Source organism: Rhinolophus sinicus, chromosome 14 (genome assembly GCF_057876585.1).
Source record: "Rhinolophus sinicus isolate RSI-liver-muscle chromosome 14, RSI-T2T, whole genome shotgun sequence".
Taxonomy (NCBI): Eukaryota; Metazoa; Chordata; class Mammalia; order Chiroptera; family Rhinolophidae; genus Rhinolophus; species Rhinolophus sinicus.
The window spans coordinates 88,957,802-89,101,980 of NC_142514.1; the positions used below are offsets into that span (position 1 = coordinate 88,957,802).

A 144,179-nucleotide genomic window follows, 5' to 3' on the forward strand; every position below is an offset into this window, starting at 1 on the left:
TGTCTTTTAAATTGCTGATTCAATCCTCTGCTTCATCTAGTCTGCTGATGATTTCTTCTAGTGCATTCTTCATTTCAGTTATTGTTTTTTCACTTCTGACTGGTTCTTTTTTATGGTTTCTATGACCTTTTTTTATGCTTGCTATCTCTTTGTTGAAGTTCTCACTTAGTTCCTTGAGCATCCTTATAACCATTATTTTGAACTCTGTATCTGGTAGGTTGCTTGCCTCCATGTCATTTAGTTCTTTTTCTGGAGTTTCTCCTGTTCTTTTATTTGGAATGCATTTCTTAATTTCCTCATTTTGGCTGTCTCTCTGTGTTTGCTTCTATGTATTATGTAGGTCTGGTATGTCCCCTAGTCTTGGCCATGTGTCTTTATGTAGTAGATGCCCTGTGGTGTCCTGGCATAGTTTCCTTTGTCACCTACTCTGAGTGCTCCAGCAGTGTCCTTTGTGTGGGTTGTGTGTGCCCTCCTGTTATAGCTGAGCCTGATTGCTACTGGGACATCCGTGGATGTTTGGCCTTCAGGTTGATTGGCTGTGGGGTTTGGCCACATCCACAGCTTATGGGCTGCTGTGTGTGGGCTCTTGTGCCTATTGAGATCACTCTTTTTGTGTGCTGCTCGTGGGGCCAACTGGGCAGTGCTCTGCTGTGCTCTAAAACCAACCTCAAAGTATGTTGGTTCTGGGGCCTCTTACAAGGGGCTTCAGTGCAGGCCCAGGTCACTCACTGCCTGTGACTCTCTGGGGACTACCTGGTAGGAGCATAGTGATCGTGGTTGTTCGCTGCCTATGCTAAAGTTTGAGGCACATGGGAGAGGCCATGCTTCAAACAGAGGATGGCTGTTACCATTACCGGGCCTGGGATAGCTCCCCAAAGAGCTGCCACTTGTCAGCTCCTTTAAGGTTCAGCCACTCATAATACTTTGTGTGGTACACAAGTTGGGCGAGGTAGGCTCTCAGGGAGTCACTAGAATGAGAAGAGTTGTGGTCACCAGGTCAATGTAGATTCTGGTTTGGTGCCAGTGCTGATCCTGGAGCTACTCAGCAAAAGTCACAGCACACCAAGGCCAGTCACTGCCCACTTGGGGCTGTGAACTCAGATAGTTTTCCAAGAAATATTGCAGTGTGGGTGGGGCTAGCTGCTGGCCAAGAAAGTGCCTCTGGCATTAAGGTTGTTGGGTTGGTTGTTGTCCCAGTGTGTCAGCAGGGTGGGCAGCAGAGCTCACCAGGCCAATCAGATTCAGATTTGGCCAGAGGGGTAAGGCTCAACACAGGAAAGACACCTGTCTGCCAGCTGCATGGGAGAAGGACCACACACAGGGGAAATAGCGACTGTCCTCCAGCTATCACCTCTAAGCCACACACCTCAGTCTGTCCCCCGTATGCCTCTGATTGCAGCCAAGTCACCATCCCTCTGCCGGAGCCCAGGGTGAGTGCCTGAGAGTGAGAAAATCTGTGTGCAGGCCATTTAAGAGAATGTCCAGGTTCTCACAGCCTCCTGACCCACGCAGACATTTGGAATCCCCACTGTTATTCACAGCCAGATATGGGGACTCCTCTTCCTGGCACTGGTACTCCGGGCTGGGGAGTCAGGTGTGGGGCTGGAGTCCCTCACTTCTCTGTGGGTCACCTCTGTGGCTAAGATATCCCTCCTGATTTTCAACCACCATGAAGGTTTGGAGCTGACCTGTTTTGTGTCTCCACCCCGCCTACAAGTCTTGATGTAGCTTCTTTACATCCTTAGTTATAACATTTCTGTTCAGTTATACTTCAGATGATTCTTTAGGTTGATTGCTCTATAATTTAGTTGTAATTTTAATGTGTCCATGGAAGGAAGCAGGCACAGTGTTTACCCTCTTCGCCATCTTGGATCTTTGTTTTCACTTTCTTAATGGTTTTCTTTGAGGCACAAAAGTTTCTCGTTTTGATGACACCCAATCTATCTATTTTTTCCTTTTGTAGCTTTTGATTTTGGTGTTATAATTACTCTGTGTAGTTTTAATCTGTATTTTCCTCACTAACAATATTGAGCATCTTTTTATGTGTGTTTTGCCATGTATATCTCTTTGGTGAAGTGTATGATCAAATCTTTTGCCTTTTAAAATTGATGTTTTGTTTTCTTATTTCTTTAGTTGTGAGAATTCTTTATATATTTAGGATACAAGTTAGTGTGTTTTGCAAATATTTCCTTCCTGTTGGTGGAATTTAATATTCTTCATAGTGTGTTGTGAAAAGTAGAAGGTTTTACATTGACGAAGTCTAATTTACAACTTAATATGATTCATACTTTTTGTATCTTGTCTAAGAAATTTCTGACCAGTCTAAGGTCACAAATATTTTCTTTTATGCTTTCCTCTACAATTTTTATTGTTTTAAGTTTAAAATTTTGGTCTGTGATCCACTCCACAATTTTTACATATGGTAAAAGGTGGGTTAAGGTTCATTTTTTGCATATGGATATCTTATTGTTTAGCATCACGTGTTGAAAAAACTATCCTTTTTCCATTGAAAAAGACTATCACTTACACCTTTAGCAATGGTTTCTAACAATTTTATTATGATGTTTCCCAGTGTGCTTTTCTTCATGTTTCTTCTGCTTGGGGTTTCTTGAGCTTTCTGGATATGTAGGTTTATAGTTTTCATCTAAATTTGAAAACTATAATTTCATCTAAATTTCACTTAAATTTGTGAAAATTTAAGTCATTATTTCTTCACATTTTTTTTGTTCTACCATCTCTCATCTCCTACTGGGATTTCAATTACATATATGGTACACTGCTTGATATTGTCTTGTATGTCACAGAAGCTCTGTTCATTCATTTATTATTATTATTATTATTAGGTATTTTTTCTTTCTATGTTCATTATGGGTAGTTTCTATTGCTATGATTTCAAGTTCACTTATATTTTCTTCTACTGTGTTTAATCTGCTCGTATTCCCATCTGGTGTGTTTTTTATCTTCAGAAGTTCAGTTTATGTTTCTTTTTATATCTTTCATTTTTCTCCTTATTGTGGTCATGCTTTTCTCCACCTTCATGGACGTAAGGAGAACGTTTATAATAGCTATTTTAAAATCTATATATACTAATTCTATAATCTTTGTCATTTCTGGGTCTATTTCTATTGATTGGCTTTTCTTCTGATTACTGCCTATATTTTCCTGCTTCTTTGAATGTCTGGTGTTTTTGCATTGGATGCTTGACATTTTAAATTTTATGTTTTTTGGTGCTCAGTTTTTTTTTTTTGTTGTTGTTGTTTTGTTTGTTTGTTTGTTTGTTTTTGTTTTTTGTAGGGAGGTTATTCTTTTAAATACTTTTGGACTTTGTTCTGGAATACAGTTAATTTACTTGGAAACTACTTGATCCTTGAGAGGGTGGCTTTTAAGTTTTGTTAAGCAGGTGTTACATACTGAATATTTGTGTCTTCTCCAAATTCATAGGTTGAAGCTTTATCCCTCAGTGTGGTTGTATGTGGGGGTAGGGACTTTGGGTGGTAATTAGGTTTAGACGAGGTCATTAAGGGGGGCCCCCATGATGGGATTAGTATCCTTATAAGAAGAGGAAGAAACCAGAATGTTCTCTCACCCTTTCTGCCATGTGAGAAAATAAATGTCTCCCAACTATGAGAAATCCATGTCTCTTGTTTAAGCTATCTAGTCTGTGGCATTTTGTTATAGTGAAGATAGTAGGTATGAATGGACTTTATACTTTGCTCCATTATTGAGTTAATTCCCTGCTGAGGACTCTATTTAATGCTGTGTGTATTCACAGGTCTTTCTACCCTAGCTGGCAGAATACAAACAATTTCTGTCCCTGGGGGTTATTCTACCTGTTCCTTTTCAGTGGTTTTTCCTCTGGCACCAATAGTTTCTAGACATGTGTACACACATCAAGCACTAAAGAGGAATTCTCTGCATCTTCTAAGTTTTCTTTCTCTGTTCAGCTCTCTGTTCTCTAGTACCCTGCCCTGGGAAGTTTAGCAGCTTTGGCCTCACCAAGTTTTGCATTTTATTCTCCAACTCAGGGAGACCACTGAGCTCTATTTGAGTTCCCCTGTCCAGCACTGTGGCCTGCACATGCACTCCAAGTATTCACCATATTTGCCTCTCTTCTTTCAGAGGTCACTGTCCTAGGATGCCTATTATCCTGTTACTAAAAACTGCTATTTCACATTTTGTCAAGTTTTTTAGTTTTTTTAAAGTAGAAAGGTAAATTTGGTTTCTGTTAATCTACTGGGTGTGAGTACAGAAGTCTGCATCCCACCCTGAAGGGAATGCTGGGGGAATCTACTGGTTTCTATGCACTGCAAGAGTTGGACACTAGAGAAACTATGATCACTGCAGAAATATGGTGCTGGAGAACCTGCCCATCTTTCAGGAGCTTGGAACTGGGGAAACCACTCATGCTATAGGAGCTGGGTGTTGGGGAAACCACTCATACTATAGGAGCTGCTGTGCACACTGCAGGACATGAGCAAGCAAGTGCTCCAGACAAGGAAGCAAAATTATTACCTCCTGTAATGTCTCTCCAATGCCCTCTACCGACAAAGCTTAACATCATGCCATCTGGCAGAGGAAAACTATTTAAGGGGTCCACATCCATTTTCTTTAGAGCAGTTAATGAAGTATGAGTTTAGAGCCAAGAGGTAATAAATTGATAACAAGCATACATGTTGTAGAGGATTGCTGCCTATTGGTGTTTCAAAATTATGTGGCCATCTGTTAACTTTAGATCTATAACATCAATTAAGTGTTTTTCATGAAATGTTGTGAGCATGAGTTTTAGGTAACTAAGATTTATTTAGTTCTAAGAAGAGAATAGTGGCTTTATCCATTCCTGGCAAAGAAAGAAATAAAAATTTAAAATAGGATGCTGTATTTGTTTCTATTTTCCTTTTTATTTAGTAGAAGAAAAAAAGGAGAAAGGAAGGCAACTAATGTTATTAAGCCACTTCTATGTGCCAGATGCTTTGCATATATACTTGTAATTATTTGAAACCGTTAAAACTACCCCATGAACAAGGTGGTTGCATGCCATTTTATGCATGAACAAATAAGGTTGGAGCAATTTGCATGCATAAAAATATCCTGGGAAGCTTGCTAATAATGAAAATGACTTGACCAGCCCAACAGTTTTTCTAGTTTAGTACATTAGAGATGAAATCTAGAAATGCACTCTTTAAACAAACACCCAGGAGATCCTGTTGCACTTGATCTGTGGACCACATTGTCAAAAATACTTATTTCAATAAATTGCTTAAGTTCTTAGGGATCAGAAGCAAGCTTCAGATTTATTAGAGGACTATTTGTCTTTAACCATGTCCATTCTTCTTCCTGCCATATCAGATTGTGTATTAGTAGTGAGAGTAGGAGAAAAATGATTCACCTTAAACTAGCTAGTTTCAGGACCACCATAGAACTGTGCATGAAGGAGGTAAACAGCTCATAAACAAGCAGCTAATTAAAAATGAGCCCAGAGATAATAGACTGTTTCAGGAACAATATTTTATTGGACCAGCCTGAGTGAGCTAGTTCACTCTGTGAGTGATCATGCAGTAGTTCCTTCTTTTAATTTCAGCGCATTGATGGACTCTCAGTGTGACCTTAGAAAAATGTAGCAAGTCTCCTTCTTTATCTAGGAGGTTGATGGCAGTTGATTATAGATTACTTTCAAATTGCCAGATAATGTGGCAATTATATAATGAGAATATTCAATAATGAACATTTCTAAGACCACCAGTTATCAAAGAAATTTGGTGTCTTTCAAAGTTAATTGTCAAATTCTAATCAATAATGCTCATTTTCCTAAGTAGTTCCAAATGAGATAATTTTAGACATTTTCTTGTTGAGTGATGCATCTGGCAGTATTTGGGATGAGAAAGTGGAACTGAGCTGTATTTTGAATTGGGCAACCATATCAAAATAATGTTAGTGAATTTGGAGATCGATGCATAGAATGTACTCCATGTGTGAGTGACTCATTTAGTCTTGGTTCTGCCCTTGGTGTGGAAATGTGACATTCAGAGAAGTTTTATTAAGTTATTGAATATTTTTTCCTACAAAAATGGAAATAGAGCATCTAAGCCAAAGCAAGATTTTTGTGTCAATCAAATAAATGGGCCTGTAGATTCTGAACAAAACTGTGCATTAGGATTGTGGCAGCCCAGGCACATAGGGATTGATATTTGCTTACCTTTATTCAAAAAAGGAAAAGCAACCCTCTACTAAAAAAGACCATGATCTTTTCATGGGTATAAAAGAGAGGAGGGGGCGGGTCAGGCATCAAAAAAAATTCTAAAGCTAAAAATCTAAAACAATGTGATACTGGTGCATAGTTAGAAAACACAAACAAAATAAAATAGGAAGTCCAGAAACACATCCAAATATTATGCATACATAAAATTAGTAATTGATATAGGTCCAATTTAAATGTAATAGGAGAAAATAGGGACTATGGTGGTAATGGTTTGGGATCACCTTGATAATTATCTGGAAAAAATTCAATTCCCATTTTACATATTATATACACAGAAATCTACAGATTGATGAAAATATATATGTTAAAATGGAAATTAAAAGAATTAGAGAAAAATAAGATTTAAAAAAAATTAAATAGAAAAATCCATCTTAAGAATAATAAGGCTGTCAAAGAGAAGACTGATAAATTCAAATCAATAAGAAAACAAACAACCCAGGAGCAGTGAGAGTGACCCCACCAGGCTCTTTCCCCAGGAAGTACACTCAGCATTGCAGCAACAAGCCACCAGAGCTTTGAACTGTATCTGTGAACATCTGTGCTTTATCTCCATTTATTTTGTGCATCCATTAGCAAGGCATGTCCTAACAAACAAAGAAAAAGAATCAACTTGCTTTACTGACTTTGTGGATAAAGGAAAGTTGTCACTAGCCAAGGAATGAAGGAAACTGTACAGCTTTGAGGAGTTTGAAAAGGGGACTTCCGGTCAAGGTGGTGGAGTAGGTAAATGTTGTGCTTGCCTCTTTTCATGACCACATCAAAATTACAACTAAACTATATAACAGCCATCACTGAGAATTGCCTGAAGTCTAGCTAAACAAAAGTCCTATAACTAAGGACATACAGAAGAAGGCACCTTGAGACTGGTAGTAGGGGCAGAGACACGAAATGGGTTGGTTCTACACCCAGGTGTGGTGATTAAAAATTGGGAGATATATCTTACTGCAGAGGTCCCCACTGGGAACTGAAGGGTCCCAACCCCACACCAGGCTCCTCAGTCCAGGGTTCCAGTGCCAGGGAGAGAAGTCCCCATAATTCTGGCTGTGAAAACCAGCAGAGATTGTGGTTGAGTGAGACAGAGGGTGGCTGGAGTCCCAGGAATTCTTCTTAATGACCCTGCACATGGACTTACTTACTGACAGACTCACAGTTCTGTGGCAGTAGCTTGAAAGGTGCCATGGACATGCAGGGAGGAACTGAATTGTATCTTTCAGGCAATACAAGGCTGTGGGCGGGAGGAGCTTTCTCCCAGAGAGAAGTACTGTCAGAAGCCATTGCTCCTTTGTTGAACCTTCTCCCTACCCAGCCTGCAGATGCAGGCACCACATCTGAGTCTCCATCAAATAGCTAACACAATTTGCCCCTCCCTGGTGATTCCCTGAAACCCCACCCCACTCAACTTCTGGACCCATCCAAGCCTCTTCCAGTGGCTTTCCATACAAATGGCCTGTCCTGGCTCATGCTGTGAACTTTCATGAAATAGCTTAAAGGTTCACAAAACCTAAACAAGGAGTATCTGGATTCAGCACGCCCCATATTTCTGGCTAAGCAGCCCCAACTCTGGCACTAACAGCAGCTGGCCTTTGTTCACAGCTTAGCCTCTCCCAAGCACCTCTAAGCCCAACATAGTGGCAACAGTCTGCATATCACTTTGTAGCTCATACCAAATGGCCCTGGGTATGGCACAGGCAGCAGCTGACCTTGGCCTCCAAAAGAGCCCCTTCCAAGAGGCCCAAGAACAAATACACCTGGTGGCCAGCTTCAGACTACACCAAAGCACTACCCAACCACCTCCTCAAAAGACACACCAAAAGGGCAGGCATCAGAGCCCTGCTAAAGCAAATACTGCTCTGTAAGTTCAGCCCAGCCCCTGCACAATAGCTCCTCCACTGTAGTCATGGCCAGTTCTCACAACCAATCAGCCTGAGGGTCAATCCCTTTCATTGATATGCAAACTGCAACCAAGCCTCAATTGCAACAAAAGAGAACACACAAAGGATACACCTGGAACATGCAGCTTAGGTGACCAGGGAGTTTACACCACTGGGCCACATAGAATACCTAGTACATAAGGCCACTCTACCAAGACTGGGAGACATAGCACCTCTACCTAATACATAGAAACAAACACAGGGAGGCAGCCAAAATAGGGAGAAAAAGAAATATGTCTCAAATTAAAGAACTGAACAAAGATCGAGAAAGAAACAAAACTAAAAAAAAAAAAAAAAAAAAAATGGACACAAGCAATCTACCAGATGCAGAGTTCCGAACACTGGTTATAAGGATGCTCAATGATCTCAGGGAGAACTTCAACAAAGAGAGAGGAAACAAAAAAATAGAGATAGAAAACATTTAAAAAACATTCAGAAATGAAGAATACAGTAACTGAAACAAAGAATACATTACAGAGAATCGACAATAGATTACATGAAGCAGAGGATCAAATCAGTAATTTGAAAGATAATGTAGCAGAAGAAAATCCAATCAGAACGGCACAAAGGAATAAGAATTCAAAAATATGAGGCTAATTTAAGGGGCTTCTGGGACAATATCAAGTATACTGATATTCGCATCATAGGCATACCAGAAGGAGGTGAGAAAGAACAAGGAATTGAAGACCTCTTTGAAGAAATAATGATGAAGATCTTCTCTAACCTGGTGAAGGAAATAGACATACAAGCCCATCCCAAACAAGATGAACCCAAACAGGCCCACACCGAGACACATCATAATTAAATTCCAAAGGTTAAAAACAAAGCGAGAATCTTAAAAATAATAAGAGAAAAGCAGTTAATTACCTACAAGGGGGCTCCCATAAGAGTGTCAGCTGATTTCCTAACAAACTTTGCAGGCCAGAAAGGACTGGCACAAAATAGTCAAAGTGATGAAAAGAAATGACCTACAACCAAGACTGTTTTATCCAGCAAAGCTATCATTTAGAATCAAAGGACAGATAAAGAGCTTCCCCAACAAGAAAACATTAAAGGAGTTCATCATGACTAAATCATTATTACAAGAAATGTAATACAGAATTGTACACCTGAAACCTATGTAATTTTACTAACAATTGTCACCCCAATAAATTTAATAAAATAAAATTAAAAAAAAAAGAAATGTTAAAGGGACTTCTTTAAGAAGAAAAATGATTAAAAATATGGATAATAAATGGTAATTACTGTATATCTATCAACAGTTACTTTAAATGTAAATGGAGTAAATGCCCCAAGCAAAATACATAGAGTGGCTGAATGGATAAGAAAACAAAACCCTTACATATCCTGCCTACAAGAGACTCCCTTCAGATCAAAAGACATACACAGACTAAAAGTAAAGGGATGGAAAAAGATATTTCATGAAAATGGAAATGAAAAAAAGCTGGGGTAACAATAGACAAAAGAGACTTTAAAATAAAGGCTATATCAAGGGCAAAGAAGGACCCAATGACCCAGTAATCCCACTTCTGGGTATTTATCTGAAGACACCCAAAACACTACTTCAAAGTGACAAGTACATCCACATGTTCATTGCAGCATTATTTACAATGGCCAAGATGTGAAGGCAACGTGGGTGTTCATCAATAGATGAAGCAATAGAGAAGAGGTGGTACATATATACAATGGACTATTACTCAGCCATAAAAAATGAAATTTTGCCATCTGCAACAATACCTACATATATGTTCCTCTACACACAGGAGGAAGTCTGATTCCATACTTATTAAAATGTTAACAGTACTTAGCTCTTAGCAGTGGGCTTTGGATTATTTTCATTTTCTTCATCTTATCACTCTCTATTGCCTGAATTTCTTACTCTAAGAAAACATTATCTTTATAATTATAAAAATGATACAGTTTTCATTTTCAAAAAGCAAAAATAAATCATGAAATGACCAAGAAACTATAAGATTCTGCCGGCTGAGCTGCTGTTATCAAAGGATTTAAACATTTTTGGATATTCTATTTTTCTCACTTAAAAAAGCCACAGTCATCTTATCTCATTAAATCGGCCATATCATTGACTTCAGTAAAGTGTGTGGTGTTTTCTTTTTTTTTTTTTTTTTTTTTTTGTTTTTTTTGTTTTTTTTGTTTTGACAAATAATTTTTTTAATGAATAAAGTTTATAGTTGTTGGTGGCTTTTTCTTTTTCTTTTTTTTTTTTTTTTTTAATTAAATTTATTGGGGTGACAATTGTTAGTGAAATTACATAGATTTCAGGTGTACAATTCTGTATTACATCATCTATAAATCCCATTGTGTGTTCACCACCCAGAGTCAGTTCTCTTTCCATCACCATATATTCGATCCCCCTTACCCTCATCTCCCACCCCCCACCCCCCGCCCCCGTTACCCTCTGGCAACCACTAAACTATTGTCTGTGTCTATGAGTTTCTGTTTCTCATTTGTTTGTCTTGTTCTTTTGTTGTTCTTGGTTTATATACCACATATCAGTGAAATCACATGGTTCTCTGCTTTTTCTGTCTGACTTGTTTCGCTCAGCATTACTCTCTCAAGATCCATCCATGTTGTCACAAATGTTCCTATATCATCTTTTCTTACGGCCGAATAGTATTCCATTGTGTATATATACCACAACTTCTTTATCCATTCATCTATCGAAGGACATTTTGGTTGTTTCCATGTCTTGGCCACCGTAAACAAAGCTGCAATGAACATTGGAGCACACGTGTCTTTATCTCTAAATGTTTTCAGATTTTTTGGGTAGATACCCAGAAGAGGGATTGCTGGGTCATATGGCAATTCTATTCGTAATTCTTTGAGAAACCTCCACACTGCCTTCCATAACGGCTGCACCAGTCTGCATTCCCACCAACAGTGTATGAGGGTTCCTTTTTCTCCACAGCCTCTCCAACATTTGTTATTGTTTGTCTTGTTGATGATAGCCATTCTGACTGGGGTGAGGTGATATCTCATTGTGGTTTTGATTTGCATTTCTCTGATGATTAGTGATGTTGAGCATTTTTTCATATGTCTATTTGCCATTTGTATGTCCTCTTTGGAGAAATGTCTCTTCAAGTCCTCTGCCCATTTTTCAATTGGGTTGTTTGTTTTTTTGTTGTTGAGTTGCATGAGTTCCTTGTATATTCTGGATACTAGCCCCTTATCGGAGGCACTGTTTGCAAAAATCTTCTCCCATTCAGTTGGTGGCCTCTTTATTTTGTCAATGGTTTCTTTTGCTGTGCAGAAGCTTTTAAGTTTCATATAGTCCCATTCGTTTATTTTAGCTTTTACTTCCATTGCCTTTGGAGTCAAGTTCATAAAATGCTCTTTGAACCCAAGGTCCATAAGTTTAGTACCTATGTTTTCTTCTATGCAGTTTATTGTGTCAGGTCTTATGCTTAAGTCTTTGATCCATTTTGAATTAACTTTGGTACATGGTGACAGATAGCAATCCAGTTTCATTCTTTTGCACGTGGCTATCCAATTCTCCCAGCACCATTTATTGAAGAGGCTGTCTTTGCTCCATTGTATGTTTTTAGCTTCTTTGTCAAAAATTATCTGTCCATATTTATGTGGTTTTATTTCTGGGTTCTCAATTCTATTCCATTGGTCTATGTGTCTGTTTTTCTGCCAATACCATGCTGTTTTGATTATTGTAGCCCTGTAGTACAAGCCAAAGTCAGGAAGTGTGATACCTCCATTATTGTTCTTTTTCCTTAAGATTGCTTTGGCTATTCGGGGTCTTTTGTGGTTCCAAACAAATCTGATGATTTTTTGTTCTATTTCTTTAAAATATGCCATTGGGATTTTGATGGGGATTGCATTGAATCTGTATATTGCTTTGGGTAATATGGCCATTTTAACTATGTTGATTCTTCCAATCCATGAGCATGGAATGTCTTTCCATTTCTTTGTGTCTTCTTCAATTTCTTTCAAAAAAGTCTTATAGTTTTCAGCATATAGGTCTTTCACATCCTTGGTTAAGTTTATTCCTAGGTATTTTATTCTTTTTGCTGCAATTGCAAAAGGAATTGTTTTTTGTATTTCTTTTTCTGAGATTTCATTGTTAGTATATAGGAAGGCAATGGACTTTTGTGCGTTGATTTTGTAGCCGGCAACTTTACTGTATTCGCTGATTGTTTCTAATAGCTTTTTGGTGGAGTCTTTAGGGTTTTCTATATATAGCATCATGTCATCTGCAAAGAGTGATAATTTAACTTCTTCATTCCCAATTTGGATGCCTTTTATTTCTTTCTCTTGCCTGATTGCTCTGGCAAGGACTTCCAACACGATGTTGAAGAGCAGAGGTGATAGGGGACATCCCTGTCGTGTTCCTGAACGTAGAGCAAAGGGCTTCAGTTTTTCTCCATTAATTATGAGATTAGCAGAGGGCTTGTCATATATGGCCTTTATTATGTTAAGGTATTTTCCTTCTATACCCATTTTATTAAGTGTTTTAATCATAAATGGATGTTGTATCTTGTCAAATGCTTTTTCTGCATCAATTGATATAATCATATGATTTTTGTCCTTTATTTTGTTTATGTGATGTATCACATTGATGGATTTTCGTATGTTGAACCATCCTTGTGCCCCGGGGATGAACCCCACTTGGTCGTGATGAATAATCTTTTTAATGCAGTGTTGTATTCGATTTGCTAGAATTTTATTTAGGATTTTTGCATCGGTATTCATCAGAGATATTGGTCTGTAGTTTTCTTTTTTTGTGCTGTCCTTACCAGGTTTTGGTATCAGGGTAATGTTGGCCTCATAAAATGAGTTAGGGAGTACTTTCTCTTCTTCAATTTTTTGGAAGAGTTTGTGCAGAATTGGTATTAGATCCTCTTTGAAGGTTTGGTAGAATTCACTAGTGAAGCCATCTGGTCCCGGACTTTTGCTTTTGGGAAGGTTTTGGATGACTGATTCAATTTCGTTACTGGTGATCGGTCTGTTTAGATTTTCCAGTTCTTCATGATTTAGCCTTGGAAGGCTATATGTTTCTAAGAACTTGTCCATTTCTTCTAGGTTGTTGAATTTGGTGGCATATAGTCCTTCATAGTATTCTTGGATGATCCTTTGTATTTCTGTGGTGTCCGTGATAACTTCCCCTTTTACATTTCTGATTTTGTTAATCAGTGTCTTCTCTCTTTTTATCTTAGTAAGTCTAGCCAAGGGTTTGTCAATTTTGTTAATCTTTTCAAAGAACCAGCTCTTTGTCATATTAATTTTTTCTATTGTCTTTTTGTTCTCTATTTCATTTAGTTCTGCTCTAATTTTTGTTATTTCCTTTCTTCTGCTGACCTTGGGTTTTACTTGTTCTTCTTTTTCTAGTTCTTTAAGGTGTAACATGAGGTTATTTATTTGGGAGTTTTCTTGTTTCTTGAGATAGGCCTGTAATGAGATAAATTTCCCTCTTAAAACTGCTTTCGCTGCATCCCAAAAATTTTGGTAGGATGTATTTTCATTGTCATTTGTTTCAATGTATCTTTTGATCTCTCCTCTAATTTCTTCTTTGACCCAGTCCTTCTTTAAAAGTATGTTGTTTAGTCTCCATGTATTTGTGTTTTTCCACGCTTTCTTTTTACAGTTGATATCCAATTTCAAAGCCTTGTGATCAGAGAATATGCATGGTATGATTTCAATCTTCTTAAATTTGTTGAGACTGATTTTATGTCCCAATATATGGTCTATCCTTGAGAATGTTCCATGTACACTAGAAAAGAATGTATAGTCTGATGTTTTAGGATGAAGTGCTCTATAAATGTCAATTATGTCCATTTCATCTAATGTGTCATTTAGGGCTACTATTTCGTTATTTATTTTCTGTTTGGATGATCTATCCATAGCTGTCAATGATGTATTTAAGTCCCCTAGTATAATTGTGTTTTGGTCAATTTCTCCCTTTAGTTCTGTTAGAAGTTGCTTGGTGTATTTCGGTGCTCCCTGATTGGGGGCATAAATATTGATGACTGTTATGTCTTCTTGTTGTACAGTCCCCTTCACCATTATGAAATGTCCATCTTTGTCTCTTGTTATCTTTTTCACCTTGAAGTCTGTTTCATCTGATATCATTATGGCTACACCTGATTTTCTCTGGGTACCATTTGCTTGGAGTGTCAATTTCCACCCTTTCACTTTGAGTCTATGCTTGTCCTTGTAGCTGAGATGTGTCTCTTGGAGACAGCATATGGTTGGGTTTAGTTTTTTGATCCAATCTGCTACTCTGTGCCTTTTTATTGGTGAGTTCAGTCCATTTACATTTAGAGTAATTATTGATATGTGAGGATTTCCTGTCATTCTATCCTTAGTTTTCTGGTAAGGTTGTGTCTCCATTGTTTCTTTGCCTTTTTGTTGTTGTCTATTATTTCTGTGTGGTGGTATTCTATGATGTTTCCCTCTGTTTCTTTTTTTATTTCAGTATGTATTTCAATTCTGGATTTATTTTGAGTGGTTACCCTTAAGTTTATGTAAAAGAAAGTTTGATATTTAGAGTATTCCATTTTCTTCAGCACGCTTACTTTCTCCATTCCCATATTCCGGTTCAGGCCTTTACTCTCCCCCTTTTTGAGTTTTGTTTGCCACAAATTGTCCCTGTTGATGGTGGTCGAATGGCCTCCTTTAGTATTTCTTGTAGTGCAGGTCGTGTATTAGAAAATTCCCTCAGCTTCTGTATGTCTGGAAAGATCTTTATTCCTCCTTCATATCTTGAGGATTCTTTCTTTGTCGTTGATTTTAGACATCTTCAATACAATGTGCCTTGGAGAAGGTCTGTTGGGATTGAGGTAACTAGGTGTTCTATTTGCTTCTTGGATTCGAGGGTCTAGTTCTGTCCACAAATTTGGGAAGTTCTCATCGACAATTTGTTTGAATATATTCTCTGTTCCCTTCTCTCTTTCTTCTCCTTCTGGTATGCCCATTATTCTTATATTGCTCTTTCTGATGGAGTCAGAAAGTTCTTGTAGAGTTCTTTCATTTCTTTTAAGTCTCAAGTCTCTTTCTTCTTCAATTTGTGTCATTTCCAGGTTTCTATCTTCGATGTCACTGATTCTTTGCTCCATCTGGTCAACTCTACTTCCTAAGCTGGTTATTTCATTCTTAATTTCTTCTATTGAGTTCTTAATCTCCAGAAATTCTATTTGGTTCTTTTTTAAGATTTCAATCTCTTTCGTAAAATGTTCATGCTGTTCTTTGATTGAGTTTCTGAGTTCCTTTAACTGCCTATCTGTGTTTTCTTGTATCTCGTTGAGTTTTTTCAGAACTGCAATCTTGAATTCTCTGTCATTTAAGTCACATATTTCTGTATCTTTAAGTGCCTTCTCTGGAGATTTTTCACTTTCTTTCTGAGCTATCTTGTTGCCTTGGTTATTCATGGCGATTACTGGTTTACTATTTCTCTTCCTAGACATCTACAGGAGTGACTTCTGCAACAGGTTGATAGAAAGCGGTCTTTCTTTTGTTTGCCAGTACTTGTTGGTAGAATGTTTTATTATTTCTCCAACTGCAACTTATTTTTCTTCTCCCACACAGTAGTGCTATGTTTTCTCTGCACTATTCCAACTTCTCACGCAATGGGGGGGATTCCCTGGGAGACGGGCTTCTCCTCTGTTAATAGTTCGTCTAGGTCACAGGGCGCAGTGTCCCGGTGGGTATGCGGAGAGCTTTTGATGTTCGAAAGCTCTTCCAGCTGCTGATTCAGAGCCCGTATATTTCAGCAGTTCTGTTTACTCCTGCAGGGATCCGCCCAGATAGGTGGGGTCAGGGGCGGGGTGAGTTGTGAGAGGTGGCCCAGAGCAATGGCGGCGACCACCACCACAGCCGGTCCTGCTTCCACTGCTCTCTCCCCTTTGCTGGAACTAGTTGGGCTGTGAATTTGTATTTGCGGTCCACAGATCTCAAAACAGCAAATTTTCTGTTGTTTTGATCTGACACTGCTACTGTTTCGCTTCTAGCACCGGGCAGGTGGGGGCGGGGCGAGCTCTGGGAGGGGAGGGAGGGGGCGGCTAGTCTCAGTGCCTAAGGCTCCGTTCTCTGCTCGGCAGTGCGGGCTTAAACCACCGTTTTCAGCCTTTTTCCCTCAGTCTTTTCTCCGAGGTCTCTGCCGTGAGCGTTGGGTTCAGCTGTGTTATATGCTGTCCCCTCAGCCCTGTGGAGCCCTGGCGGAGCCCTAGCAGTCCGATCTCCGGCAGCTGCGGTAGTTCCGGGAAGCAGCGAGCTCGGCACACTGAGCTAGGTCTGCGTCCTGCGCCCGCGCGGTTCCGTCTCCGCGCGCTTCTCCCTTCCCTCCTCCCTCCACTCGCGCGAATCTCCCACCTGTAGGTGATTTCAGTCGGTAGTGGGCCTCTTCGTCTTGCCTGTCTGCTGTGCAGGGAGTCCTTTGTGGAGTTTTTGTTGTTCGATTCTTTGTAAATTCCAGGGGAGCTTTACAGAGGCTCACCTCACTCCGCCATTTTTCCGGAAGTCGTGGTGTTTTCTTTATGTACATAAACTCACTTAACTAACTAGTTTGCTCCCCAATGTTTTCTAGTATAAACTGTTTTAATGTCACCTTTTTACATAACTAGACACACTTATCTCATTATTTATTGTGGAGATTCCTGTAAGCGGAATTGCTGGATCACTTGTAGCTTTTCTAAATGAACTTGGAAAAAGAAGCTTAAATTGAGGTCCCATTATACATAGATGGCATTAATAAAAAGGAACTCCTGCCTTTTCCAAATACTTCTACTTAATTAATAGTTTCTGTACCTGCCTTTAAACATCCACATTTGCATTACAGTTTTTTTCTTACCTTGGCTCTATCTCTGTACTATCACATCTACTATTTTCCTTTATATAGTATTTACCTTCTGGAAAAAATAACAACAGTTACTTTGAATTTTGTTTTATAATTTTCCTCTTTGAATGTATTTCCATTTGTTGTGTCTGATTTTTTCTTAGTGGAGACAGCAGAGGTCTGCTCAGAGCAGCTTAACGAAGCCATCTGTGTGTATGGAAAAGCAGGGACAATTAAAACCTGTTGACAACTTTGGGCAAAGCTGTGGGCCTCATGTTCTGTAATTTATGTGAAAAGCTGAAGAACAATCGGTTCAAGCTGGTTCTTCAAAGAAGCACAGTCTGTAACATGCTTTTGGCAGTTCATCATCTTTGCACCACAGCAAAATGGTATCTGAATCCAATGAATTCTGAAAGATGCAATAGGAGCTCATGAAGACCCATGAAAACAAACACACATGTTGCCATGAAGAGAAGACAGAAGCTGCTGCTGTTTTTCCCAGTTTTTCATCTGACTCCATTTCTCCAACAGAAAAGCATATGCATTATACCTCCATCCTACTGCTTAGTGTGTTTTTATATTCAAAGTATGAAGAGCCCATTTCAGAATTTGCCGTGGGACATGTTGGCAGGATTAGGGGCACACACGATGGCGAGGATACTTGGGAAGGCAGTGGTGTGTGGAAAGGACTTTGTATTTCTGCCACTCAGTCTGTGTTTAAATCTCAGCTCTGCTGTCTCTCAGCTGGACCACATTGGGTTTCCTACTATTTAAAGTGCAGGGAACACTGGGCTCACAGGATTGTGATGGTTAGATGTGATGCATACGGTGTGGTCTAGATCCGCATCTGTTCTTTCTCTTCTCCCTGTTACCTTCCACATCCTGTTATGTGGTTCCAACCCCCATCCTTCAATAAAACCTCTCTGACCAGTCACCAATGGCATCTGTGTTGCTAAGTCACTGTCCTTATCTTATGTAGCGTCTCATGAACATTGGCCAATTCCACTTTCCTGAAATATTCTCTTTCCTTGGCTTCCAAGAACCACACTTTGATTGTTTTCTTCTCCCTCTGTGGACACTTCTCGGTCTCTGGTGTCTTCCCTTCCTCCCCTCCCCTATTTTGAAGTTTGATGGTGCTCCGTTTCTGTCCTGGATCCTCTTCTTCTATACACTTTTGCTGCACAGCCCCATTCATATCCGTAACATCAATTATCTATATATTGGAATGTCCACTACACAATTTAGGTTCAAACAACATATCCCCGTCGGTCTCCAGATGTTAATGCTTGAGCCCCAAATTGGTGCCAGAAGTGCAGAGCTCATATCCATCCCCATTGGCCATTTCCCTAGCCCAGAGTTAGTTCCCTTTCCCTTTATGGGTCCAGAAGTCTCAGGGAGCCAGCAGGCCTCCCGAGGAGGAGTCATTCCGTCCACTTTCTTTGCTGTGAAGTGTGTGGCAGCAGGGCTTGGAGCTCAGGGGGGCAACAGTGACAGAATTTCTGCCATCCAGGCCCAAGTATTATTGGGAGAGGCTGCAGAGTCTGTGCCAGCCGCTGGGGTGGGGATGGGGGACTTCCAGAGAGCAGCCCGTATATAACCACTCATTGCAGAACCGTTTAAGGAGCTAACATTTGCTTTTCTTCTCAATGGGTTTATGTCATTCCTGTTCCTGCTCCTGCAGCGTAAGTGGGCTTGGCATTGTAAAACTGTTTAACCAATTGTGTAAGCCTCTAGGGGACTCTGTGAGCTATCCAGTACCCTATAAGGAATTGATTTTCTGTTTAAACTAGTCATCCTGAGTTCTGTTGTTTGCAATAAAGGACTAACTGGTCCTTTTGATCAAGATATTGACCACTGCCATAAAACCTGAAGATTTATCTTATTGGTATCACACTCTACCTCCACGACAATGCAACCAAAGACACTCGTGAAAGAGGACTTCCAGAACTGCTTCAGAAAGTGGCAAGAACGATGGGATAAGTGTGTTCAAAGTGAGGGGGAGTATTTTGAGTAGGATTAATGGCAATGTGTATTTTACTGTAATAATTTTTTTTAATTTAAACATTCACTGTATTGTTTGATCACACCTCATATATTACGAAATGATTATCACTGTAGCATTAACTAACACCTCCATCACATCCCATAATTACTGTTTTTTCTTTGTGGTGAGAACATTTAAGATCTACTCTCTTTCAAATATACAATACAGCATTGCTAACTATAATCACCCTACTGTACATTAGATACTGAGAACCTATTTATCTTATAACTGAAAGTTTGCAAACTGACCAGTATCTCCCTCATTTTCCCCACACCCCCAGGACTTAGAAACCATCACTCTATGCTCATAAATTTTATCGCTTGATTCAGCACTTCTAGGATCATAACACCTTACCTTTTGCTCTCTCATTGCCTTTTAACCTCCCATTGCTCTGTCAGCTGTAGCTATGCTTCTACTTTGTCAAAGTTGATAACATTGCTATTCTATTCTATGATCATAATTAAATTTCTGTGCTTTATCTCTGTGGATTCTAAAACTGGAAAATTAATAAGCAGCATTGACATTCTTAAGACTATATAAATGTTGACTTCAGAGATGAAGGAGCTAATGATTACATTTCATGCTCTACAGGTCTAATGTCATAATTCCTGTGCACTTGACAGAATGTTCCTAGCTTCAAGGTCACATGGATGTTTTTGTTCTTACACTTTATCAGTCACTCAAAATCAAGTTATAGTTTTCTTTCTATTTATTTATTTAAATTATAGCTGACACTCAATATTATTTTATATTAGTTTCAGGTTTACAGCATAATGGTTAGACATTTATATAATTTATGAAGTGTTCCCCCTGGCTAGTCTAGTACACACCTGGCACCATACATAGTTATTACAATATTATTGACTATGTTCCCTATACTGTACTTTACATCTCTGTGACTATTGGTAGCTACTAATTTGTACTTCTTAATCCCTTCAACTTTTCACCCTGTTCCCCAACCTTCCTCCCATCTGGTAACCATCAGTTTGGTCTCCGTATCTATGAATCTGCTTCTGTTTTGTTGTTGTTGTTGTTGTTATTTTGTTCTTTAGCTTCCACATATAAGTGGTGTTTCTTATATGGTAGTTGTCTCTTTCTGTCTGACTTATTTCACTTAATATAATACCCTCTAGATTCATCCATGTTATCGCAAATGGTAAGATTTCATTTTTATGGCTGAGTAATATTCCATTGTATATATGTACCACATTTTCTTTAGACAATTGTCTATTGATGGGCATTTTGGTTGTTTCCATATTGGCTATTGTAAATATCACTGCAGTGAAAATAGGAGTGCATATGTTTTCTCAAACTAGTGTTTTGAATTTCTTTGGCTAAATACCAAGAAGTGGAATTGCTGGGTCATAAGGTCATTCTATTTTTAATTTTTTGAAGAACCTCCAAACTGTTCTCCATGCTGACAGCACCAAATTTCAGTTCCATCAACATTGCACAAGGGTTCCCTTTTCTCCACATCCTCACCAACACTCGTTTGTTGATTATTGATTATGGCCATTCTGACAGGTGTGAGGTGGTATCTCATAGTGGTGCTAATTTGCATTTTTTTGATGATTAGTGATGTTGAGCATATTTTCATATGTCTATTGGCCATCTGTATGTCCTCTTTGGAGAGATGTCCTTTGTAGGACATCTAGAAATGTCCTAGACATTATATAAATGTCTAACAACTGTGCTGTACACCTGAAACTAATATAAAATAATATTGAATGTCAACTATAATTCTAAATAAATAAATAATTAAATAAGAAAACTATTATTTGATTTTGAGTGACTGATAAAGTGTAAGAACAAGAAAACATCCAGGTGACCTTGAAGCTAGGAACATTCTGCCTCAAGTGCACAGTAATTACTATTCAGATTTTTTGCCCATTTTTAAATTTGGATTGTTGCTTTTTGGTGTTGAGTTGTATGAGTTCTTTATAAATTTTGTCTATTAAGCCCTTATCAACCAGATGAATCATTGGTGAATATCTTCTCCCATTCAGAAGGATTTTTTTGTGTTGTTTTATTGATGGTTGCCTTTGTTGTGCAAAAGCTTTTTAGTTTGATGTAGTCGTATTTGTTTATTATTTCTTTTATTTCCCTTGCCTGAGGAGATATATCAGGAAAATTATTACTGAGGGTAACGTTGGATAGCTTACTGCATATATTCTCTTCTAGGAGTTTTGTGGCTTTGGGACTTAGATTTAAGTCTTTAATCTATTTTGAGTTTATTATAGTATATGGAGTAAGAAGGTTTCATTTTGTTTGCACGTATCTGTCCAGTTTTCCCAGCACCATTTATTGAATAGACTGTCTTTACCCCATTGTATATTCTTGCATCCTTTATCATAGATTAAATGACCATACAGGCATAGGTTTATTTCTGGGTTCACATTGATCTATGTATCTGTTTTTATGCCAACACAATGCTGTTTTAATTACTATGGCCATATACTATCGTTTGTTATCACATAGCATGATACGTCCAACTTTGTTCTTCTTTCTCAAGATTGTCTTGGCCATTTTGGTCTTTTGTGGTTCCATATAAATTTTACGTTTATTTGTTCTAGTTTTGAGAAAAATGCTGTTGGTATTTTGATAGGGATTGCATTGAACCTACAGATTGCTTTTGGTAGTATAGACATTTTAACGATGTTAATTCTTCCTATCCCTAAATAAGGTATATGCTTCCATTTATTTGTATCTTCTTCAATTTCATTCTTCAATGTCTTATACTTTTCCAAATTTAGTCCTGGGTATTTCATTTATTTATATTTTGATGCTATTGTAAATGGGGCTATCTTAATTTCTCTTTCTGACAGTTCATCATTGGTGTATAAAAATGCAACCAATTACTGAGTATTAATTTTGTATCCTGGTACTTTATTGAATTCACTTATTACTTCTAATAGTTTTTTGATGGAATCTTCGGAGTTCTCTATATACAGTATCATGCCATCTGCAAGTAATCACAATTTTACTTATTCCTTTCCAATTTGGATGACTTCTATTTCTTTTTCTTGTCTGATTGCTGTGGCTAGAACTTCCAATGATATGTTGAATACAAGTGGTGAAAATGGGCATTCTTGTATTGATCCAAACTGACGGAGAACACTTTTAGCTTTTCCCTTTTGGGTATTATGTTAACTGTGAGTTTGTCATGTATGGCCTTTATTATATTCCCTCTATTGCCATTTTGCTGAGAGTTTTTATGATAAATTGATGCTGGATTTTGTCAAATGCTTTATCTACATCTATTTATATGATCATATGATTTTTATCTTTTATTTTGTTGACATGGTGTATCAGGTTAATTGACTTGTGGATACTGAACCAACCTTGCATACCAGGAATAAATCTCACTTGATCACGGTTTATGATCTTTTAAATGTATTGCTGAATTCGGTTTGGTAATATTTTGTTGAGGATGTTTGCATCTATGTTCATCAGGGATATAGGCCTATAGTTTTCTTTTTTTGTAATGTCTTTGTCTGGTTTTGGAATCAGGTTAATGGTGGCCTCATATAATGATCTTGGGAGATTTCCCTCCTCTTGGAATGTTTGGAAAAGTTTGAGAAAGATAGGTTTTAATTCTTTGATTATTTGGTAAATTTCACCTGTAAATCCATCTGGTCCAGAACTTTTGTTTGGTGAGAGTTGTTTGATTACTAATTTTATTTCAATAGTAGTAATAGGTCTGTTCAGATTTTCTGTTTCTTCTTGATTCAGCCTTGGAATATTGTATGTTTCTAAGAATTTATCCATTTCTTCCAGATTGTCCCATTTGTTGGCATATAATTGCTGGTAATTTTCTTAATTTTTTTTTGGTATTTCTGTGGTGTCAGTTGTCACTTCTCTTCTTTAATTTCTGATTTTATTTATTTGGGTCCTTTCTCTTTTTTTCTTGATGAGACTGGTAGAAGTTTATCAATTTTTTTTATCCTTTCAAAGAAACAGATATTGGTTTTATTACTCTTTTGTACTTTTTTTTAACTCTTTTATTTATTTCCTCTCTGATCTCTATGATTTCCTTTCTTCTACTCACATTGGGCTTTGTTTGCTATTGTTTTTCTAGTTCCTTTAAGTGTAAGGTTAGATTGCTTATTTGAGGTTTTTCTTGTTTCTTTAGATAGGCCTGTATTGCTATGAATTTCCCTCTTAGGGTTGCTTTTGCAGTGTCCCATAGATTTGAAGTTGTTGTGTTTTCATTTTCATTTGTTTCAAGTATCTTGATTTCTTCTGTGACCTCATTGTTAACCCATTCATTGTTTAGTAACATGCTATTTAGTCTCCATGTGTTTGTGTGTTTTTAAGGTTGTCTTTGTTGTTTTTGTTATTGATTTCTAGTTTTATACCATTATCATCAGACAAGATTCCTGATATGATTTCAATATTCTTGAATTTATTGACACTTGTTTTGTGGCCTAATGTGTGGTCTATCTTGGAAAATGTTCCATGTGCCCTTGAAACAAATATATATTCTGCTACCTTGGAGTGGAATGCTCTAAAAATAAATTAATAAATTAAATCCATCTGGTTTAACGTCTGCTGTTTCCTTCTTGATTTTCCATCTGGAAGATCTGTCCATTGATGTCAATGGTGTGTTAAAGTCCCCTACTATGACTGTTTTACTGTCATTCTCTCCTTTTACGTTGGACAATACTTGCTTTATATATGTATGTGTTCCTATAGGCATAGATGGTTTCTAGAGTTATATCCTCTTGTTGGATATATCTCTTTATTATTATGTAATGTCCCTCTTTGTTTCTTATTATAGACTTTATTTTAAAGTCTTTTATTTTTTTTTTCTGGTGTAAATATTGCTACCACGGATTTTTGCTTGTTTGTTTGTTTCCATTTGCATGAAATATTTTTTTTCATCCCTTTACTTTCAGTCTATGTATGTCTTTTGATCTGAGGTGGGCCTCTTAGAGACAGCACACAAGCTCTGATAAGTTCACGAACTGTGCACTTATATTGGCAGCACTGTACAAACAGCTCGGTAAGATTTCATCACCTTGGTGTGAGTGTCTCACAGCTGTGCTTGTATCGATGTGTGGCAGTGTCTTGCTGAGTGGCATTTGTTATTGTTGTTGTGTGTTTTTGTGTACCATTGCAAGAATATCTGAGCTTGAATTAGAGCAATGAACAAAAATTAAATTTCTTGTTAAACTTGGCAAAAGTGGAAGTGAAATCAGGGACATGTTAGTCCAAATTTATGGGAATAATGCTGTGAAGGAAATGGCAGTGTACAAATAGATTAAAAGTTTTTCTGAGAGGACAGAACATGTCACTGGTGAAGAGAGGTCAGGCCGGCCAGTATCGAGCAGAACTGATGAAAACATTGCAAAAAATTCATCGGATTGTGGGTCAAAATCATTGGCTGACTGTGAGAAGCATAACAGACCAAGTAAACATCCACACAGAAACAGTTAGGAAAATCTTAACTGAAAATCTTGGCATGAGAAAGGTGTGTGCAAAAATGGTCCTGAAGGAGCTCTTGCATCACGACTATGCATCAGCTCACACAACACTGTCTGTGAGGTAGTTTTTAGCCAGTAAACAAATAACTGTAATAGAACACTCTCCCTACTCACCTGATCTAGCCCCCAATGACTTCTTTCTTTACCCAAAGATAAAGAAAATATTGAAATGAAGACATTTTGATGACATTCAGGACATCAAGGGTAATACAATGACAGCTATGATGGCCATTCCAGAAAAAGAGTTCCAAAATTGCTTTGAAGGGTGGACTAGGCGCTGTCATTGGTGCATAGCTTCCCAAGGGGAGTACTTCAAAGTTGGCCATAGTGATATTCAGTAATGAGGTATGTAGCACTTTTTCTAGAATGAATTTACAATCTTAGTTGCCAGACTTCATATGCATGGATTTTGTTTTCTTAACCACTCAGTTACTCCATCTTTTCATTGGAGCATTTAATCCATTTACATTTAAAGTGATTATTGATAGGTTCATAGTTATTGACAGTCTATTATTCATAGTTGTGTTATTTTTGTTTTATTTTCCCCCTTCCTCTTCTTAAAGAAGTCCTTTTAACATTTTCTTTAATACGTGCTTGGTGGTAATGAACTACTTTAGATTTTTCTGGTCTGGGAATCTCTTTTTCTCTCCTTCAGTTTCCAATGATAGCTTTGCTGGATGAAGTAGTCTTGATTGTAGATTCTTGCTTTTAATAACTTTGATATTTTGTGCCACTCTCTTTTGGCCTGCAAAGTTCCTGTTAAGAAATCATCTGACAGTCTTATGGGAGCTCACTTGAAGGTAACTAGTTGTCTTTCTCTTGCTGCTTTTTGGATTCTCTTTTTACCTTTAACCTTTGCCATTTTAATTATGATTTGTCTTCGTGTGGGCCTCTTTGTATTCATTTTGTTTGTAACTCTCTGTACTTCCTGGCTTTGTATGTGTAATTCCTTAACCAGGTTAAGGAAATATTAATCCATTACTTCTTCAAATAGGTTCTCGATCCCTTGCTCCCTCTCCTCTCTTTCTAGTACTGTTATGATAGGAATGTTGTTATGCTTGATGTTGTCACAGAGGTCCCTTAAACTATCTTTCTTTCTTCTTCTTTTTTTCTTTTTGTTGTTCTGATTCGGTATTTTCTGCTACCTTATTTTCCAAATTGCTGATTCTATCCTCTGCTTTATCTAATCTGTTGTTGATTCCTTCTAGTATATTCTTCATTTCAGTTATTATATTCTTTATTTTTGACTATTCAGTTATTATATTCTTTATGTCCTTCTTTATGATTACTATCTTTTTGTTGAATTTCTCACTAAGTTCCTAAGGCATTCTGGTAACCAGTGTTTTGGCCTCTGTCTCTGGTAGGTTGTATGCCTCCATTTCATTTAGGTCTTTTTCTGGAGTATTCTCCTGTTCATTCATTTTGAATATGTTTCCTTGTTTCCTCAATTTGTCTCCCTCTCTGTATTTGTTCTTGTGTCCTTCAGTCTTCACAGGTGGCCTTATGTAGTAGATGCCTTGGATGGCCCAGTGGCACAGTCTCCCTGATCACCTGTACCGTGTGCTCCTGGAGTGTCCCCTGTGTGAGCTGTGTGTGCCTTCCTGTTGTAGTTGAACCTTGATTGCTTTTGGCACATCAGTGGGTGGGATTTACTCTCAGGATGACTGGCTTTGAGGATTGATCATGCCCACAGCATATGAGCTTCTGTGTGGTGACTGACTCCTCAAAGGGGGATTTGCCCCAGTGGGTTCCTGTGTGTGTAGAGACTACCCTTTGGATGTGCCACTTGTGGGGCTAATTGGGTGGTGCTCTGTTGTGGTCTGAAGCTGGACTCTGCGTGTATTTTTTCTAGTGCCTCTTAGGAAGGTCTTCTGTGCAGTCCAAATTCAGCCATGCCCTGTGACCAGTCTGAGGCTACCTAGTAGGAACTATATGTGATTGGTTGGTTGCCTGTGCTGGACCTGGAGGCATGCATGAGTAACTACACTGAGAACTGAGGCTGGCTACTATGACTATGGGGCCTGGGGTAGTTTAACAAAAGGCCCAGGGCAACCCTAGGCCTGTTGCCTCTTGCAGTCTGCCCATCAGTCTCAGCCATTAGAAGAGCCTCCTATAGTGTGCAGGTTGGAGCTGGTTGCTCAGGCACTCAGAGTGCCTCCAGTGATGTTGCGTGAGTTGCATGAGTTGTGTGAGTTGGGTGAGGTGGGATCCTAGGGAGTCACCAGTGTGGGGCATGCAGAGTTCTCAATGCCAATTGTTTCAGATTTGGCCATGTGGGGTAGGGGAGTGTTCAACACAGGAAATATGATGCTCACCTGTAGGCTACACATGGGGCAGACTCTACACAGGGATAATGGAGGCTGTCCCTCTATCCCTCACCCTGAAGCCACACAACTCAGTATGTGGTATGTCTCTGTATGTCAGTACCCTGTATGTCTCTGGCACTTCTCAAGTTGCCAACCCTCTGCTGGAGTCCAGGGTGAGTGTGCTCAGGTCCTTTAAGAGGACATGTGCATTTCCAGCTACCTTCTGTCTCACCCAGGAGGGCTGAATCCTTGCTGATTTTTAGGGAATCCTTGCTAGATATTGTAGGCACTCCTGTTTCTGGCACTGGATCTCTGGGCTGGAGAGCTCAGTGTGGGGTTGGGGTTCCTTGCTTCTCCAGGAGGGAACGCTGTAGCTGAGATATCCCTCCCAATGTTCAACTACCACCTGTGGGTGTAGGGTCAGCCCAGTTTGCATCTCTGCCCCTTCTACCAGTCTTGATGTGGCCTCTTCTTTATACCCTTAGTTATAGGGGTTCTGTTTAGTAAGTCTGCAGGTGGTTCTTGAAGTTGATTTTTCTATAAGTTAGTTGTAATCTTAATGTGGTCATGGGAGGCAGCAGGCACAGTGTTCGTCTATTCTGCCATCTTAGAATCCCCCACTCTGTGTTTCCACAGTCAATATGTTTCCAAGTCATATTTTTCTTTTCTCCATTTTTGGACCTTCACTTTTTTTTTTCTTTTTTTGTTTTTTCAGATGCTTGTAGTTGGAATTATTTTTCCTTACTTAGGTCTCCACTATTGTCTCATATGTCTCCAGCCTTTAAATAATGATAGTTACTATTGTATAGAATCCTTTTTTTCCCTCATGGCTCCCCATAGTACTGTTCTAATCTGGACCTGTTGTTGTCAAGAACTGCTGCATAGCTACAACCATCATTCTGGGGCTTGTCTTTAGTGACCTCCTGGATTAAAAGCTAATGTTAGATTCATGTTATCTTTTTGGTCTTCTTGGTTTTACTAGAATATATACTTTGAAGATTTCCTAAGACAGAAAATATGGTCTATACACTGGGTCTTTGCATGTCTGAAAATATTTTTATTTTACTTTCACATTGCATTGCTAGTTTGGGTATAGAATTATGAGTTCAAAATATTTTTTTCCTTAGTATTTTGAAAACATTGATTTATCTTCTGAATCTAATGTGACTAATAGGAAGTTTTGTGATTCCTTGCATTTTTCTTTGGAAGTTTTTGTGATTTTTTTCCCCCTTCTATATTTGGTGTTCTAAAATGTCAAGAACATAGAGTCATCAAATGTGAAGATTTAACTTTCTTCAGTTTAAGGAAATGTCCTATTATTTCTTTAAAAGAATTCTCCCATCCTTATTTTATGTTCTTCTTTTTTTTTTTTTGTAATTCCTCTTAGCCAACTGTAATTCCTCTTCAGCCAACTGTTCTGAAACTCTTGTATTAATCCTTTATAAATCTTATCTTTATCCCACAAATTTGTTACTCTGTGTCATTTGCTTTAAACCCTAAGAGAGTTTTATGGCTTTATATTTCAGCCCTTCTATTGAATTTCATATTTTAGGTATTACATTTTTAATTTATAAGAAATTTTCCTTATTCTCTAGTCATTCCCTTTTCACTCATACTATTCTTGTTTTATGAACACAATATCTTGTCAAATATCTTTAAAGATATTCATTAAATACTTGAAAAATTCTCTTCTAGTTCCTGAATTATTCCTGTTTCCTTGAGAATTTGTATGTTTAGGCCTTTTTATCTCCTCCTAGTGGTTGTCCTTAAATGTCTGGTGATCTTGTTTGTGCACTTATATTTGTAAATAAAGGATTAGTTTCATAATGATAACTACCCAGTGTTTGTATCTTCTCAATTTGAATTGATGTTTTCCTCCTGCCCCCAAGGGTATTATGTTAAGTGAAATAAGTCCCACAGAGAAAGCTACACTTCTTGATAGGCTTCTCTCCTGAATGGGATGGCAAACAAGGAACTCCATGCAAATGCACAGGGCTAACGAACTGGCAGATTTTACATTAGGATATACACATGGGGAACCAGTCTTTAGTTAGACATTCTGTTTCCTCACCTCCCACCAAATGCCAGAACAAAGACAGCTTTACTCTTAGAGCAACACTCACGCTAAAATAAAATCCCTCTTCAACCAATTTATTCATCTCTTTTAGAAAAGAATCTCCAGTTATTTTTCCTCTTTCTCTTCCAGGGATAAAATCCTGGTTCCTTTTCATCTATCTATGTGGAAGGGGAACTACTAACCCTACGCCTAAACACTCACTGGCATTGTGCTAGGATGACTGGCAGCCGCTTTCCCGGAAGTTCCCCTCACACTCACATTTTAGCTTTGGCTTTCTCTACTCTATTTCATCCTTTAGCATGTTTCCACCTGCTTCCGTATTCAAGAAATGTATTGAAGTCTTTGATCTATGAAAGATCTTCCTTCCCAGTTCCATTGCTACAGATTTATTTCTTTTTGCACTCTAACACTGTCATTTTAGTAGCATCTCTAGCAAAGAGGGTAACACACTCATATGTTCAATCAAGGGTCTTGCACCAGACACTTCCCTATCCCAAGCTATTGTTTTTAAAAATTAATTTATTTGTTGAAAGTCTACTTAATTTCTTATCTATATTTCTATTTCTTGGCATGATACTTCTAGAGATTAAAATAGGATGTTGTTTTTTTTAAAAAGGAAGAGAAGAAGACTTAGAAGGAAGCAAGCAAATGAAGAAAATTTAGACAATAATAAGCATTACAAAATTTCTCTTAAACATTTGTGATAAGTAATTAAAAGCAGCCTACATTATTGATCTCATTATAGATCTTGGTTATGTGCCACAGATATTATTAAATGAGCAATGTATAAGAGAAACCTGGTCTTTCATACATTAGGTGAATGTTGTTACCAGCAGGATTTCCATCACATGGAAAACACATGCTCCAGAGTGTCTGTAGGAGAACTCAGACAAACCAACTCCACTCAAGCTGTTGAGGGTTATATCAAGGATTTACTTGATTATAAGACTGCAGAACACTGATGCTGCAGGTGTAAGTCTCAGTTTTAAAAAGTGTATGTACCTTCTACTGTACTTATTTCCTTTCTATGAACTTAATTCTGATGCTAAAATTCTATTCAAACTAGGATAGCAGAAAATATAATTTCAGTTGCTACTATAGTCTTCTTCCTCACTAGAGCTATAACAGATCCATGGAACTAAGAATATTGAGAGAGCCCAGTATACCCACATCATGAATGCTAATGTATTCATTGCCCTGGAAGATTAATAGATCTTTGCTGTGGGTATCTGTCCAGAGATAAAATTCAGTACTTTAGGTACTGTCTTCCCCTAAGGTCTGGTTTTCTCTTTGAAGCCTTACCTTGAAGTGATATGGGGTCTCCTTTTATTGAGAGACCTGCAGAACTTTCATCTCTTCCTAAAATACTCTTTCTATTGAGATGTTTTGTTGTAATTTCCTTAATTGGTCAAGGCTTTAGAAAAAACAAAAGCTAAGCCAATAAACTGTTTCTGTTCTCTGCTCTCCCTTGAGGTAACGAATCCAGAAAAGACTATCTACTTAAATATAGGTAGGGTGAGTGCATGGGAATAAGGAAGGAAGGGAGGACGATGGCAAATATCAGAAGGGTTATCACTTTGTGAGGGGCATAAATGTCTAACTATTGCATTGTTTTGTACATCTGAAACTAAAAAAAAAAAAAAAAAAAATCCCAAACGACACACAGTGAAAAAGATTGCAATCCAGATGGCCAATGGAATATAATTGCTCATAAAATACGTAAGGTTCTTACATATCGAAAAAAAGAAAGAAAAAAATCAGTTAATGTTTCAAAAATGCCATCATGGTATAGTATGTACATTCAACCAAAAAGGTGTACCATGTGAGGAAATGCAAAATGGTGCCCAGCCCAGAATTGGTTTGGAGGGTTAAGGTAAAGCTGGGATGGGAGACAAATAGGGAAAGTTTTAACGCATAGTTACCACAGAAATTGCGACAGAACCACTTGGAGGATTTGATTACAAAATGAAAATAGCCTCTGGTTGTGGTGGATTTGTCATTAGCCATGCCCCTCTCACAGGGCTTTGTCAAAGGCCTGTTGCCAAAGTTGTGTCGCACTACATTTGAGGATTCCTGAGCACACGAATGATGCTCCTGGAGGCTATGTGAATGTGTAGAATAGTTGTTTTATACAGAAATTTCTCTGATCATTAGAGGGGAAGGACGAAAATCCCTTGAAAATCCCTTGAAAAAATCCCTTGAAAAGTTCACAGTTCCAAAACTCAGTGCCCATGGCATTCGTACCGTTGCCACAGGACAGACTTGGGATGCCCTCAGCTGATTTCCCACAGTGTTCCAAAGACATCTAAATTTTAAGAGGGGAACAGTGTGGTCCAATTTGGATTCAGCAATGATGTCTATTCACTTAAAAATTATAAAGATTTATTTTTCTCAAGGAAAAAAATGAAGATGATGATGAACATTTAATGAAACAGACTTTCACACCAAGCACATGGACTTAATGAGCTACATAAATCCACCTGCTCTGAATAAGAGCTTCTGCACCATGGCTCAGGCCCTTCCGCAGCTGTGTGAAACTCACTCTTTAAGTACTGATGAGAAATAAACTGATGGGAGTCTGTTGGGTTCCATAAGATCTGGAAAGTCACCTGGCAGCTTTTCTGTCTGGCTGTATGGCCCTCATATTTTTAGCCTTCTTCCCACACAGACTGGATCCTCTGCTTTATGGTTTAACATGGCCACCAGCCTCAAGTCTCCGTGATTTTGTCTTGGCTCTTGAGAGTAACTGACCCAATATCTCAGTGTGCTTATTCCAATTTTTTCTGAGAGCAAATCGTGTTGATTAGTCAACTCATATCTGCCATTGCCCATAGAGCTGCTTCCTGGGAGAGGAGTTTATTGGTCATGTCCCTTAGCCAAAGCTGTAGATGTGGGCAGATTATTTTATAAGAGCATGAAGGCAACAAGGCAATGACTAGCCCCTTCAGTACTTTATTTATCCATGTAGTTTTTGATGTTGCTAGTGTTGTACTAAAGCAATTATATCTTATCTCAGTGCACCCTGCCTTTGATTTAGAAATCTTCAATACTTTCTGCTTCTGATTCCATATGTAGTCCCATAGTCACTGATGGGATGAATCAATTATCTTATAAAATTATTTTAGGAAGTTCCACAAGGTTTATAGTAACTAAGGGAACACTTGATGATATCATTGCTGAAGGTGTTTGCTCCAGCAAAATTAAATGGTGGTTGGTTACACACAAGCCTGCTCCAAATATAAATCAAAGGCTATTCTATGTCATGGGTCCACTTAATTTTTACTTTAACCTCTTTTCCCAAAGGAAGTAAGCAAAGAAATAATTTTCAAATAATTGTTATTACTAAACACTTTTATTGCCTAGTAGAGAAAGTCATTTCAGGACCCCAGGGCTCACCAAAATGAATGTGGCTTCTGGAAAGTCTAGTAGTTATTGACTCCTATTTATATATGTTAAGACATGTAAATAAACACAGGCCACCATTTTCTCTGTGCTATTTTAACTGTTATCATTTTTGAATTTCAGCACAAGAGCTGTTCTCAGCCAGAAAATGCCAGATGGCATAGCAGAATCACATTCATACCAGAGCATGTCTGAGAGCAGAAGAGAATCAATAGCTAATTGACAAAGAAACCCTTGCTGTTTTTTATAGAAGTCAAGATATCCTACCTCTATCACCAGGACTTTCCTTTTACAATTGGCTTAGGTCTCAAGCTCTCTTTTGAACTTTATTCTGGGCATAATCCTGCCTCCTAAATTCTATCTTCAGATGCAGCTCTGCAGTACCTTCTTCTTTATGTGATTTCTTGTTACTTCTCCAGCTTTAGATATCCATCCTCTTCTCCCTCCAAGTAACTAGCATTCCTTGTCTGCATTCTTTGATAATTATCATTTGTTATTTGAAATTATTAGTTATCTTTTTAACAAAAGTGTGTCTCCTTCTTATCTTCCCAACCAGCTGAAAAGATCCTTCTAAAGGACAGCTAAATATTTTGCTTCTAATCTCTCTCTCTGTTGGGGACTTCATGGTGGTTTTCACTTAGTATGTACCTAATTCATATTTTTTGATTAAAATATTGATATTCTGAGGTTTGCTATATCTAGATCAAAAAGTTCAGAAGAATAGAATCCTACAATAGATGATAAAATCAGAAATTAAATAGTGAGGTTTAGACAAAATCATAGAGAGGGTGGCTAAAGTATCTTGGGGGTAGATTTCCCCAGAAAATTGTTTTTATTACCCAATAGTTCAGCTGGGTCACAGAAGAAATGACCAGAAAATTATTTTTTTATATCGCATTCCAAAGTTTCCTTGTGAATATGACTCCAGACCAATGATTTCCAATTGTCTGTGGGTGGCTTTGCTACAATAAAATCACATATGAAATGTCTGACTCCTGTGTCCACCTTTCTGAATTAGAATATCAACGTCATATTTAGAATTTTAGAAAACATCAGAGGTGATGCTAATGACAGTCAATGTCACCTCTGATGGGAAATATTCCTCACAGACTGTAATTCTGAAAGCGTGGTCCCCAGACAGCAGCATCGGCCTCACCTGGGAGCTTGTTAGAATGTAAATCCTGGCATCCCAAACTACCAATCAGAAACTCCCGGGGTGGCCCAGCAATTGTTCCATGCTCCCAATGATTTAGAAATATGCTAGCTAAAGTGTGAAATTCACTGTTCTAGGTACTTCTTATGATTATAATCACCTAATATTTCTAGGGAGTCTATCCAGATGAAAATTGGTCTGATTATTGTAAAAGATGTGATAATGCTGACAATTTGCTAATGCTTATTTAACCAATTTGTACTAAATGGCTCCTATGTGTCAGGTACTATGTTAAGCTCTGGGGAGGGTGAGGAGAAGATAAATAAAACATGATTCCTGCTTGAAGGAGTTCTTAGGCTCGAAAGGTGTATGCACATATAGACAAATAATTGTGATTCAGTGTGTTGAAAGGTACAAAATGTGTGTGTAAAAGATTAATTTTGTTGTGAGAGATGTGGTCCAGGGAAGACTATTGAGTTCTGAACACTGAGGATCATATGTAAAAGCCAGATAAGCATCTATATACCTACTTATAAGTTTATAACTAATTAAACTAGATTGAAGAATGGAACCCTGACCCGCTGGGCTTCCAGTCTCTCCCTCCATGTGAAGACCTGTGAATTACACCACGAGGGTAACTGAGTCTGATGAGTCAATATTTACCTAGCCAGAAGTGTGACTATGGCTGGCCTCCCTTACATCAAGTGCAACTAAAGCAAGAGTAAAGAAGAAGGAAGTCACAGGAAAACATGAGCTGTAGCATTAACTCCACCCACTGTAGAGAGAGGGTCTCACTGATGCTGTACTCTTGCATGATACCTCACAAGAGCACTGAGCAAGGAGGGAGACTAGACTTGAAATTATGCTTCCCATATTATCCCCTTCTGGGATGAAGGGTAAGTCTTTTCTTCCTGATGGAAACATGTGGGACTGAGTAGTTAGGCAACCCTCCACAAAAATCCAGGGGTTTGAAGACAGATGAACAGAAGGGAGGGAGCATTTCAGATGGAGAAAAATAGCACATGCAAAGGTTCTGGGGCTTAAAAATAGCATGGAAAGTGTGTAGAAGCATGGCATGAGGTTTAGTTGTTTATTTTCTTGGTTTTTCTTTTCAGTTAGGTCAGGAGACAATTTATTTTAAACTTAGAAAGAGAACTTTGGTTTTATAACGGAAAAATTTGAAAAGATTGACATGACTAATAATAGGAGACTAACAAGATAAAAAATGATAGAGCCATATAATGAAATAAAATGCATTCCTCTTGTAGAGCTTTATATTCATTGTATTTATATTTTATGTTATTTATTTATATTCACATTGTATTTATATTTAAATCTTATTTCTTTATTTTATTGATATTAGAACTAGAAAAATATGGAAAGTCCTTTTCCAATGTAAACAATGAATTACCTTCTAGAATGTGAAATTGTTGACTATTTTAATTTTCTTTGTGATTTCTTTGTTTCTGTTTTTGGCAGTGAGCATGTATTGCCTTTACAATTGGGAAAAAGATATAGTAAATTCATTAATGAGGCAGAGTTTCACATTTGTCTGACGAATGGACACATGTGATTTGTTCATTCTGACAGTTTTGATTGTCAGTCTGCAAGATGACATACACACACACAGACACAAATGACCTGACCATAAGTATTGGCCATGAAATGGGCATAGCAGATATTATTTGAGGAGGTTCGTTTGCAGGATATAAAACCAATTGCAGTTTTTACTACTATATTATCTGTTTTCTGTAAATTTGGGGTTTTTCAAAAATCAAACAGATTCAACTAGATTAAATTTTAAACAAAGTAGTTGTAGCAAATCATTCTAAATTTTTCATTACTATTTTGGGATTGTTAAAATACACATATTTCCTTTGTAAAGATTGTTTTGGTGAGAAAATGGTTTGGATTCTTTCTTTAACCCCCGTTTATAATAGGTTTAAATATTTACTTTTATGAGGTCTGACAATTAAGTTCGAGAACTTGCCCCTATGTGCTTACATTGGCAGCACTACACAAACAGCTCGGTAAGGTTTCATAACCTTGGTGTATCAATGTCTCACAGCTGTGTTCATGTTGACATGTGGCAGTGTCTTGCTGAGTGGCGTTCATTATAGTTGTTGAGTGTTTTTGTGTGCTGTCAAGAATGTCAGAACCTGAATTAGAGCAATGAACAAACATTAAATTTCTTGTTAAACTTGGGAAGAGTGGACGTGAAATCAGAGACATGTTAGTCCAAATTTATGGGAATAATGCTGCGAAGAAAACAGCAGTGTACAAATGGATTAAACGTTTTTCTGAGATGACAGAAAGTGTCACTGATGAAGGGAGGTCAGGGCAGCCAGTAACGAGCAGAACTGACAAAAACATTGCAAAAATTCATCAAATTCTGCATCAAAATCATAGGCTGACTGTGAGAAGCATAGCAGACCAAGTAAACAGTGATAGAGAAACAGGAAAATCTTAACTGAAAGTCTTGGCATGAGAAAGGTGTGTGCAAAAATGGTGCCAAAGGAGTTCACTGAAAAATAAGAGCAAAGGAGAGTCAAAATTTGCCAAGACCTTTTGGAGAGGCAAGGCAATGTTTTGGGCCATGTTATCACTGGTGATGAAACATGGGTGTACCTATACGACCCTGAAACAAAGTGTCAAAGTGCACAATGGAAGTCAGTGCACTTTCTCCATGACCAAAATAGTTCCATCAGTCCAAATCAAGAATCAAAACGATGTTGCTAAACTTTTTTGATATCAGAGGGATTATTCATTATGAATTTGTACCAACTGGACAGTTAACCAAGTTTACTATTTGGAAGTGCTGAAAAGGCTGCATGCAAAAGTTAGACGACCTGAACTTTTTACCAACAATTCATGGCTCTTGCATCCCAACAATGCACCAGCTCACATAGCACTGTCTATGAGGGAATTTTTAACCAGTAAACAAGTAACTGTATGGGAACACCCTCCCTACTCACCTGATCTGGCCCCCAGTGACTTCTTTCTTTACCCAAAGGTAAAGGAAATATTGAAAGGAAGACATTTTGATGACATTCAGGACATCAAGGGTAATACAATGACAGCTCTGATGGCCATTCCAGAAAAAGAGCTCCAATATTGCTTTGAAGTGTGGACTAGGCACTGGCATCAGTGCATAGCTTCCCAAGGGGAGTACTTTCAAGGTGACCATAGTGATACTCAGCAATGAGGTACGTAGCACTTTTTCTAGGATGAGTTTGCAAACTTCATTGTCACACCTCATATATAGCTTATAAAAATGATATTAATGTTTCTTTTTCTTTTTGTTTTGCTGAAATTGATCTTAAAATTGAAGTCTCCAGTAGCAAGTCTCCATAAGACTGTTTCTCCCTTCTATTTTGCCTTTGTTCATATTTGTGAATTAATTTATCTTTTTTTTTTCCAGAAATTTGGGGACACAAGCAACTTTCCCCTTGCTTCTAAAATAAGTTTGTATTCATTGTAGATGTTCCTTATTCTAAGGATATTCTGTTATTGAAGGCAAGATTCTTGAGGACCGAGCTCAGAACAAGGTCTTACTTAACAGTAGTTTCTATGGTTGATAGTTCACAGCCATGTCACGTAGGGTTTTCAATCAGAATGAAAATACCCAGCAGCTGGATGTCCAGCTGCTAGTTCATCACTTTGAGAAGTGAATCTGTTTCCGTCCAAGTCATTGCATACAAGGCATGGGGGCTGGTTTTCTGCCTACAGGGACTTCCTGCACGATTTCTTTAACAATCTCCCCTACTGCCCTGTGATTGGTGACAAAAACAAAAACAAAAACAAAAACAAAAAAAACCCAAAACAAACAAACAAAAAAACTATCATTGTCATCATCTTCCCAGACATATATCATACCCAGAAGAGAAAGCCAGCAACCATGTGGTGGGTAGGATTTCCTCCAGGAGAATAGAGGTGTCAGGGTGGGAACAGAGCCCCAGAGCAACAGATGAGAGACCTGCCATGGAATTTTGGGTGAACATGGACAGGTCATTTCACTTATCTCTCTGCCTGAACAGTTTCCTCTGAAAATAACATATTTGTTCCATTTGACGTGGAGATGGTGAGGCTTGAATGAATGTTTTTGGGAAAGTGTTTTGACACATGGGCAAAGCCACCCAATATTGGTCTAAAGCCGACTGGTTAGTAAGGGACATACCCATGAAAGCACATGGAGACAGGTCCAACAACCAGAGAATGTCAGCTCAGAAGTCAGACAACATAGAGGGTAGGCAGTGTCTGGGATATTTGTTTGAATTATGTTGGATTAGGGGATGCGGGAAAGGCACACAAGAAATGTGCTGTGTTTGTTTATTTCAGCTTTATCATAACCCTGTATATATTATGGTTTTATTTCACAGCTAAATTAGCTGCGATTCACAGAGACTAAATAACACAAATAAACAGAGCAATCCAATTGCATGACTGTTTATTTAGGGGTGCCGGATTCTGAAGCCATACTCTTCATATAACATAGAGAAGTGTGTGTGTGTGTGTGTGTGTGTGTGTGTGTGTGTGTGTGTGTGTGTGTTTAATGCTTCTACACAGGCAAAGTATTAAATGTGCAAATCATGGTTGAGATCCCTGTATCAGGGATTTAAATGAAAATGAGTTTAATGGAGGCACTGTTTATAGATATGGGGATAGAGCTGAGGGAGCCACGAGGGGGAGGCTCGTGTTCGGAGACTCACAGCAGCAGCGGTTCCCAGCCCCAGGCCTGAAGGACTGGCAGAGCTGTAGCCTTGCAAAAGGCGCTCAAGCAGGAGATGTGGCCGGAGACACACAAAGACACAGCCCCAACAGAGGCTTGGTGGGGGGTGGGGGAGGTAAACACCCTGATCTGGCCTCTCTCTCCTCTAACCCTCACGTCTCCTGTCAGTACTTCCCCTACCTATCCAGAAACTAGGACGGGGGCCTGGCTGATGCAGCCCATCGAGGTCAACACCTTGGGGCCCAGCCCAAAGGCAGAGAATGATGGGGGGAGGCAAGTGGAGACTAAGAGCACAATAGTCAACTATGAGTGTGGCCTACTGGGATCAAATGAGAAGTGTAGAGTTATGACACAGGTAGCATGGCTTAAGAACATCAACAGGAATAGCAAGCTGGACTCAGTCCACATCTTCACCAGTAAGGAAAGCAGAGAGCAGTGAAATGAAGAGAATCATCACATGGGACATTGGAGAGAGGATGAAAAATATTCCCAGCCATTCTTGGGCAGCGTACTCTGTAGCAGAGCAAGGCTAGCAGATAACGTCCAGATTAGGGTTTACTCTGGGTCGTTTAGGACACGTGTTTATCTGTTTCCACTTCTTCCCTGCCCTCCTCCAACCCCTTTGGAAGTGGAGTTGCCTTGTTCTCAGTCTGTGCCCCTTATGCAGGCAGCACACCTTCACTTGGACAGCTAAGGGGTCTTATGCTGGGAATCCACCCTAGATGGGAGGATGAGCCGAGGCCTGGGATTGTGCCAATACCATTGCAAAGATCAAGCATCATATAGTCCTAATAGGACCCTGCTTGAAATATATGAGGATAGTATACACATCCCTGCCGTGTTGGGTACCAATCTCCCGTTGGGTGTAATTACTTAGAGACTTCTGCTGGAATGAGCAGTTTGGAAATAGAATGCCAGGTTTGATTAGCAGGTATGTCGATCTCAGTCTGATTGTTCTGTATTCTGAACTCCATGCTCATCCTACATGAAGTGCACTGGTTGCAAAATATTTAAAACAGGAAGAATGAAGTGCTTGCCTTCACACTCAGACAAGACCATAATCTAAGTGTGGTGGTATCTCCATGGCTATATAGTGCAGCAGATTTCTTTCAATGATTTCTTAGGCAATCATATTTATTGCGCTCTTGCTATATAAAATATGTACAGAACTTTGAAATGTGTTTTAGTTTCCCAGGACTGCTGGGACATATAACTACAAACTGGGTGGTTTAAAACAACAGAAATTTATTCTGTCACAATTCTGGAGGCCATAAAACCTGAGACCAAGGTGTTGGCAGAACCATGCTCCCTCTGGTGGTTCTAGGGGAGAATCCTTCCTTGCCTCTTTCAGCTTCTTGCAGCAACTAGCATTCCTTGTCTTGTGGAAGCATCGCTCCAGTCTTTGTGTCGTGTCTCCATGCGTGCCTCTGTTTCTCTGTGTCCAAATCTCCCTCTCCTTTTCTCTTGTAAGGAAGCTAGTTATAAGATTTTGGGCCCACCGTAAATCCAGGAAGATTGTTTTCTTGAGACCCTTAACTAATTACATCTGCAAAGACCCTATTTCCAAATAAGGACACATTTTGAGGTTCTGAGTGGACACGAATTTAGGGAGGGGGGGAACACTATTTAACATACTATAACATTATTTAATTTAGGTCCTGCTGCTATGAACTTTAATGTTCATTATTTCCCCAAATACTCCTTCTTTGTTCCCAATTTTCTTAGAAATTTATGTGTAAAGCATTTTCTTCTTCTTCTTTTTCTTTTTCTTCTTCTTCTTCTTCTTCTTCTTCTTCTTCTTCTTCTTCTTCTTCTTCTTCTTCTTCTTCTTCTTCTTCATGTTCTTCTTGTTCTTGTTCTTCTTCTTGTTCTTCTTTTTCTTCTTCTTCTTCTTCTTCTTCTTCTTCTTCTTCTTCTTCTTCTTCTTCTTCTTCTTCTTCCTCCTCCTCCTCCTCCTCCTCCTCCTCCCCCTTCCCCCCCCCTCTTCCTTCACTTTGGAATAAGATGAGTGCTCTGTCCACCCCTCTGTCTTTCCTAAACTGTCTTATTTCATGATGGAATTTTCATCTTCTTGCTTGCACTTTACTTAGTACTATAAATCTAAATGAAACTTTTTTATTTTAATGAAGAAAGAAATCTTTTCTGCTCTTAATGTTTAGCCTCCAAGGTTAGGCACCCCCCAGAGACATTATCAATGGCCCATTTTCATCTAAGGTCTGCAGCCAGGTCACCACACCATTAAATCGGAAAAGGAGAATGTTTTTCTTGTTTCAATTTTGTGGCCTATTGACTTCTTGTATATTTCAGCAGTCTGGTCTGGACAGGAGGTGGGTGTATCCCTCAGGTAAGGGGGTTTCCTGCAAATCTGCAAAATAACCACTATTTCTCACTTTCTAACCTTCCCCAAAACAGACACCAGACTTACCGCTAAATATCAAAACAGATAGATCATTAAGAGCTTTACTCAAAGCTCTAACGTAACAATATTATGAAAATAGCAATTAGTGCATGTTTGAATTTTTAAATCTAGAGAATTTCTGCCCATTACCTCATGCCATTTGGAGAGATGAAATTCTGCATCCTTTTCAGATGGACTGCAAGCCTGATCCCTTCTCTTGGATATTCCTGTTATGAAGACGAGTTAAGGAAGAAGAACAACCATAAAAATGGCTAAATTTTGGCTGAGTGCTTTTGATATGCTGACTAGCAGCATTAAGGAGATTTTCTTAATCACTTCTTATAATAACCCTGCCAGGTGGCCACAGATTCATAGATGGGAACTGAGGCCTAGAGAGGGGAAGTCCCTTTGCATGTCAATGATGTCTCCTAATACTTATTTCGGTATTTTTCTTTTCCCGTCCATGTCAGAGTCTAAATGAGAAACAGTGACTCCCTCATCTTTGGATAATTCAGGGAGGGTTTATTTATAAAAGAACTGTTATGGTGTGGGAGAGTGGAGAAGAATGACGGAGGATGGGACAGATATTCAAAATGAGGAGCATCAGAGCACTACCATCCCAAGGCCCCGCGGCTGAAGAGTAGAAGTGACTGCTGAACACAAGGGAAGAGTTGGGTAGAGGAGACCTCCTTGAGAAGGGTAGTGACCTTCAGTCAGGGAACAAGCCAACCAGAGATGACCTTGAAAGAATAATAAAATGTCTTCTCTCTCCTTTCACTCAAGCTATAGAAGACTTTTAGGAGTTTCTAGGTGGAGTAACCAGCTTGTCCTGGTTTTCCCTGGACTTTCTCAGCTTTAGCAATTTAAGTCCTGCATCCCAAGAACCACCTCAGTCCCAGGTGAGCCAGATCCACTGTTTATCCTGGCTGTCGGGCGCTGAGCCACGGGTAGGTGCTGCTTTGGGTACCAACACAGAGGCACGGTGGCTTACAGAAGCCTGATGTCACCCATTCAGCTAATCCATCATTCACTCATTAGCTCAACTAGTATTTATTGAGCACTTACTATGTGCCAGGTACTCTTCTAGCCACTGGGTAGTCAGCAGTGACCAAGACGAGGGCCCTAACTCAGAGAGTGAAGGAGACAGATAATAATCAAGGGAATAAATAAATATGTAATAAATGGTAGGTCCCCTTATCTACAGTAGTGCTTTCTGCAGTTGCAGTTAAATGGAATACTCCAGAAATAAACAATTTATAAGGTTTTAATTGAGCTCTGTTCTGAGTAGCCTGATGAAATCTCCCATCTTCCTGCTCTGATCCTCCGGGGTCAGGTCATAAATCATCCCATTGTCATCTTCTTCATGCTGTATACACTGCCCGTCTGGTGGTCGCTTAGTAGTCTTCTTGGTTATCAAATTGGTTACCAGATAGAGAGAGAGAGACCACATTTACATGACTTTTATTATAGTTGACCCTTAAACAACACCAGTTTGAAATGCGCAGGTCCTTTTATACTCGGATTTTTTTTTCATGTTTCTAACTTCTTTAATCAACTTTGTATTCAAAATTAGTTGTCCAAAGTGATTTGACCTTTACAGAACAAATTTCAGTTTATGTCGCAGGTTCCTTTTCTGTGGGCTTCTTCTCAGCTGCTGGTGTCTTAGTAGCTGCAGCCTTTTTCCCACCAAGGCTTCCTCTGCTTCGTAGCTCTAACATCTTTTTCCCCTTTCTTCCCTGTCGCTGGCTTCTTGCCTGGAACCCCCTGCTCATCTGATTTGGCTTCGAGCGCTGCTGTGGCTTTATCCACAGGAGCTGGTGATTCTCGGCCTGGTGAAGGATGGTGTTCTGGCGCATGGTCTCTGCATGTGGGTTTAGCGTCAACCCAAATGATTCTCGGGTTTTCCAGTGGAGTCTTCTTCAGGGCTCTGTGGTGAATCTTCTTGCGTGGTGCTCGGAGAGCTCTTTAGATCTCTGGGCTTTTCAAGATTCTGCTCAGGTCTGTATTGAGCATCTAGTGTGTGGGAAGGTTGTAGTTACTCTTGAGGGAGGCAGCTTTACGTCGAGTGCCACACAGATCATCCAACTCGCGGAAAGCACTTTCAGCCCAAGAGCAGAAACGGCCCAGATGCCCACCAGGAGCAAGTTTCAAAATGCTCAGTTTGCTTACATTAAGCAGAGCAATTCCAGGGATGTTTGGGAAGGCTTTGATGATGCCGTTGTCCTCATTAGAGATGATGCAAAGTCCCCTGCGCTGGATACAAGTTTCCCATTTTGCCCTTGCCAGCTCTCATTCGTTAAGAGGTATAGAACCTCTTTATATGATTCCAGGCCTTAAGTGTCTTAAGAAACAAAACAGCCTCCCTGGTCTTCTTGTAGCCTTCAACTGTACCTTCAACCACCAAAGGAAGTTCAGGAACTTCCTCAATACGATGACCTTTAGACATGACCAATGCTGGTAAGGCCGAGGCCCCCAGGGCAGGGCAGATGGCGTATCGCTTCTTTGTTGTGTTCACTCTGTGGTGCCAATGACACCAGGTTTTGGTTGGTGCAAACATGCGGCGCCATGACACATATTGCCAAAGCACCTGGCCAGAGTGATGAGTCCCACTGCCTTGAATGCTGGGAATTTGAGCCATAGCTCTCCCAGGACCACGGCTCAGCACTGGTTTGATGACCTGCCAATTCACTGACAGCACAGGGCTGCCTGTTATTTCTGTGCAAGTTGGTGCAAACAACTTCACAATATCTGGTCGAATGGGAACTGTAAACACAGCAGGTAAAGTGACGTTTTTGCCAAATGATTCCCTCTTTTTGGAATGCACCAATGTCACTGGACAAGCGCACCCACTGCGGGGAGAGGAGACGCTTCTCAACCTGGTGGCTCCCACAGGAAAAGAAAGCTGTACTCAGATTTTTAAAAACAAGTACCATAAATACGTTTTCTCTTCCTTATCATTTTCTGAATAACACTTTCTTTTCTCTAGCTTACTTTATTGTAAAAATACAGTGTATAATACATATAACATACAAAATATGTTTGCTGTCAGTAAGGCTTCAGTCAACCGTAGGCTACGAGTAGGTAAGTTTTGGGGGAGTCAAAGTATTATATGCAGATTTTTGACTTCATGGGGGTCGATGCAATATACAGTTCAAGGGCCAACTGTATATTGTTATAATTGGTCTCCTATTAGTTATTGTTAATCTCTTACTACGCCAAATTTATAAATTAAACTTTATCATAGGTATGTATGTACAGGAAAATCAGTATTTATAGGGTTTAGCACTACCCATGTTTTCAGACATCCACGGGGGTCTTGGAATGTATCCTCCATGGATAAGGGGAGACTACTGTAATTTCAGGAAGTGATAAATACCACAAAGGAGAAAATGCAGTTCCGAGGGTGGAGAATAAAGGCTGTGACTACCAGCAGTGTCAAAAAAATGTATACACATGACTTGCATTCATCTTTTGTTATCAATATATATTGAGTATTACAATTTTAATACAGTTTTTTCCTTTCTTAAAATACATATTCATTTTTTACACCTTCTGTATATTGGCATGTACTGCTTTAGACAGGGCGCTGGGTCTCTCTGAGGAGTGCCTGCAAGCACATCCTTGCGTGAAGAAGTGTCGTTTGTTCCAGAACATGAGTCAGCTATAACTGCATGTAGATTCTCATTTATGCTTCTCCATCTCTGTGGCTTCCCTCCAGCCTTTCACTCTTTCTCTCTCAAGTCTTCTTCCTTCTCCCTTTGGACCTCTCCTCTCTCCTTAAATTCTAAAGATAGAACACTCCTTTGATTTACGCCTATCAAAATGATAATTCTCTGTGAGGGGCAGTATCGGATGCTGTTACCTGTCATTTATACCTTCGGGCTACCAAATGATCCAGAGGTAGGTATGAATAGAGATTGGAGGCTATGCTTGAAGTCATGGGGGATGATGGCGGATGGAGTGGTGATGGGAGGAAGAAGAAAAGAATTTGGAAGGTTGAGGACATAGAAGATAAACTCTTATTTCTATATTTCACTTCCTAGAACTCCAGATCTTTCTCCCCAAAGAGCTCGTTGTAACTCCTAAGTTCTCTCTCATCTGCAGGAAAGCAGAGTCTGGAGACCAGAAAGCATTTTCGGAAGGCCCTCAGAGCCGGGAGGAAAACCTGGAGAGGTTAAGGAGTCCGAACACCTAGGCCAGGGTCTCCTAGGAGACTAGCATTACTGACTTACTAGGAAAATTCATATTTGACCCCAGTTCTGTCATTTCTACCATTGTCCAAAGGAATATAGGGAGCTCAGTTGAAGCTCAAAGATTCCCTGAAATTTTATAGTGTCTGTGTAGAAAGTATTTATAAGTTCATTCAAAAAGAAAAACAAACTGTTTTATCTAAAAATTCTTCCTCTTCGTTCAATAACCATGAAACCAATACAGCATGATGGAACTTTCTTTGCCTTTGGAATTTAAAAGAGTGGCAAAGGCAGTAATTGATGGCTTTTTCTTAGACCACAGGCAACCACTTGTCACTATCTATTAACGACCGTTTCTCAAGAACATTTTCCTTGTCGGCATTAAGGAAAAAATAGATGACAAAGCAAAACTAAAAAGCAATTTGTTATATTCCACTCAGAGTAGCTGAACTAAATTTTCCTGGATGGCCACATACTCGTATGTGACATACATTCCTCGTGTTTGCAAGTGGTTTGCCATTTATTTATTTATTGTTTGTTTGTTGGTTGGCTTTGCTTTGCAACCCAGATATATTGCAAGAGGCCTTAAACTCTGAATAGTTTCTTTAGGGAGTTGTACTTATGGTCAAGTTATAATCCACTGCTTGCAGGATTTGATAATGCTCTCTCTCTCTCTCTCTCTCTCTCTCTCTCTCTCTCTCTCTCTCCCTCTCTCTCTCACACACACGTGCATATACACATATATACATATATTATATATATGCAGCCCATGCTTAGAGGAGAGAATCTTAACTGTTACACTGATAGATCTCCCTTGTTCTTATATATTTTTCCCCAAAACACCATTTAACTGATAAAATAATTCACCATAAGAAAAAACTTGTATCTGGCAATTCATTCTCAACTTACTGATGTAAACTGGGGACAATGTGCCAGTCTTGATTTAGAGTTTTCAGTTCCTTGTCAGTCTGTGTTATGACCTTACGATCTCTATGTAGAGAGAAATTGGCAAACATTTCCCTGAATATCACTTTTTAAAAGAGAAATCTGTCACTGAACCTCACAGAGCGTCCTTATTTTCCCAATACCTAGTAACACATTATCTCAGAAGGGGACTCTCAGCCATAATGGCTGTGTTCTTAGATAACTTAAAAAAGTTATATGCCTCCTGGTCTCCAAAGAAAAGTGGAATCTAATGGATCACAGGGGTCCACTTCATCCAGGTGTTTTCAGAAAATTCCTCTTCTGAAAGACTCACCAGATACCCGTATTTGGGGGCACAGTCTATAACTGTGGTGGTCTCCTTTTAGGTGGGGGGACATTTAGCGCAGCCCACCTGTATTCAGTTAGGATTCAGTGTCCTATAATCTCGACAAAGCTAGAAGTTTCCTGTGTCTAAGCCTGTGTTTCTTGCAGTGTGGACCATCAGAACTTTCTGGAGTGCAAACTGAGCTCCTTCCTAGACCTAGTGAACTAGAACCTTTGGGTGTAGGACCAGCGATCTGTACATTTAGTAAGTTCTGCACTTCAGTGTTATGCTCCTCAATTTTGAGAACCTCTGGTTTATACTGTACCACAACATGTGGGAGAATTCGACATATTTTCTTCACCTGAAACCTTGAGAAGTGGAAAGAATTAGCCAGGCTGGCTTCCATTCTTTATTTACAGGTCTAACATGTAAGGCACAGGGTAGAAGTCACTATGCATGCTTGAGAGTCTAAAGGACATTAGATTGGAGTGTTTTAGAATAGTATAACGTATATTCATTGAGTAACTTTTTCATAGCAAGCACTGTGCTATGCAACAAAGAAATATAGACTACTAAGACATGGCGCGCCTGTCTGAGAGAAACTTACAAACAATAGATAAACATATAATTTCTACATAACATGGTAGACGCAAGGCTGGAGTGCTGAAGAGGACATGAAGAAGGAAAAAACAGTAGGGCAGTACTTTTCAACTTTCTGATCAGGGCACAACTTACATCCAGAGAAGTGCGTTTATCTTAAGTATGCAGCTCAATGAGTTTTCACACATGTATGCGTTCGTTGTAACCACCACTGAGATCAAGACAGAGAACTTTTTCAGCATCTCAGAAGGCTCCTTCCCGTGCCCTCACTGCCAGTATCTCTCTTCAAAATGTAACTATTATTCTGACCTCTGTCAGCATAGATTGGTGTGGGCTGTTTTTTAGCTTAATATAAATTGAATCACACATGTAATGGACTGCTTTTGTCTGGCTTCATTCATCCAACATATTGTTCACTCTGTTTCATTCTGTAGTGGTTCTTTCTTCATTATGCTGTAGTCCTCCATTGTATGATTGCACTACAATTGATTCTTTCTATCATTGACAGTCATACGGATCATTTCCATGGGGCTATAATGATTCAAGCTGCTATGAACGGTCTTGTACATGTCTTTTGTTGGACATAAACACTCACCTCTATTGGATTTATACCTATCAGTGAAATTGCTGGGTCAGAATTCTGCATATATCTGTCTTTAGATAAAACTGCGAACAGTTTTCCAAAGTGATTGTATCATTTTCCACTCCCAGCAGCAGTGCAGAAGGGTCTCAAGTGTTTCACATTCTTGCCAAAATCTGGTGTTTTCTGTCTTTTTAATCTTGGTTATTTACGATTGTGTGTGTGTGTGTGTGTGTGTGTGTGTGTGTGTGTGTACATGAGGTGGGTATTTTCTAGGATTTCAATTATGGTTTTAATTTACATTTTTGTCATGAGTAATGCTATTGAGTAACTTTTCATATGCCTCCTGGTCATTTGGGTACCTTGTTTTGTGATGTGCTGTTTTAAGTCTTTGGCTCGTATTTTTAAACCTGATCATCTTTTTCTTACTGATTTGTAGGAGTTTAAAAATATATTCTGGTTTACAAGTCCTTTGTTGGACATATCTGTCACAGCACACCTTTTCATGATTACAGGGAGCCGTAGGTGGCCCAGACTCTCAGTGACCAGCAGGCTTGTGGGACAGTCCTGAACAGGTAGCCTGCCTTGTTCTTTGAGGTTCTGAGTCTCCTTTGCTAAGCAACTTGGATAGAATTTCCCTGAGACCAGACTGGGAAACTTTCGATTTCACAACGCCAGGCCATTTAAAGGAAAACAGTTTATTCTAGAAAGATGGTTGTGGTGGCCTTCAGATATTTTCCTACAGTGATTTCCATCTGAATGCCTCCTGCTTACCTCCATTGCTATGTTAGGTAGCTTCCTGGGCTCGTGCCTTTATTCTGTCTCCAATACGGCCACTGGTCATAATCATCCCAGGCAGAAAAGATGTGTCACAAAGGCACAAACAAAACCAGTGCCTGACATTCCCATGTTGTCATATTCCCAAAGCTGTTCTTCCTGGCCACTTGTTTTGGAGGGCACCCATAAACAAGGACCCCAGAAATATCTTTCTATTGACTATCTTTCTTCAGTATGTTCATGAGGAAATAGGCCTCAGAGTTCTTTCCCTCTTTTCTCTGTCATTTGTAGGAGTGGAACTGTGACAAAATACTTGTGTTTGAAAGATTAATTTTCTAATGCCAAAGTGGAGTGTTTATCCCGTGCACCCTGGTGCCAGCAGACGTAGGGGGCCCCTGTGCCAAGGGCTCATTGTTTTGCTCATTCTCTGTCATCTAACTGGTGTGTCAGATGTGACAAAAGCACCTGACAACGAGAGGAGGACAGTAATTGCTTTGCTGGGGAAAAAAGAAATGGACTTGTCTGCTGCAGACAGCTTGGCTTCCTGGAAGCTGTGAAACTGCAGCTTCCAGTTCGTTTCCCTGGATAATTGATGTTTTCTTCCTTTGACATTAAAATACATACAGAAACAAGTGTTTTAAAGATAAAATCCTTTATTTTGTTTTCCACTGTGCAAAGATGGGATTCCCCCACAGCACATTTCTTCATCAGAGAAGCTTGTAACAATGATTAAGTCCTAGGAAATACCCCTACCCAGCATTGCAGACTCTGCAGAAACAAGAGCAGAGAGTTAGGTGTTATGTTGTTTGCAGTGGCTCTGCCTCTGTCTTCTGAGATGATGTGAAGCGTGTCGGCAGATTTGGACATCAGAGCTTTCTAAATCCCCTTAAAATGGATGTCCCTGACACCCAGGAGGCTTTTCCATCTGTCTTCTTTGCAGGATTCGTGCTTGGGAAGGGCAAATAATGCAGGCATTTTGGATTCCAAGAATCATGTTTTGAATATTATGTTTAATACAACGTGGATTTGACGTCCCCAGTTAATTTTTGCCTCCAGTTCTTCCTTTTTAAAATTTATTTATTTTTTAAACTTATTTTTAAATTACAGTTGATGTACAATATTATATTACTTTCAGGTGTACAGCATAGTGATTAGACATTTATATAGCTTATAAAATGATCACCCTGATAAATCTAGTACCCATCTGACACCATACATAGTTATTATTACAATTTTATTGACTAGATTCCCTATGCTGTACGTTATATCCCTGTGACTGTTTTCATAACTGGTCATTTATACTTCTTAATCCTTTCACTTTTTTCACCAAACTCCCCAACCCCCCTGTCATCTGTCTATCAACACTTTGTTCTCTGTACCTGAGTTTGTTTCTTAGTTTGTTTTTTAGATTCTACATATAAGTGAAGTTCATTTGGTATTTGTCTTTCTCTGATTTATTTCACTTAATATAATAATACCCTTTAGGTCCATTCATGTTGTTGGAAATGGTAAGATTTCAATTATTTTTATGGCTGAGGGGAAATATAATTTTGGGGCTTCTGCTTATTGGAACCAAAATCATAAAGATGTGATTTTCTAAGTACCATATTTCATAAGAAAATTATTGTTCAAGAGGACTTCTGAAAATTTTTAAGAAAAGTATTTTTATAATTGGCAAATGGAGGTTCAATTTGGGTTTGGGTTCTGAGTTCATGAATTGGAGTGGACTCTAAAATTAACCATGGGGTATTCCTAGGCTAGGGAGAAAGGAAAGAAAAACCATGTTCACATAGGCTCTTGGTTCTCCCCAGCCCTTTCAGAGGACTTGGATCCCTCTCGAGGCCTACAGCATTAATCTACCAGGGCTCAATGGAAGGTCCTCCCTGTGGTTTCAGAGGGAACACATCCTTTCAGAATGCATTGTTTATATAATAATTCAAGGTGCACCATCACCATTGGTTTCATAAGACAGCATATTTCGAAGGAATTGAGCTGAATAATTAACTTCTTCACCACTTCCCATAGAACCCTACATTTATAAACCCCTCGAACCCAGTGCAGATCTTTGCTTTTACCCACTTTTATAATTTGAAAATATTTAGTTTAGTTTTTTTCCAGTAAACTCCAAAATCTTGCCAATTTTGGCCTGTTTTAGTTCAGTTATAAAATATATGCAACTGGCACAGCTCATTTAACCAGATGAATGAAGTCCTTCTCTTAAAATTGAACATACATCGGATGCCAGTTCTAAAATCTGAAGGTCCTCACTCCTCCATCTAAAACCCAACAATCAGCCAAGCAACAGAATTAAGAAGCCAAACTCTTTTTATCCAGTAAGTGGAAAGCATAGACTGAGGAATAATACTGGGAGCACTGCTACCGGGTGAGCAATAAAGCATGTACCCCAAATCACCAGGTTAAACTATGGTTTCCACAGTTTACAAGTCTTGATGATATTGTTTTTCTAGTAATGGGCTGCGGTTTCTGCAAATGCTGCCAAGGGGCCTGGCATTATAGGCACTTGTCCCACCTCTCTGGGGACATGAAAGCAAAGATCAAATTCTGTACCATAAACCCTATTATCTGCATGCAGCCAGTAGGTCCTGTGGTTCTAGAGGCCCAAAGAGTGGAGCAACTGTACCCGTAGCAATCCTAGAAAAACGGCTCCTTTCATACTCTATGCATATGTAGGTAGTGCAACTTTACTTTTCTTCTGTCTCTGGGGTTCCCTGGTCTCTGCTCCAGGGGAGCATGGAATTTCAGGACACAGTTTAACCATCTTCTTCTCTGAAATATTTTTTACCCAATCTCCTTCCAGCTTGGGTTACGCACCTACCCCAATCCAGTATGCACATATTGTAATTGTCGGTTTATGTCTCTGTCTCTCTCAGGAGACTGGGAGGGAGCTTGGTGTCTTTAACACTTGAGTTAATGCCTAGCACATAAAGGCCCTCCAAAAATTTTGTTGAATGAATGAATGCAAGCTTGTCAAATGGCCATGCCAGTGAAGTGCAGCTCTAATCAGCCTTCACCTGATGGGGTTAGCCCTTTCCTTGCAATGGGACAGCCACACTACTTGTCCACGAATGCAGGCCCAGATCTGTTCCCCACTGGTGCCCTGAAGCACTGGTGTAATACCTTGAGCAGAGTTGCCTGAGAGACCACTTGGGAAACTGCCATAGCTAGGGGTCCTAGGACCTGCCAGTCTGCTCCTGGTCACCTGTGTCTGACTGCACCTTCAGACCATGGGCAGAGTTGTGTCTTCACCTGTTCTGACACAACAGGCCTCTGTTCTCTGGGTCATTAATAGAGTGTGAATAAGCATATGACTAAGGGACATACACTTTTCAGTAACTTTTGACTTTCCTAGAAGTCAAAAGATAGGAATGTCTGTTTTACACTCAGGAATAAACTTCAAAGCACCCATGGTAGAGGCAATCTGATTTGTTCAATAGGTCCCAAACTTTGAGCTCTGTGTCCTAACTCAGAGCCACAAAACCATCCTGGTTGCTAACAGATGCTCTGTGGTTATAAGCAGAAGTCTTTCTACGTCAGAAAGTTGGAGTGAGGGGCTTATTTTGTAAAGGTTTGTGTATAGATGAAAACTTTCTTGATACCTTGAACTGAAGGGCAGTTTGTCCTTTAAATCAACTAGGTTCTCATTTCAGCATTTATCCAGAGGGAAAACCATGTCTTTGGGCATCGATTTAGGTCAATCTAATTTCTGTTGGTTTGAACCTCAGCCTAATGATTTTTTTTTTTTTAATCTCTTTTGAGGCTCTATCATCTATAGCTGAAGAGGTAAAACAATCCACAGCCTTGCAAACTGGAGTCAATGATACTATGTCTCTAGCTTCCCAGGAAACAAAGATTTCTAGGAAACAAAGAAGAAAAAGGCTTCAAACTTTTCCCTTAGAAAACTATTCATTTTCTGTTCAAACCATTTATTTAATTTCCCTATGCATCAACTTCTCCATTTGTTTATACCGTGTGCTTCTTTAGCTCAGATGTCTATCCATTCATTCAACAGATGTTTGTGTAGCATATACCACTGTTAAACCTGAAATTTAGTATATTAAAAGAATATTCACTGATTCAGAATTGAATAAATGCTGGAGCTTCCAGGAGACCATATACTGTGACCTGTCTTGAATTCTAGGAGATCTTTCATGTAAAGGCCACAACTAGAACTTATCATCCTTCTCTTTTCCCCCTCAGTCCTTCCACAAGAATACTGCTTACATTATTATTAATACTCATTTGCATTTAAATATTCATATTATCTTTTTTTCAATTACAAAATAATTTATGCTTATTTTAGAAATTGTAAAATCCAAAAAGGTATATCAAAGGAGAAAGAAAAAAATATTCAGTTCTTCTAAAAGAGCTGCTATGAACCTTTTAAGGTAATTTTTTTCTATTGTTTAAAGATGTAGTCAAGAACATTATATTGACTGCCCTACATCTCAGATTTTACTTAAAATTGTGATATAAACATTTCTTCTTGTTATTATAAACAACACAGTCATAACCATCTTGTGATAGAGGTTTTATATAGTTCAACTAAAAAAAAAAGAATATGCCAAAATGTAATGACTGGATCAAACACATATGGATATTCTTGAGACTATTAACACATAGTGCCTAGTTACTTTCTGAAAGGGTTTCATCAATCTGCACATTTCTAGCAATGTATGAAAATGTCAAGAATAGCTATGTAAGTTCTTTTAAATATTTTTAATTTTATTGTGGTAAGAACACAACATTAACTCTACCCTTTTAAAATATTTTTCAGGGTACAATATAGTATTGTTAACTATAGCCACAATGTTGTACAGTGGATCTCCAGAACTTATTCTTCTTCTGTAATTGAACCTTTATGTCTATTGATTAGCAGCTCTTCATGTTCTTCTCTCCCTCAGCCTCTGGTAATCACCATTCTTCTGTCTGATTCTATGAGTTTGATAATTTTGCATACCTCATAGAAGGGTACTCATACAGTATTTGTCCTTCTGTGACTGGCTTATTTCATTTAGCATAATGTCTTCAAGGTTCATCCATGTTGCATATTGCAGGATTTCTTTATTTTTTTATATTTTTAATTTTTTAACATTTTTTTATTGGAGAACAGTGTGTTTCTCCAGGGCTTATCAGTTCCAAATCGTTGTCTTTCAATCTAGCTGTGGAGGGCTCAGCTCAGCTATAAGTCCAGTCACCGTTTTCAATCTTAGTTGCAAGAGGCTTAGCCCATCATCCCATGTGAAAATTGAACCAGCAACCTTGTTGTTAAAAGCTTGCACTTTAACCCACTGAGCCATCCGACCACCCCTCCGGAAGCTCAGTGATTCCCACATGGGCCAGCGAGCTGTGCCCTCCAAAACATCTAGTTGTGGAGGGCGCAGCACACTGGCCCATGTGGGAATCGAACCGGCAACCCTGTGGTTCAGAACTCGCGCTATAACCAACTGAACCATCCGGCTGCCCAGGATTTCTTTATTTTTTTTAAGGCTGAATAATATTCTATTGTCTGTATATATTACTTTTTTAAATTTATTATTAAATTTATTGGGGTGACAATTGTCAGTAAAATTACATAGATTTCAGGTGTACAGTTCTGTATTACATCATCTATAAATCCCATTGTGTGTTCATCACCCAGAGTCAGTTCTCCTTCCATCACCATATATTCGATCCCCCTTACCCTCATCTCCCACCCCCACCCCCACCCTCCTTACTTTTTTTTTTTTAATTCATTCATCCATAAATGAACATTTAGGTTTTCTCCACATCTTGTCTATTGTGAATAGTGAACATTGAGGTATTACTATACCTTTAAGATCTTGATTTTTCATGATCATCTTAACAAATACAGGAAAAGCATTGACAAAATTCAATACTCTTTCATGATAAAAATACTCAACAAACTAGGTATAGATGGAATGTACCTCAACATTATAAAATCCATATATAACAAAATCACAACTAACATCATATTCAACGGTGAAAAGCTGAAAGCTTTCCCTCTAAGATCAGGAATAAGAAAAAAATGCCCACATTCATCATTTCTATTCAACATAATACTGCAAATTCTAGCCAGAGCATTTAGGCAAGAAAAAGGCATCCAAATCAGAAGGAAAGAAGTAAAATTACCTGTTTGCAGATGACATGATCTTATATACAAAAAACTCTAAAGACTCCATAAAAAATATCTGTTAGAATTAATGAATTAAGTAAAGTTTCAGGACACAAAATCAGTAGCATTTCTATACACTAACAAGGAACAATCAGACAGGGAAATTAAGAAAACAATCCTATTTACAATACCATTAAAAAGAAAAAAAATACTTAGAAATAAACTTAACCAAGGAAGTGAAAGACTTGTATACTGAAGACATTGGTGAAAGAAGGTAAAGACACAAACAAATACAAAGCCATCCATGTTCATTGATGGGAATAATTAATACTGTTAAAATGTCCATACCACCCAAAGCAATCTATAGATTCAATACAACCCCTATCAAAATGCTAATGGCATTTTTTTATAGAAATACAAAAAATAATTCTAAAATAATAGTTCTAAGAAAACCTCTAAAATTCATATGAAAATAATTCTAAAATTCAAATAGTCAAAACAGTCCTGAGAAAGAAGAACAAAGTTGGAGGCAACACACTTACTGATTTCAAAATATATTACAAAACAGTATGTAATCAAAACAGAAGGGTACTGCATAAAAATAGACACGTTGACGAACGGAATAGAACAAAGAGCCCAGAGATAAACCCATGTATATAAGATCAACAGATTTTCAGCCAGGGTCTCAAATATACTCAGGGGAAGGGAAAGTCTCTTCAAAAAATGATATTGGAAAATTAGATATCAACATGCAAAAGAATGAAATTGGACCCTATTTTATACCACAAACAAAAATCAGTTGGATTAAAAATGGATTAAAAACTTAAATGTAAGACATAAAACTATAAGAAGAAAACACAGGAGAAAAGCTTCATGACGTTGGTTTTGCAATGGTTTCATGGATATTGGATCAAAAGTAAATGTAATAAGACACCAATAGACAAGCAGAATTACAGCATACTAAGAAGTTTCTGCACAACAAAGGAAACAATCAACAGGCTGAAAAAGCAACCTATGAAATGGGAGAAAATAGTTGCAAACCATGTATTAGATAAGGGGTTAATTTTCAAAACATATAAGAACTCCACAACTCCACAGCAAAAAAACCAAAGTCAAAACCAAAACCAAACTAATAATCTGATTTAAAAATGGGCTAAAGATTTGAATACACATTTTTTTTTCTAAAGAAGGCATACAAATGACCAACAAGTACATGGAAAGATGCTCAGCATCACTAATCATCAGGAAAATGCAAATAAAACACAATGAGATATCACTTTACACATATTAGAATGGCTTTTATTTAAAAAAAAGACAAGAAACCCTTTCTCCATTTTTACCACTCCCCTGCTCCCTTACCCTCTGGTAACCACTAAACTGTTGTTTATGAGTTTTTGTTTCTTTGTTTGTCTTTTCCCTTTGTTGTTTTCAGTTTTATATCCCACATATGAGTAAAGTCATATGTTTCTAGACATTTTCTGTCTGACTTATTTTGCTTAGCGTAATAATCTCAAGATCCATCCATGTTGTCACAAATGGCAGTATTTCATCTTTTCTTATGGCTGAGTAGTGTTCCATTGTGAATATAACACAACTGTCACCCCAATAAATTTAAAATAAAACCCAGAAAAATAAAACAAGAAGTGTTGGTTAGGATGTGGTTATTGGAACACTTGTACCTGTTGGTGGGAGTAAAATCGTGCAGTGTTATGGAGAACAGTATGAAGTTTCCTCAGAAAAACTAAAAATCGAACTACCATCTGATCCAGTAATACCACTTCTGGGTATATATCCAAAAGAATTCTATAAGTTCTTAAGAGGTAAGATGGATGATGAAGAACACAGACTCCAGAACCAGTTTGCCTTGATTCAAGTGCTGACTTTCACACTTACTGTGTGGCTTTAGAAGCACGACCTTAACCTCTCTGTGCCTCTGTTCTTCACGTGGAGAATGGGGATAAAAATAGTACTTGCTCATAGTGAGAATTAAATGAGTTGATATATGTGAAGAGATTAGAATATGTCTGGCACACAGTAAGTTCTGTTTCAGAATTAGCTATTATCGACCTATCTACTAGTATCACAGGTAAGACTGAGCTGAAAGGTAACTAATCACAATCAAAGAGTGCCCCATATCAGAGTATGGTGCATTGAATAGTATCCCCCCAAAATGCATATCCACCGAGAACCTCCGAATGTGATCTTTTTGGAAACAGAGTCTTTGCAGATGTAATCAAGTTAAGATGCACTCATACTGTATTAGGGTGGAGCCTACTGTAATGATTGATGTCCATATAAGAAGAAGAAAGGACACACAGAGACACAGAGGAGAAGGCCATATGAAGACTGAGGCATAGACTGGAGTTATGCTTTTGCAACCCAAGGAACACCCAGGGCCACCAGGTGCTGAAAGAGGCAGGGAAGGACTGTTTAGAGGCTCCAGAGGGGATGTGGCCCTGCTGACTCCTTAGTTGCATACATCTATTTTCCAGAAAATAATACATTACTGTTGTTTTAAGGCCCCTAAATTTTGTTATAGCAGTCCTAGGGCATTAATGACCATAGTAAACTCAATCTCCCATCATCCGTGGGAGGATACTCAGTTATTTACATGAAATTGGCATGTCATTGCCAAGCAGAATCGGCGTTATTTAAAGTCACTAAGCCCTACTACGGACCCTAAACAGAATTTCAAGCGGTGTCTCAGGGTCATCTTCCTGGGTTACCTGTGACATCAGTGAGCTGAGAGAGACCCAGGGCACCTGTTGTGTCCTCCCCCATCCCCACCCACCCCCATGAGCTTCTTGATGGATATTTACTCTAATCGGTCATTGATAACATGGGCTCATTTCCACGTCCACTCTGCTGCTAGACCGTAATGATGATTGATTCACATAGCAAATGGCCTAAAGTGTCCCTCACAGCCTTGTTATTGCAGATACAATTACCACCAGGCTGAGCTAGCTGCTACAGTGTCTGATAATGGACTCTAATTGGCCAGTGGGGTTTGTAATTCTTTGTTCCCAGACAGAGATCCATTTCTAAACTAGAGAGTAATTCATAAATATTTTTCTCCTCAGGCATGGGGGAAGGCCAGCTCTAACTGCATGTTGAAAGGCCGTTCTCTCTTGAGGCCACTGAGGGAGGCTGTGGGCCCAGGCCTGGGGCAGAGCTCCCCAATCCAGGTTGCTCATTTTGTAGCAAAGCCTGCTGAGACCCAGGGAGGTAATGTGACTTATCCAAGATCACACAGTTAGATCTTTATGCTCTCTAACACCTGTGTCCTTTGCTCCCTGAGTTGGGGAGTAGCAGAGAAGGGTGTTCCTGGCAGCATTTTGGACCTGAGCCACCTTGACTTCTGCTGATTTGAGATAATGGTAAGAATTCTCTTTTTAATGGCATAGTTTTTATTTCTATTATGTAATAATGTTGGAAGCTCATTGATGAGAGTTTGGAAAATATAGAAAATTTTAAGAAAAAACATGTTAATCATAATTCTTTCACAAAGAGATGATTACAAGTTAGCATGTTTTATTCACTTATAATTTTTTAATGTATGCATATAAATTTTTTATTTTGGACAAAATTGAGATCATAGTATATATACAGTTTTTCCTTCCAAATCAATAGAGGGCTTTTATTGCATCTTTAAAAATCATAAATAGGTCTTAGGAATCATCCGGCTTCTTTCTGTAGCCAGACACCTCTTAGACCTTGTTTATCAGTCTACCGAACTGTTCCTTTTTCAGAGACATAGATATCATCCAAAATTTTTCTTACCCTTGTTTTTAACTGTTGTGGTTTGCTGAATTTGAGACAAGTTCAATGTTGTTTATTTCAAGTATTAACTCATCTTTCTGGGCTTGAGATACAGGCAATGCCTGGCCTGATCTGAACCATGCAGATATCTTTTTTACCCAAGAAACTGCAGGTGTCAAGAGAAAACCCGTTGTCCTGGATAATGACACTGATGGGGAAGTGAGCATTCACAGACTTCATCTTATAACACAAGCCCATATTCAATTTTTTATTTTGTGTTTTTCTGTTTATTGTAGTTTTGGTATTTTCTCATATCATTAAATGTCATGTTATATTTTTAAAAACATGATTGCATATATTAAACAATGCAGATTTAAAAGATATTAAATATTTTTGGTACTAGACATTTAAGTTTTTTTTTCTTTTTTTGTAATTAGAATAACTGTTGTGTTTTAACTTATGCATACATATTCAAGATTACCTCTGATTTTTTAGTAATAAATGCTTACAAGTAGAATTTGGGGTCAAAAAGCATGACTGTTTTTAAGAATCTTAGACAATGCACATTATTAAATTACACGGCTTTTTATCAGAGTAAACACTGAGACTTGGACTTGTCACAGAAAATCTGAGTTCGATTCTCAAGTTCACCACTTATTAGCTGTATGATCACAGGGAAATTCTTTGTTTCTTGAGCTAACATCTAAAATAAAAACAATAACTACCTTATGAGGTTATTATGGGAATTAAATAAAATAAGTATCAAAATGCTTAGTACAATGACTAATACTTGGCAGACACTCAACAAATATTCATTGCTGTTGCTTTGAATTTTTGCCACCAGTGGTAAGCAGAGAACCAGAATCTTCTAGGGAAAGACCAAGAATTTTTATTTTCTAAATAAGTGGCTATTCACATGGGGTGGAAATAGTAAGATCCTTCTGTCTGCAAGCATGTTGGTAAATTCAATGGAAAACCCAAAAGCAAGCTGTTCTCAAGCCTAGTGCGACAAAGATGAAAAGGCCCAACTCAAAGGACATAGTCAGATCTGGCATTTTGATGATGTCCATCTCTTCCTATGGAGAATATGTTGGCAGGTCACACTGCTGTCAGAATATTCGGATTTACCTAATGCAGCAGCTGACTATGGGCAAGTTTGGCTACAAGCTCCCCCAGGGGGAAGGGGGAGGAGAAAATCGTTGTGTATGGGTCAGAGGAATAAAGCTTTGATTCTAGACCCTTCCCTAAATTCTCAGGTGCCCAAAGGCCACAGGCTGAAGAAACTTAGAGGAAGTGAGCTAAAATCAAACAAACACAGACTGAGTCAGCTGGACTTGGGTACAAATCCAACCTCTGACACGCCCTAGCTGTTTGACCTTGAAGAAGTCGCTTGACGTTGACTTCCCTGGTACTATTTCCTGCTCTGTAAAATGGTTGTAAATCAACCTACATAGCAAGGTTTTTATCAAGCCAAAAGAAAATAAATCTAAGATAGAAAGTGACCAATAAATAGTAACCATATTACTATTATTATGTAACATTGGACAATCTACTACTTTATCTTAGTCTTAATATCTTCATTCCAAAAGGCGAAAATAATAGTAATTATACTTCACTTACAGTATTGTGATGAGGATTATTGAAAAAATATATGTGGGAGTATTGAGTAACCTGTGCAGCTCTATGAAAACGTCAGGTTTGGAAGGGCGAGTCCTGAGCCCTGAGCTTGGGAAGATGAAGGACAGCAGCCCTCTAAGGCTCTGAGGGCTTGGGCCTTGGAGTTTCCTCCCATGTGTCAGCCACTGCCATCTGCCTTCATTTTTGGCACCCAGTTGCTTAGGCATTGCTCTCCAGTCATTGTTTCCTGAGTGACAAGGTTATTCAGATGTTTAGTGTCACAAAACCACACACGTCAGGATCGAAGCTCATCCCGCAGAGCCAGTTTGGGATACTCAATGTTTTCTCCCCAGCAAGGGCTGCGGCTCTGTGGTCTGCTTCCCAGGCGAAGGCCTGATCCTAGCAGTCAGCGAGTACCGTGCACAGAAGGTAGGAGTGGGTGGTTTGCAGTGTTCAGCTCTGAACCTTAAACATCAGGACCCCCTCCTTCTGGCATTTTGCTGGTCACAGAGCCGTTTGGGAGGCTTCAAAGGCTCGGGAAGCAGCAGTGTTTCATACCCAGGGTGCTGCTCACCCACATACCTGAAATAATACCGTCTCTGCTCTCCAAAGTGCACCCCCTGCAGCCATCGTACTGTGTGCATGAGATTGTGGCCAGGGCAGGGTAGGGGCAGGTAATGTATGCGAAACCAATGCCATTAATGGCACAATTTGGAGCTGTTGAAGGTAAACATGAAAAATGTATGACTCTAGAACAGGGTTGTCCAAACATTTTTCAACGTTTTTTCCAAGCGCCATATGCGGTAAAATAGACAAACAGCCGGGCCACTCACTGGAGGTGAAGTACATATTGCCTCACCTGGTTTATTTAAGTAAACTAAATATATTTTTGGAATTTTCTGTGGGCCAATTAACAATGGATTGCGGACTGCAGTTGGCCTGCGGGCCGCAGTTTGGACACCCCTGCTTTAGAGAAATAGACAGGATCCTGACAGGAAGAGCCCCACTCTCTCTTGTGCATTTGCCTTGCATTTGATTCCTCTACAATACTTATATCAAACCCAAATGTACTCAACTCATAATTTATAGTAAACATTAATGAAGCCTGCATACATTTAGACTTTACATCATGTGACTCACTATTAAAAAAATTACCCAACGGCAATACAATTTCTTGATTTGGGAGAATGCAAGGTAAGGTATAAAACCACTTATATTTCACAAGGTTTTCTTGGTGATCTGAATACTTACACAGAAAGATATGAGTTGATGAAACAGTCATCCTTGAGAGTCACTCAGCAAATATTTATTGAGAATTTGCCATGTGGGTACTGATTGTTGGTGGGCAGAGACTTCTGGGATTGAGAATAGAAATGAGGGAACGTGTGGCTATGAAAGATGATAAGGGGGTAGAAACGAAGTACTTGGTCTCAAAGTGGTGAGGGAGAGGGGGCCTTGGTTTACTCCTAGGTCTTGGCTTGGGTACTAACTAAGCAGTTAGAGGTGATGTGCCCAGGAGTAGGAAATGCAGAATGAAGAACAACTCTGCAGGAGCTGTGGAGGGAGGACAGAAAGGAGCCATTTGGTCTTGGTGTCAGTCCTTTCTCCTGTGAGGCAGAGCATGGAGCGAGATGGATCCACATCTGTGTACATTTTATCCAACATTATAGAGCAGGAAACCAGACAAGAGATGTTATATACTTCAACAGTGCCAGGGATCAAATATAGGAGAGAAAGTTTCTCGTTGGATCCTGCATTAGAGTGATCAAGCAGAGAATAGGAACCAAGGCATGGGGTGTGTATCAGTATCGTTGCATGATAAACCACTCCAAAACATTGTGGGTTAAAGCAGCAACAATTTCTTATTTTTCAAGGACTGGTGGCTCAGCTGGACAGTTCCTCCAATTGGGACAAGGCTTGGCTGATGTTAGCTGGACTCATTCGTGCATCTGTAGTTAATAGGCAGGCTGGATAGCGGCTAGCTGGTCTGAGGTGGCTTCAGCTGGGATAACTCCGCTCTACTCCATGTTGTCTCTCATCTGCCAGAAGGTTGTTCTCACAGTAGCTGTGGGGTTCCAGGAGTGAGCAGAAGACTGCAAGACCTCTTGAGGCTTAGGCTTGAATTGGGCAGATTGTCATTTCTGCTGCAAAGTAAGTCACAAAGCCAATCCAGATTCAAGGGTGAGGGAGTAAACTCCATCTCTTGATGGGAGGAGTTTCAAAGTCACATTACAAAGGCTGTGAGCACAGAGAGAGGTAGAAAATTGGGGCCATTTTTGTAAACAATCAACTCCATATGAAGTCCTGAGACCAGGAAAGCTGAGAAGAGCAGAGATAGAGCAGAAAGAATATTGCCACCCATAGTGGCATCATATAAGTTCCAATGTAATCTTGTGGGCATGGACCTCATTCATTTAAAGGGATTGGAACCAAGTGGACACCTGAAAAGAAGTGACATAACATGGAAGGAAAATTAGCATGACCTTAGAGGAAAGGCCTTTCCCATTTTGTCCTCCAAACACTCCCACGTAGGGGGCACACTGATTTAGATAAAGCTTAGGACACTGTTAAAACAGTACTCACTCAAGGAGAGGCAACGCTTTAGTGTTGTGAACTTGTGAATGAGTTTTCGATCTTTTTTTTTGAGAGTGTGTGTTGTCAGTAAAAAACAAGAAGGCAGTTGGCATTGGGGAGCTAAGAGTAAAGGGAAAGGCTCACCCATCATTGTTTTGCAAGGAAGCTCATATTTCTTATGTGGAGCTAATAGAATTTTCATATGCTGTTTGGTACAGCAGTCCCCCCTTATCCACAGAGGATACTTTCCAAGACCCCCAATGGGTGCCTGAGACTGTGGATAGTAATGAACCCTATATATATTATGTTTTTTCCTATATACATATCTTTTAACTTAAAGGAAGCACTTTACAGCTTCTCTTTGGCATATCCATATTGCCAGCAGCACTGCTCTTGCACTTGAGTAAAACAAGGGGTAATTGAACAAAGCACTGCGACACCATGGGCGTTGATCTGCTAAGTGTAATGGTTGTTAGGTGACTGATGGGCGGGGAACATGTACAGCATGGCGATGTTGGACAAAGGGACAGCTCACATATCAGGCGGGATGGAGTGGAACAGCTCACGATTTGACTACGCTGCTCAGAAGGGTGCACAACTTAAAATTTACCAATTGTTTGTTTCTGGAATTTCCCATTGAATATTATCAGACTGCAGTTGACCATGGGTAACTGAAACCCCAAAAAGCAAAACCGCAGGTAAGGGAGGGACTCCTATATCTGCACACTGAACAGCTGAACCTGAATTAGCAATGTTGTGCAACACCCAGGAAAACCAAGGATTGTCCAAGGAAGAACTAGTAGGAATGAAGAATTAGCAACCCAAGAGAGACTCTCATTATTTCCAAATTAGCTAGAACTTACCAGAATGTTCTGTTGTCCTCTGGTTATTGCATAGAAATTGCATAGAATCCAGGACATGAAGGTCAGCATGAAAGTAGAGAAAAGGGCTCATAAGGAAAGAAGCAAGGACTTAAGCAACTCAACTAAAAGAAGAAAGGACTAGAGAGAGGCCAATGTTCTGATTTGTGGTATTGAAAAGGCATTCATGATGATGATAAAACGGGCACCATCTCATCTGAGGAAAATAAGCGGAATAGAGAGTAGAACTGCAACACATGATGGTAAGGTTAGCCTTGAAGGAAGAACTCACTGAATGACGTTTCTTAAATACTACAGGATTAGCTCTTAGGAGAAGAAAATAAATTGACTATAAGAGTAAGTATAGTATGTCAATATTAATGTTGCCTAATATGAATGTTACTTGTGGATCTACTGTGTAAATAACTGAATTTTCTTCCATGGAAAGTCTTTAAAACGAGATAACTGCTCTGGAGTGAAGGGTCGAGAGTAGGATTTACTCTCCTCTTGGATTCTTTCCAAGTCCTCTCGGTTGAATACCAACATGTTTGTGTGGGTCCCCAAGGTTTTTAAACTGTGGTGTTTCATCCCTTTGCTAATCCTCCTTAGTTTTAATCTTGAGGATTTCCTCCCTTCTTTGTAGGCCAGGCACAAGTTATCTCAATCATGGTATTCATTTGGTTTGCAAGCTCTTTCTTCTTTGATGAGGACAGAAGGGACGTGGGCATCTAGCCATGGCCATGGAAAAACAATGCACATGTCTGTTTCTGGAGCTCTCCACCAGAATGTGGCATTGGTCCTGAAGCCCAGATCACATCTTCCACACAGGATTTTGCTCCTCACACACCACTTTGCCTAGATGGCATTAGTCAGCTGTGTCAGGAGCAGTGATATTTGGGGCCATCGGCTTGAGGGAGGTCTGACTGAGATGCCCTGAGTTACATGCAAGTGCTGGCAGTAAAATCTGATGCAAGCAGGAAATATGACTCAATTTTCTTATTTATAAGACAAATTGGGGGCCATGCTTGATAGAGTTGGCGGGGCACACAAGCCAGTTAGAAAAATGAAGAGCAAATATATGTCAACGATGAAATTACAGCCAGATGAGAGGGAGTGTGAGGCTGAGGCTGAATCAGATCAATAGAGACAAACTAAATCAAATGCCACCCATTACCTTGACCTATATGGGAAAGAGGGTCTTAATATGAAGGAGGCTATAAACAAACAGCCTGGTGTTTGAAGACAAGGCGGAGAAGCCCCGATGACCTGTGGGCAGGACCTCTGCGACGATGTTGCTTGGCTGTCTGAAGTGACTGATGCACCAGAGAGTTACAGCTGACCCGTGTGTTAAATATTTGTCACCCAGAGCTCTCTTGGGAGTGCAGTGCAATCTGTGCCAGTTTCCCCAAGCAAAGCAGCAGCTTTTCTGTTTGATTAGAGGAGACGTCAAAAATAAGGAGACACATTTTTTCTTCTCTGAATTCCCAGTGCGTCTTTTGTTACTTTGAGATTATTTACAGGGCTTGAGTAAGTAAAATACAAAACAAAACAAAACAAAAACCAAAAAATCTTTCGTTTATTTGGCATCATGTTTTTCAGAGTGTCTGTGGGAGGGGATGAGAGTGGGGGCCAAGTGAAAAGTCATTTCCATTGAATGGGCTTAATTTCCCAGAGCTGTACAGTCTCTCTTGACCTTGGTACCTGCACTGAAGCACCTACAAATGTGCTTGAACCACTCGAGGATTGGTTTATCTGTTAGGTTCCCAGATGATGTTATGTTTATTCATGGATGAGCAGTGCAATAGTGTTGTAGGTTGCACATAATATGTTGTCAGAGCTGATGGCTGCCTATTTGGGTTGATTTGAACAACACAGAGAACAGGTAAATTCTATACCTTAAATGTTTGTCACCAATGAATACTTTCATTTGAGCTAGTTCATTAGATCCTTTGCAATAATTTGTCAGTGATAATTACCTAACATGTATATATGGCTTTGAAGTTTGTAATTTTTTCAACTTCCTATGAGTTAGGGATTAGTGTCCTTTGCAGAATCTAAGAAAGCTCAGTTGATTTGCATAAATTCACATAGCTGAGCAATGGTAGACGTGGGTTTTTGATGGAGACTTTCTTAATTCTAAGTTCACTGTTCTTTTTTCTATGCCCTCCCCAGCTACAAAGAAATGTTGAGAGAGGCAAGGGAAGGATCCCAAATCGGCAGGTATTGCAGGTCAGAGTTCACAAAGGAGTGGAAGTGGGGTAAACCTAAATGCAGATTCTGCCTTTTTCACCATTTTTGCCCCCACCAAGCGTTGCACAATGGGCTGGTTACATACCTCTGTCATTCTGGAAGAGGAAGCTTTTGCAGGGTTCATTCACTGTATGATTTTATTGAGCATGCACTACTTGCCAAGCCTTGATTTCATCACAGAGGATAGATTGGGGAGGAAGGCAGATAAAATCCTTGCTTTCATGGAGCTCTGGTTTTGGAGATGTAGAAGAGGAAAATGTCACCAACCCTATGGCTTAACTGCCTATGGCTAACTCTGGTCTACAGCCTTCTTCACCAGATAGTGCCAAGGCTGAGTAACAAAGTTGCCACAATAAGTTTGAATTCCTAATTTTCCATTCAGTTTTCTTTATAGTAAAATACGACATCATAATAACTTATTGGTTTCTTGGAAAAATTAAGCAAGATAACACAAGTAATGCAGTCAATGTAGTGGCTGACATGCAGTGAGTATTCAGTGAATGTCTCTTGCTGTTATTATCATTATTATTTTCATGTATGATCCCCAACACAGCAGTGTCAGGCTTCTCCCAAGGGAAAATGCAAAGGTAAGTGATGAAAAGACAGCGGTGTTGAGTTCATCTGCTGACTTATCAAATACAAAGGCCAACAGAGAACACTCCTCCTGCTGTGTGGTCACATCTTGCTGCATCAGAGACAGCTCTAGCTCTGTTGTGATATTGGCTCATAAGATGTGGTGGGGGGAGCAAAATGACCGAGTAACCATGCTGTAGGTCCATTTACTACTCAGGAAAGGTTTGTTAGAACGCATATGGCGTGCTCAGCAGCGTGCTGCCTGTTGGAGGTTAAAAAATGACTAGAGCACTTTTCCGGCCTTCAATTATGCAGCTATGAAGTATCTCCTAGTTACTTCTTTCAAATAAATGCGCAAAGCAAGGAGGATTGTCCAGTAAGTGCCTGGAGCTCAGTTGCTTAATAATAGACTTAAACCAGGATCAAAGGCTCCCTGTTGTCTAGTGGCAGAGCCTGCAACCAAACCGACTTCCCGTAGAACTCTGTTCCCTACTTGCCCATGCAGCAACCTGAATCCAACACCTTGCAAGGTGTCCAGGAGTGTCAGCTGATATGAGCAGAGAGCTTCACCTCCAGCTGGAACTTCTAGGCAGATGTCTGGGGCCAACGTCCTGCCTGGTATTTTCTCATCCAAGGCTGTTTTGGGCTCGCCCTTCTCTAAGGAGATGGTAGGGCAGTGCCCCTTCCCTAGAGAAGAGTCAGGGAGGATGGCCAGCAGCATCAGCCCTCCCCCGCCCCCAGCACAGCCATCCCTGGGATGAGGAGAGAATGGGAACTGTGTGCCTCTTCTTGCTGACCTTGGCGTCTACATTCTCCCCATGAAGCCTGTTCAACAACCCTGGTGGTATTTTCCTTTACTCATTGCTTCATTACTTCTCACTAGATAGAATTTGTGCAAATGGAAGTCAAAGGGAATATTAAAAAGTACGTACGTGAATTTGGAATAAGAAGCCATTCAAACTCCCTAGCATTCTAAGTTCAGCAGCTCCTCATACGGTACCATAGGATTGAAGATGGTTTTCTGATAACCATAGGAAAGTAGTAAATTCAGGGAAAGAATGTGAAATTATTCCAGTCCTACTTTTCAGCTTAAATAAATGCAGGGCTGGTCCTTTAGAAACACTGTTATAGTGTGGACTGTGTCTCAGTCTTAGGCAAGTTTGCCTCCTTCTTATACTAACTCTTTGCGCTGAATTTGTTTTGTTTTCCCACTCTGGATTTTTACCAAAATTATCTTCACTGGTCGATTTTCATTACTCTCAAATGATGCCACAAGTGTATGTTTGATTTCCTTAGTGTATGAGCGCCTGAAGACCAAGATCTATACCTTATTTATTCTGTATCTCTTAAGAGTAAATATTTAATAACTGATTATTTCTTTTTTAATTGTACTTTTATGATTAGGATAAAAAGGTCTTCTTTGGATATGTCCAAACTAATAGTTTAGCTCATGGTACAAAAATTAAGTAAAGCCAAGAATTATGTTTTTTTACCCACTTATTCCCAGAGCTAATTTGTTAAAGTATAAATATGAAGTATTAGCTTTTTGTGGTCTGGTATTTTTAGAGAAGCAACAAAGTTTCTATTTTTTGGTTGATGTCTACATAGCCTCAGCCTTACCGTGTTTCATGAATCAGTTTTTAGGGTTCTCATTTGGTGGAGCTGATCACATGCTTCCTCTGTAACTATGACGATAAGGGATGCCTGATATGCTCACGCTTCCTACTGCATTTGATTAGAGGCGATTTTAAGTTAGGGACAGACATTAATGATAAAGGAAATAGCTATGATTCTTTATCTCTTCTCAAGTTTCTGTGAGTACAAGTAGGGGGAAACCTCTCTGATTTTTGGCTAGTATCCGTTAGCCTTTCAAAGTATGTTTGAAACTCAGGTTTTACTTTGGTTAAGAAGACAGGCTCATCAAATGCTTGCACATGGTACTACCTCTGAGTGAAACAAAAAGCCACCACTAAATAAACAAATAGTCTAGAAATAGAATTGTACCACAAAACACTTCACCAGCATAGCTTTAAAAATGAATATTTTAACTATAACGAATCAACTTATTAAACCTTAAGGGCTTTAAATGACATTTTGGAATCAAATATTACTCCTTCAGTTACTCAGGGATTCCCCCCCCCCCCTTGAATCAATTTGATTCAACTGAAAAAATTTTCTTAACTTATTTTGATTGTCTTTTTTTTGCATCAACTAGTTTTTAGTATCTGAACCATTGTCTTTATGTAGACTCATCGGTAGCCCAATGAAAGAAAAATGGTGTTGAACTGCTGAGACAGCCTAAGGGGAAGAAGGAGGAGGGGAAAACTGAAAGGGAAGGAGAGAGGAAAGGGAGAAAGGGGAGAGAGAGTTGGTAAGAGAAGGACCCTACTTGGAGGGATAAAAGAATAGACAGAAAGGGCAGGAGAGAAAATGTGTATGGGAAAATGTAGTATAGGAAAATTTCTCACAGTCTGCAGGGACAGGGTAATTACATCAAAACTGGCTCTAACAAGTAGTTTAGGGGCTCTAACAACTTTGTTAGAAAGATGAGCCTGTATTTTTGTGAACAGAGGTCAGACTTCCTTCCTGCGTAGCCACTGGGCAGATTTTGCAGGCAGTGGCCCCCTCTAGAGCACTGCTCCACGCATATCTCTCTGGTTCCGTTGCCGTTTTCTTGCACAGTGGCCTCCACACGCTTTCTCTCCTGACAGCTAGCATAGGTGTCTGAGGATCACAGCTGTGCTCAGGGTGTGAAAACACCTTCAATTTTGCTCCATCTGCACACTCTGAAAGCTGGAAGTGCCTGGGCACTTACATCCCACCCCCAACCCCCAGGCCGGTCCTTGGCTGTCACTGATGTGTGCAGCTGTATCATCATCATTCCACCTGTCTAGCCCCTGAACTCAGGTGCGGTTGCATTGTCTCTATGGCTCCCCCTGCAGGACCGAGCCAAATTTACCCTCGGTAGCACAGCTTCCTTCCTCTTTCTCCACTTCCCCATGCCTCTACTGTCTGTCCTAAATATACTCCCTAATAAACCTTATTAAAATTCATCTGTGGGTTTGCTCCTGGGATCTTGACCTAAGACAGCACCCAGTTACCTAAAAGTCCAAATTATTTCAAGACCATTGAAGAGTTAGTTGTTTCATTGTTTCATCCTCAGGGGTGACCCAGCAGTGTGGAAGATTTACTCTATGTGAATCTGCACTTACAGAAGACATTCCCCTAATACACAAGCTCCCTCTCCTCACAGTTTTCTCTTGAAGCATTTGGCTTCTTCTGGAATACACGAGCATCTGTCCTGACACAGATGAACCCCATCCTTGGAGACTCTGCTCTCACAGCCTCCCTCCTCCTCCCAGGCTCTGCCGTGGTTGCAGAAGCTCCGCTCCATCTGGAAGCCTGACAGGCATTTTCCTCCGTAGCTTGGAGTTATTGCTGGGTATGTTTGGGAGTTGGCTCAGTTTTAACAATCAGCCCATCAACCCCTCACTGTCTGCCAGTGTCACCTTTGCCTGGGTGGGTTAGAAGCCACAAGGAACAGAAGGCAGACATCTTCACTCATAGCCCTGGTTTTAACAGACATTATCAGCCAACCCAAGACAGTTAGAACTAAAGTCAAGGGGGTGTGTACGAAAATAGCACCTGGGTTTTGACAATTTTGAGGGAGATAGCTAAGGTGGCACATTCTGGTGTCATGTGATCCCATAATTGTGCTATGAAGTCACTGTGGCTTCATTAAATCTGTTCTTAGGATTCTCATTTAGAGGGGACCATTTTTCCCTTATTCTGAAATACTGTGAAAACTGTGTCTGAATCTACTCATTTATTCTCCCACTTGTAGAAAAAGAGGACAGGAAATAACTCCCTTTTTCAAAGTTAGAAAATTGGAAGTGATAATGACTATTTATTCACATGAATTGTTCCGTGTGAAACCAGATTGAGAAAAGCTCTCTGCTCATGGGCCCACAGAGCAGACAGCAAAATCCAGACATTTCTGTGACGGATCTCATCAGGAGGTCAATTTGGGGCGCATGGCAGAGCTGGGGCAGGCTCCTTTTTGAAAAACCCTGTAGTGAATTTTTGTTGGATACTTGCAGTATGCCCAGTAATGTACAGACAGGTGCTGGGGATGGTGGGGTAAGTTAGAATGACATTTTTGCCCTTCAGGAATTATGCTGCGAAAATATTATGTTATATTGTAAAAATATGTTAATTTTGACATTGCTGATCCAGAGATTTTATTGCAAATAATAGTGACATGAGAAATCTCCCTCAGATGGAAAACCTGAGATTTTTTATTTAAGTCACTGCATAATTGTTACAGGCTGTCTGACTGTGCCAGTGATCCCAAGTCAATGGTCAGCTGCTTCCTTCTCATCCTACTTGCAGAAAAATTGCAATAAATCATGATTTTATGGGAGCTGTTGCTCATTGTGTCTTTTCTATATCTCTTATTTCTTGAAAGTTATTTTGTGGGAAAGTCAGCTTTACAAATACTTTAATTATTTGGGTAATACATTAATGAAAGTAAACATTACTGACAAGGATAATAAACTGGAATATGTAACAATTACATTTCTTCCCTAAGTGTCATTTTTGTTACATAATTACTATTGCAAAAACCATTAAGCTTTTTTTTTAAAAAAATGAAACAACATGAAAGTAAAAAGTACACCCCTCCCCTAAACTTCACTTCCTATACTTGACCTCAGCAGCAATCTATATATTTAAGTGAACATTAAAATGGAAATATTATTTGAGGCACTGAGATAAGAGATTCCCAAGGAAGGGAGAATTGGTCCAAAGGAGATGGCCAGATAACAGTTATAGAACTCATACACCTTTACTCACCTTATATACAGGGTTGGTATTTTGGAGTTAAATAAGGAGATTTGGGGAGAAAATTTTTGGAAAGTACTGTTGGGATATTGTAAGTTTCCCTTCCAAAGTAGGTGTGTTTCCCCTTTACCTTATACTCATATAGGGGTTTTCAGGAGACCACTTAGAACTTTAAGGTACCCTTGAAGTTTGGGGGTTTTCTGGGCCAGAATCTGAGACCAACCAAAAAAAAAAAATCTAAATGGTGGGAGATTGGTTGGCCTGAAGTTCTGAGTGAAGGAGGGACTGTTCTGGTGAGTGTGATCTCTCCTTCCAGCGTCGCAGGAGCTAAGCATGGGCGAGTTTTCCCATGGACTGGATATAGGCCAGATGAGAAGGGAAAAACCAATGTGGGGTCAACTCCAGTCCATTTAAAGGTGCCAGTCCAGCAGCAAGAGGCCAGAAGTGAACAGCCAGACTGCAGAGGCTGAGGAAGGAGCCTCAAATGACGAGAAAGAACAAACATGTGTGCTGGTGAATTAGAAGTATAGAAGAAATCGCTCCAGGGATAGTTGAAAGGGTCTCTGAAGAACCCATGAAAGTGCCCACAAGGCAAAAAAAATCAGCTTCTTCTTTTGTCAAGATGAGAAAACTCTGCATCAGCTCACTTCCGTATGAATGGAGAACCTTCTTGCTCTCCTTTTCGTTTGCTCTCCTAAGGGTCTCAAACGTTGAGGGTCAAGAGCTAAGGGATTGGAAGAAGAAGCCAGACAACCAGCCCTTCCCAAGGATGACTTCCTACCTGCCATGACTTGAGCTGGGAAGAAAGGAAGAAATCTCAAACTTAAATCAAGTTTGGAGTGCTGATTAGTAGGTGAATATTACACTATTACTAAGTTGAGACTCTTCTGTGACTTAAAATGACTGTAGGGATTTTTATTATATGAAAGTAATCAGAAATATTACACCCTGTCTAAGTTTGTACTCAGGGTCAAAAGAAGAATGACTAACCACACTACATAAACATCAGGGGTTAGAGTATAGGCCGAGTCCTGCTTGTTTCACATGAGAGTTATATAAATGCATATATGAAATCATAGACACACATACACATGCCTTGACATCATAGTTCCCAATATATGTGCTCAAGGATTAAGGACTTACTGGCATCTACTCTAAGAACAGCAGTGGCCTCGATTTACCTGCTGAAAGCAGCATGAGATTACAGGAAACAAGTAAATGGACACCTAAATAAATGCAAGAAACAGTCTTGGAATAGAATATCATCATATTAATTGTGCTCATGTGTTCAGTCACCTTGTTATTCAGAATAATTAACAAAAGGCAAATCTTAAAATCTCAGTAACACAACCAATAAAAGTTTATTTTGTGTCACATCACCATCTGATTCTGGTGGAGAGCTCATCTGCCTTGTAGCTAGTGGTCTCCAGGTTCCCCTTGGCAGGGAAAGAGAAAAAGGTAAGGTCCCATTGGCCAGCACACAGTTATGTGGCCCCAACCTAACATGGGTATTTGGTGAGCACTGACCGTCTCCACCACAGTCATTTACCATATTCATCAATATTTATTGAGTAACTACTATATATAAATCAGATACTTTTTGGTAGGGCAAACTCACAACCTTCAGATTTAGAATCAGACATGTCTGGGCATAAATTTCTACCACTTACTGGGTATTAATAATTAGCTAGTTCGTAGCTCTCTCTGAGTCTTATTTTCACACCTGTAAAATAAAAATAATTATATGTACCTCCATAGAATTGTTATAAGTAGTAAATGATTTAAGTCTTTAAAGACCTTGGTACAATAGTAATATGAATAATGCTGGTTACCTTCCACCATTTTGCATGACAGTATTCTGTAAGACACTAAAGATTTCTAAGTAACGATTCCCATTCTCAAAGAGCTCGCCACTTCAGAGACATCAGTAATGCAAGTATGCAAATACTTAAAGACATTACGAAAGAGCTATAGGGTTGATATAAATGAGAGGTTCAGTGAATTCAAAGGAAGAACAGTCACGTCTGCTGCTGAAGACATCCTGGGAGAGTTGTATTTGAGCTTGCTTTTGAAGAATGGGTGGTTTTGAAGGTGAGAAAGGAGGTTCTGGAAATTACGTGTGGACAGAATGATTTAAGTAAAAGTGCAAAGTCAAAAAATTTATAAGGTTATTTGGGAGATGAAAAACAAGCCAGTTTTGGCTGCAAAGGGGATCTTAAAATAGGGGACTGATGAGAAATAGGCTGAAAAAGTAGGCAAGGTGTATAGATTATGGAGGGTCTCCGATGTTAGCTGAAGGAGCTTGAACTTGATCCTGTAGATAATGGGACATCCATACAAAGTATCAAGGCGTGGAGGCATACTATCAAAGTAATGCATGTATAGAAAAAGGTACAGCATGATGACAAATAAATAACCAAGTCTCCCCCACCCCACCACCTTGTCTAACAGGGAGGAGAATCAAGAGAGAAACAGAATACTTAACCCCACATTGATAATTTATAGGTGAGAGAATTGAGATCACAGAAATCAAATGACTAGCTTGAGGTATGTAATGAAGGAGGAATGGATACAAGATGTTCTGATGTTACCATATTGATACTGTCACTTTAGTGACTTCTTTTTAATACCTGTTAATATTCTGATAGCCCGGAACAGCTTGGAATCCTCAGGATTCCCAGTCTTCCCTCTGGATGCCCTTCATATTCTAGTGACTAGGATTTCTAACATTCCCAGAAATGACTATATTCTAATCCATTCAGTGTACTTTTGTTGATTACGCGGTATATGTCAGGCACTGTGTTTGGTGCTGTGTGGGCACTACAAAAATGACTTAGTGAGATTCTTGCCCTCAAGTATATGGAAAGCATTAAGTAATAACTTAGACAAAGCATTTGGAAATTCAAAGAAGGAGAAGATATTTTAGATGGGGTTTCTGAAGAGGAAACTTAAGGCAAGAAATGAACTGAAGATGGAATGAATCTCTAAAGTTGGATATTCATGCACTGTGAAAACTGGCAGTAGGGAGAAATATGACACTCTTCATGTCACTCCAGTAAGGGTTTGTCTGCTTCACCTGTCTGTGTATGCAACCCTGGTCTTCAGTGTGCATATGCGTGGGGAATTGTAAGTGTATGTGGAAAATGTTTGTATAAACACACATCTTCTCCCTAATAATTATAAACTCTTTGTAGCGGAAATTTGTTCTTCTTCTTTTTTCTTGGTTGTCCATCATCTAATTCCCTCCCTTCCTGACCTTCCACTCAGGGAATATTTAATACAGGACTTTAAGGAGGATTTTTCCTTATATCTTGGAAACGTATCCATGACCATTTGTCTATCCTCATTTTAACGTCAGATAAACCATTCAGTAGCGTCCCAAAGCTGGGGAGGTGAGAGCAGTCCAGTCCATGTGGCAGGCTACAAGGGAGGGCACTGTCTACAGAAAGTTTAAAAACAATAGCAAACCCAGTGAAAAGTTAGTCTCCTTATCCCTCTGCAACTCCTCGCAGTCTAAGTTCTAACAATGGCTTGCACCAGGGCCAACTGTTCCCCTTGCCCCACTCTGGACAGCTGGTGGTTGGAGTCAGAGAACCATTCCGACCACTTCCTCCCCTCCCCCCACTCCATCTTTTGATGGAAGGAAGGACTGGGAGAGGAGCGGAGCCTGGTTTGGGAAGTGCAGTGTGTGGGAGGGAACACTATTTTTTCCAATCGTCACTCATTTGGGAGGAAACAAAGGCTTCCCAAAGCCAAAGGAGCACCTCCATCTCCATAGGCTTTCCCTAGCCCCCCCCCCCCCCCCAGCCCAAGGCTATCTACTTAGCCAGCCAACTTTCTGGTCTGCCCCTAGTGACTAGAATCAGAGAAAACCACATAATTGGGGAGAGATGGCATGGTGTGGCATTGCCAGGCAAAGTGCAGCCAGTCCTTCCCTTCTGCAAATTTACCAGTTTCCGAGAGGCATGGTGGCTGCAGACCAAGAGGTGTCCACAGGGAGATTGGACAGGGGCTGCCATCTTGCCAGGACTGGTAGTGCATGAGGGGGCGGGAAGTGGGCAGGGGAGGCGGTGGGGAGGCAAAACTGTTTGTTCCCACCAGCTTCTCGGGTAGTTAGAAAATGTAGCCCTGTGTTCAGGAGTGAGCACTTTATTTGGAGCTCTGCCACCTGACCACAAGGACACACACAAGACCATAATAATACCCAGTTAGGTCCAGGGCACACTGATCTCGTCCCTGCCTGCTAGAGCGGGTGAGACCCTTGAATCACAAAAGAGATTCAAATTTTAAATAAATAAAACGATTGAGAAGTTCAATCTGTTTTTCCCATTTAAGTGAACTCCAGGTGTAGGCATGCAATTTGAGCTTGGCCAGGCAGGTAACCCATCCTGGCATTTTGAATTTCAATGAATAACAGGAGCACACAGAGTGGTTACAGTGAAGGGGCATATTTGGTGTCCTTGCTATGGGACCTTGACTGTGGTTACTGCTACTGAGACCGTGGAGCTCCCTTGGCCTCTGGCCATTTTCCAAGCCTGTTTACCTTGCCCAATATCCTAGGATACCGGAAGTGGGTTTCCACAGCTGACAGTCATGGGTCCTGATGGAATCATTAGCTGCTGGATCTTGCCATGTACTTCCATAGCTTTACAATAGCACTGGACACATAAAACTCTGGGAACAATAGTAAATATGTAATATTTTTTTCTTTATAAGATGTAAACACTGCCAGATAATGTTCAACAATGTGTTAGCATTTCTGCCATTGATTCCTTGGCTTTTGTAACCCTCACTCTCAGGTTCTCCATCTTGTTCTGTGGCTGCTTTTTTCCTGTCTCCTTTGGCAACTACTTCTCTGCCTGACTTTAAAATGATGGAGTTCCTTAGGCTCAGCTCTGGACTCTCTTTGTATTCTCTTTTCTCTCCCCAGGAGATTTCTTCCATCTCCTATATTTTAAAAATAATCTGTAACAGGCAGGATATGTTAAACAAAACAAAACATCTCATTGTGCAAATTTAAACTCATCTTTCTAATTTACAACTCGAATTAGAGCTGATTAGTTGAGACTCCTTACTTCCAGATTAGGGATATTTAAATATTTTCCCTTTGAGGAGCCACCCTCCTCTTGATAGCTTAAGAACATAAGCAATCCAAAATGGTGCTATGGTGGGGTGAGTCCATTTTACACTGGAAAACCTGGAATCTCGTCATCCTCATCAGTGCTATTGCTTCTTGCTGCCATAACACATGCTACCCAGGAGGGCGGATGTCACTGCTAACACAGAGCCCAAGGAGATTTCCCCAGAGGGCATTCCCTTCCTCAGTTCCAGGTGTGGCCGGTGTGCTTCTTGTTTGTGAGTCTCAGATCTCAAGTTTTGCTTTTCCCCAGAGCCCCAGCCACTGGAGGGCTATGTCAGAGTCTGCAGAACTCACTCTGTGGAGATCGAGAATCACTGCTCTCGTCTCTGCTATGAATCTATCAGCTCAGGTCAGCCAGTGCCCTCTATCCTGTCCTTCAACACCAAGGTCTCAGGAAGCCCATTTCCCCCATAATGGGTTCTAACATCCTCCCAGAATCCAAGTGTAGCAATAAAGAATCCCCATTGCTTTCCCTAACACTGCGTCCTGATGAGATCCAAAAGCCACCCTCCACCATTTCAACAGAGAGAGAAGGTGACTTGCCCTCTGAAGGCAGACAAGATGATATTTCAAGCTCAACTCATTAGAGTGGTAACCGTCAGAAAAAATTGTTTTTACCATGACCCACAGTAAAACACATATTTTATAAAAAGAAAGATTCAGGAAATGTTCCAGATTAAAAGTGATGAAAGAGACACACAACAGATGAATGCAACACATGATCTCAGATCTTTTTAGCTACAAAAGACATTACTGGAACAATTGTCAAAAATCTCAACATGGTCTGTAGATAAGATGATAGTAGATAATAGTACCATTTCAATGTTAATTGCCTGGCTTTGATAATTACACTGTGGTTATATAACATAATTACTATTTAAGACATAAATACAGATACAAGGGTAAAGGGGCATTATGTCTACAATGCCATAAAAACATTATATATATAAATATATAGAGAGAAGACAGAATGCAGAAAATGTTAACTTTTGGGGAATCTGGGTAAAGGATAAATGGTATCTGAGAATTCTTTGACTTTTCCTGCATATTTTCTTTAAATCTGAAATTATGTCAAAATAAATATAATAAAAATAGATTTTACACCACAACTCAGTGAATGTATATATACATATGTGTCCACATGTTTATTTATTCAATTAACATTTAGCAAGTGTTCACCATATACCATTCTAGGCAATGGATAAACACAGTGACCAAAACAGACAAAAATGTCTTTCCAAGGAGCTTTTATACACAAACACACACACACACACACACACACACACACACACACGCACGTATATATCCATCTATGCTAATGTATGCATGTGTGTTTATATTTACATATGCATACACAAAATGGGAGCAAAATTTTATTTAAATTATACTTACTACTAGTGGTACATCATGTTTTTAAAATTCTATCTCATTTAAAAAATGAAGCCAATGAAGTAAAAAATATACTGATTTCATAAACCATTAAGGGATTATAATCATCGATTTACAAAACGTAGCACTAGATCAAAGAAAAGCAACAGCCCAAATCACCTCAAATTTAAGTTTTCATCAACAGCATCTCACAAAACAAATTTGAGAATCCAACCTAAACCTATTTTCTGATCCCTATTTCTTAATTTCCAACTGCAAACTTGCCATAGCCTCAGCCATTTCAGACTTTCTCAGTCCAAAATTAAACTCTTGATCTTTCCCTTAAGACTGTTCTTCCTTCCTCCACTGTTTCCCATTTCAGGAAATCGCACCTCAACCCACCCATTGCTCATCTTAGAAAGACTGGAGTCATCTTTAACACCTCCCTTTTCTTCACTCCCTACAATGATCAGTAACCAACCCCTGTTGAATTTCTATCCTAAATATACTTCAAATTCATTTTTTTCTTTTTGTCTGACACTTTTAGTCTAAATTCACCAACATCTTTAACCTATATTATTGTAATAGTTTCCCACTTGGTCTTTCTATTTCCAATATTTTTCCACTTCAATCTTTCATATGATAGTCAAAGTGATCTTTTAAATCATAGGCAAGTATACCATAACTTTTCTGACATTCCTAGTACTTGTCGTAAAGACTAACACATTCTTAGCAGCTTATTAAGTAAGATTATGTTTGACCATGAAGGACAGAAAACCTAAAATAACAGTGGATTAACAAGCTAGAAATTTCTTCTCTATAACAATTAGAGAAGTAAGAGGTAGGCAGAGTAGGGCTGATTTGGTATAACATGATATCCAAGACCTGGACACTTTCGATTTTGTTCTGGTATTTTCAATATGCAGTTTTCACTCACGGTCAAAACGGCTGCCTAATCGCCACTCATCATTTCCATCTTCACGCTATCTAGAAGGAGGAAGTGAGAAAGACACTCTCTCCCTTAAGAGACCATTCTGCTCACCTTGCTTTGTCCTTAAGTTTATAACACAACCACATCTAGTTGCAGAGAAGGTAGGATATAGAGTCTTTTATCCAAGTAGACAATGTCCAGCTAAAAAGTGGATATTAATAATTGGGTATTCATAAGGAACATTTTGAAAATGAATGTTAGGGAACCACTACCAGCTTCTGCTAAGACAGCACTTAAGTCCTGTAAGAGTTGGCCTTCCCATTTCCTTCTCGCTCAGCATCTCCAACCACACTGGGCTTCTCTCTTCAGTGAGCAAACATTCCATCTCTGGATCTTAGTTGCTATCTTCCTGAAATGCTTTCATGCCTGTTTCCTTGGAAAGAACTTCTTTGACCTGAGACAAGGTGATAAATGCTCTCTCAACTGCTTAAACATTTCTTTTATAGCATTAATTCATTTATATGTTTATTTATGTAAGCTTTTGTTGAATATTGTTGTACTGTGTTTGAAATACTCCAGCATGAGTAGTGAAGCATGTGTGTATACATAGGTTAAACCTAACTTGTATCAATAATTTAGAGCTGGCCAACAAACTTATAAAGTAAGCAAGTTTAATCTATATCACATAATCTATACTATGTAAGGAATGATAGAAGCAATAAAATTTGGTACATTCAAAATACATGACTTTTTGGGAGGAAGATGGCTGACCCACTGCCCTTATATGAGTAAGTTGAAAAAAGGTAGTTAGTCCATTATTCTATTCTAATGGTACTTACTGTCCAGAGCCCACCTAGTACAAAGCAGGCATTCATTTGTTGAGTGAATAAGTAAATCAATTAACTTAGCATTCACTGTGGGGTTATCTAATGATTAGAATAAAACTAAAAACCCGATTTAGAGAGAAAAATCAATACTTTATTTTTTGCTGTATGTTTGAATTACTTTGCTGTAAAGTAGAAATAAGGGAAGCATTTATTTTGTTCACTTATTATTAATACCTTTATTAATATACAACTCATATAACATGAAATTCAGTGGATTTTAGTATATTCACAGAGTTGTGTAACCATCACCACAATATAATTTAGAACAATCTGATCATCCCCAAATGAATTCCCATACATGTTAGTAGTCACTCCCCATCCTCTTACTAATTTATTTCTGTTCCTATAGCTTTGCCCATTTCATGTAAATAACTGACTTCTTTCACTTAGCATAATGGTTTCAAAGTTTATTCACATTGTAGCATATATCAGTACTTCATTCTTTTTTTATTGCAAATATCATTCCATTGTTTGGAAATACCACAGTTTGTTTATCCATTTATCAGTTGAACATTTGGGTTGTTTTCATTTTTTTTCAGCATTATTATGAATAATGCTGTAAGAACATTTGTATACAAGTTCTTGTGTGGACATATGTTTTCATTTCTCTTGGGTATTGTATTAGTTTCCTATCATTGCTATAACAAATTACCTCACACTTAGCTGTTTCAAACAGCATAACATTATTATCTTATAATGTTGGTGGTCTGAAGTTCAAAATCAGTTTCACTGGGCTAAAATTAAGGTTTACTAGTTTTAAAATATTTTTAGTCAATTCCTTAGAATTTTCTATTTACAATATCATGTCATATACAAATAGAGATTGTTTTATGTCTTCTTTTCCAATCTGGAGGCCTTTTATTTCTTTTTCTTGCCTAATTGCTCTGGTTAGAATATTCACACCATATTGAATAGATATGGCAGAGTGGACATGTTTGTTACTGATCTTCGAGGAACAACATTGTCTTTCACCATTAAGTAAGAAGTCAGCTGTGGGTTTTTTTGTAGATACACTTTATCAGGTTAAGGAAGTTTCCTTTTATTCCTATATTGTTGATTGTATTTGTCAAATTCCTTTTCTGTATCTGTTGAGATAACTGTGTGGTTTTTGTTTTTTATTTGATTAATGTAGTGTATTACATTGATTACTTTTCAGATATTAAACCAACTTTAATTTTTTAGACATAGTTTCTTTTGGATCTTAGAACATATTATAATAGCTGATTTATAATATTTGTTTAATAAGTGCTATATCTGGGTCCCCTTAGGAAATTTTAATTTTGACTGCATTTTCCTTTTGTATGGGTCTTACTTCCCTGTTTCTCTGCATATCTATTACTTATTTTATACCAAATTGGGCATTTTAAATAATAAATTGTGACACCTCTGGATATTAGACTCAACTTCACTACCCAGAGTTTGTTGTTGCTATTTTATTGTTACTACTGTTCACTTGTTTAGTGACATTCCTTAACTAAATCTGCAAAGTCCCCTGTATTGTTAAGTCACTGAAGTCTTTGCTTGGTTAGCTTAGTGGTCAGCTAACAATTGGTCGGAGATTTCCCTACAAGCCTTGAACAAATAAGTCTTCCACCCTTTGCTGAGGGCCTCTCTGCTATGTTGGGGAATGCTTTCTTTACTGAGATAGTTTATAACTCTGTCTTAGCCTTCACTTCCTACTTGTACAGGGCCTAAAGTTCAGCCAGAGATGGAGCCTGAGGTCCTCTCAGATGTTTATGGGGAATGCACATGGCCCTATACATGTGTGTTGACTTTTATATCCCTAGGAATATGTCCCAGCTTTTCAAAGTTCCCTATGGACATCTCATTACCCAGATCTTCCTTTTTCACTTTGTGGCTAAGTTCTTATTTGGCTCAATTGATATTGCAGCCTCAGGTAGCTGTGATGCTAAACAATTGCCATAGGTTGTTTTCAACAAATACTCTGGGGATAGGGCTTTTTCTGGAAGAGCAAGCTTCAAGTCAAGTCAAATAATGACTGCAAATATGGCTTTTCCAGGGAGCTGCAAGTCAAGTCAAATAGTGACATTGATCTGGATATGGTAGTTTCTGAGAAGTTCAAAATCAAGTCTGTCACTTCTAGTGGCTGCAAGAATGCTGGTTTTCAAGGCTTTTAAGGAGCTACTGAGAGAATAATGGAGTAGGACAAGTTAATAGGTCACAAAGCCCCTGTTCTTACTGAAGTTCAACAGTTTTTCTTAAATAAATGCTCCTCTAATCATTGCAAGCCTTTCATTACTTTCTAGAGTTCTAAAAATTTTGATTCTGATGATTTTTGCTATTGCCTTGTTACCTTATGGAGAAGCAGATTTGCATCAATCCTTACGCCACCATTTCAGAACTCCTATTCCTCCACAAAAATCTCATTGACTTATTCATATTTGCATTTCTTCACTAATTAAAAATAAAACTTAGAATCTAAACAAACAATTCAAACTTGGATAATTTTAAAATAGATTATAAGTCGCAGTGGTACATAATAAGTCTTAAGAAGGGATCAGTTTGACTATTTAGTATTTTGAATTTTAAAGCACTCTTCTTGTAAAGTAAGAATATTTACAATATAGAACTCAGATAAGAGCTCAGAGAACAAAGAGCACATAGACAAAAGGGGGAAAAAATCATGGTTGTATTTATACCAGTCCTGGTAATTACCCAATCTCTTCAATAGTAATAGACCATTCTCCCTATTTCTTGGCTCAATATTAAGTACAAAAATTTTATGTAATTGTCCTGATACACAGCTTCCAACTGAAAAGCATGTAACACATTCTATTGTTTATTCAGTTAATATGGAATATGTTACTTTAGTTTGTAAGTGAATTTACAAGTATTGTATTAATCACTATATAATTTATGTAAGTTCCTCTAATAATCAGGAAAACCAGAGACCCTGGGATCAAATTTTCTCCTCCCACACTGCATAAAATAAAATCTGAACTAATTGATTCAAATTCAAATACAAGAAGAAGCCTGTATTTCTTAGCAGTAGTTTATTATTAAACATTATATACATCGAATATTTGTGATAAACATAGTTAAATGTATTGATATAGATATATTTAAATTCATATAAGTTATTATCTATTCTTTCAGCAATAGGAGTAAAATGTGATTGTTAATGTTTTAGACAATGCTATAGGGTATAGAAGAACAATTTATAGAAAACTATAAACTCTTCAAAAAATTTGAGGATACATTTATGTTTTCACTTCTTATAGTATATATCTTGGATTGGTACGGATGCCATCTTTTTAAAATTTTTATGTTGATTCATCATGAAGAAAGAAAGCACCTGGTGATTGGACACTTTCTAAATTGTGTCTTTCCCCCAAACACTTGTTTTTGTTCAAAGCCTTTGAGATAAACCCGAACCTAGGAGTGAAGAAGAGAAGTCCAGTTGTCATGCTCTGAGCAGTTCAAGATAGACTGATTCTGCGGGAGTTGCATGGTATTCCATTCTGACCACAAACACCCCCTTCTTGAACCGAGTCAAGTGGAATTGAAAGGTGACTCGGGGACTGGCCTTGGGCAAGGGGCAGTTTATGGATGAACCACCTGCTAGCAACATGTCTTCCTTGCAGAGAGCTGAATCAGAGCAAACTAAAAGCAAATATTCTGACAGCTTTTGAAGAAGAATTTGCAAGTTGTTCCCTCCAATCTGGCACAAACCCAGATAACAGAACAAAATGTAAGTTTTGTGCTTTTTTTTTTTTTTTTCCAGTTGTGTCTGGGTATTTTTCTTTCTTTTAAAAAACTGACTCATAAGTTTCCACTGGGTTCCAATCAAGATGCCATGGAGGGGCCAAATCATCCTGGCAGAGGGAAGACCTGACACTGTGTTCCTGAGACGTGTGCCAGGAAGTAGGGTTCTCACAGGAGGATGGAGGTAAGTGCAGAAGCTCCAGAAGCCTGCTGGCAGCAAAGATAAATGGCTGTATTTGGCCAGACTTGAGGCCGTGGGATGCTCACTGGTGAATATTGGCAGGTGTTTGGTTTGTTTCCTTGCTTCACCATGTAACTTGAATAAGCCATTTAACTACATTAATACCTCTTTTCTTGAAAACAAGAGATATTGTAACAAAGGGTGATGTACCTTTTCTGAAAAAATATATTCTTGCATAGATGAACACACATTTAGTAAATTAAAACATGTAATTTCACTGATATTACATTTTTGAGATTTCTTCTATTATTAAGCACCTCTTTCTTTCTCTCTCTCTCTCTCTCTCTCTCTCTCTCTCTCTCTCTCTCTCTCTCTCTCTCTCTCTCTCTCTCTCTCTCTCTCTGTCTCTCTCCCCATATATATAATTTGGAAACACCTGTAAGTTAGTGGGAGGTCAGAATGAGAACGGCTATCTATGAGTTCTAAAATGTATTGTTTCATTAAAAAAAAAAAAAAATCTGGGTGTTTGTGTTGGCAGTGTGGCTGATATTAATCTTTTGATTAATGACAACTTGTCAGCTCTAACAGCTACAACTACAGTTTGGATGGGAATACACAATTTCTTTTGGATCCGCAGGGTAGCCTACATCTGTACATGAGCACACGCAGTGTGTGCACACATAGTGGGAGGACTGGTCAATTGTCTTAAGGGAAAAAATGGCTCCACTCAGGAGAGGAAGTGATCATGGGGGAGAATTGGGGCCAGTGACTCTGGATCCATGGGATGCTGGATGCTGAAATGAGAGCCTAAGCCAGTTTTTCTAGAACAGTTGGTACACTGGGAAGTAATTGCATATATGAACAAGAAGAGCTGACTCTGAAACATTGAGGTGTAAAGCAGGCTTGACTGAATTTAGTGCTGAAGGTATGGAATTATTCTCTCTTAAATAACTATCGTGTCTGTATGGAAACCTGGACTTGTGTTGCTACAAAATACACAAGCAGCAAGGCAAGATGCAGCACTAAGCTTTAAGACCAACACTGGGTAATAATGATTAAAATAACAATGGTAAACTGATGAAATTGTATATTCTTCTATGCCTGATATTAGAAAATGACCAAGTCCTCCCTTTGGAATGAGTAAACCTCTAGGGTCATTGGACCACATGTCCACTATGTTGGGGATGAGGGGTCATCATAAAGGGGAAACTACTAGACTTTCTAATTGGAAGGTAGTTGGGGTTCTAGTGATTATTTGGAAATATTAAATACATGTAACCATAGTGTTACCTAAATTTTAAATCAGGAAATAAAAGAAAGGCATAGGTGAAGACACATTATATATGTAAAATAGCAATAAGCCTCACCACTGACTTCTTGTCATCAGGAGCAACGTAAACCAGAAGACAATGGAATGACATCTTTAAAAAGTTTAAAGAAAAATAAAATTGTTAACCCAGAAATGTATGTCTAATAAAAACATTCCTCAGAATCAAACCAAATAAGTGCCATTTTTCGATAGACAATGTTGAGAGAATTTGTTACTAGCTGACCTACACTACAATGAACGTTAACAAAAGTTCTTTAGACTAAAGTCAAGTGACATCAAATGGAAATTCTCGTTTCTTAATTTCCTTAAAAGATAATTGCTTCTTTAAAGCAAAAGTAACCAATAGTTAAGACAAAATAGGTTACTTAAGAAAAAAACTCAGTAAAAAGAAGGCTGGAAAGGAAAAAAAGAGAAACAAAGAACAGATGGGATAACTAGAAAAAATAGCAAGATGATAGACTTAAACCCAATCATATTAGTCATACCAATTAAATCCAGATTGAATTAAAAGGCAAGACTTAACTATATGCTGCTTGTGAGAGATATACTTTAAATATAAACACACAAGTTAAAAATAAAATGATGAAAATATTTCCCATGAAAACACTAATCGTAAGAAAACTGAAGTGGTTATATTAATATCATAGTAAATAGACTTCAGTACAAGAAGTATTACCAGAAGTAAAGAGAGATATTTCAGAATAATAAAAAGTCTAATTCATCAAAAAGAAGTAACAATCTTAAATATGCATACAACTGACAAAATATTTCATAATGCATGAAGGACAGAAACAAAGGGAGAAAGACAAATTCACTAATACAGTTGGTAACTTTAAAACTCTTCTCTTGATACTTGATAGAAAAGGTAGACAGAGCTTTGAATAACTTTATCTAGAAATTTAACCTAAATAGCTTTTTAGATCACCAGATGCAACAACTTTAGAATACATTCTTTGCAAGTGTGCATGGAAAATTCACTGAGATAAGTATATACAAGATAGATAGACTACAAAACAAATCTCAGTACAAATTAAAGGATTGAAACAGAGTATATTCTCTAGCCATAATGAAATTATACTAGAAATCAAAAGGAAAAATTCTTTAAAAATCCCCAAATAATTGAAAATTAACAATGTATTTTTAATAATCCTTATGTAAAGAAAAATCACATTTGATCCAAATAATGACCCAAAAGCAACTTATTAAAGTATGTATTATACAGCAAAGCAGTACTTATACATAAATTTATAGCTTTTTTATATTATAAAATGTTTGTATTATAAAATGTTTATAAAAGAAGACATTTAAAGTCAATGATCTAAACTTCTATCTTAGGAATTTAGAAAAAAAAGAAATAAAGTAAGTAGAAGGAAAAAAATAACAAAAAGCAAAACACAATAAAATAAAAACTAGACCATTAGTAAGAAAACATCAAGGAAACCTAAATTTGGTCCTTTGAAAATCTCAATAAAATTGATAACCTCCTAGGTAGACTAATCAAGAAAAGAAAAGAGAGAAAGAGAGAAGATATAAAGTATCAATATCAGGACTTAGAGGGAAAATCACTCCAGATACTATAGGCATTAAAAAGATAAGATGATATTAAGAACAACTTTATGCTAACAAATTAATTAAATACACAAAAATCTTATAAGATATAACTTAGTAAAATTAACAAATAAAGATAGAAAAATCTGAATAGCACTGCCCCTCATAAAGAAATTGAACTTGTACTTAAAAACATTTCCACAAATAAAACTGCAGACTTAGATTGCTTAACTGGTAAATTTTTTCAAGTATTTAAGGAAGAAATAATATGAATCTTTCAAAAATCTCCTTCAGGTTAGAAAATGATAGAACACTTCCTAAGTCATTTTTTCAGACCATCATAACTCTGATACCAAATAAAACAAGTACATTACAATAAAATAAAATTATATACAAATGTCTCACGAACAGAATGTAAAAATCATTTACATAATATTAGCAAATTAAATCCAGCACTATACAAAATAGATAATATCCAGGAACATTGATGATTTTCAGATATTAATACTTTAACATTTGAAAACCACACAATCCAATTCACCATATATATATATACAAATATATATGGATATATATATATATATATATATATATATATCCATATATATTTGTACACACACATATATAAATCCAATGACAAACGATAAGAAAACAATCCAATAAAGACTAGGGCAAAACTTGAACATTTAACAAAAGATATATCAGTAACCAATAAGCTCTGATATATGCTCTGCATTGTCAGTCATCTGAAATGAGATTAAAACTACAATGTCTAGTACTTAACAGTCATCAGTTTAACGTTAAAAAGACAGAGAATACTAAACTTTCATGAGTATATGAAGCAACTGGAATTCTCGCACATGATAATGGGAGAGTAAATGTGTATAACCACTTGGGAGAACAGTTTAAAACTTCTTGTAAAGTTAAAAACAAAACAAAATACAAGTACCTTATCACCCAGATATTGTACTTTTAGTTATTTCATCAAGAAAAATGTAAATGTGTCTCAAAGAGACTGCATCACAGTTTGCTTACCTGTCCTTTTATTGAAATACTTAGGTTTTTCCAGTTCCTGGCTATTATATGTAAAGCTGCATGAACGTTCTTGGCAAATAACTAGAAACAATATGGAATGGGTCTAATAAATTATAGTTACATCTGGGCATTGCTTACATAAGTCCATGAAAAAGGACAAGGAAATTCTTTATATGATGATGTGAATTTATCTAGAAGACATTTTGTTAATTGAAGAGTATGTGGTCACATATGTGTATCTGTGTAAATAAAAATAGATTAATGTAAATGTAATATAGGCACAGGCCATATGTGGGAGAACAATAAGAAACTAACAGAAATTGTCTAGAGGGAGGGGGACAGTAATACTGAAAGACAAGGATGAGAAATATACTTACCTTTCATACACGGCAAAAGGACATGACACCTTTGTGCGGCATTTCATTTTTGTAGTATTCGCACAGATCTGGCCTAGAGAAGATGATCAAAGTATTGACTAAATAAATGACATTTAAGTTAGCAAGAGTAGCAAAAGTTTGTTTTTCTACATAGACATATATTTAAGTCTGTAATATAAATTACAGTAAAAAATTAGCATAAACAATTTCACTACAAGGATGTCATGGTTATCTATTACTGCATAACAAATTAGGCCAACACTTAGTGGTTTTAAACAATTTGTTCTGATTGTATGTCACAGTATTGCAGGTTAAGCATTCAGACTGGGCTTGACTGGGAATTCTTTCATATGGCTGGGATCACTTTGTGGTATTCAGCTGAAGTCTTGGCCAGCATGACTGGCAGAGCTGCAGGCTGACTCAGCTGGGATCCAGAGAGGTGTTCCAATGAACAAAGGTGGAACCTTACAAAGCTTGTAACCTGACCTTGGGATTCATACAGTGTCACTTCCACTGTCTTTACAGGTCAGGGCTGTCACAGGCCAGTCCATATTCAAAAGGAAGGGAACTTAAGTCCATCTCTTGATAGGAGGAGTCAATGTATTTTTGGCCATCTTTAGCCAATCACAAACATTATAAATAAAAGGTACTATAAGAATTAAGAGGAGGGGGACTAATTCATCAGTGTAAGAGTAGTGTCATGAAGTTGTCATTCAGTAAAATGTATTTTGTCACTTTAGAATACATTTATTTTTGTTTCTCAAGATCAGAGATGATATAATACACAAGTATTGTAAACCAGAGGAACACATGGGCTTTTCTTTCTTTTTTTTTTTCAGTTTTATTGATTTCTTATGTTTTTAAATTAAAATTTATTGGGGTGACAATAGTTAGCAATAGTGGTTACCAGAGGGTAAGGGGGGAGCGGGGTGATAGATGAGGGTAAACATGGTTTTCTTAGATTCAAAATGACAGTTCGTAATTTGGCTCACTCAGAAATTTTTGCTGTTTTTTGTTTTCTTTCAGACGTCAGGTGCAGAATTCAGTTTAACATTCCTTGTTTCATAGTCCATAATTCACTATTGGTCCTCATTGGGGCACTCTCCTGTTATTCATTCATTTTCTTTTCAACTTACGCGTTTCTCTCATGTAGCTCTCCCTTACTTCAAAGATGACAATTCTAATGAGTAACTATTTGTTTACATATATATGAAATGGGCATTATTGTCTTACATGGATTTTTTATTGTGGTAAAATATATATAACACAAAGTTTACCGTTGTAAGTATACAATTCAGTGGCATTCATACATTCATAATGTTGTGTAACCATTATCAGTATATATTTCTAAAACTATCATGACCTCAAAAAGCAATTCTATAACTCCGAATTTCCTGTTTATACTGGATTCCAAGTGGTTTTTCCACTGCAATGGTTGCTTAGTTGGAGGGATCAATTCCTAGATTTTCCTACTCCACCATTTTGCATTTTTTAATCCAACCTACCCATTTTTCCCTCTTAATAGGAAAGTTTAACCCACTTACATTTAATTACTGATAAGAAAGGATTTATTCACTCAATAGCTAAATAGCTCAATAGCTGCCAATTAGCTATTTGTTCTGTATAGCAAACATGTTTTTTATTCTTCATTTTTTCATTGCTGCCTTTTGTTTCTATTTAGTTGATTTTTGTAGTGTACCATTTTGATTCTCTTTTTTACTTTTCTGTATATTTAAAAAAAAATTTTAGTGATTACATTGGGGATTACAATTACTATCTTAAACTTAACAGCAATAATATCAATTCGAATAATATCATCTGAGTTTCAATAGTATACAAACACTCTTTCTTCACATCTCCATCCTTCCTCCTTTATATTGCTATTGTCACAGATACATCTTTACCCATTGGTGCCCTTTAAAATAGATTCATAATTACTGATTTATGCATTTGAATTTTATTTTTTACATTTTTATTACATTTATTGGGGTGACATTTATTACTGTGTTTCCCCAAAAATAGGACCAAGCCGGACAATCAGCTCTAATGCATCTTTTGGAGCAAAAATTAACATAAGACCAAGTCTTATTTTACTATAAGACCAGGTCTAATATAATGTAATGTAATGTAATGTAATATAATATAATATAATATAATATAATATAATATAATATAATATAATATAATACCAGGTCTTATATTAATTTTTGCTCCAAAAGATGCATTAGAGTTGATTGTCTGGTTAGGTTTTATTTTCGGGGAAACACGGTAGTAAATTATATAGGTTTCAAGTGTACAATTCTATCGTCATCTATATATTACATTGTGTGCTCACCACCCAGAGACAGTTCTCCTTCCATCACCATATATTTGACCCCCTTCACCCTCCCTCCCTCCTTACCCTCTGGTAACCACTAAACTGTTGTCTGTGTCTATGAGTTTTTGTTTCTTTGTCTTGTTTCTTTGTTGCTTTCAGTTTTATATTCCACATATGAGTGAAATCACATGGTTCTCGACTTTTTCTCTCTTGTTATTTTGCTTAGCATGATAATCTCAAGATCCATCCATGTTGTCGCAAATGACAGTATTTCACCTCTTCTTATGGCCAAGTAATATTGCATCATATATATATATATATATATATATATATATATATATATCACATCTTCTTTATCTAATCATCTATCAAAGGACACTTTGGTTGTTTGCATGTCTTGGCCACCGTAAATAATGCTGCAATGAACATAGGGGTACATATATCTTTACTGATAAATGCTTTCAGATTTTTTTGGTGGATAACCAGAAGAGGGATTGCTGGATCGTATGGTAATTCTATTCTTAATTTTTTTGAGGAAACTCCATACTGTTTTTCATAGTGGCTGTACCAATTTACATTTCCACCAACAGTGTATGAAGGTTCTTTTTTCCCCATAACCTCTCCAATACTTGTCTTACTGATAATAGCCATTCTAACAGGTGTGAGGTGATATCTCACTGTGGTTTTGATTTGTATTTCCCTAATAGCTAGTGAAGTTGAGCATTTTTTCGTATATCTGTTGGCTATTTGTATGTCTTCTTGGGAGAAGTGTCTGTTCATGTCTTCTGCCCATTTTTAAATTAGATAGCTTGTTTTTTTGTTGTTGAGTTGTATGAGTTTTTTACATATTTTGGATATTAGCCCCTTATCGGAGGTGTTGTTTGCAGATATCTTCCATTCGTATGATTGCCTCTTTTTTTTTTTTTTTTTTTTTTTTTATTGTTTCTTTTGCTATGCAGAAGCTTTTCAGTTTGATATAGTCCCATTTATTTATTTTTGCTTTTACTTCTCTTGCCTTGAGGTCAAATTCATAAAACCCTCTCTGAACCCAAGGTCCATGAGTTTAGTACCTATGTTTTCTTCTATGCAATTTACTGTTTCAGGTCTTATATTTACATCTTTGATCCATATTTTAGTTGATTTTGGTACATGATTTCATTCTTTTGCATGTGGCTTTTCAATTTTCCCAGCAATATTTATTCAAGAGGCTTTCTTTTCTCCATTGTATGTTTTTGACTCCTTTGTCAAACATTATCTGTTCATATATATCTGAATTCATTTCTGGGTTCTCAGTTTTATTCCATTGGTCTGTGTGTCTGTTTGTCCACCAATACCGTGCTGTTATGATTATTGTTGCTTTGTTGTATAAATTGAAGTCAGAGAATGTGATACCTATGGCCATGTTCTATTTCCCAGGACTGCTTTAACTATTTGGGGTCTTTTGTGCTTTCATACAAATCTGATGATTTTTTGCTCTATATCTTGAAAAAATGTCATTGTGATTTTGATGGGGATTGCATTGAATCTGTATATTACTTGAGTTTTATGGCCATTTTAACTATGTTGATTCTTCTAATCCATGAACAAGGAATATCTTTCCATTTCTTTGTATCTTCTTCAATTTATTTTAATAATGTCTTGTAGTTTTCAGGGTATAGGTCCTTCACATCCTTTGTTAAGTTTATTCCCAGGTATTTTATTCTTTTTGTTGCAATTGCTAAAGGAATTTTTTTCATTTCTTTTTCTGGAGTTTAATTGTTAGTATACAAGAATGCAATGGACTTTTGCACATTGATTTTGTGTCCTGCTACTTTACTGTATTTGTATTTTGCTTCTAATAGTTTTTAGTGGAGTTTTTAGGGTTTTCTATATAAAGAATCATGTTACCTACAAAAAGTGACAATTTGACTTCATTCCCAATTTGGATGACATATAATCTTTTTACTGTATTGCTGTATTCAATTTGCTAGTATTTTGTTCAAGATATTTACATCTATATTCATCAGAGATGTTGGTCTGTAGTTTTCTTTTTGTGTGTGTTATTTTTACCAGGTTTTGGTATCAGGGTACTGTTGGCCTCATAAAATGTGTTAGGACTTATTGCCACTTCTTCAATTTTTTGAAAGAGTTTGAGAAGGACAGGTTTTAAGTCATCTTTGAATGTTTGGTAGAATTCACTAGTGAAGGTATTTGGTCCTGGTATTTTCTTTTGGGGAGGTTTTGGATGATTGTTTCAATTTCCATACTGTTTATCATTTTAATTAGATTTTCCAGTTCTTTGTGATTCAGTCTAGGAAGTTTATATATTTCTAAGAACTTGTCCATTTCTTTTAGGTTATTGAATTTTGTGGCATACAGTCCTTCATAGTATGAGCCTTTGTACTTCTGTGATATCTGTCATAAGTTCTCCTATTTCGTTTCTGATTTTGCTTTTTTGAGTCTTTTTTCTTTTTTCCTTAGTGAGTCTAGCCAGGGGTTTGTCAATTTTATTTATCTTTTCAAAGAACCAACTCTTTGTTGCATTAATTTTTTTCTATTGTCTGTTTGTTCTCTGTTTCATTTAGTTCTGCTCTAATTTTTATTATTTCCTTCCTTCTGCTAAGTTTGGGTTTCATGTGCTCTTTTTCTATTTTTTAAGATTGAAGGTTAGGCTATTTATTTAGGATTTTTGTTTATTGAGATAGGCCTGTAATTTCCCTCTTATTACTGCTTGTACAGTATCCCAATAATGTTGATATGTTCCATTTTCATTTTTACTTGTTTCTATGTATCTTTTGATATCTCCATTTGTTTCTTCTTTGACCCTACTAAAGCCGTCCTTTAGTAGCATGCTGTTTAATCTCCACATATTTGTGTGTTTTCCCACTTTATTTTTGCAGTTGATCTCCAATTTCAAAGCATTGTGGTTGGAGAATATGCTTGGTATGATTTCAATCTTCTTAAATTTGTTGAGGCTAGTTTTGTGTCCCAACATATGGTCTATCCTTGAGAATGTTCCATGTGCACTAGAAAAGAATGTATAGTCTGGTATTCTGGAATGAAAGGCTCTGTAAATGTCAGTTATCACCATTTGGACTAATGTGTCATTTAAGGCTGATATTTCCTTATTGATTTTCTGTTTGGATGATCTATCCATAGCTTTCAATGGGATATTAGGTCCCCTACTGTAATTGCGTTTTTCCAGTTTCTTCCTTTTCTACTTTAATAGAAGTGAGTAGTTGCTTTATATATTTTAGTTCTCCCTGATTGGGAGCATATATATTGATATATGTTTTCTTGTTGTGTTGTCCCCTTTATCATTATGAAATGTCCATCTTTGTTTCTTGTTACCTTTTTTATCCTGAAGTCTATTTTGTCAGATATAAGTATGATTACACCTGCTTTTCTCTGGATGCCATTTGCTTGGAGCATCATTTTCACTTTGAGTCTATATTTATCCTTGCAGCCGAGATGTGTCTCTTGGAGGCAGCATATGGTTGGATTTTACTTTTTTATCGTATCTGCTACTCTGTGCCTTTTTATTGGTGAGTTCAGTCCACTTACATTTAGGATGATTATTGGTATATGAGAATTTCCTATAGCTATTTTATCTTTGGTGTTCTGGTAACGCAGTGTCTCCATTGTTTCTCTGCTTTTGTGTTTCTGTCTATTATTTTAGTTTGGTGGCATTCTATAATTTTTCATCTGTTTTCCTTTTTTTTAATGTATGTGTCTCAGTTCTGTACTTTTTTTTTGGAGTGGTTACCATTAAGTTTATATAAAAGTTTCATATACACAGTAGTCCTTTTTATTCAGCATGTATCTTACTTCCATTCCCTTTTGCAAATTCAGACATTTACCCCCTCTTCTTTTATGTTTTTGTTGTCATAAATTATCCTTATTTATGCTGTGAGTTCATTTCCAAGTTGCAGTAGCAAATTGTTTTCTTCTTCTCTTTTCCTTTTTTATTTTTTTATCTCCTTTACTCTTTATGTTATATTTCTTATTCTGAGTAGGGGTTGTTATTTCCTGATTCTGTCTGTCTTTTAGTCATCTTACTCATAGTTTTGTATTCTTTTGTCTTTTTGTTTCAGGTAAAATAACCCCCTTCAGTATTTCTTGTAATGCAGACCTTGTGGAAAATTCCCTCAGCTTCTGTATATCTGGAAATGTCTTTATTCCTCCTTCATATCTAAAGGATAATTTTTCTGGATATATTATTCTTGGCCAGTGATTTCTCTCTTTCAACATTTGATTGCACTCCCTCCTAGCTTGTAGAGTTTCTGCTGAAAAATGTGATGATAATCTAATGGGCTTTCCTTTGTGGGTTACTGTCTTCTTTTTCCTGGCTGCCTTGAGAATTCTTTATTTGTCATTAATTTTTGACTGCTTCAATAAGGCTTGGATAAGACTTATAAGGATTGAGATAATTAGGTGTTCTGTTTACTTCTTAGATTTGAAGTTCTTTCCATAGGTTTGGGAACTTTGACTATTTGTTTGAATAGGCTCTCTGTCCCTTTCTTCCTCTGGTATACCCATTATTCTTGTATTGCTCTTTCTGATGAAGTCAGATAGTTCTTACAGATTTCTTTCATTTCTTTTAACTCTCAAGTCTCTCTCTTCTTTCATTTACATTATTTCCAGATTTCTATCTTTGATTTCACTAATTCTTTCTTCCATCTCATCAGCTCTATTTCCTAAGCTCGCTGTTTGATTCTTCATTTTTTATTAAGTTCTTCAGCTCCAGAATTTCCATTTTTTTAAAAAAAAATCAATCTCTTTGGTAAAGTATCCATTTTGTTCTTTGATTTAATTTCTGAGTTCATTAAACTGCCTTTCTTGCATCTCATTGAGTTTTTTCAGAAGTGTAATTTTGAATTCTCTGTCATTTAAGTCATATATTTCCATGTCTTTAAGTTTGGTTTCTGGAGAGCTGACTCTTTCTGAGCTATCTTGTTACCTAATTATTCCTGGTAATTGATGGATTATTTCTCTTCCTAGGTTTCTACAGGAATGAATTCTGCAGCAGATTGACACTAAGAGGTCTTTCTTTTGTTTTCCCGTAGGTAGCACTGGAGCATTTTTATCTTCTTTTGCTGTGTTCCAGCTTCTCATGATAGAAGATTCCCTGGGGAGGTCAGCATCTCCTCTGTGACCAGGTTTCCTCAGTCTCAGGGCACTATGCCTGTAGGAGAATATGGTGGGTGATGGGGTTCCGAGTCCCTGAAATCCCAGTGGTGACCCTGCAGCCAGATGCAGAGCTATGCTGCCTAGTGGCCCTGGGTGCACCCACTGGAATCAGCCACAAAAGGTGAGGATGGGGTGGGCTGAGAGAGGATGCTGGTAAGTCTGTGGCTTTGTTCTCCTCCAAATAATGGCAACTGCCAGACAAAGTTGCCTTGCCCCTATATCTCCACCTTTGTCACTGAGAATAACCGTAGTGTGCGTCTGCCACTCAGGAACTCTCTGTCTAGTTCTCAAGACTGTAGATATTCTACTCTTTAACCCAACACCGCTTCAATTTTTTCTAGGGCCTGCTGTTAGCTCTGGGAGGGTACAGGGTGCTGAGCTCTGGGAAGGTAGGGGGAGGCAGCCAGGCTCTTTGGCTTTGTTTTCTGCCTGGCAGTGAGGTCTGCTAGACCACAGTTTTAGAACTTCTGTATTCAGTCTTTGCCCTGAGATCTATGTCCCAATCATTGGGTTCAGCCATTTCATATATTGATCACTCAAGCAGGAATGCTTGGGGCCACATAGAGTGTACCTGTAGCCTGAATCCTCTCTCAGGACTGCAGTGAGCTCCCGGCTGCATCCATGGCAGCGAGCTCCAGGCTGCATCCAGGGCAGTGAGCTCCCAGCTGCATCCAGGGCAGTGAACTCCAGGCTGCATCCATGGCAGCGAGCTCCCGGCTGCATCCATGGCAGCGAGCTCCCAGCTGCATCCATGGCAGTGAGCTCCCGGCTGCATCCAGGGTAGTGAGCTCCTGGCTGCATCCAGGGCAGTGAGCTCCAGGCTGCATCCATGGCAGCGAGCTCCAGGCTGCATCCATGGCAGCGAGCTCCCGGCTGCATCCATGGCAGCGAGCTCCCGGCTGCATCCATGGCAGTGAGCTCCCGGCTGCATCCATGGCAGTGAACTCCCGGCTGCATCCAGGGCAGTGAGCTCCAGGCTGCATCCAGGGCAGTGAGCTCCCGGCTGCATCCATGCACCCATCTCTGTTCTTCCATCAATTACACAGGTTTCCTTAAATCATGACATTTTACACTTTAAATCATGGAAAATTGCTAATATTAAATCATTTTTTGACCTACAAAAATAACAGTTTTATGTGGTCCCGTCTAATAGTATGTCTTATTATCTAATGGAGCAAATTTCCTAAGTCTCTTCTCTTTGCTCTTTTTTTTAAGTTGATTTGTATGTTTATACACATTTATTCTGCCATATAAATTCAATATTTTTTAATAAATTTCTTTCTAGAATTCAATTGGTATTATGATTGAGTTTCATTGAATTTTAGATCAATGTAGGGAAATCGATATTTTTATAATGTCAAGACAGCTCATTTAAGAGCATGGAATGTCATCATTTATCCAAAAAAATTTTATATTCTTTATTAAAGCTTTAAATTTTTCTACATAGAAATCATGTACCTTCTTGATTTAATTAATTTGTAAATCTTTTGTTATTTTGAAAAATATTTTACATTTTATTTTGTGACAGCCTTACTGGAATGGAGAAATACTATTGATTTTTCTAGATTGATCTTCTATCCAGATACCTTGCTGAACTCTCTTTATACTTCTATTCATCCTCTATTAGAAGTTTGTTGATTCTATTTGTTTTTTCTAGATAGATGGTTATATTATACAGAAACAATGATAGTTTTATCTCTTTCTTTCCAATGTTTAAAATTATTTTTTTCTTTCCCTATAACATTAACCAATAATATGTTGAAATACTGGTGATAATAGGGAATCCTTATTTATTCTTAGTCTTAAGGAGAAATTTTAGTTTCTCAATACTTGTAACCTTTAACATTTAGAATTCTCTTTGTACATCTTACTCCCCTCAGGATGACCTCAGAACATTTAACCAGCTACCTCGCCCACACACTTTGTCCTTATGCTTTACAAATCACATACAGTTAATGTCTCAGCTAGAAGTAGGTTGGAGTATAATTACTTTTTACATTGTGTATCTCCCTGATATAGCAGTTTAGCAGTTTCTTACAAAACTAAACATACTCTTAACATACAGTTTGCCATCACACAGTGTTTTTCACTCCAAAGGAATTGAAAACTTATGCCTACAGAAAACCTACAAGCAAATGTTTATGACAGCTTTATTTATTATTGCCAAAGGTTGGAAGTAACCAAGATATCCTTCAGTGGGTGAATGGATAAATAAACTACGGTGAATGCAGGCAACAGAATATTGCTCAGCAACAACAACAAGAACAACAATGAGCTATCAAGCCATGAAAAGACATGGAGGAAACTTAAATGCATATTAAGTGAAAGAAGACAACCTGAAAAGGCCACACACTGTATGATTCCAACTATATGACATTCTGGGAAAGACCAAACTATGGCGACAATAAAAGGATCAGTGGTTGCCAAGGGTTGAGGAGAGGGAGGGATGAATAGGCAGAGCACAGAGGATTTTTAGGGCAGTGAAACTATTATGTATGATACTACGATGGTAGATATCTGTCATTACACATTTGCCAAAATACACAGAGTGTGCAACAAGAAGAGTGAACCCTGATGTAAACTATGTACTTTGGGTGATAATGATGTGTCAAAGGAGCTTCGTCCATTGTAACAAATGTCCCACTACGTTCGGGGATGTTGATAGTTGGGGAGGTTTTGTGTGTGTGTGTGTGTGTGTGTGTGTGTGTAAACATGGGAAATCTCTGTACTTTCCACTCGATTTTGCTGTGAATCTAAAACTGCTCTAAAAATAAAGTCTATTTTATTAACTAAATGAAAAATGAAAGCTAAATAAAAATCTTTGAAAAAAGTTTTTAAAGTGATGGAAAAGTTTAATGACAGTAAGTTCTTAACAATGAGGCCCCACTTCCCACCTTTTTTTTTTCAAATCACATAATCCATGTCTGTTCGATATCCCAGGCCTCGGGGTGCTCTCTGCCACTACCTTAATCAGTCCTCAACATTCTGGAATACATTTATGCAGAATCTTGTGATTTATCCAACAGAATGCTAGAACGGTTTTTCTAAGAAATATATCTGATTTTTAAGCAATGATATTCCATAACATCTTGCAGAGGAGATGTTAGTATGAACTCATATTTAGCTTAATATAGGAACAGATTGCTATATAAAGAAATATTTACATATGTGTATATACAAGGATTGGTAAGCACACATATATTTCTTGGCTCTGTCAGCTGAGAGGACTTGAAACAATGACATCCCAGCAGCAGTGAGCATATCTAAGTGCCCAGATTTTTGTTTCTTTTCAATTTTTCCTTCCTATGGGAGCAACAAGGAAGGAATGACTCACATTTATTGAAGATCTACTAGGTACTAGTAGGTGCTTTCGAATGTCATCTGTTTAATCTTTCCCATCCTGGGAGGTAGACTTTATTCTATTTCTTGGTGTAGATGAGGAACCCAAGGTTCTGAAATGTCGAATGACTTGTCTAGAGAAGAACTTAGGGATTTAAAAAAATTATTTTGACTAATTCTATAATTATCTAGTTCCCCATGCTGCCTCTTTCAAAGAGGTGTGCTGCTTTGCTGCAACTACCAGGATGAGGATGTTGGAACATAATGAGTAGCTGATTGGACCCTTGAAATCTTGCAGAGGAGAGATAGGACCAAGAGTTCAGATATGGCCAAGTCCCCCTACCTTTAAATACCATCTCCTTCTAGAGCCCACTCATTGCTCTCTGATTGCTCCAGGACCCCCTCAGAGGAACTACTCAGATAGCCCCACCTCCAGCCTCCAGAGACATCTCCTTTGTGGCTTCCTTGAGTGCCATTCCTGCCCAATATCTGCATGTTAGGAAAAGAGTAAAACCAGATTTTCTAAATGAGGCTCTGCAAAGGGTAAATCCTAGTGGACCAAGGTCCACAATCTGCTGTGGAACTCTCGGTGATTTTTGTCTTCTGACACTGGGCTAGGGTTGTGTGTGTACCAGGCTCCCTTTAATGTGAACATCTGGATTAGACTTCTTACAGCAGATTGCCTAATGGGGAATGGATGACAACAGGGAAATAAACACAGCTACAACCATGAACCCATACCAATGTGTACTAAAGAGTGTTTCAGCAGATATTGACCAACGAGTCCAAGAAGATTGAGAAATTCCTGTAGCCCCTTTCTTAGTCAGCTTGGAATACCATGACAAAAATACCACAGACTAGGTGGCTTAAATAACAACCATGTATTTCTCACAGTTCTGGAGGCTGGGAAGTCCAAGGTAAAGGCACCAGCAGATCAGATATCTGGTGAGAGCCTACTCTTGGTTTGCAGACAGCCTTTTCTTATTGTATCATCACACAGGAGAGAGAGAGAGAGAGAGAGAGAGAGAGAGAGAGAGAGAGAGAGAGAGACTTAGTTAGGTGGGCTGCTATAACAAAATAGCCAGACTGGGTGGTGTATAAACAACAGAGAGAGTTCTAGGTTGCAGACTCCCAACTTAGTTCACACGGCAGAAAGAGACCCAGATCTTTGTTTCTAGTAATGCTATTCGTCGATAAAAGAAACCAAGGTTTCTTACAGAAATAGCTGGTTCTAGGACTGGAGCAGGAATTATAGAAGATGAATCTGGAACATCTTATAGTTCCAGAAAGTAAGGAACTTTGATTTTTAAAAAATTTTAAACCATAATATTGTGGGGGAGGGTGTCAAAGAAACACAGGAGCCAATTGAAAGAGCTCCCAATGGACAAAGCTCCCAATTTGAGCAAGAAAATAAATAGTGATATTGGATTATAACCCAAAATATAAAACAAATATTGATGGGTCCATACTGGTATAAATTTATGGTTGAATAAATAGGTGAATGAAGAAGAATAAATAGCCCCATCTCCCATGGAGAATAATTCCAAGTAATTCAAGCAGATACTCTGCTCTCTGGGGGAACTCCCCATTGTTTACATGTGGGCTCCACATAGTAACTTCCTTCCAAAGAGCACAGTGTGGACACCAGAAACAGTCACTGCACAGTAGAGAAACCAGACAGACACTACCTTGGCCAAGTGATCAAGGTCAACATCTACAGTGGGAAGTCAGTGATGCTATGTACCCTTGATAAGATGTGATGACAGAGGCACTTTACTTCTGTGCTCTTCCTCCCCAAAACCTGTAACCCAAGTCTAATCATAAGATAAACATCAGTGAACCTCAGTTGAAGGACATTATACAAAATATCCGACAAGTACTCCTGGAAACTGTCAAGGTCATCAAAAACAAGGAAAGTCTGAGAAACAATTACAACCAAGAGTAGTCTAAAAAGACAAGAATATTAAATGTCATTTGGTATGACATTTAATATTCTAGATAGGATACTAGAACAGGAAAAGGACATTAAGTAAAAACTGAGGAAATTTGAATGTAGTATGAACTTTAGTTAATAATAATGAATCAGTATTGGTTCATTAATTATGACAAATGTATCATATCATAACATGTTGTAATAGAGGAGAACTGGGTGTGTAGAGGGAACTCTCTTAGTATCTTTGTAATATTTTTTGTAAATCTAAAATTATTCTAAAATAAAACACTTTTTAAAAAAAACCAAAGGCTCCACAGAGAGCTCCAAGCGCAGTGCAGAGTTGGGAGAGGGTAGAGGTCGTGGGCAGGAGCTCCTCTAGGCATTTCTGGGCAGTTTATATCAGTGGTTGTGAATAAAACAGGCTGAGAATGAATGTTGCTTTTGCTTAACACATTTAAGAATGTGTACTTCCAAACAGAGGCCAGGGCCTCTACGACTATAGGTACACAGGTGTGCTTGGGCTCTGTGTACCTGGTGATAGTTTCTGTGCAGGAAAATGAGCACTCGAATTAACGCCAGGATATACACTCTGACTAACAAAGCAAATGAGAATCCATGCAGTGTATGTGTGTGTGTGTGTGTGTGCGCGCACGCACGCATGCGCGTGCTCACTCATGCATGTGTGTGTGTGCATGTTTGCACACACATATACACACATAATACTAGAAATGACTTAGGGGAAGCCCCACCACGCAGAATTCCTGCTCTTCTGGAGGCAGTTGTTTAAAGATGAATGCAGAACTCCTTGGATGAGGTACCCAGAAGGGCCAAGATGCGTCCCTGTGTCCCTAGAGCTTTTCTTTTAAACTGCCTCGCCCCAGGACTCCTCACCCCAACAGGATCACCATCAAAGATGAGTGATCACACTAGTCTTTTTTCCTCTACCAGAAAGTGACTTTCCCCTCTACCACCTCTAATCCCCACCGCACACACACTCTTTGTTCTTATTTTCAAGGTCTCCTGGCATTACCTCAGGAAAAACTAAAATCTCTTCAGATTGGACCCTTGAATAATTCCTCAGGGGAGAGTTTCTTTGTGAATTCTGTTTGCTTATGGGTTCCATGCAGTGTTTGCAAATTCTACAATGCTGGAAAGTCTCCAGCCCTATTTAAATCCCTTTTCCAATTACCCAGCACCATCAAAGATGTCACCGACTTGAAGCAAAAATCCAAAAAGGTTCTTTTTTGTGTGAAACTCCAGAATTTTTAAAAAGCGTGTTGCTTGCAGGATACCATCAGCTGGATACCAGGATGCAGAGCTTCTGGTAATTAGTCTTGTCTTGTTGGCTACTGGAGCTAGAGGCAGCTGGGCTCTGCCTCTGGCAAGTGGTCAAGTTTCCCAGCAGGTAGGAGATTTAGAGCAAATTGGAAGAGAACTTTTAGGCCCAGCGACTCACATTCGGCTTGGGTATTCCCAAGAGCTACAGCTGAGTGGTCGCTGCGAGTCAGCTGGCATTGTCCCTCTCACCTCCTGAAAGGCTCCTAAATGACGGAAATCTGCAACTCCGATTATCCTGTGACCAGGTGTTTTTCCTTTTCAAGAAGAGCAAGGTGACAAATTGGTAAATATTAGGCCTGGGAAGCTTTGTGAGCTCATTACATAGTCCCTGGGCTTTTGGGACTCTATCTTGGGAATCAGAATCTTGCATTGTAGCTGCCCATAGCTGCAAGTGCGTTTTGTTGGCTCATGGAGCTGTCTTACCTCGAAGGGGATAAAGTCCCAGGACATCTTTCCCGAGTGTCCCCCGCTCTCTGCACTGGCTGAAATGAGGATCCTATGCCCTAAAATGGAGTCTTATTAAGAAGAAAATGCAGCCACAGCATGTGATCAGCAGAGCCCCCAGTGTGTGTTCATTGATGTCCCTATGTCCCAGGGTGGATGTTCATTAGGGACTCTTAGTTATCTCTGGTGACTATAACAAAAATGCCTTAGACTGGGTGGCTTATAAACAACATAAATTTAATTATCAGTTCTGAAGGCTGGGAAGTCCAAGGTCAAGGTGCCAGCATGGTCATGTTCTGGTGAGAACCCACTCCTGGTTCACATCCAGCCATCTTCCTCTGTGTCGTCACATGGTGGGAGGAGCTCGGGAGGTCTCTACAGTCTCATTCATGGGGGCTCTACCCTCATGACCTAATCACCCCCAAAGACCCCACCTCTATATACCATGACATTGGAAATTAGGATTTCAACATATGAATTTGGGGGACACACAAACTTTCAGTCTGAAGCAGGGACAGTGCGTGCACTCCTCATCCCTGAGCTGGAGGCCTTTCCCTGCTGACTGGTGGCCCTACCAACTGGCTGGCAGCCCGGGGATGGGGGTAGCATATTTCTCTGCTGAGTGCCCGTGCTGGTGTTTAGGTACCTCTGATCCAGAGACTTAGCACCTCTTTCTGTTAGATTCTCATTCATTTCCTGATTTGGAATTATGTGCCAAAAGTCTTCCATGGTCATGAACTGGTGCTACAGAATCCTTCTGAACCAGCTGGAGGAAGTGTCTAGTCCATGGACTTCATTCTTTTGGAAGGACACCTGTACAATTCAAGTGTCTCTCCTCCCTCTCATCTCAACCCTAGCGCTATGTTTTATTGATCATGCATGCTTCTTGTGTGCTTTCTGTTCAACACCAGAAATCAGTCCTCATTCTTAATGGGCCTTACTCTGCCCTGGGCTTCTGTGGCCAAGATGACTGACCTACCTGGTTCTACCAAGACTGTCCCAGTTTCAAAACTGAAAATTCTGCATCCTGGGAGCCCCTTCAGACCCAGGGAAACCAAGACTGTATCTATGGCTCACTGACCTGCACTCAGGTGAAGGGCATGAAGCTGCAGCCCAGCCTGTATAGCTAGATCACTTTCTAAATGAGATTGCCGAGACTCTGATCAGCTATGTTCCCCAGCATTCAGGAGTTGCCAAAACACCTGTTTTGTTTTATGGCTGAATCTCTTTTGGTTGTGGGAAGAGGTCGACAATTAACTGGGGCCCTGATAATATTCACAGGTCCCTGAGCCCCTTTATCAATAAGATTGCATGTCCCTAATGTTTCTTCATATGCTGAACCAATGGACTGCTCTCAGCTCTGCTAGATGTAAGGCCTCAGAAAAACATGTTCACAACACCTGTATCAGCTCCCCCAGTGATTGGGCCAAGAGGTTCCCAAAACGTAGCTAAGCCTGCAGTCTTGTTTACTGGGCTCTGGGAAACAAGACCACATCACCAACTGTTCATTGAACAGTAGCCATGCTTGCTGCCACTGCTCTATTAAAGTCTCTGAGTCCGATGAACATTAGAATTTCTGAGAAGAGAGGGATCTAGGTTTGAGAGACCCAGGAAGGCTTCTGGACAGCAAAAGGCTGAGCTGTGTTTTGAGGAATGAAATTTGAAGACTGGAAAAGGACTCCTGGGGTCATGTTCTAAAGCACAGAGCCACACCATGAGTCCGTGAGACAAATGTACTCACACACTTGGCTTACTTTCTCTCCTATTTACAACCTTTCTGGTTTTGGAGACAGGAGAAAACCTCAAGTGACCTTTGACCCCAATCCTTCCCCCAACAATTATATCTGCCCCTAAACCACCCAAATATTTAGTTGACTGTACTATTAAACCTTCCAAGAAAAGGAACAACAAAATGGACTTCAGTAAGCAATTTTATCCATAAAATGTCCTTCCAGTTAAGTATATTTTTTTCTCTTATTTTTCCTGCATTCTTAGCAGTTTTTGCTTCATTGCTACTATCATACCTGCAGTTTTTCTTTTATTAAATTGTAGAAGAAACCAAGCTAGAGACAGATTTTCCCTAGTGTTCGAATCACATCATGGTAATAAGTTGGGAGAATGTCTATTCTTTTATCTATGTGGGTTTGAGTGTGCAGGGTGAGGGGATGTTGATGGCAGAACTGAGATATTGGTAAAGCAGTTTGGGGACTAATGAGTGAAATGACTAGAAGTGTGACTATGCACTAATTTGCTCCTAGTAAATAAGATACTCGTAGGCTCTGTCAAAGGTATGTATTAAATTTTCTATGAGCCCTTTTTGCATCTATGCATATTTCCCCTCTTACTCCCATCCCGCCTCAGATTACTTTATTTTCCTGACTGCCTCTCCAATCAAAGTCTGTGCTCATAACATTTATTCACACTAGGGTGTAAATGACAGATGGCAGATCAAAGGAGGACCGTTTGTAAATTATTTTCTATTTTAATTAGATTACACTCAAACTATAAACATGGTGGCTAAATTGTGGAATATCAATTATAAGATGATTGGCTTGGAGGGATTGTTAAGCCTTTGGGATCCTGCAGAACACAAACTGTGGCATATCTGACTCCACCTAAAGATGAAGCCAACTTTGACAGAGAGGAATTTAACCAAAAGTGAAAATAAAGATGAAAATTTAAATTTTCATCATAACTACAATAACTCATGAAGCCAGGAAACTGATGTTGCAGAATTAGATTAATATTCCCACCCTTTCCTATTTGCTGCTCAACTATAATTCTTTAAAATTTGTAATCACTTCCTAAAACTTTAATGGATTTAAACTCAGCCAACAGGTTATCTACTATCTCTTCCCAATAAGTCAATCTGCTAATGTTCCTTGAGAGCCTATATATGAAAAGCATTTTGCTGCTTCCTCTGGAGGATACAAAATGGATACATGAATACCTTCCTTACAGGATTCTTTTAATAATTAGATGTAATCTTTGCAAAGTGCTTAATATTTAGTACAAAATGAGGTACTTGCTCATTAGGTAGTTGCTATTGTTGCTTTATCATTATTCCAGCTCTAATGCTTTCTGTTTGCTTGACTTTGAACAAGTTAATTAACTTCTCTGCGCCTCAGTTTCCTCTTTGGGAAAATGGAGATAATGTGTAGTTCTTACTTTACAACTTTGCAAGTCTTAGATAACATATGCAAAATTGCTTTGAAAACTATGAAACACAAAGAATTATCATTCATCTGTTAGAGGGATGAGAGCTCAGTCCCAAATGAGTGAAGGAAACAAGTGCTCTTATGTCTCCTACTATGTGGAACAGGCTTGGGAAGACGGGTCTTCTGCCAGAGACATAAGTCCAGTTCTTTGTTTGATTGGATACATAGGATGTTAGAACGTAAGGCTGAAATTGGTCTAAAGTCTCACCTCCTGATTGTATCATCCATTTGTTTATTCATTCAATCTTTATTTCTTGGTGGTGAGAGAGAAAGACAGAGAGAGAGGGGAGGGGAGAGAGAGAGAGAGAGAGAGAGAGAGAGAGAGAGAGAGAGAGAGAGAGAGAGAGAGAGAGAGACTATTTTCCTGACCTTTTGACACTTCTGAGGGTTAAACCAAGAGAAGAGTCTTCTCTTCAATTCCTCTTGCTGAGCAAGGTGAGGTGATGCATCTGCCTAAGAGGTGACTGGGTCGCAGTGAGCTCCTGAAGTGAGCCAGCCCCGTGATCTCAGACTACAGCTGCTACATTCGCGGAACTGTGGCACTGGGCTGCTGACGATGTCACAGAAAACCTCCCCTCTGCAACGCTGCTTGGAAGAGTTCATGGTTTCTTGAGTCCCAGAATCAATGATAGTGGCTATGGAACACTGTGTAGAAAGTGTTGTGTAACGAGCCTTTGGTTCACTGATATGCATGTGTTTTTATAATCTATCTAACGGAATTGAACTCCTCATTAAGACAAAATGCAGACTCTTCAAAGTGTTAGTCCTCATAGCAGCCTGCCTAGGTAAGACATCTACCTCTATTCTTTTTAAAGTTTATCTATCCCGTGGGTTTGTTCTCTTTAATTACTGTGGTCACTATTGAGTTGGCTTCCTTTCTAAAAACTATGTCCTGGGAATAAATGAATATCACTTTTCTGAGTTCTCAAATTTTGAGGACTAGAATTTTCTAAAAGATTTTACTTAATGCCACAGAGAATAAACAGGGAGTAGACAAGGCAAATGTAAATATAGAGCACAGGTTTCTGATGGACAAAGCCTCGTCAATTCCCACTCATCCTCTTTTGATGTGAGCAGAGAGGTATATAGTCTTAGTCCCGAGGATGGAGCAACACTTTGCTTGAGCTCATGGCTTCCTAACTCCTCACATACCCTGTCCCTGTAGATCATTGTTCAGGGATTGTACAGTTGGAGCCCAAGCCAAAGTTAATAAAGAGGTAGCTTTAGAAGACTCTCTACCTAGTCCTTGTTTCTGGTCTGAGGTACAGACCTCTTCCCAGGGGATTGGAAGGTGTCTGATGATATTTATGATGAATGAGTGACCTCACGCTTCTTGTACTTCTACACACAGCAGCCTTATCTCCATCACAGCCCCTTGTATTAAAAAGAATAAGCTTTCACGTGTACAATTCTGTATTATATCATCTATAAATCCCATTGTGTGTTCACTGCCCAGAGTCAGTTCTCCTTCCATCACCACATATTTGATCCCCTTTACCCTCATCTCCCACCCGCCACCTCCCTTACCCTCTGGTAACCACTAAACTATTGTCTGTGTCTACGAGTTTTTGTTTCTCATTTGTTTGTCTTGTTCTTTTGTTGTTTTGGGTTTATATACCACATGTCAGTGAAATCATATGGTTCTCTGCTTTTTCTGTCTGACTTATTTCGCTTAGCATTATACTCTCAAGATCCATCCATGTTGTCACAAATGTTCCTATATCATCTTTTCTTACCACCGAATAGTATTCCATTGTGTATATATACCACAACTTCTTTATCCATTCATCTATCAAAGGACATTTTGGTTGTTTCTATGTCTTGGCCACCCCAATAAATTACAAAAAAAAAAATAAAATAATAAGCTAATTTAACGTCAACCCATCCATGGGATGACAAGGACCAGTGTGGTGGCCATAAGAATGTACCACTCAGATCTGCTGCAGGAACATACGTGACCAACAGCCCAGCCACTGCCCCCTGGATCCACTGTCATGCTCACTTGAGGCCCAGCTCCCTTGTGAGCCAGTCTCAGCCAGACTGAGCATGGCAATGGCCTGAAGTCAGGCCCATTCTGGTGAGACACTGGACTTCCATGGGTCATTGGACTAGAGGCTGAAACTGACCTGGAATTTTGTTGCAGTTCAAAACTCCTCTTGCCCAATTCTCCTTCCTTCCTTCTCTCCTCCCAAATTTGCCAGACTTGTCGTGTGGTCTGAAGCTCCTGCCTAACTTCTCTGGATGTCTCTCCCTATAAATTTCTGGGAAATCTAGTCCCAATCTCAGCAGACACAAACTAATATAATCAGTAACCAAGGAGATGTTTGGTTACGAATTTGACACATGTATACTAGTGTCACCTGTGTGAATTTGGAGGTCCATGTGTTTCAGTCATCTAGGCACCTGCTAACCTCTGGCTGCCATGGTACTTCAGTTAAATGGGTTAGCTGGTAAAGTCAGAGCAGAGTGAAATCTGGTCTTTTCTCACTGGGGTTTTTCCCTCTATTTTCTAAGGCAGCTATAATCACAGGAGGGGACATTAGCATACAGCTGCTTCCAGACTGGGAGCATAACTCCAGGAATTCAGCCAATGCACCTCACCTAGGTCTGGCCAGGTTATATTAGCCAAGCTGTTGGGTTACTGTTCAGCAATGTAAGTGGTCAGGAGCTTCTGATAGCAGCAAAAACAAAGCAAAACAAAACAAAACAGACCACATTGTTTGGGAAACCTTAAAAAATGTAGGACTGTGGTCATTGGCCCAGTAAAAAAATATGCTGTTTGTTTGAAAAGCAAAATAAAAGCCCATCTGTGTCCACAGCTGTGCTGGATACTCAATACACAGACAAAACATGAGCTCAGAGAACTATCAATGCAGAGGCATCAGTTAATTATGAAGGGTTCCATTTCCATAAACCTATTCAGAATTTTGCACTTAAAATTATTTTAGATTTTTTTTTGGGGGGTGTGGGTAGATAACCAGGAGAGGGGTTGCTGGGTCGTATAGTAATTCTATTCTTAATTTTTTGAGGAACCTCCATACTGTTTTCCATAGCTGCCGCACCAGTCTGCATTCCCACGAGCAGTGTATGAGGTTTCCTTTTTCTCCAAGATCTCTCCAACACTTGTTATGTATATTATTTGTCTTGTTGATAATAGCCATTCTGACAGGTGTGAGGTGATATCTCACTGTGGTTTTGATTTGCATTTCCCTAATAGCTAGTGAAGTTGAGCATCTTTTCACACATCTGTTGACCATTTGTATGACTTCTTGGGAGAAGTTTCTGTTCATGCCCACTTTTTAATTGGATTGTTTGTCTTTTTGTTGTTGAGTTGTATGAGTTCCTTATATATTTTTGATATTAGCCCCAATCGGAGGTGTTGTTTGCAAATATCTTCTCCTATTCGGTTGATTGCCTCTGTTTTGTTGGTGGTTTCTTTTGCTGTGCAGAAGCTTTTTAGTTTGATATATAATTTATAAAATAAATTCATTTATTTTAGCTTTGACACCCCTTGCTTTTGAGGTCAAATTTATAAAATCCTCTTTGAACCCAAGGTCCATAAGTTTAGTACCGGCACTTTCTTCTATTCAGTTTATTGTTTCAGGTCTTATGTTTAGGTCTCTGATCCATTTTGAGTTAATTTTGGTACATGGTGACAGATAGCAGTCCAGTTCATTCTTTTGCATGTGGCTATCCAATTCTCCCAGCACCATTTATGTACAGTGGCCAAGACATGAAAACAACCAAAGTGTCCTTCGATAGATGATTGCATAAAAATGTTGGATAAAGAAAGTAGCATGTATATATACTACCATATTTCCCCCAAAATAAGACCTAACCAGAAAATAAGCCCTAGCATAATTTTTCAGGATGCTCGTAATATAAGTCCTACCCCCAAAAATAAGCCCCAGTTAAGATCGTCAGCCAGGCAAACACATTTAGTACATCCATTGCAACACACGACGGATGTATTGAATTATAAAATAATAATATTAATATATAATTAAATATAAATAAATAATATTATTGACATTAATACTTAAAATATAAATTAAGTATTTGTAAATACCCAAGTGGGTGCCTTTGGAAGAAAGGTAAATGCCTATGTAAACAGATAAACTGGAGACTTATTGCCGAAGGACCAATCAGAGTACAGACACAACGCACGAATAACGTGTGCACTTGATAACGAATGGACTTGGTTGTGTCTAATATGAATCTTCATAATGCAATACATTGTGTGTTGTAGCAGACGTACTTAATGCACTCATTGAAATAAAGAAACGTTTTCTGAATTTTGGTGCCTGCAATTTTTCGTCGCTTTTGTGTGGACCATCATTCTTAACAGTCATCATTTTTATTGCCACTCCTGTCTCATAAATCTTCAATTAACACTTGATTTAATGGTAGATTTAAAGGGAATAATATTTCGACCCCCAGACAAGATGAGTGCAAAAAGAAAGAGCTATTCTGTCGAGTACAAGAAAGGAATCGTGGAGGACTCCCGGGGCAAGAAAATTCTGGCTCTCTGTAAAGACAAGTTGGATCTCCGAATGGTCTGAAAATGGCGAGCAGAGTACGATAACCTCAGTTAACAGGTGGATGAGGGAAATGCTAAGAAGCGCAAGTGTGGATTAAGTGGGTAACCATTATTTCCTGAGCTGGAAGACATCATCTGTGGATTGCTGACAGGAGAGCACAGGCTTTGTACACAGGGCTGATATTCAAGCATTTGCCATTGCAATGGCACCACAGTTAGAAATATCCCCAGAAGAATTCAAATCATCACAACACTGGCTGGACGGCTTCCTTCAGCGATATGAACTGTCTCTAAGATCAACAACATTGTTCAAGCTGGAAGATACTGAGGTTATTAAACGTGCACTTGCATTCAAGTCCTTTGTTGATGGCATCGACTTTTCTAAATACCAGCTCTCCAACATGATTGCTATGGATGAAACTGCAGTGTTTATGGGCCAAGGATCTCAAACGACAATTGGTCAGAAGGGTGCCTCGTCAATCCACATTCCCTCCACTGGTTACGAATGTGCATGTGTTACTTGTATTTTGGCAATTCATCTGGATGGAAAGAAATCCCCACCTCTAATCACCACTAAGGGCAAGAAAGATAAGGTTGAACGTGTTTCAGGCATTTATGTTCTTGAAACCGAAAAAACCTGGTGCACACAAGCAGTTATAAGAAAGTTGGTCAATTTAATGCTGCCACTTGTTTTGCGAGGTGGCCAAAGAGGTCTGCTAGTCTGGGATTCAGCCAGCACTCACTGCACTAAAGACATGAAGAACTTCCTTGCAGAGAGAAGAGTAGATCAAATAATGATTCCTTCAGAAATGACTGCTTATCTCCAGGCTCTTGATATTGCAATAAACAAGCCATTCAAAGACCATTTGTGCATGGAAATCAATGACTACAATGAAAATAGAATGGACAGAAATCAGTGTGGAAACTTTGTGAAGCCTGCCCTGCAAGAGTTTGTGACTTGGGTGAGGAATTCATGGGATAAAATCACTGACAGCTGTGTTGCCAATGCACTATGAGTGGGCTACATGGACAAGAAGTGCTAATTTAAGGAGAGCTCTATTGCTGGACATGAGAGATTGGGGCCAATGGTTCTACAGGAAATGGAGTCGCAAGAAATTCAAGCCGGAATTCAGGGTTTAGAGAGTTATGATGATGTTCCAGAAGAAGATGACATGACTGTATTTGAATAAATGTAGATTGCTGTACATGAAGAAATGAAACATCCCCTGAAAATAAGCCCTAATGTGTCTTTTGGAGCAAAACTTAATATATGACCCAGTCTTATTTTCTGGGAAATTCAATACACACACACAAAATGGAATATTACTCTGCCATAAGAAAAGATGAAATAATGACATTCGTGACAACATGGATGGATCTTGAGATTATCATGCTAAGCAAAATAAGTCAGACAGAAAACGCTGAGAACCATATAACTTCACTCATATGTGGGATATAAAACTGAAAGCAACAAAGGAACAAGACAAACAAATAAAGAAACAAAAATTCATAGACACAGACAACAGTTTAGTGGTTGCCAGAGGATGGGGGGGGAATGGTAGTAGAGAGTAAAGGGGATCAAATATATGGTGATGGAAGGAGAACTGACTCTGGGTGGTGAGCACACAATGTGATATATAGATGATGTATTACAGAATTGTACGCTGAAAGCCTATGTAATTTTACTAACCATTGTCACTCCAATAAAATTAATTAAAAAAAAGACTGACAAAAAATAATAAAACAAAATGATTTTTAAGAAATCTTTAAATTGGTGCACACGTATTTTTTATTTATAATTTAGCATGTTTTCTATTTTGTAATTATTTATGGAAAGCACCTTATAATGTTTTCCATATGCAGGTCTCTAAAGGTCTCCCTCTAGTCCACACATATGGCCCCTGACCAACCAGTCCCAACACACGCTCACAAAAGGGTACCAATCAGTGGTGCATTGGTAAATGCTGAATGATTGAAAAGGGGCCCTGGTTTGCAGTATTTGGTCTTTTCCTTAGTGTACATACTCCCACCATGGGAGGTTCCAAGTTGCCAATGTAATGTCACTAATCATATTGAGAAGAGATGCATGTGATTTGCTCCCATGAGCGAGTGGGAGCAGGGTCCAGCACCCCCTGCTTCTAATGTCCCCTATTCTCCTTCGAATGACATCTTGGGTAGAGGACCACTTTTAAAAAGTTTACCTCAGAGGGTTCTTGTCAAATTAAGCCACTGCCTGTGTTTTTCCTAAAGCCCAGGTTTCTCTGGAACTCCTATAAATAATATGTTCTGCTTCCTAGTATAAAACATCTATGGCCATTACAACAAAATAATTACAGTGACAATGAGGACTATAACTGTCGGAGTGTCCTCCTTTGAGGATGCTGTTCTCCTCAAAACTCTAATCTCGCTCCTCTGCCTTAAGAAAGTTGTTTCACTGTCAGCATGTGGCGACAGCTAAAGCAATTTGGCCAATCGAGTTCAGAGATGAGCTTAATGGTTAAGTCATCAGCCCAACAGTAAGATTCTCTAGGGAGCATGAACTGCTTTAAGGAGCTAATAAATGCTATCATTCTTGCTACTGAAAAATGCACAAGTACTTAAAAGTATGCTTACAATTTCATGGGGGTCATGGTTTCCCCCTTCTCCCCATCCCAGTTCATTTATGAACCCTTAATTAAGGACACCTACTTTAAAGGGACTCTACAGAAACTCTTTTCTCTATGTCTGAAAGGTCCCAAATCTAAGCCGATGGAACCCAGGAGAACTGTGTATAGGAAGAGCAGTTGCCCTGTACATGGAAACATTCTTTACAAGATTTATTCAGACCAAGCATGTCGCATTGCAAAAAAAGGTTTTTAAAATTCCTAATATTAGACTCTGCAGAGACACTGCCGTGCACAGAGGCGTCTGATTTCCCTCAGGATTCTGTGGAACTATCCAGATAATGAACATGAACCGGAGTGACAATATTTTGGAGCTGCTTCTACCAGAAGGGTTAGTGCTGATTAACGAGCAAATGTCCATAGAGGTGACAGGAGCAGGAAAAGGCAGGGAGAAAAAGTTTGGAGGGGTCAGGAGCTGAGGTCATTGAATGAGAAGGGCTAGAAAGTACAAAGTAATCTCATTAAAAATGCATACTGTTGAGCAAGAAACCCTTACACGGCCTCATTTTTTGCTCCCTCTGAAAAGACTTCCTAATTCACTGGGCCTCTGATGAGTCTAGTCCGTCACTTTCCTTTTCTCTACCAAGTGCCTCTTCCATTTCTTTTAAGTTCTACTGATATCACCATCACCCCTGGGTCATGCGGGGTGCCTCTGCCATTTTGTATAGAAACAAACTTCCCAATCTATAAATTAGGGCTCTGAAGAAAAAAAGTTAGCTTTAGAAGCTGCTTCTATTGCCCCATTTTCTTAAGCGCTGTGGGACAAATTCCATCACTTCTGCAAATCTCTGTGCATGTTTTTCGCTGGTCATCGCTGGTATTTGGTTTTACAGAGATTTTTTTTTTTTTGGGGGGGGGAGTTCTGCAATTTGTGCCCAGAGGCTTTGATCTTTAAAATACTTTTAAGAGATTTCTAAAGTGTCTAACTTTAAGGAAAGTCTTGTCCAGTTTCATTCAGCCAGGATTGAGTGTCTTCTATATGCTAGGCACTGAGCGCGGTGCTGAGCGAAAACAGACATGGTTCCTGCCATCGGGAGTGGAGATACCTGTTAATAGAGGCATCACACAGATGAAAGTAAAGTCACACCTGAGATATCCAGGGCAAAGGAGAGGTGAGAGGGTCCCTGAAAACTTGCAGTACAGGACCTGACCTAGTGATAGGCGCCAAAGGATGATTCCCAGAGAAGTGACAACGTAGTTGAGACCTGAAAGGAATAGAGGAGGTAATGGTAGGGGACAACTAAGCAGAGAAGATAATTTGTACTAAAGGAAACAGCATGTTCGAAGTCCCTGGTGGTGGTGCTGGGAAGGCACAAAGTGTTCAAGGGTCTGCAAAAAAGGCTAGCCGCTAAAGATAGGAATAACAAAATAATGGACACGATGAACATAAAATCTAGGATCGTGGTTATGGTTGTTGCGCCAGGAATAATGGAGGGAGACGCAGTCTCGGAGGGGAATGCTGAGGGCTTCGACTATATTTTAATATTGTTTGTTTAAAGTTGGGCAGTGAGGACATGAAGTTCATTATAATAACCCTCTTTATATTTTTTGTATATCCTAAACTTTTACTATTAGTTTTTCTTACAAGGAAGACCAGTGAGCCAGAGTGAAAAGAGGAAAGGAGAGAGAATGGTGGAGCGATGAGGCTGGCGGATGAGAAAAGATATGTACAAGAGGATATGTTGCTCAGCTTAACTAAATTAAAACAGTATGATGGCTATTTTCACAGTATTGTTTGAGTGTCACAATCCTGAAGTTCTGATTTTTGCAGTGACTGCTTTAGAGTGACCTAAACTATTGCTTATGTGGCAGCACTCACCAAAGGCTTTGAACATACCACTATCACCATGGAGGGGCTAGGCATTAACTGAGCTAAATATTAAGAACTCTCTTACTATTGGTTATAAATATATAGGAAAATGAAAAACTAGCAAAACTAATATTCATTTAGTACACTGTAATTTAAAACAGTAGAAACACTAAGACTTGAAGTTTTACTTTTTGTCAAAAGTTTTTCAAGAGTAGTCTGAACGGTGTTCGCCTTCTTCTTATCATATAACTTACTCTGTGAAGCCAGAATCTTTCCTGTGTGTCGGCCGATTGTTATACTCCTTTTTAGTTTGGATCAGCTTCCAACATTTTCTCCTTTGAACTCTCAATGTCATGAAAAATTTCTAAGTTCCTTTAATATGATTTTCCTCCTTCCTTCCTTCCTTCCTTCCTTCCTTCCTTCCTTCCTTCCTTCCTTCCTTCCTTCTTCCCTCCCTCCCTCCCTCCCTTCCTCTCCCCCACCCCTGCTGGTGTCACTTCCTCTGGGACACCTTCATCTTTTTTATCATAACCACTCTCCTACTTGTGTGTATAAGCTCACTTTCCTTTAGTTTATCTGTTTGCAGGTCTAGGGTCTCCCAGTGGGGACAATGTTCACACTCCCAGTCAACTGTTTCCTGTGAAACTCCAGTTATTTTCTATTTGAATTTCACTTTCAAGTGTTGCCATTTTTTGTTCCTTTATTACAGTTTCATCTTTGTTGGCTAATTCTTTCTTTGGATTATCCACTTTTGTAAAATATCACATGGGTGGGAGAGCAGGAGGCCACACAATGTCATGCTTTGCTGTCTGTGCATGAACTGATAACAGATGTACAGTGCCCAATTGCCAATCATGACACACACTGTGATTTATGTAGTGATCTCTCCTCTGAAGAGCAAGTAGCAGTTTGTACTTGATGCAACTAGTGACATTTAACACACCTTGATAACCGAAATCTGAGGTGTGTTGATGGGGGACTAGTATTTAACTAAATGGATGTAACTGAAATTCAATGCATTTTGGGATTGTACAAAGTGAGGACTGCTTATATTTACATTTGAGTCAGAAAGAGTCAATTTGGAGAGAGCAGAGCAGAACAGATCAAAGGCTCTGAGGAAATGAAACACAGGACAGTTTAGGTGAGAAGAAGGAAAAATCTGGAATCTAAGTTTTCCTGTAGTGAAATGCAACACTAGAAACATGGTTAGAGAACGTAGGAAGGGAGTGGAGAAGTGGAGATAAACAGGCAGCAGCTGAAGGAAGAAGGTTCCCAGGGCAAAATCAGAGAGTGACCAAGACCAACTACTCTCGCTTTAAAGTTTTCCTAGGCTGGTCAAAAGGCCATCGAAGATTATACGGAGAACATCTGATTGATTTTGTGTCTCTCCCTTCCTACATACAGACTATTTTTTCCTTGTCATTATTTTCCTTGAGAAGTCTGGAACAGAGCAAATCCTATATATAATGAGCATTTTCTCTTATTTTTCAAATGAAGAAATTATTATTAAACAATTAGAATCATTAAGCAAGCCTCCCTTTGAGTGCCCACTGTTAGCTATTTGTACATATTTTCATATGAAATTTACATGTGAAACCTTCTCATTGCAATGTAAGCATGCCAGGCATAGTCGTTCCTATAATGCTGCCAAAAGCTAAGGATTTGATGGAAAACACCTGGGTGAGAGTTGGGGAACAGGTTTCGAAGAATTGAGAACGCACATGAAACACTTTACCTTGCCAATGAAATGAGCTCTAAAATAATCCTTCGCTTTTAAGTGATGGAGAATTTTGGTTTTGTTACCCGTTTTTGGACATTGTAGATGAGTCAAGATCTCTTAGCAACTCCTCTGGGTTTGAAGAGAGTCTCTTGTTGTCTTTTTCTAACTGTTCACAACAAATAATGACGTATTTTAGGAACGGAGTGAAAATAGCATCATGAGAAATCAGAATGAACTCCAAACCTGCAACTTAATACATTCAGAACTAATAATAATAAGTGCTTTGATAGAGGTGAAAGATGCTAGGCTTGGGACTATGCTACATATTTCTTGGAAATAACTGTTGCTTAGATATAAAATCACCATATATTTTGGTATGGCGAAAGACTCTATAGATCTCAGGTAGGCATCCTTTACGGGGTAGCTAATAAATTTGGAGAAATGTGTAGTTTGAGTTGTAATTTTGTTATTTTGACTCTCCACATCTGCAGCCTAAATGGTGCAATAAACTTAATTAATTTGGGTATGTTTTCAGATTTGAAATTAAACAGATCCAGTTCTTGCTTACTTTCTAGGCAGGCCTTGGGAATAAATTAAACCATTTTCCATTTTCAGAGCTGAGCTTGTTTTCATGGACACACTAGCTTTTGGAGTAATTTAAAGATTTTTCACTTAGAATATTTCTGTTACTCTGGGATCCCAGTGGACTTGTTTTTACTTTTTAAGCAAGGTAACATTAAATCACGACTTTTGAGCCACCCTCATAAACAGACTGAAAAATTACTCCTTTCATGTAGGAAGTGTATGTTTCACTTATCACTTGGAAGTCCTTTCTACTCTGTTTATATATTTATGGTAGTAAGACTTCTTTTATTAAGAAATCCATTTCTCGCTATTTGAGAAGTCTGAAACAGAGCAAAACCTTAAAGTAAACAAAAAAGGAGAGTATGAGCATGTCGTTTGCTCACAAATGATCTTGTTGGAGACTTTATAGTGATTTCAATTTGGGGTCTGTTTCTAAAAATCAGCCTAAATGCCACTATAGTAAAATAATTGAAAATAATGTATCTTTTGCAGAGAAGGGTACACAGTTGGAGCTCCATACCTGTGGAACTCCATATCTGCATCCTCAGATTCAACTAACAGAATAGAAAGTATTTGGGGGAAAAGTTACATTGTTGCTGACGTGTACTATGTAGTTAGGCCTGGGATGGCTGCATCTGTACTGAACATACAGACTATTTTTTCCTTGTCATTATTCCCTAAACAACACAGTATAACAACTGTTTACATAGCATTTACATTTTATTAATTATTGTAAGTAATCTAGAGATGACAGGAAGTATACAGGAGGATGTGGTTAAATTATATGTAAATACTATGTCATTTTATGTAAGGGACTTAAGAATCTGAAGATTTTGGTATCCTTGGAGGTCATGGAACAAATCCCCCAGGGATACCTAGGGATGACAACAGTTTACAATCTTTATCTTGCATAGTATTTACAAAAAAAGAGTAGATTGATATTATTATCATTATTATTATCATTTTACAGATGGGATAAATACTGAAATTTGAGACATAAAACATTTTAAGTGAAGATCTTTTGCTTTCAGTAATGGAAAAACAACGTGAACAAATTCTCCTGATGATAACAAGTGAAAAGCTGGATTAAATAGGAAAAATATCTTTAAAACCTTTGCTGTGAGGGTATTTGCTGACTCAGAGAAAGCAGGTGAAAAACTGAACTGAAGCTTCGGCAGAATCCCAGGGCCAAGGGAACAAAAGTCAAAGTCCAAAACCCACTCAAGGTGGGATGTCTGATATACCCCCACTCATATGTGAAGCTAGAACCCCAAAGGTCTTCAGCCATAGGGTGAGAGCGAACCAGATATAAACCTACATTGTGTTCTCTTTCACTGGCTAATCTGGGGAATCTCAACTTTAATTTGAATAGAGGTGGTCTTAGAATACACATTCTCTCTGAAGGAAGGCACCGCCGTTCTAGGCCTCAGTTATACCTACAACTTGTTTTTTCAAATAGTATGTTAATGATAGACAGATACACAAGGAAATAAGACACCATGAGCAATCATCAGCAGAAACAACAGAATACTGAGTCCACAGTGACTCTTAGTGAACGATATTAGAATCTTCATATACAGATCATAAAATGACTATGCTTAATAAGTCTGAAGAAGTAAAAGAGGAACTTAAAATATATACACATATAAAGGAAAGTTTAAAAAGTGGTATACCTGATATAAAAAAGCAGAACTAAAAATTATAGACTTTCAGACAGTACACTTAGACAATAAAACAATGCACCTAAAATGTGAAGAATACACACTCTTTTCAAGAACACACAAAACATTTACAAAATTTGTTCACATATATTAGACCACAAAGCAAGGTTTCAACATACTTTACAAGTACAGGGAGTATATTCTAGCAATCATGCTATAAAGCAATTTTAAAGAAAGTAAAACTAGAAAATCTCTCTGTGTTTCAAAATGAAATATATTTCTTTATAACCAATGAGTCAAAGAAGGAATCACAATGGAGATCTGAAAATATTTTAAACTAAATAATTATAAAAAATACTATGTATTCACACTCATAGGATGCAGTTAAAGACATATTTAGAGAAAAAACTTGTATCCTCAATATGAACGTACAAGATTTTTTAAAAGGCACAAAAGCCATGAGTTAGCGTAAGTCTAGAAAACCGGAAAAAGAACAGCAAAATAAATCCAAACAAAGTAAAAGAAAAACTATTTGATGTAGGTTTTTTGTTGATCCACTTTAGCAAATTAAAGGAGTTCTAGTCTACTTCTAGTCTACTATAGTATTTTATTGTGAATGAATCTTGAAATTTATCAAACATTTTTCTCTATCTATTGACATTGTTTATACGAAATTTTTCTTTAATCTGTGAATGAGGTTAATCCCAGGAACAGATATTCTTATGTTGAAACAACCTTGCATTCCTGGGGTAAATCCAATTTTGTCATGATTTTTGATTCTTCTTTTTTAAAAAATTGCTACATTACATTTGCTAATGTTTTGTTTACACCTTTGGCATTAAATTTATAGGTAAAATCAGCCTGTGGTTTTATGTATAGATTTCTCTCATTTTATTGTCCTTATAGAATTTTTGTAGCAAATTTTTGCTAGAATCATAAAATAGATTAGAGAATGTGCTCTTTTTCTTATCTGAAGAGTCTGGGAAATTATAATTTTTAAAAATATTTTGTAGACCATTTAGTAAAATTAAATGGCCTTGAATTAATTTTGTGGGAAAAGTTCAGATTACTCATTCAAGTTCGTTGATGGGTATAATACTACTTACTCCCTTTATTTCTTTTTGAATTCTTTTTGAATTAATTTGAATAATATTTTTGAGGAATTTGTCTATTTTATCTAAACTTTAAAATATATTGACATAAATTTGATAATGTCCTTCTTTGTTAAATACCTGCAGGATATCGTCTGATGTTTATTTGTTAATTTTTAATATTGATTATCTCATTTAATCTTTACAATAAACCTATGAGGGAAACGTTATCATCTCCACTCTGTGGGTAAGTCATTTAAGGATGTCTATTTAAGGATGCAATCTTTTTATTTTTTATTTTTCAAATAGGAGTGTAGTTTTATAAAATCTATTAATATAATCTTTTCAAAAGTAGACTAAAAGAAAAAAAGTCACAACTATCTCCACAGATTCCAGTGAAGCATTAATAAAACCTCAACATCCATTTTTGATACAAACTTTTAGTAAGCCAAAAATATAACATGATAAAATGTATTGCGAGATATATCAGCTAACAGCATTGTTAATACTAAAACAGAAGGAATTTAATTGAAGTTACCATCACAATTATCCGGTATTGGTCTAGAATGTCAGCCTATGAAAAAAAGGCAAATTAAAAGGAATTAAATAAGGAGATGAAATGTAATGATGTGCTGATAACATGATTATTTACATTTAACTGTTTATAAAAGAAGGAGCTATACTTTCTTTCATTTTTTTTAAATTTCATAGTTGTTTACCAAAATTATATCAAAGTATACATAATATATGTATCTACTCATTACCCAAAATGTTCTCTTTTTTTTTGCCCTTCTAAGCATTTTATTTACTTTTTTTTGACATTCAATTTTATTTTATATTAACTTCAGATGTACAACATAGTTGTTAGACATTTATATAATTTAAGAAGTGAACCCTCTGATGAATCTAATACCCACCTGGCACTATATATAGTTATTACAATATTATTGACTATATTCCCTGTGCTTTACTTTACTTCCCCATGACTATTTTGCAACTATTAGTTTGTATTTCTTCTTAATCCCTTCACCCTGCCCCCCAATACCCTCCCATCTATCACTCTAACAAATTTAGTACACATCTACACCATACATATTTATTACAATATTACTGACAATATTCCTTATGCTATACACTATATCCACATGATTACTGTGTAACAACAAATTTGTACTTCTTAATCCTTTTCCTTTTTTCACTTACCCCCAACCCTCCTCTCATTTGGGGCAACTACAAATATGTTCTCTGTATCTATGAGTTTGTTTCTGTTTTGTTTGTTTATTTTGTTCTTTAGATTCCATACATAAGCCAAATCACATCGCATCTGTCTTTCTCTGTGTTACACTCCACAGTATCCTCCAGGTCCATCCATGTTGCTACAGATGATAAGAACACATTCCCTTCCCTAGCCAAGCAATACTCCATTGTACCACCTCCTCTTTATCTATTCTTGCATCAGCAGACACCCAGGCTACCTCCACATCTTGACCATTGTAAACAATGCTGCAATGAATACATAGGTACACATGTCTCCTCGAAGTAGCATTTTGAGTTTCTTCAGATAAATACCCTTGAAGAGGAATTACCAGGTCCTTCTTTGTCTCTTGTTATAGCCTTTGTTTTAAAGTCTACTTTGTCTCGTATAAGTATTACTACTGCTTTTTTGTTTGTTTGTTTCCATTTTCATGAAATATCTTTTTCCATACTTTTACTTTCAGTCTGTGTGTGTCTTTTAAACTGAAGTGAGTCTCTTGTAGGCAGCATTGTATGTAAGGATTTTTCTTTTCTTATCCATTCAGCCCTCCTATGTCTTTTGAGTAAAGCATTTAAACCATTTACATGGAAAGTAATTATTGATAGACACGTAGCTATTGCCATTTTATTATACATAATTTTGATATATTTTTTTAATCTTAAAGAAGTCCCTCTAACATTCCTTGTAATACTGGTTTGGTGATGATGAACTCCTTTAGCTTTTTCTTGTCTGGAAAGCTCTTTATTTGTCCTTCAATTCTAAATGATAGCTTTGCTGGGTAGAGTAATCTTGGTTGTAATTCCTCGCTTTTTATCACATTGAATATTTTATGCCAATCCCTTCTGGCCTGCAAAGTTTCTGTTGAGAAATCAGCTGACAATCTTATGGGAGCTCCCTTATAAGTTACTAGTTGTCTTTCTCTTGCTGCCTTTAGAATTCTCTCTTTGTCCTTAACCTTTGCCATTTTAATTATAGTGTGTCTAGGTGTGGACCTCTTTGAGTTCATCTTATTTGGGATTCTCTGCACTTCCTGGCCTTGTATGTCCATTTCCTTCACCAGGTTAGGAAAGTTTTCAGTCATTATTTCTTGAAATAGGGTCCCAATCCATTGCTTTCTTTCTTTTCCTTCTAGTACCCTTATGATGTGAATGTCATTATGCTCAATGTTGTCCCAGAGGTCTCTTAAACCATCCTCATTTGGGGGATTTCTTTGTTTCTTTTGCTGTTTCGATTGGGTTTTTCTGCTATCTTGTCTTCCAAATCAGTGATTTGATCCTCTGCTTCGTCTAGTCTGCTGGTGATTTCTTCTAGTGCATTCTTCACTCAGTTACTATATTTTTTCACTTCTGACTGGTTCTTTTTTATCGTTTCCGTGTTCTTTTATATGCTTGTTAACTCTTCATTGAAATTCTCACTAAGTTCCTTGAGCATCCTTATAACCATTGTTTTGAACTCTGTATCTGGTAAGTTGCTCGCCTCCATTTTGTTTAGTTCTTTTCTTGGAGTTTTCTCCTATTCTTTCATTTGGGATGTATTTCTGTTTCCTCATTTTGGCTTTCTTTCTGTGTTTTGTCTATGTGTTAGCTATAGCTGCTATGTCCCCTAGTCTTGGCCAGGAGACCTTATGCAGTAGGTGCCCTGTGGGGCCCTGGCAAAGTCTGCCTGGTCACCTACATGGGATGCTCCAGGAGTGTCCCTTGTGTGGGTTGTGTGTGCCCTCCTGTTATAGTTGAACTTTGGTTGCTATTGGCATGTCAGTGGGTGGGATTGACCCTCAGGCTGATTGGCTGTGGGGTTTGGCCACGTCCACAGCTTATAGGCTGCTGTGGGAGGGGAGCTTACCCCACTGACTGTTATTCACCCTAGTGGGCTCTGGTGCCTGTTGAGACTCTCCTTTGAGTGTGCCACTTGTGGAGCTAATTGGGTGGTACTCTGCTGTGGTCTGAGGCCAACTTCCAAGCATATTGGTTTTGGGGCCTCTTGTGAGGGACTTCAGTGCAGGGCCAGGTCACCCACTGCCTATAACCAGCTGGGGACTACCTGGTAAGAGCTATAAAGTGATCTGCATTTGTTCATTGCCTTTGCTAATCCTGGAGGTGCATGGGAGAGGCCACTCTGTGACTAAGGATGTCTGCCACCATTACCGGGCCTAGGGTAGCTCTGCAAAATGCAGGACACCCAGAGGCCTGCTGCCACCTGCTGACTCCCTTAAGGGATAAAGCCTCATGAGGTGCACAAGTTGCGTGAGGCAGGGTCTCAGGGAGTCACTTGAATGGGAAGAGCTGTGGTCACCAGATTAATGTAAATTCTGGTTTAGTGCCAGTGCTGAGCCTGAAGCAACTCAGCAAAAGTATCAGAGCACACCAAGGCCAGTCACTGCCCACCTGGGGTCTGTGGGACTGTGATAGTTTTCCAAGAAAGAGTGCAATGCCGGTAGGGCGGGCTGCTCTTTGAGAAAGTACCTCCAGCATGGGGGGAGTTGTATGGGTGGGGTCCCATTGAGTCAACAGGGGAGAGCTGCAGAGCTCACCAGACCAATGAGATTCATATTTGACCTGTGGGAAGTGGGCTCAACAGAGGAAAGATGGTGTCTGCCTGCTGGCTGCACAGGAGGAGGAACTTCTCACAGGGAAATGGCAATAGTCCTCTAGCCCTCAACCTGAAGCAACACAACTCAGTATGCCTGCCATATGTCTCCAATAGCCCCCGAATTAACTATCCCTCCACTGGAACCCAAGGTGAGTGCCTAGGAGTGAACGAACCTGTGTGCAGGCTCTTTAAGGGGACCCCTGGGTTTTCTGCTGCCTTACATCCCATCTGGATGGTCAGAATCCCCACTGCTTTTCACAGCCAGATGTTGTGGGGGCTCCTTTACCTGGCACCAGTACTCTGGGCTGGGGAGGCCGGTGTGGGGCTGGGTTCCCTCGCTCCTCTGGGGGGAAGCTCCATGGCTGAGGTATTTCTCCCGGTTCTCAACCGCCACATGGAGGTTTGGGGTTAGCCAGTTTGGGGTCTCCAACCCTCCCACCAGTCTTGATGTGGCTTCTTCTTTATATCCTTAGTTATAAAACTTCTGTTCAGCCAGATTTCAGATGGTTCTCCAGGTTGATTTTTGTATAATTTAGTTGTAATTTTAATGTGTTCATGGAAGGAAGCAGGCACAGTGTTTATGTATTGTGCCATCTTGGATGTATCTATCTTATTCAAATGCGTAGTCACATTCCCAATACTTAGAAGTAGGCTGGATGCATAGCAGACAATACATATTTGAATGAATGAGTGCAGCTTCATAGTGTTTTCTCCATGTGATAGCTTTATCCTGTAACAGGTTTAATCTCTGAGCCTTTGTCCCTGCTTAACTATAGGAGGGGCCACACTGTGTAACGAGTGATAATGAATCAAATCTACATGCACACTGCAGCGTCAGCCACTTCTTCTAATTAGAAAATTTGACTTTTCAAGTTGAGATCTTGGCAAAAGCAGTTTTATGTGGAGTGGTGATGACAGAGCCTATTTCAAGTGGGAGAAAGGAAATGAGCAAATGGATTTTGACCACTAATACAGCAATTCACTTCTGCTGGTCATTACCTTCCATCTCAAATTCTACTTGTTTCTTATTCCAATTCCTAATCCCCACCCTACCATGTCCTCAGCAAACAGTTCAAATTCCAACATAAGTGGAAATAAATTCAACAGTCTTATTGATCAATTGATTGATTACCTCTGGTTCTTTTTTCTGGTTGCTATGTTTATTAGCTTTCCTTAGCAGCAATTTGAATGCCAGTCTCCTGAGTGTAGTGGTACAAAAGGGAGACCAATCTTTCTTCTAGCTAGCTTGCCTGTGAACTCTCTGTGGGCATGTGACATTACAAAAATAGAAGGGGCTGAGCAGTACTGTCAGTTACGTGGGATTGTAACAGAGTGAAACATGAATTTGGTCGAGTTAATTGACTTTGGTGAACTTGGCTGCAGTGTTGACCAGGGCTCACTAGTGTGTGAGAAGGTGCCCGTCCTTCTTCTGTTGAGTGCATGGTCAATTGCAGGAGCTAAAATTTATAGAATTTTGGAATGTTTAACATTTAGTTCTGGACATTACTTTGATTTTCAAGTCTTATATTTTCCAACTGAATTCATGTTTCAAATGGTTCACTGGTAGTTCTGTGAAATTTAGCTTTTGATTCTAGTATAGTATTCAGTAGTTACTATCATTTCAGGATTTAGCAAAGTGTTGCTTTTTAATTTGAACAGGGCTCATAGTTCAAATCTCAATATTAGTAATGAAATTGTTTTACTTAATTGTTTGATAATTAAGTAACTCAAATACCATGAAATTTGTTTTTCTAGTATAGTTTACTGCCCAGAATATGAAAGGGGAGGATTAGATAACATTTATACTCCATATCCAGACAATCAAGAATTAGCAGCATTAATCTCCAGGATGCATTAAATATTATGCCAAGCTTTCTGTATGTGGTTATAATAACCACATCCTGGAGATTAATGCTGCTAATTCTCGATTGTCTAGATGTGGGGGTATAAATGTTATCTAATCCTCCCCTCTCAGGTTCTGGGCAGCAAATTGTATTAGAAAAACAAAGTTCACAGTATTTGAGTTATTAAATATGCCTAAAATCTTTTTGCCCGTTAGTGATATTTTGGGACATTTATTATGGTTCACAAGTTGCTTGAACAACGCTTGACTTAATCAAAGCATAAAGGAGATAGGTTGGTATAGGTAGAGAGTGTAACCTTGGATTCAAGTCCTGGTCTTCCCACTGACCAGTTGTATGTTCTCGGAGGAATACTGCTCTGTTCGAAGCAAGTTTTCGTTTGCTCATCTTTACATGAGGGATAATCCAAAGATACCCTTTATCCTCTCCATGATTATTGTGAACAGAGGACAGCAACTGTGTCCTATTCAAGGTGTAGCCACTTCGCTGCAAACACTATGTCATTGTTTAATAAAATATATTTAATGTTAAATGAATAGTAAGCTAGCAGCAAACTGTAAAGCAATGTACACATCTAAATTGAGTTGTGTAAACTGTTGAACTATCTAATTCCTTCTTCCTCCTCCTCCTCTTCCTCCTTCTCTTCTTCCCTCTTCTTCATGTTATAATAAAGAAGAAATGAGTGTTTATCCAGAAAAGGCTAAATGTTACCTCCCTCATGTCCCATGCTGGTGCAACTCATGGTTAATACAATTCACTCAGCATGATTTCTAATTGTTTATTCATTCACTCATTCGTTAACTCACCATACACCTCTGATCACCTTCAGGAAACAGAGTTGTCTCTATGGCTGATGTGGAGAGACCAAGATGTGGCCCATATCTATGAACAGGTTTGTTTTCGAGACAAATCCAGGAGAGCCACTTAGCTTTGGTAAAACACCAGTCTGTCTGTCTAATCACATCAAGAGTCAGTGAAATAGGAATTCCTTCTCTGACCCATGTGTCCTGCAGTAGTAGGAAATCAGGAGAAGGGAGTAAATTTTCCTATTTCTACGGAAACAGACCTGATCAGAAAGGCAAGAGATATGCATAGCAACTACCTGGATGATAGAATATGGTTCTCGTGCTGGGTACACGTTATTATTGAGGGCAAGGGGTACCAGCTAGGTGTCTGGACACCAGGTAGAGGAAAAGTATAAATGCTTGGAATCATTTTGTTCACAAGATACTGAGATATGCTTGAGTATTTGTAGAAAGAATTGGCTTAATGAAGAGTAAATAATTTTGATATTTTTTGTAACTACCTCTATCTACAAATAGATACAAATCCACAAACTCTATCAGAGATACTAAAAGTCTTGTGCAATATGCTGCTCTTGAGATCTTTGGAACTGGGAGAGATGTGCAGGGAATGCAGACTTGAGGGGAAAGGGAGGACTTCCTTCTGATGCATCTAACAACCGAAGCAAGGGCTGGCAGGCACTGGGCACCTCCTAGGCACCAGGGACTGTTGAGTGCTACATGTGCATCATCTTTCTTAACCCTCAGGACAAATTTGTGAGGAACACAAAGCTCATAAAGACAGAGAAAATGAGGCCCAGTAAGTTTAAGAAAGTCACTTAAGGTCACATAATTAATGAGAAGCAGAGCTGAGATGGGAGCCCATATCTGTTGGATTCCAAAGTCCAGGCATTTAATCATTACATTCTGTAACATCCTGTGGGGTCTCGACTCTGTGACCATTCCAAAATTAATTCCTTAAGGTAACATACCGCCTATTTATTTATGAATTTTGTTTATGTATTCCACTTGACTGCATGTCCAAACACAGTATCTAAGCATGTAATAAAGGAATGTTGCCATGACAGAGCATGTGAGGGAAACCAGCGATGCCTGGGGTTCCTTTCTAGCATCTTCCTGTATAGTAGCCATCACCAGGCCAGCATCAACCACCAGCACGTGCAGTTCAACTGGGAGAATAGAATTACTGTGGTCATATTTTGTGGACGGGCTGTTCAGAGAAAGCAAAATCGTATGTGCTAGAGATTAGTCCAGAATTACATTCATTCATTTGGTCAAGAAATATTTATTGAGGACATAATGTGTAGTGACAATCTAGAAATGAAAGATGTGGCCTCCATCATCAAGGGATTTGTCCAGGGGAACAGGTCTGAAAATCTGTGTCACATGTGCATTAATAGAGGCGTGCTCTGGGTCCATCAGCATGCCAGGGTGAATCTAGGAGAAGAGAGAGGGAAGTATCAGGGAGTGCTTCCAAGAGAAGTTAGTGATTCAGCTGAGTCTTAAGGAACAAGCAAGACTTAACCAGAAAGATTCAAGGGAGATCTGTGAGGCATCCCTATGGAGATAGCTAATGGGTAATAGGGGATTTGCTTGTTTCAAAACTTTTCCGTTACTTGATTATGAACAGAACTGAAATAGGGCCACTGCACAGGTGAAGCGTCAGTCCACACAGGTCCTCCTAAGAGCTAAGGTGACACTCTTACATTTGGATAAGATTCTCACTGCTTACAGTCTATTTTTACACCATCACCTCACCTCATTTGATCTCCCTCAAGACAGACATCATTATTTTCATTTTACAAAAGAAGATGCTGTGTGACTTTCCCAAGTTCCCATAGCTCTGAAAGGTAGGGCCATGAGTGAAACGCTCAGCCCCCGACCCCCACCCCAGAGCCCTTTCTCTGTACCATGTGGCCTCCCTCCAATTGGAAAGTGAACTTACCAAGAAGTTCCAGGCTTCTGAAATATGCCCTGAGGACAAAATATGCTATAGTGGAGGCAGGTGGCTGTGAAGGCTGCTGAGCAGGAGGAGCTGGGACAGATACAAGGAAACTAGCTTGGAGGGCCTGGTGAGGAGGCTAGCAGTGGCAGGAACAAGAAGGCAGGAATGGATTTAGCGTCTAAGAGGTCAGACGGTCGGTCAGCCAAAAGGCACTAGTGGCAGCGTTGTGTAGCTTTAAATCTAATGCTGAAAGTTTGGGTTCATTGCCCCTGAATGCCCACAGGTGCTGATAAATCCTCCAGAACTTATTAACTGTCCCTTCCCCACCAGCTAGCTTGGAGTATCTTCTGCCAGATCAGAACAGACCTTGGCTATAAACAGCCAGACGAGCTTTGATGGTGCAGAGGCACTGGGTGTTAGCCTTACCCACCCATCCAGTAAAACAGCACTCGTTACCCAGTGTTGTGACTGCCTATTACTTGTCTTCACTCTTCAAATTCTCCAAGTCCAGTAGCCGGTATGTTGTGAGCAAGTAAATATTAAATGAGTTACTAAAAGAAACACACGCCATGCTAAATTTTACCCCTGGCTAAGATAGAAACAGAGAAGTTCAGGTTCATATATTGATTCTGCTTATTTAATAAACATGTATTGGCAAATTCTTGGTATTTCAGGAGGGTGACACTTGGTCCCTGACTTCTACAGAGGATCTTATAAGGATCTTGGATTAAATCACTTATACCTGTTGGACAAGTTTGCAAGCCACTGGCTATTTAGTGTCACAATTGTCCTTAAGTGGTTGGAAAATAAGGAGATGTGGTCTCATGGAAACAAAACACACTAAGAATAGATAATTGTCTTCTGTATCTGCAGTCCAAAACAAATGCAATACCACCAAGCTGAGTGCCAGCTAGCTCCTAGGACAGAGACTCGCTGATAATTAAGGAGTTCACTAACATTGCCTTACAGTCTGCTCTATTTAAAGGATATCTTTTTTAAAGGTCCCTGAAAAAAAAATGAAAACAAAAAAAGTCTTTAAGAGCCAAAAAATGAAACCATTGTGGTGTAATTATAGGCTATATATTTGACATTTTAGATGGGAGATATCCTCTGAAGTCATTGTGCCAAAGGGGCTGCCCAGCTAACAGCTAACAAGTTCAGAGGACGTTGATGACCAAAATGAAAGCTAATTTCTTTCTGGGCTCCTAAGAGATCATGGTTCTAAGAGGGAAAGGTATTTCACATCGTTATGGGGAAGAAAACTCAGGCAGAATAGAATAGCATGAACAGTCAGGCAAGTGATAACTAGGAGCTCACTCTGCAGGGAGAGGGTGATATGGCTGCCGGGGACCCCTCTCTAAGGAAAATGTTGATGCCCCTCTGGCTTCTTTGTCCTGAGCTCAGCAATAAATCCCAGATCTGGTTCCACCTTTGTTGCAACAAGATGCTTACTTCCCCCTCTTTGAAGCCACAGGTGCATCTGTTTACTTTGACTGATAGTGCATTCTGTCCACGGTGAGGTGGGAGTAGACTTCCCAGGAGCCCCCTACTGGGGCCTCCCTTGGCCTCCCTCCCTAAGTGCAGGGGTGGTACAGAGATATCCTGAGGCTAGGGCCAGCATCTGCCCTTCCCAGGAGCACCGTGAGCTGCCTTTCCCTCATACTAGCTCCAAGTACATCTTTTTTGATGGAGCTGTGGAGTGAATGCTTTGAAAAACCCTCAGAGGTGCCAAAAAATGGCTGAAAGCTGGTAAAGAGACTAAGGGGAAACCTGATGTCTGCCTGCAGGTTTTGGAGGGCTGTCATGTGGAAGTGGGAGCAGGGAAGGAAGTGAGGATTCCCAGAAGGTTAGGGAAGGAAAGGGTCCCAGGATCATCTATTCCAACAAGATCTTCTATTCCAACTGTTTCATTTAACAAAGTTACTGGGCTGGGAGATTTGCCTAAGAATGATGGATGGAAATAATAGAAAAACTAATTTAGGGTTAAAATCTTTTTAAATAGGTAGATATCCTACATGGAATGTGTATCCCATGGGACAAAAAACTCTTCATTGACAGAATGTGGACAGAAGCTAAATGACACCTGTATAAGTTTTAATGATAGTTAATTTTATGTGTCCACATGACCGGGCTATGGGGTGCCCATTATTTGGTCAAACATTATTTTGGGTGTGTCTGTGAGAGTGTTTCTGGATGGGGTTAACATTTGAATTGGTAGACTGAGTAAAGCAGATTACACTCCCCAATGTGGGTGGACCTCATCTAAGCAGTAGAAGGCCTGTATAGAACAAAAAGACAAGCCTACCCCAAGTGAGATAAAATTCTTCCTGCCTGACTACCTTCAAGCAGAAACATCCATCTTCTCCTGCCCTCGGACTGGAACTCACACCATCGGGTCACCTAGTCCTCAGTCATTTGGACTCAGATTGGAGCTAACCATTGCCTCTCCTAGGTCTCCTGCTTACTGATTACAGATCTTGGGACTTCTTACCTTTCATAGTCACATGAAAAACATGAGAAAAACTTCTTATAATCTCTCTCTCTCTCTCTCTCTCTCTCTCTCTCTCTCTCTCTCTCTCTCTCTCTCTCCCAATAACCCTGATGAATACAAAAGAGTCCATAGCAGCACTGTCCAATAGAAATATAATGCAAGCTATATATATCATTTTAAAACCTCTAGAAGTCTCCTCAAAAAAAATAAAAGGAAACAGATTTTCCAGTCAAGATGGTGGAAGAGGTAAACACTGTGCTGGCCTCCTCTCATGACCAAATCAAAATTACAACTAAACTACAGAACAACCATCATTGAGAATCTCCTGAAGTCTAGCTGAACAAAAGTCCTTCAACTGAAGATATACAGAAGAAGCCATGTCCAAATTAGTAGGAGGGAGAAGAACAGGCCCCACACCAACATGTGCTCATTAGGAAATGGAAGGGCTGTCTTGGCTATGGAGGTCCCCTCAGAGGAGTGAGGGGTCCAATCCCCACACCTGTCTTCCCAGCCCAGAGTTTCAGGGCCAGGAAGAAAAGTTCCCATAACTTTTGGCTGTGAAACCCGGCAGTGATTGCAGTTGAGTGAGATGGGAGGCTGCTGGAGTCTCAGGTGTTCCTCTTAAAAAGCCCACACATTGACTCACTGATGGACTTACTTGCTCTGAGCCCCAGCACTGGGGCAGCAGCTTGAAAGTCACCAGGGACATACAAAGAGGAATTCAATTGTCTGACTGCAGGGTGAAGACTGCAGGAGCAGCTTTATCCCAAACAGAAATGGTGGCATAAGCCAACGTTCCTTTGTTGAGGCCTTCCCCCCATCCAGCCTTCAGACTTAGGTGGGAGCCAGATCTGAGTCTCCGTTCAACTGGCTAACGCCATTTAACCTGCCCTCGTGATTCTCTGAGACATCACCCCACCCAACTTGCGGGCACACTCAAGCAACTTCAGTGGATTTTCCATACAAATGGCCTATCTGGACTTATGATGGGGAATTTCCTAAAATCACTTGAAGGTTCACAAACCCCAAACAAGCAGAATATGGCCTTAGCATGCCCCATACCACTTATTGAGCAGCCCTAACTCCGGCGTTGGTGGCAGCAGTCCTCAACTCGAGGCTTGGCCTCTTTCAGACATCTCTAAGCCCAGAGTGTATGGTGGCTATCTACAAATTACTTTGTGGCTCATGCCAGGTGGCCAGCCCCAGGCAGGACACAGGCTTTGACTGAACTTGGCCTGTGGCAGGACCTCTTGTAGAGGCCCTAGAACCAGCACACCCAGTGACCAGCTTCAGACCCAGCAGGAGCACCACCCAGGTGGTCCCACAGATGACACACCCAAAGAGCACCCCGGGAAAGCACCAGAGTCCTGCTAAAGCAAATCCTGCTCTGTAGGGTCAGGCCCTGCACAACAGCTCCTCTACTGTAGTCATGGCCAGTCCTCACAACCAATCAGCCTGAGGATCAATCCTCTCATTGACGTTCAAACAGAAACCAGGCTCAACTAAAACAGGAGAGCACACAGAAACCACACAAAGAACACACCTGAAGTACACGGTTCAGGTGATAAGGGAAATTGCATCAATGGACCCCACAGGACACCTACTACATAAGGCTAATCTTTTAAGACCTGGAGACATAGGGAATCTACCTAATACATATAAAACAACACAGGGAGGCAGCCAAATGGGGAGACAAAGAAACATGCCCCAAGTGAGATAACAGAACAAAGCTCCAGAAAAAGAACTAAACAAAATGGAGACAAGCAATCTACCAGACTCAGAGTTCAAAATACTGGTTATAAGAACGCCCAATGATGTCAGTGAGAACTTCAACAAAGAGATAAGAAACATAAAAATGGAGATAGAAAACATAAAAAAGAACCAGTCAGAAATAAAGGATACTATAACTGAAATAAAGAATACATTAGAAGGAAACAACAGTAGATTAAATAAAGCAGAGGATAGAATCAGCAATTTAGAAGATAAGGTAACAGAAAACATCCAATCATAATAGCAAAAAGAAAAAAGAATCCAAAAAAAATGAAGATAGTCTAAGGGGCCTCTGAGACAACATCGAACATATCAAGATTTGCATCATAAAGGACATGATGCAAAATAAGAAGGACATGAGAGAACAAGGAATTGAAGACCTATTTGAAGAAATAATGACTGAAATCTTCCCTAACCTGGTGAAGGAAATAGACATACAAGCCCAGGAAGCACAGAGAGTCCCAAACAAGATGAACCCAAAGAAGCCCACACCAAGACACATCATAATTAAAATGCTAAAGGTAAAGAAAAAGAGAGAATCTTAAAAACATCAAGAGAAAAGTAGTTTCTTATGCAAGGGAGCTTGCATAAGACTTCCAGCTGATTTCTCAACAGAAACTTTGGAGGCAAGAAGAGAGTGGCAGGAAATATTCAAAGTGATGAAAAGAAAGAACCTACAACCATGATTACTCTACGCAGCAGAGTTATCATTTAGAATGAATAAAGAGCTTCCCAGACAAGAAAAAGCTAAAGGAGTTCAGCACCAAAACAGTATTCCAAGGAATATTAAAGGGACTTCTTGAAAAAGAAGAAAAGATAAAAAAAAAAATATGAATAATAGAATGACAATAACTGCATATCTATCAACAATTACTTTCCATGTAAATGGATTAAATGCTCCAATGAGAAAACATAAGGTGGCTGAATGAATAAGAAAACAAGACCTATACATATGCTGCCTACAAGAGACTTGCTTCAGATCAAAAGACACACACAGACAAAAAGTAAAGGGATGGGAAAATATATTTCATGAAAATGGAAACAAACAAACATCAACTGGAGTAGCAATACTTATAGCAGATAAAATAGACTTTAAAACAAAGGCTATAACGAGACAAAGACAGACCCTGTAATCCCACTTCTGGTTATTTATCCAAAGAAACCAAAACGCTACTTCAATAGGATCTGTGCATCCATATGTTCACACAGCATTGTTTACAATGGCCAAGATGTGGAGGCATCCTGGGTGTCTGTTGATGGAAGTAGGGATAGGAGTAGGTAGTACATATATACAGTGGAATATTGCTCAGCCAGGGAAGGGAATGGGTTATTGCCATCAGCAGCAGCATGAATGGACTTGAAGGGTATTGTGCTGAGTGAAGTATGTCAGACAGAGAAAGACAGATGCAATGTGATTCTACTTATAGGTAGAATCTGAAGAACAAAACAAACAAACCAGAAATTTATATATACAGAGAATATTTTGATGGCTGCCAGATGGGAGAGGTGTTGGGGGACTGGGTGAAAAAGGGGAAGGGATTAAGAAGTACAAATTGGTTTTTACAAAGTTGTCATGGGGATGTAGGGTACAGCATAAAGAATATAGTCACTAATATTGTAATAACTATGTATGGTGTCAGATGGCTACTAGATTTATCAGGGTGATAATCTTGTAGGTTATGTAATTACCTAATTACTATGCTGTACATGTGAAACTAATATAATATTGTATGTCAACTGTAATTGAAAAATTAAAATTATTAAAACAGTAATAAAAATAAAATAAAATGGTATGGGGGTAAATAAAAGGAAATAAGTGAAGCTAGTTTTAAAAATATATGATTTAATTCAATATATCCAAAATAGTGTAATTTCAACATATAATCAATGTTCAATATAAAATTACTATTTTACATTCTAAAATTTTAAAATTCAATGTTTCTTTTATAAAAGATTACATCTCATTCAGACTAGTCATATTTTAAGTGTTTAATAGGGCACAGCAGAAGAGAATTGGGGCTAGATGACTTCTAACATTGTTCATTCTCCCTGAAAATATATATTCTCCGTTTATTCAACACATATTTATTAAGCACCTACTATATTAGGTGCCATTCTAAGCTCTTCAACAACAATGTCTAACCTGGGATTTGAGAATGTCTTAATGATTGGGGGAAAAACCCACATTGGATGGAACTAGCTTGCATTTTGCATTTCTTTATCTCATCTCTTTGTTATTGATCTGGAGAAGGTGATAATCATAAATTTATTCAGTAAATGGACATAGAAATTCATATTTGACCTAAATTAGCTTCTCTGTCACATGTGATGGCGCCTACACAAGGCCCACGCCAGGGTCTTCACACGCTTCACTGACCAGCTCCAATTGGTTCTATTTGGGCTGAACACAAGCTATACTGTATATCTATCATTCAGAACCCCAAGTGCCTGCTTATGCATTTTCATTGAGAAGCTGGGTAACTGAAGAATTGTCTCTGCATTGAAACAGGAAAAATGGAGGGTAGAATGAGGAGCTTGGGCTTAGCAAACTATCCAGCAGGAAATCGGAAATATAAGCCTAACGAGAAGCATCAGCCCTGGAGGCACCTTCGCTGTAGAGAAGCAATGGTTGCAACCATGTGAGTAAATGAGGTATCAGAGGGGGAGGGCACTGAGAGAGAAGCTCAGATGGGCCAGTACTTAACCTTAGGGAACACAAACACATACAGGGAAAAAATAACCTTCAATTCAACTCAACACAGTTATTTGAGTGTTTGCTATGTGCCAGGTGCTATGTTAGATGTGGGATTTAGGGGTGTAAAAGATAATTGCAACCTCTACTCTCATGGAACTTATGGTTACATATATTGAAAAGATTAGGGCGTGTCAGAGGTAGACAAGCCAAAGGCCATTCATGTCAACCTCAGTGTTACAGCTCAATGGTAACTCAGCTCCAAGCCGATCACCTCCAGGGTGGACAGCAGTCTTTTCCATTCTGGGGAGGCACTAAATCAGAAAGCACTTTGACAGCCCTCAGAGATAGGAGGACAGACGCCATGCCCCACACATTACGTGGTATGGATTTCCATTCCATCTCCTCATCGTTGGGCTACTTCCCTGTGAGAGCCTTTTATGTCAAGGCCCATCTTAAAGTACATACCCCAGAAGAATTCACAAAGCTCAAGCTCTGGTTTGGCCAGCAAGGAAAGGAAGACAATTGCCCCAAATGAAGACACAGCAGGTGCCAGGCACGCAGTCCACTAGATGCTTTATAGACATTCAATCCATCATTATCTCATCAATCAATAAGAAAAGTTAGACTCCCATGTTCTCTATCCCAAACTTCTCTAAACATAACCCCAACTGCATTTACATAATTTTCCTTGTTAAACTTACAACTATCTTACATTGCTCTTAATCTACTTCTCTTTTTCCCCACCCTCAACATGGATGTTGTTTTGGAAGCACCGAAGATGAACATTTTGTAATTGGTTCATTGTTCCAATCTCTTGGTTTCTTAGTATCTTCATCGTGTAATCCAGCACTGTAGGTAACTTTCTCAGCTTCACAGAATCCAAAACTGTGAATAGCGTAATACCAAAGTTTTTACCTGAGATACTGTTAAATTTTAATAGGACAGCGTCCCTAATGTAATCCAGTCTAGAGAGTTCTAAAGGCCAGGCTCAGAAACAAAGCTGTGAATACTGGGGATACATTTCAAACAGCAGTGAATTTGTTAGCCATGCCAAAGGAAGCAGGCAGGTCAAATTGTGATATTTCTGGAAGGTCCAAAGAGTAATTTCATCAGGATGGGTGGAGTAGAAACCAGACCACAGGAAGTAAAAGCAAGAGCAAGTAGAGAAGAAGTGAAATTAACCTTCATGCACCAAAGAGTTTGTTAAACGTGAACCCAACCCATTAACTCTTGAGTTCCTGCCACATGTGAGTATAGGCTTTAGAAAGAAACTAGTTCTCTATTTCAAATTATTTGAAAGAATTTTTACTAAATTCAAAGTATCCACAGATGATAAAGGTGGTGTTATTTTTTTTTTCATTACCAATTATATTCTTGCTACAATGAAGCTACTTAAAAAGAAAAGAATGAGATGGAGGAAGCAAGGTAAACAATTATCTTTATCCTGGGTGAGTGTTCTGGAATGGCTCCGTTCTTTTGTAAAAGAAGAGCAAGCATTTTCAGATCTAATTTCTTATTTGCCTACTTGCTACTATTCAGCTTACTCATAGTTTTTATGTACGCAGAAAAAGCAGTGAAGCAAAGAACAGGAAATTTCACCATGCTGCAGGAACTGTCAAAAAGGTCGTTAATGCAAGAAACTACATATTCACGCTAACCACAATCCCAGTCCTGCCTCTCATTTCCTTTGCAGAATGATTGGCTAGAAAAGAAAAGAGAACACTGAGAATAAGGTCGGATAGGGTATCTTTCATATACTTGGACCTTAAATATTATCCCTTAATAACAATAATGAAAGTAAATAGGTCAATTCTTAAAATAACATTTTTGACTATTTAGTATATGATAACCTTTATGTTAACTCTCCATGTTTTAGCTTATTTAATTTTCACAACCCCATGAAATCTATATGTTTATTATCCTCATTTTACAGATGAAAAAATGAGGGACAGAGCGAGAGAGTGACAGAACTAGACAGAGGACACCAGAGCCCCAGATTTTAATCGTAATGTTATATTGTCTGTACTTTACACATCCCACTAAGCATGGGGAGCACAGCTTCATAAGTATCTAGTGAATGAATGAAGAAGAAATTAATGAATGTCAGGAACAGAGAAGCAGTTGGAGAAGCAAAATAAGCTTCGACATAAGATTTTGTTAACCACATAAGCAAATTATATGTATGAAATAAATCAGCCAAAACCCAGCAGGTATATTGCTATCGTGAATCAACATGATAACAGCAATTAAGACAATAATATAAATGAAACCCGTCCTGTAACCACTGATCTTTTGTTGTTAGACCAAATCCATGTGTGTGGCAGGAGGACCACAGAGCAAAGGAGCAGTTGTGTTTCAAAATCAAAGTTCAGAAATGGAATAGTTGGAACAGTGACTATTTAGAACTAATTTAGTAGAACTTTCTGCAAAATTAGAAATATTCTCTGTGTGCTTGTCCAACATGGTAGCCACTGGCCACTTGTGGCTACTGAGTACTTGAGATGTGGCCAGTGTGACTGAGGAGCTGAATTTTAATTTATTTAATTTTAATTAATTTAAATTTTAATCACCACATGAAGCTAATTGCTACTGTATTGGAAAATGCAGAGATTGAGACTGTAATGATTTTTTCCAGAATCATACTGTCCATTAAAGAAAAACAAAACAACAACAACAAGAAAATCCTTGATAAATTAATTTAGCATGAAATCTGAGCGTGAGAACCTTGGGGTATTGCCATTCCAGCTGAAAGGGTAGGGATGTCTACACCCAAATACCCCACCCAAACATGAATAGAAAGGGGGGAAAGCAGTGATTCCAAGCTACTTAAACATCTGAAATTAAAAAAAAAAAAAAAAAAAGGGGGTGCTAAGACACTGTGCTAACTTGCTAGCAAGAGGGTCCTGGAAGCCAAGTGGGTGACAAACATTTAAAATACAGCAGGTAGTTAATGTCATTTTACTGCAAAAGATCCACAGCTTGGAAGAGGTGAACTTGCCAATTTAGATCTTAGCCAGCAAGTCAGACGGTGGAATGAGCAAAGGAGCTGTCAGTCCCACTGGGTTTGGTTTGAAGAATGTCAGAAACGCAGTTTGTGAGAGGAGAAGAAAGAGGCACCCTAGAGAAAATCAGAGGGGCCTTCATGCTACAAAGTCTCCTCCTTAATGGTCCTTTGCTGTTGTGTGTGGGCTGCCCTGTGCACCTGAGCAGTACACAGTGTCTTCTCCTCCTGGGGGTGAAGGCAAATGAGGCTGTAGGCGGCCATTGCCAATTACATGTGAGCGTTTCTGCTCCTCTGGTTCTAGCTCTATTCTCTCAGGCTCCTTCTTCATTCGTTTCCCTCTCTGTTAAGGGAATAGAAGTGCTTCTCTCTGGCCAAGATCTGAGCTATGTCCTAGATAAGGAATCCTACATCAAATTAGTCACCAAATTCTGATTATTATACCCTCATAGTGTCTCTTGAATTTATCCCCTGCTAGATTGCCTTCTATTTGCATTTCTATTGCTACTCTCTCCTACTTCAGATCACCACCTCTTGCCTACACCGAAGCAGAACCCTTGGGTTTCTTAGAAGCAGTTAGGGTGGCCTTAATCCAATAGGACGATGCCCTTACGAGAAGGGGAGATCAGTACACAGACATGCACAGAGAGAGGACCATATGAAGACACAGAGGAACGACCATCTACAAGCCAAGGAGAGAGGCCTCAGAAGAAACCAACCCTGCTGACACTTTGATCTCAAAGTTCTGGCCTCCAGAACTGTAAGAAAATAAAGTTCTGTTGTTTAAGCCACTCAGTAGTTGTTACGGCAGCCCAATCAAACTAACACACTCCCCAGCTAGACCCCTCCTACGTGTAACTGATCTTCTTGTACCTTTCCTCACCTGTCCATATACCGCAAGCCCTAGCCTCATGGGTTTTATATGATTTATGGTCCCTGATTTCCTGTCTTTGCAGTGATGACACCTATACATAGATTTCCTTTCACTCCATGCTTCTGTCTGGGTCCCCATCCTCTAAACATTTTTAATACAGCACCCAGATGAATGCATTGCTTTTTGCCCTATACTTGTACTGCTTACCTCAAACCCATTCTCCCCTTCACCTCTCTTTCTCAATTTTCTTGGGGTTGGGGGAGCAAAGTTCTTATGTAAAAATTCATTTCTCATCCTCTTTCAATAGGAGCTTGCTGGGTACTGGCCAGTGAGATTAGTGGAAGTTGTTGGGTGAGATTCAAAGTGAAAGCCCCAAAATGGGCTGTCATAAGAAAACAACAGAAACACAGTTCTAGAGGACAGGAGGCTGAGATCAAGTTGTCAGTAAGGTTGGTTTCTCCTGAGGCCGCTCTCCTTGACTTGCAGACGGTGCCCTTTCACTGTGTCCTGACCTGGTTTTTCCTCTGTGCATGCATCCCTGATGTCTCTCCCTCTTCTCGTAAGGACTCTAACCATATTGGATTAGGGCCCACCCTAATGGCCTCATTTTAACTAAATCATCTCTTTACAGACGTTATCTCCAAATGTGGTTACAACATGATTTGGGGGGAGATACAGTCCAGCCCAAAATAGCCATGTCATGTGGTTTGCGCCATGTGCATCGGTATGTGTCTACCAATGAATATAGAGAACGGTTAGGACTGAATGAAGGTTAAAGAATACCTTGTCCATAGTGCAACCCCCAGACAAAGACAGTGTGATCCTGCTGAATGGTGGCTTCCAGGAGCTTGCAGCTGGGGACCCTGTGCTCATAGTATGTGCCCCAGGGGGCCCTGTCCTGACGTTGGAGTCATGCCTGCTGCAGCTTGCCATATACCCTGGATGCTGGGGAATTCATTTGCACATAACAGAGCCCACAGCCCTTTGGCCATCTCTGGAAGTGCTGGCCCACCTCGCCGCCATTGGCCACCTTCCTCAGCCTGTATGGGTCGGTGCCACAGTCTCCCAGGGAAATTTTGCGGTCCCTGGCCATGCGGCCAGCAAGGAGTTGCTCACAGCTGTGGCTGAGGTTTTTCCCCATGTGACAGTGGCACCAAGCTGGCCTGAGGAGGTGCCGGGCAGTGGAGGTGCTGAACAGATGCTCACAAATGTGCTGGAACACTGCCAGGGCCACTGGCAACCTGTGTCCTTCCAGTTGTAGGCTGGGCCACTGGGCCAGAGCATGGCTGGAGTTGTGGCCGGGCTACTGGCAGCCTCACCCTGGGCCACTGTCACAGTGGAGCACAGTCCCATGGAGGGCAACTATGCATCTGTGTAGACAGTACTGCTCGCAGCCAGGGCCATGGACAGAACCCCAATGTACTACAGGCTGCCCAGAGTTACTGCAAAGACTTGCTGGCAGATGTTGGCAGAAACTGACCACCAGGTGGACTGAAGGACCCCTGGGTCATGCCTTCCCATTAGGGAGGCAGGAAGAAATAAATGTCTCTGCCATTCTCAATGCAAAAAACAAAACAAAACAAAACAAAAAAAACCCTGTCCTAAACTTCCATTGTAGACAGGAAGAGATTCAGCAGGGATTTGATGGCCAAGTTGGGCCTGGGAGTAATGAATTCCACTATGCAGCACTCCATCACAGAAATAAAGGAAGGGACATTTGAGTTTATAAGCTAGGTCTGGAACATTCCTTTGAAATGGGAATGGCACAGTAGATTATCAATCTCCATTCAATGTTCAAGGTAGTATTTCCTAAACTTTTTGTTAAAGAACATTAATCTTACAGACTATTAATTGACATTTATGATATAAGGTTTCTGTAGTCAAATGAATTTGAGAAATTATACACACAGAGAGAGAGGGAGAGAGAGAAGAAGGAGAAGAAGAGGAGGAGGAGGAGAAAGGTGTGGAGGGAGAAAGAAAGAGAGAAAGGGAGAAGGAAGGAAAGAAGGAAGAGGAAGGAAGGAAAATGAAAGGAAGGAAGGAAAGAAAGAAGAAAGAAGGAAGGAAAGAAAGACAAAGATAGCATCAAAACAGATCAATGAAACAGAATAGAGAGTCCCAAAATAAAAATATGCATAGATGGTCAATTTTTGATAAAGGAGCCAAGAACATACAATGGGGAAAGAATAGTCTCTTCAATAAATAGTGTTGGGAAACTGGATATCCATACGCAAAATAATGAAACTGGATCCCTACCTTACACCACACACAAAAATCAACTCAAAATGCATTAAAGAATTGAATATAAGACCACAAAAATCCTGGAAAAAAGACGGGTAAGCTCTTTCACATTGGTTATGGTGATAATTTTTGGAATACATCAAAAGCAAAAATAAATGTGGGATGACATCAAACTAAAAATTTCTGCACAGCAAAGGAAACCACCAACAAAATGAAAAGGCAACTACAGATGGCAGAAAATGTTTACAAACCACATATCTGATAAGAAGTTAATATCCAAAATATATAAGGAACTTGTGCAACTCAATAGCAAAAAGAAAAAAAAAAGACAAAGAAAAACCAAACCAAATAATCCAATTAAAAATGCGCAAAGAGCCTGAACAGACATTTTTCCAAAGAAGACGTGGAAATGGCAAACAAATATGTGAAAAGGTGCTCAGTGCCACTGATCATCAGGGAAATGCAAATCAAAACCACAGTGAGCTATCACTTCACATCTGTTAGAATGTCTGTTATCAGAAAGAAAATAAATGCTGGCAAGATTGTGGAAAAAAGGGAACACTTGTGCACTGTTGGTGAAATTGTAAATTGGTGCAGCCACTATGGAAAACAGCATGGAGGTTCCTCAAGAAATTAAAAATAGAACTACCATATGACCCAGCAATCCCACTTCTGGGTATTTACCCAAAGGAAAGAAAATCCTATTTCAAAGAGATATCTGTACCCCCCATATTCATTGCAGCATTATTCATAATAGTCAAGGTATAGAAACAACCCAAGTGTCTATCAACAGATGAATGAATGAATAAAAAAATGTGATATGTATATTTTTAGTAAACTATTATTCAGCCTTAAGAAAGAAGGAAATTGTGTCATTTACAACGTGGACAAACCTGGAAGGCATTATGCTAAGTGAAATAAGCTAGACAGAGAAAGATACATATTGCATGGGATAACTTATATGTGAAATCTAAACAAACAAAAAAAGCCTGACACATAGTAACAGAGTGGAATGGTGGTTGCCACAGGCGAGGGAGTGGAGGAAATAAGGAGAGTTGGTCAAAGGGTGCAAATTTCCAGTTATAAAATGAGTAAGTTCTGAGAATGTAATCTAGAACATGGTGATTCTAGATGATAACACTGTATCATACAATTGAAACTTGCTAAGAGAGTAGAGCTTAAGTGTTCTCATACACACAAAGAAGGTAAATATGTGAGGTGATGGGTGTGTTCATTAAGTCAACGGTGGGAATCCTTGCACAATGTGTATGTCTATCAAATCATTACATTGTACACTTTAAATACATTACAATTTCATTTGTTGATTATAACTCAACAAAGCTGAAAAAAAGAAATTAACATTGTGCTCCATAACAGACAACTTAAATATAAAAAATATTGAACAAGTGAAAAAGAAAGGAAGGAAGGAAGGATAAATTTGTGACTGTTTCTTGTTTAGTTTGGTTTAAGCCACAGAAAAGCATATGCCATGAATAGGATCCTCTCTTTTCGGGTAGTGGCTCCTGCAGTGAAATAGCTGTGTAGGTGGCATTTACACCTGTGATTCTTATTTTATAAGGGAAATAAACTTGCCTGTTATGTGAGAAACAGTGGAAAATGAGCAGTTTTGACTGCATGCCAAGATATCACCCTGAAGTCACAAAGGATAATGGCTAGAAAAGCTTTGGAGTGGGAGAGACTGAGCATGTAGCCTGCCCTCTCCTGATGAGCTGGCCTGGGAAACATCCACGCGTGATGCAGTGTCGCTATACTGTGATGGATTATTTAAGCATGAGTCATGAGACAGCGGCTGCCTTCAAAGGTGAAACAGAGATGGCGTCTGTGGCTCCTGTGAAGGTGACGTTCCATATGTAATGTGGCTCTTTTTGGCCACGTAGGGGCGGGGGCAGTGAGACCGACAGCATTCATGCATACCTCACTGCTTCTGTCATGAAGAAAGCCATAATTTTAGGTGTATGACTACCCCCCAAAAGCCTCAGATTGTTTTCTAAACTTTAGATTTTCAAAATCTGTTTTCCAAAATGTATTTGCTGTCCTCACTTACATTTGACTGAATGATAATAAGGATAAATACCATAACTTTTTTTCTCTAAGAATCCTAACATCAACATATTGCAGACTGACTGAGTGTGGATTTTAAATATTTTAAGGTTTTAAATATCTAATTTTTAATGGTTATAAGTGGAAACAGCCTTTTCTATGACAGTCTAGTTTTTCTGGTTTTACATGAGAAAATGTGTTAGAGAAAACTGAATTGGTGGAGTGTGAGAGTGGGTATTGCATATTTTTAATGAGCTCATTTGTTCATTCGTTCAACTAAGTTTGCAAACTCATCCTAGAAAAAGTGCTATATACCTCATTGCTGAATATCCCTACGGTCACCTTCCAAGTACTCCCCTTGGGAAGCTATGCACCAATGCCAGTGCCTAATCCACCCTTCAAAGCCATTTTGGAACTCTTTTTCTGGAATGGCCATAAGAGCTGTCATCGTATTACTCTTGATGTCCTGAGTGTCATCAAAATGTCGTCCTTTCAATGTTTCCTTTATCTTTGGGTAAAGAAAGAAGTCATTGGGGGCCAGATCAGATGAGTAGGGATGGTGTTCTAATATAGTTATTTGTTTACTGGCTAAAAACTCCCTCACAGACAGTGCCGTGTGAGCTGGTGTATTGCGATGCAAGAGCCATGAATTGTTGGTGAAAAGTTCAGGTCGTCTAACTTTTTCACGCAGCCTTTTCAGCACTTCCAAACAGTAAACTTGGTTAACTGTTTGTCCAGTTGGTACAAATTCATAATGAATAATCCCACTGATATAAAAAAAAAAAATGTTAGCAACATTGTTGCAACAAGTTCGCAAACTAAATTGTCACACCTTCCTACTAAGAAACTGCTAGGTACTATTATATTAGACAAAGGATGACCAACTGCGTGAGCTTTCCAGGGACTAAGGAATTTCCGTGGATGTGGGACTTCAGTGCTAAAACCAAAATGATTTGGTGGCTCTGGTTAGAACTGAGGCATCAGCAATAAATACAATTTGATTGGGTAGCAATGTGGCAGTGCTTCCGAAGTATGTTCTGTTTGCTGGCAGGGATACAAGACAAGTTATTAATTGACCAGTTCCAGGTGTGTTTTTTTTTCCTTTAATTTAAAAGATTCTTGATTGAATGTGTTGGGGGTTGTATTTTAGAACTATCTGGCTGAGACTGAATATTAGAGTAATAATTTTTAAAACACAACTAGTATAACAGTTTAGATAAGTTGGGGGAAAACAAACCAATCAACAAGAAGAACAAGAAGAAAAAGGAAGAAACTGACGTGCCCAGCTTTCTTGGACAGAGTCCAGCGGACACAGCCTAGAAGTTTCCCTCATCCACTTGCTTCTGTGGGAACCAGCACCTCCACTAAAGTCCTATGAGAGGCAGTTCAGTCTTGCTGACCCTCAAAACCTCTGGGGCAGGGAAAGCGACACTGGGTGCAGTTTGCCCCGTCTTCTGGTACGTCAGTGACACAGGAGCCCGGTGCTCATCTGTCTTGTTCAGCACTACACTCCTGGTGTCTAGATTAGCTCCCGGTACATTTACTGAATGATAACATTACATTCAGTAAACGTTAGTTAAATAAGTGAATAAATAAGAATGAATCTTGTGATTGTATAATTGATACTTATTCCACATTAGAAGACTCACACTTCT

The 144,179-nt window shown here is 39.0% G+C and overlaps 1 pseudogene; it reads right to left on the reverse strand.

Annotated features, from left to right (window-relative positions):
• Nucleotides 1–42,195: 42,195 nt before the first annotated feature.
• LOC109434129 (large ribosomal subunit protein uL4 pseudogene) lies at nucleotides 42,196–95,630 on the reverse strand (annotated as a pseudogene).
• Nucleotides 95,631–144,179: the final 48,549 nt, after the last annotated feature.